The sequence below is a fragment of the Amblyomma mixtum genome, chromosome 3 (assembly GCF_055824585.1).
Source record: "Amblyomma mixtum isolate Tamu chromosome 3, ASM5582458v1, whole genome shotgun sequence".
Classification (NCBI taxonomy): domain Eukaryota; kingdom Metazoa; phylum Arthropoda; class Arachnida; order Ixodida; family Ixodidae; genus Amblyomma; species Amblyomma mixtum.
Window position 1 is genome coordinate 378,649,131 of NC_143014.1, and position 143,430 is coordinate 378,792,560.

Below are 143,430 nucleotides of genomic sequence, written 5' to 3' on the forward strand. Positions count from 1 at the left end.
AGAAAACAAGGACATTGGTGCAAAGAAAGTATTGATGGCCGTCCATAGCGAAGGACATCCGCCGTTACATCGAGTCATGCCACACCTGCCAAGTCGTAAACTCACGAACGACGCGAGCCGAAGGGTGCCTGAACCCCAGAGAAATTCCGAGCGAGCCCAATGTGGTCATTTCTCTCGATCATATGGGCCCCCTGGATGGAAAGTTAAACGAGAAAACCGTGAACATCGAACAGCTGAGAAGGTACAAGGAACGCGCCTTGAACATCAAGGAATTAGTATCCACAACGTGCGCCTGAGGACAGGTGCAATTTCTGGAAGGGCCGTGTTAGAGCTCTGCCCAGAACGCCGGCGCGCCTCCGCTCGGCTCGCCCAGAACGCTTGGAAGCGTCCCACTCGGCTCGCCTAGAACGCCGGCATGCGTCCCGCTCGGCTGGCCCAGAACGCAACAGCACGAAGCGACGAATGCTTCGAGCGAGGCCCAGCAGAGGACCGAGAGACGCCAACGAAACGAGACGCGTCGGAAAAGCCCTCCCAACCCTGCAGATCCGCCGAACTTCCTACAAATCAACGACCGTTATTTTACTGTAGTATCCGTAACTTCTTCTATTCTTGTATCCTTAAATAAACCAGTTTGCTTTATTCGAGAAGAATCCGGCCACTTCTTGCTAACACATGGCATGCGCGTATGTCACAAGAAAAGGCATAGTGCAGTTCAAGACAACGGTTCATGGGCTCCGAGCTGGTGGTAGTCGCAATCGGGTATTAGACACGTTTTCTGGCTGTTAAATATGCCCTCACCATTGCTTTCACCTGTCGACTTGGGAACCGCGCATGGTCTCCCTGTCAGCTTTCGCGAATATAGCAGGCGCAGGGATCACTTATTTTCGATAACTGGGCAGCGCTCCCGGCTTGTGTTCAGCTGGTACACTTGTCTGTCCTGGGCAGCGCTCTCGGCACCCCTGACTGCTTGCAGTACTGGATGAACTATCTTGATCGCGCCCGGTCTATGCCCTCAGCTTCTCACCCTTTGGCGACAGAGGTAGGCTCTTCTATCCAATGTGGCTTAAAAGGCTCCATTACGTGGTCACGGTGGATATGCTACTGGCACCGAACATTTGCCAAGCGCAGAACGATTGGATTAAAGATGTAGAAGATGCTTCTGAAAACACGTAGCGCAGGAGGCTGCGGCGAGGGACGCGTGGTTTAAGTCATCGTGTATACCTGTTCTGGCGCTGGCAGTGGTTGTAGCCTTGCTGTTGGTCGTGAGATTTTTCATTTCAAAAACGCTATGAGAAAAGCCGGCGGCGTTCTATCGTGATCGCGAGAAGGTCATAAAGATAGGGTGACGTCATCCCGCAGATGCGCAGAGCAGACAGGATGTAGAGGTGGCGCTGTAGTCGAGCTTTTCCTGTCGGGTTAGTTTTGCTCGCTGCTGTAACGACAGGCAGTGAAGTTTTTCTTTGTAGAACGTCGGAATGGCCGGTTGGTCTACGACCGTATGCAGTTAGGAGTAAGAAGGGCTCTTTGCGTCTTCCGCTCGTCCGGAGACACGTTACCAGTTGGGGAAGCAACTCCAACTTCTTGACAAACAAAAACTGATTTACTAAAGATGGGACCAAGAACAAGTACTAAGAGAAAAAGGCGGTTTAAAAACAGGCTGTTTAAAGGAAGGGCTGTATAAAAGCGGCCGAGACTGAGACTCAGCGCGTTCCTTTTTTTTTTGTTTGCAGTGGGTTTTAATCTTTTCGATAATTGTGCGGAGCTTTAGTAAATCTGCTCTTGCCCAGTTTCGACCAATACCGGTGCAATGACACTGTACATATAAGTGAGTGGAGCCCAGTGCTCGCCAGAGCCCGACTCAGCGGGCCGTGCACTTTTCCTGGAACATGCAACCTATCGAGGAGCCAGTAAAGCAGAACTCCACCGCTTAGCTCGACATTCGAGTGGTTTCAGAAGTCACCGACGTTATTGACCTCCTCCCCGCTTGAGAGCTCATCTCTTTTCACTGGGAACCAATCGTCGGCCCTTTGCGACCCTGACAAGGCTGTTCGTGGCCTTGCTCCCGGTTTCCCGCGGCCTTGGAGAGCGTCCGAAGCGCGCGACGCGCTGTCATCCTTCCTAACCCCTCCAGATTTTCCAACGTACACAGCAGTTGCCGGCGAATGAAGAGGAAGGAGCTACTGGCACCGTAGGCTCCTAGCTGAACACCTCTCCACCAAGAATGTTGGGTGCACACTCGCCGTACACACAACATACAAAAGCGCGCAAAAGCACAAAAGACCCGGCCGTCAACAACATAAAAAAACGCAACAGCACAAGGGACCCGACCGTCAACTGGGCGCTGTACCAACAACATACAAAAACGAGCGCTTCTGCGTCCTTCTAACAACTGCAAATGAAAACATGCTCAGGACGCTGTCATGCATGCAGATGCAAACGCCATTCTCATTTAACACATTTACAAACAAATGGAACGCTCTGTTAAAATCATTAGAAAATCAGAGATACATGCAACAGCACTGCAATAATTACGGAATAGAGAAAAGATATGACTGCACAGTTTTCATGAAGTTGCCCATACATCGCAACATGACCCGACGAGGGCAAGACAGACATTATAACGCGGCGCTCTTAGTCAGACACAGTCTATAGGTCAGCACAAAGGAAAGCTGTTCACACAAGAGAAAACAGCACACCTGCATGAGCCTGTCCAATTTTCAGTCTCAGCTGTGCCTGTTCACGTTCCCCAACTCTCACTCACTGCTCCATTGTGTGCTCGAGCCACAGGGCACTTTACTCTTATTACCACCCGTCAGTAGCACAGTGGGTTAAGGCTTTGGACATATACATTCGTTGCTAGCCACCAGGATCGAACACTTGATCTGATCTCATAATTGTGAACATTACGTGCTGCAGCTTGCACCATCGTCGCATTCGAGCTGCTTTCCGGTTGTAGCGCGCAACTTCTACCGCGGTGGAGACGCCGACCGTGTGCGCTTATGGGGTGCAAGCCTCCGCGAAATGCTCTAAGTGCTCGTGCCTAGAGGGCCTCTTTGAATGTGGTATGGCCAGCTCAACCAGTTCATCATAACCGACCTCTTGGTTTGGGACCCACCTGCTGCGTGGACCCGCAAAGAGATCGCAGCATGGATTGTGGTTCGCCCCTACCATTGGCAGTGTAATTGCGCTTCTCTGAGGGCATGGGGCGAATTCGCAGTCGCCACTGCTCTGATTCCACTCATCTACCGCCAAGCTTTGCGCGGTGTTACATGAGTCTGAGTTTCCCGGATCGGAACAGTCTGGCTTACCCAGCTATTTTTCCGGCTTTTCGGGCGTTACTGCCTGTGCCGCGGATGCGTTTTGAGCCTAGCCGCTCTCGCCAATCCTTGTCTGACATACTAGCGTTTCAGTTACCCACCAAAAGGTTGCAATGGGACACCCGGCCGGCCGTGCTGTTCATGTCGTTTCGCCGCTGAGTGCTATTAGCACCACTAATAACATGTTCGGCTGCCTCGCCAAAGGTGACCTGCAGAGTTTGATCACGCTTCGAATTTTTGCCTGAAACGCCCGTGGAGCTCGCCTCCATCTCAGGAATCAAGGACAGCTTTTCTGCGTCAACAATCGTAGTTGACTGCCCAACGTGCGGCTCCTCGACGCTAGTGATCGCTGCACGGTCTGCAGGAACCCGCGATTCCTCTTTTCTGTCCTCAAAACACACCGACTGAACGCCGCTGCCGCTATTCTCTTTATTCATTACGTCGATCAGCGTTCCATCAGGGTACGACTGCGACTGTGCCGATTCTGGCAGAATACGCACTGCTCTTCGTGAGCATTCCTCCTCTTCAATCCTTTTCGTCTCCTGCCGTAGCTTCTCTCCGGATATCGTTAATTGACGCTTGAGGTCTCGAATATACGCGTCGCTTCTCTCCTTTTCCCGGGCTCGCTCGACCTCTGACATTTGGGCTCGCTCTTGGCCATACCGATACCTAAAGCCGTATCCACTTTGCCAACTAACTGCAGCCATTGTGCCTTGGTTTACTCTAACCTTGCGGCTCAAGCACTCCCGAAGCAAGTGAAGTGAGAATAGGGAAACTCACTCTGTTGTCGGGCACTTGCTTCGTGGCAGCAGCAGGTCGCGTCCTGAGGCTCAGAAGTGTGTCCGGAATCTAGAACTCTCAGAAGGTCCATCCCGTCCTCCCGGCCGATGAAGTCGCCGACCGTAGGTGCGGCCAAAGTCTCAGCCATTCACTCAGTCGGTCTCGCTCCTCACGGTTCACGGCGTTGTCGTGGAGTCTTGACTACGAGGCCTCTGACTAAGATCTCGACTCAATTGGACCTGGGTCCCTGGGGCTTCTCACTGGGATGTTGCCCCGTCAATCTTACAGCAAGTACTGCCTACAACCGCTTTGCAGAAAGCCGTTCAGACGATCCTGGTCGCGGCACCAGTTAATATGAAACACTGATCGTGGTCACGGTACCAGCTAATTTGAAACACCGATCTTGGTCACGGCACCAGTTAAGTTTTTCTTCGTACAACGTCGCAATGGCCGTTTCGTGTATGATCGTATGCAGTACGAAGGGCTCTTCGCGTCTTCGTCCGCTCGTCCGGCGACAGGTTGCCGGTTGGGGCAGCAGCTGCAACTTCTTGACAAACAAAACTGATTTATTAAAGACGGGACCAAAAACAAGTACTGAGAGAAAAAGGCTGTTTAAAAGAGGGCTGTTTAAAGGAGGGGCTGTATAAAAGCGGCCGCGACTGAGACTCGGCACGCTCCTCTTTTTTTGTTTGCTTTGGGTTTTAATCTTTCCGATAATTGGACGGAGCTTTATTAAATCTGCTCTCGCCCAATTTCGACCAATACCGGTGCAATGGCACTGTACATATAAGTGGGTGGAGCCCAGTGCTCGCCAGAGCCGGGCTCAGTGGGCCGCACATTTTTGCTGGAACATGCAACCTATCGAGGCGCCAGTAAAGCAGAACTCGCGTCGTTTCCTTTCCGTCCGTCGTGTTCCTTGTGCGCTATTGTTACATCCTGAACTTTATCCAACTTGATGGACGCGAAAACTTCTTGGTAGTGATGTTCAGTTTGTGACTTCCAGCGATATTGATACATGTCGTCCAGCTTTGCACCCGGCTGCACAAGTGGCAACAGAAACAACGCCACCTGCCGTCATGTTTTCATATAGCCTCGCAATCACAGTTTGTTTAAAAGGATCGAGCATATATATCGCCTGTTGCGTGGGTTTGGGAGTACACGCGAACCGGTCCCGGTGCGACAGTATCGTATTCTGGCCTATAATGCACTGCTATACAGGGTGTAAAAGCTAAATTTAGCCAGGGTTTAAAAATATACCCCTGCAGTCTACGTCGACGCGACCTAATGCATGTTTCAAGCTACTGTATGCAGCAAGTCAAACTACTTTTTATATTATGCTTAATTGTATAATTAATTAATTGCATAATAAATTGTATAATTATTGTTCCATTTTTAAAACTAGGAAAACCACCTACTGTTACTAGCAGCTATAGGCCCAATGCCCTCACCAGCTGTCTAGGGAAATCCTTTCGAAGTGCATTGAATATCAGACTAACCTTCGTGTTAGATGCCTATAAGCTTTTCGATGTTCACCGATACATGCCCCACTACCGACCTCATAGTTCGTCTTGAAAATACTGGCAGGGAAGCTTTCATACCTAAACAACATTGTATTGCTGTATTTTTTTATTTAGACAAGGCAAATGACACAACCTGGAGGTTTGGGACTCTTCATGGCCTGGCGGAGCTGGGCTTCGGCGGCAGGATTTTGAAATGGTGAGAGAATTGTTGTCTAACAGTTCCTTTTGTCTGCCTAGGCTCAACCCTTTGAAAGACTATTATTCAGGAAGATAGAGTACCTCAAGTACGCATTTTAAGCACAACACTTGTTATTGTAAAAATGAATTCTATTAGGAAAATAATCCCAAGGTCCTTTATGTGTTCTTTCTATGTAGACGATCTCCAGATAGCTTGCACATCCTCCCAAATATCAACATGCTCAAGACAGATACAGGTAGCGATAAATAAACTGGCAACGTGGGCGGACAGGAATCGTTTCTGTTTTTCTCCACAGAAAACAATGGCAATTCTGTTATCACTCAAAACAGGCTTACAGACAAATCCCACACTATATCTGAACGAAACCGAATTACCTGTAAGAAATGAGCGTAATTTCTAGGCATAACTTTTGATAAAAAGCTCACTTTCCTGCCTCACATAAACGCGTTGAAAGAAAAAGCTTCCTGCTCTATAAACACGCTCAAATTCCTTTCACACAATCACTGGAGGTCCGACAGGACAAGCCTTCTACAAGTTTATCGTTCTCGGGTAAGATCCGGTTTAGACTATGGCTGCATGGTATAAGGTTTAGCAAGGCCGTCTTACGTCAAACGATTACACCCAGTACAGAATTTAGGTTTTCCTCGTTCAACTGGTGCATACAGGACGTCACCCATAAGCAGTCTGTATGTACAAACCAGTGAACCAACACTTGCAGACAGAAGAAGCATGCTCACATGCTTATACATTCTAAAAATCTGTTCCCTACCGAACCATATTTGTTAACCTATAGTTACAAGTCACCTATCTTGAACGCTGTTTGACAAAAAACCTCAGACTACGAGACCACAGCTCTTACGACATGAAGAGATCTCCGAGAATCTCAGCGCAATCGACACGCTACCTGCCATGGCACAAATACGAGACCCACTACCTCCTCGGTACACTTTCCCTACTCACCCTTGCACACTTCCATAAGAAACAATCTCCACAGCATCATGTCATACAGGAATTCCTTTCACTCGAAGAAAAATATAGTAGTTTTACGGAATTTTAGACTCACGGTTCTATAACGGATGTCTACGTAGGAAGCGCAGTGAGACCGTATTCACTGCCGAATACTACGCAGTATGTATGGCCACAGAAAAAATACTAAACGAGAACCTCACCCACAATATTATTTACACAGACATCTTAAGTGTACTTACAGCTTTCCACTCTAGAAATGCAATCACCTCTCTTGTCGGTGACATCGTACACAACGTAGTAACAGCCACAGCTCGAAGTCAAAACATAAAACTGTGCTGAGTCCCGAGTCATGCCGGAATAAAAGGCAACAAGAGAGCAGATTTGCGCGCTGCTCAAGCTCGTGTCAAGGAAATAAAGAGAGTTAATATGCCCTTTTAGGATTGCATGAACTTGATACATTTAAAATCAGGAAAAAATGGCAGTCAGTTTGGAACAACGAAGTAAATAGCAAACTACATAGGGTAAAGCATATTTTAGATGAATGGGAGTCATGTGTACACCAGCAAAGTTTTAAGGAAGTAATTCTGTGCCGTTTACATATAGGCCACACACACATTGCACGTAACTTTCTATTGACAAAAGAAGACAAACCTGTTTGTAAAAAAATATGGAGACGAACTAAGAGTTAATCACATTTTATACTCATGCATGAAAGTCGAAAAATTAAGGAAAAAGTATTTCACTCAGATTGTACTGAACAAATTCCTTTACACTGCTTGTTAATCTTAGATGAAGATCCAATTGTTGACAGGTCTTGTGTATTTAGGTTTTTAAGCGAAGCAGGTTTTGTCACGAAAGTAAGTTTTCACCCACTGTATTGCTACATTTCTTGATACACCTGAGCCACCTTGTTATTTCTGAGAAGGCGGAGATTTTTATTTCATTGGTTGGGAGGCGCGACATCCTTGCCCAGCCAAGGATGGCTGCTGAGGCTGCCCGACTACTTTAAAGCTGCTACTACTAGCCAGTTATAAAGTTTCTTTCCCCTGTCATCGCTAAGCAATACAAACCAATGTTTTAGTCCCTCTACCCACCGATAATTTTAATATCTATAAATAATTTTTCAAAAAACAATTTACGTAGACCTTGGGCTTGGCCCATGATGCCCTTAGTTCCCTATGTGGCTTGAAATCCAACACAAAACTCTCCAACACAACAGTTTCTACCCGCCGGAAGCCGGGAAGAAATTTAGGACCGGTGAAAGTGCCGGATACGCAAGGGTTGGAGCCCCGAGGACCGGAATCCCAAGAGCCGGAACCTTCAGAGTGAGAGCACCGAGAGCTTGAACCCCGAAATCCGGAGCTCCGGGCGCCGGAAGAGCGAGAGTCCGAAGCCTCAGCGCCTGAAGCTTGAACATGGGGGGGGGGGGGGGGGGGGCAGGGTTGACGGGGCCATGCGCAACGGGAACAGAAGGGGCGGAGGTAAAGGGGTCGGCGGTGCGAAGCAAACCTGGATTCCCGCGCTATCTGCCATCACAGACCGCGGTATCGAGGCTCACAGCACGCCTGCTGCGGCAGTACTGTGAGTGAGCCTCCACACCATGCTCTGTGACGGCAGATGGAGCAGCAGTGCAGTTTTGCTTAGCTGCGCCATGGATCGCAGATCCCGCAAGCTTTAGCGGCCGACAGTGCCTTTCCAAAGCGGAGCCGTCCAGAGCGGAAGCTAGGTCGCTCGTGCCGACATGTAGGAGAATTGTCTAGGCTGTTCGAGGTACTATATCCAGGAGCGTAAACACATCCACGATGATGCCATCGCATTAGGTGACGAATGCTGGAGTAGCCAGGCATAGAAGATCAATATGTTGGAGGGAGTGCTTTGCTTGCGAATTATCCAGCGACTGCCGAGACCTCAGACCTTGCAAATTTCAACAATGCGCTTTTCGCTGTGGTTTTCCGGAGTCCATAGTTGTTTCATAAGCAGAAATTGAAGGTCTTATGGATGCGGTGAAACAAAAGCAGCTGGATCGACTCGAGTTGAAAGAGCGAACAACAGCAGCAGCAACAGAATTGTGCGGTAGCAGCGAGTCATGAAGGTTTTTTCTTAAAAGAAATGTGTGAGATGCGCGTTTGTTCTGCGTTAAATGAGGAAGGCAGATGAGACTAGAGATGTTAGTGCGCTGTTTTTCGACTAAATATATATTGATTACTAATGCAGCTTTTATGTCCATTTCAGTGGTGCCCGTTGCTGCACTGTTTTCCTTTTTCAATCTGGAATTTTATAATGGCTGTCGGAGCAGCTGCCGCGCAACCAGTATACTAACTCAGTGCTGGCGCCTGACCATGCTTGAAAACGCCGAAATGGTGTGCTCTCAAAACAGTTTTGTTTTGTATAATGGGAAGTATTGAATAAGATACCGGTGATACTGCGACAGAATTTCACGCTGCAGAGCGCCAGCATACTTATGCATGGCCAAGGGTGGATGTGCAAGATAATATTGGGAATATTTCACATTAACACACCCTTGCCCAGGTCTTTAATATGACAGCTTTGTCACCCGGATGCTGTCGAGATAGCATATAAAGCATTTTTTGGAGTGTGGGAGGATAAGTAATGAGCACAGAATACCCGCAGTGAGTGCGAATGCCTCGAAGACCGAAATTGGTTCTCAAAATTCTCTCAGCTAATCAACTGCAGCGTTATACTAGGTAGAATGCTGGTAAAACACCTTCACGGAGTAGCGTAAGGGTGAAACCGACCGCGACCTTTCCTACAATTTAAGCTCCTTCACCATAATTTTACAGCAAGGCGCTTCTAAAAGTAACGCCAAGCCTACACTGTGAACATTTGCGCTATGCCAAATCACATTGATCTACAGAGACAAGAAGCTAAACGTGCCGACCAAAGCCTCGCCAGCTGCCCCTCTGACCTCCTCCTGCACGCTCCTCGTGTGGACCGTTCTTCTTTTTGCGGCTATGTATGCGAAATCGGGTGCCGTCTGCTCGGTGCACCTGTCACAGCATATGGCGAGGATCAGAGGCAACCATCCGTCCTATAAAAAATGAATACATGAAGCCAACAGGTATGTGGCGATCCAAACAGCACTGCTAGCCCCGCATAGAAAACTAGCTGCGGCACCGCTGCCGGCGCGGTCACCGGCCGGAGTACCACGAGTCCCAGGGTGCATCTCAGCGGCGGTTTCGTAGCACAACTGCTTGTGTTTGGTTTAGTTTATGGGGGTTTAACGTCCCAAAGTGACTCGGTCTATGCGGCACGCCGTAGTGAAGGGCTTCGGAAATTTCGACCACCTGGGGTTCTTTAACGTGCACTGACATCGCACAGTACACATGCCTCTAGGACTTCGTCCCCATCGAAATTTGACCGCCACGGCCGAGATCGAACCCACGTCTTTGGGGTCAGCGGCCGAGCGCCATTACCTCTGTTCCACCGCTACGCACCCCAACTGCATGTGAAATCAGTCTGTTACGATTACACAAAGTCTAAAGACTACCGCACAAAGATCCCTGGAGAAAATTTATCTCGCAGTACAAAGTAATAATGGAGTTTTCTTCTTCTTCCCAAAACGGTGGCTCTTGCTCTGCGAATAGCACGCGTGATCGCTAGCTCAGGGTAAATGCATAGCGTGAGCGCGTGCACTGCATTCTCAAGCGCGTAGCGGTCGGAGCGATGCAGATTTCAATAAAACTGTACCTTAATAGGTATTTTACTTGAAATATTGTAAGTTTCAGGTTGTAGTCAATTTTCAGGCTTGTTCATCGACGTTAGTGCGTCTGTTTTTCCAACTTTCTCAGTACGACGCTACATTTAGATACCATTTTTTTTTAAATAAGGTGCTCCTTTCACCTGAGAATCTTCAGTGGACTCTTTGGACCGGCTCCCAGGGAGCAGGAATCCGGAGTCACACTTACCTGGTGTTGGAAACTCAGCGATCAACAAAGCTGAGTTCCCGGGTTGAGGCCGGTGCATTGCACTGCGGCCGGCTGAAGCCCGCCTCTTTCCCAAACTGGGGAAGCTAGAACACTAAATTTTTGGTAGTGGGGGTTCGGCAGGCACCCCGAACCCCCGAACTATACGAATCAAAAGGAAGATCTATGATACCTTCTTCGCAATGAGGAGATCAGTGAAATACGCGTTAGGATCGAGGCAGTAGGAAACTATGGTTATAGGCTGTAGAAAAAGGGGGTGCAGTTATTAGTAGAGTGCGCGGTGAAAAATTATGGATGATTAATGTCTTCCGCAAGACTAAAAATTAAATACACCGTTGGATAGGTGATGCGGAAGCCCATTAAAGATTTAGCGGTTAGAGGGAAAGGAGAGGAATTCAATATATCTTTGCAGAACAGATATTCGGCTTTAACTGAGAGAACGATAATCTCAGAGCTATCATTACGAAAACCGTTCTACAGGATACTAGCAAGCTACCTGTGCGGACGAAATATCTGATTAAGAAACGCCAAAGCATGAAGGCGTCTAACCCCACAGACAGAATTGAACTGGCAGAGCTATGTAAGTTAGCGCAAGGTAGAAAACATGGGGAGAATCGAGCATGCTCTAAAGAGAGAGTGAGAGAGAAAACTTTTATTATAAAGGAATTCAGGCCCGCCCCTGAGTCCCCGCGCGACCGCACTGCACTCAAGAGTTATGTTTTTAAGGTCTACAAAACTTACAGCCCGGGTAGCGGCGACGGCCTGCACGGCCGGGTGCTCCTAGCACAGCAGGGTCTCCCAGTGCTCCCAGGTCTTCAGGTTCTGTAGGCCCCGCGGCGGAGGGTCCGCCGGGCAGAGGGAGATGATATGGAGGGAAGAGGGGAAGGATTTTGGGCACAGCGAGCAGGCAGGAATGGGGAAGGATTGATTAGAGCGGGCTAGGGTAAGGCGAGAGTGTTTCTGCAGTCTCCGCCAGTGTGTTGCGTGTTTGTTATCTAGGGAGGGATGGGGCGGCAGGTAAAGCTGACGCGAGGCTCTATAGGCCTGTGTCAGCTGGCTGAATGAGTGCATGCGCTCCTTCGATCCGAGGCGATCCGATCCGATCCGAGGCGACCTGAGCCCAGTCAATAGGGATAAGGCAGTCATGATCGCCTGATGTTCAATTCGATTAAAAGCTTTACAGTTATCCAAAGCTTCGAATGCTTTGGTGTGACCCGGAATAAGTGGGTCGAAAATGTGTTTTTGTTGCAATTGCGTCCTGCGCGGATAGATGGGGTGGAATCCCAACATGCTCTGCGGGTATACATTGTTGTCGACCATGTGCCTTGTGAGTCTCGCTAACAAAACATTCTCGAAAAGCTTCCCGAGGCATGACCTCCCGTGAGCACTGGCTGAAGGATTGCGTAATTTGGGCGATCGAATGGTCGTCCAGATTTCGAGGGATAGAAAGCAGGGTGGCCTTGTTCGTTAGATTTTCTTCCACTCACGAAATGTTTGCTGCACATCCTGGTATCCACTGCAGCTCTCCATTTGCTGTCGTCAGTGTTGTAAAAGCAACGGATTCAGCGTCAACGCACTCGGCGAAACGGCGGAACATCAAGTAGCTTACTTCTGCCGTCGGCCGAGCGCGATCCTGCGTTGACGCCGTTCTACTTCATACGGTCGGCTAGGAGTCCTGTGAAACCTCGTTCCTGGTGCGTTGCTATACTTGCTGTTGCCGCCCACAACGCGTCAATTCGTGTTGCATTTCGACATTGTGTAGAAAAGGCAACAGCTACGCACAAAACAGTGCACAAAGTGGCTTTTCGACCGGAAGCGGGCCAACCGTTTCCCTCTGAGTGCGCCTCACCGACGCGAGGGTCGCCCTCGTGGGCGCGGGAACGTTCGCGACGCGCCTGTGCTGTGCTTCGGGCGCACCTGTGTGTAGCCGGCCGAGCTTCAGCCAGCTATCATCGCCCCGATTATAGCCGAGTGTTGTTGGTTGGTCCCACGCAAAAGCGACCGTTGGTGTGAACGCCTTGCGCGCCCCTTTTTGTTTCACACTCGGCTCGCAGCGCGCCCGTTCGGATCACCTGAATTTCTTTTCGACTCCTGCATGTGCTTCATTTTTTTTGTGCTTTGCGGATACAGGGCTACACTCCCAAACAGCCATATTACATTGGTTGTCCAGAAGAACTGAAAAAAAATGGACAGGGAGCTGTGCTGTATTAAGCGACCTTTGGCCATTCGCCGACGGCAACGCTCGCTTTCCCCAAGACAGTTTGGAAAGCGACTAAATGGTAGCAGCGGTTTTTTTTTTCACTGTCACGTCTTAATGCGATACAATGTATGTTGCGGGGCTACTTGGTTTTTGTCAGACACTGTGAAATCACAGCGCCTGCAGACGCGGACACATAGAGTATGTACACAGTTGTGTGTCTGTCCTCTCTGCATCCTCATTTGCAAGCGCTGTGATTCGACTATGTCTTAATGGCATCTTGCCTGCAAAATACCTTAAACATTTTGTTTTGCTTCTTCAAGGGGTTTTCCACTTTGTGCAAGATGAGGCGACGGAGGCAGACATTGTAGGACGTACTCATTGCTTAGTGCCGTTCATTGTGCACATGTAATCTCTGTATGGAGAGTGCGCCGCCGTGGTGGCTCAGTGGTTACGGTGTTGGGCTGCTGACCCGAAACACGCGGGTTCGATTCCGGCCGCGGCGTCTGAATTTCGATGAAGGCGAAATTCTAGAGGCCCGTGTACTGGGTATTGTCAGCGCACGTTAAACAGCCTTAGGTGGTCGAAATTTCCGGAGCCCTTCACTACGGCGTCTCCCATAGCCTGAGTCGCTTTGGGACGTTAAACCCTAATAAACCAACAAACCAAACTGTATGGAGAGCACAGCATGTGTTTTAACATCCATCAGCTCCTTCACACGTTCGATAGCACAAACGATCAGGGGCCGCTGCGAGCACACTTATCCTATGCGTTTGAGTCCAACATTGGCCACTTGAAGAAGCTGGTGACTTCAGCTAAGGGTGTTCTACTACAGGTTGTATTACTACAGGGTGTGTTACTACAGCTCCTTGAACAAACTCATCACACTTCTCAGCTCGCAAACGCAAAACTTTCTGAGCAAACAACGTGCGCCAAACAAACAGCTTGTTGGTGTTCTTGGCAGACCAACAGAACTGCCATAGCCTTTCTTTGAGGCTGTTTACAGCCAGATTGGCTTCATAATGTGCGGTCCTGTTGTGGAGCACGGCAGAGTATGCAGAGTACCTGGGTATGCGTTTCACAGCGAACAATAGAAAGAGACCTAACATGAGAAACAACACTGCTGCAGTCTTGCAATTATAAGTGGACATAAAAATCAGCCATAAAATTTCTTTTCAGGATATCCATAAAAAATTTATTGCTTTTGCAGTAGCACGCAAATTCTCTACTACCTCATGTTTTGAGAGTACACACATCTTAAAAGCTGAGAAGGTCCATCATACCTTTTATAAATAAATCAAGTCTTGAACCGTGTACCTATTAAAGGACAGACAGAAAAGTTTTTCATATAACTTGCCTTCTAGGCTTTCCACAGGGACCCGTGAGCATGTTTTGTTTTGTTTAAGGAGCAGGTTTCTTGCTATGAAATTCACTAAATTTGTAGACAGTGTGTTTTCATGACTCAATGCCAGCATTCGGAGACAGCATAGAAGTGGGCTCCGAACTAATTTAAACCGCCTCGTCTTTCTTAACCTGCACTGCAATCACACAGCAAACAGGGATTTATGGTATTTCGCCTTCTCGAGATATGGCCACTAGATCAGAGTAATCTACTGTGCATTCCTTTTGCAATCAGTTATTACAGCTTGATCTGTGGTAGTACCACGGATGCAAGCAAAAGGGATTTGTTTCATCATAGTGTAAAGTACTGAACCAACACGGACGAGCTGTTTACTCATTTCAGTATCGTCAGATTCCAAACTTTAACATTTAGCCACTAGGCAAGTCTGTTTATATTTATGCTGTCTGTTTATATTCAAGCCGCTATACACCACATACAGAAACGCACCCTGACCCCTTCTCTCCAACAGGAGGTCGAACGAGCGGTCTCTGCACTGCAGCCTTCCATCGTTTTCCTCCGCTGGGTCCCTGGACATTCAGGGATTGACGGCAATGAGCTGGCCCATCAGCTCGCCCGCGACACACTTTTCCGGGCACCGTTGAACCCCTGGCCCAAGCCCTCGGAGGACGGTGGGAGACTCACCCTTCGCCGCACCATAAAAGAGGTCTACCTTGAGCTCCGCCTCGACAAACGCCTTTACCCTCCCCCTCATCCATCACTCACGGTGCCGGAGTCTCGCCTTCTTCGGCACATTCAGATGAATGCAGTTATCACCCCGTCCCGCCTCTTCCTCTATCGCTATCGATCGGACCCTTCCTGTCCCAACTGCCCCTGTATCTATGCGGACCTGGCCCATTGCCTCTTCTATTGCCCGGCTGCTCAGCAGTCGGGTTCCTTCCCCCCACCCTCTCTATCCATCACCACCTGGCTCGACTGGCTTGGCGCTGAAGGGGAAGAAGAACAGCGGCTTCTGGTCGCCCAGGCGGTCGACATGCTCAGCCTATAAATTATGGTCGATTAAAAGTCTTTTACTACTACTACTACTATTTATGCTGTCTGTTTATATTTATGCTGTCTGTAAGGAAATGAATACTTTAATGGTGCATCCAGTTTTCTTGTACAGGATATAGTCGTCAATGGTACACCATAATGCTGCACCACAAAATAACCTACTCTCAGTAACTGCATCTGAAACTGAACCCTTAGTGACATTCATGACGTATTTTTAAGGCTGCAATCTTATTTATTTGCATTTCTTGTTTTTGATTGTGATTGAAGTTGCTTGTATACTTGTGAGATAGTAATTTTGCATTTGTGAACTGACTTGCGCTGAGTAATGAGCAGGATGTGCATCCTAAACACCAAATGCTATTTTTCCGTTCCATTTACTTTACAAGCATTCCTTACAACATGTCCAGTATAAGATTCTACTTTTTAGTAAAGCCTGCCATCTTCGTTTATGGTAAAACGAAACAGGTGCAAAAAAATGCTAAATTTAAGGAGGCACTTAGGGCAGCCTAGTGCGGTAATGCGAAAGCATTTGTATTATGGCGCCATCGGCTGGGTCAGCGTCGTGCATTGCGAGGGGGGGTGGTTCAGTCGATCCACATGACGGCGCTACGACACGTGAAGCAAGAAATAAATTTATCAGAGACGTACTTCTGCACTCGGTAAATTGGGGTGTCTCCAATTTGCATGCTAATTTGCAGCTCTTAATACTAACAAAGATTTTCTGCTGACTCTCAATAGTTCCATTCTGCCAACACAATGGAATGTCGGGAAGGTGGTTCCATGGTGACGCTTGGCAGTGGTGACGGCGGTGTGAACGGCAGCTAACCAAATCTTCAACATATCGCGGATTATCGTGCAAGGTGGAATACCGTTTAATCTACGAGGAAGTGTTAGCGATTGCAAGTTGGCCGGCTTCTTGCTTCTTGCGCACCTGCTACATCGTCCGGCTGCGCCAGACCAACGACCACTGCAGACGACTACTTCATCGACACACGAGAGGGCTCTGCTGTTCGCCAAGGACAAGCCTACACCAGAGGGAGCGGCCACGTCACGTGTCTACCACGGTGGCTATAAAGCCGCAGCGCGTCCCGGAGGCAACGCTTGGCAGTGGTGACGGCGGTGTGAACGGCAGCTAACGAAATCTTCAATATATCGCAGGTTAGAACATTTCTTTATTGCGCATTGCTGTTGTTATCCCCGTCACTGCTGCCAAAGCTTGAGTGATTTTTTTTCGCTGAGTGGTTTTTGTTCACCCAGTACAAAATGACGAAAGAAATTGTCAAGCTTTTTAACGAATTGGGAGATGAACTGAAAACAGAGTTGAAATCCCAAAGAGAAACAATGGAGAGGAACTTCCGCTTAGACGAGCGCACCTTGCGCACTGAACTTGAGGAAATCAAGGCAAGCCTGGAATTCTGTGGTAAGGGACTTGACGAAGCAAATAAACTTCTGGCAACAGCTTTAACCGACAACAGCACATTGAAGAAGGATAATGAAATGCTGAGGCAGAAATTGTAGGTCGCAGAAAAGGAATTAAATGATTCCCGAGCAAGCTTAGTGAAATCTGAGCAATACACACGAAACAGGAATCTAGAAATTAAAGGTGTGCTGCAGGAACTAAACGAAAGCATTCCCGAAATTTTGGAAAAAATTGGTGTTGCGATTGGGGAGCCAATTACCCGCACTGACATTGATGCATGCCACAGGGTACCAACGAAGGACAAAAACAGCACAAACATTGTCGTGCAGTTCCAAAGGCGCGACAAGCGTGACAAAGTCCTGGAAAAAGCAAAAAAGGAAAGGGTCAAAAATGCTACCCTGGGCTTGCGCAACAAGACTTCAGAGGAGGAATATTCTGACTCCCAAACAGAGCAACCCATATATATAAATAACCACCTATGCCCTTACCTCAAGAAACTTCTGGGAACAGCCATCGCGCGCAAGCGCGAGCACAGGTGGCGATTTGTGTGGGTCAGAAACGGCTTAATTTTTGCCCGTCACAGCGATACGTCACCTGTCGTTTCAATCAAACATGAGAGCGACCTCGACAAGATATGCGCTATCGCGGACGTCTCTGAACCCTTGTCATAAGCTTTTCTATAAGCCTGCATTGGCAATCATGGCGATTCTTCCGGAAGATGTCCAGAAAACAATCCAAAATAATCACGCAGACAAATGGTTCAAAGTCTTTCATCTAAACGCTAGATCTGTCCGGCCAAAATGGGATGACATACTGCTTTTGTTGGAGTCATGCGGCGCCAAGTTTGACGTACTGATGTTCACGGAAACCTGGAACAGTGATGATTCAGAACGTTTAGTTCTACGCGACTACAATAATTTCTACTTGAACAGAAAAGACAGCCGAGGGGGCGGGGTTGCCATACACACATTACTTCCCGGTTTCATTGTCGTATCTGAATATACTACAATGAAGGCGGATTACGAAGCGTTATCTCTCCGAAAGGGCAAGAATATGCTCACTGTTCTGTACAGACCCCCTCATGGAAGTGTGGCAGTATTTTTTAATTTATTGGAGGATTTACTGTCTTTTGCAAATACACATAGATACGTACTTACTATCGGCGGAGACCTAAATATTGACATCTTGAACACTTCAAGCACTACTAGAGAACTCCTAACGATTTTAGAGTGCAATAATTATCGCAACTGTATAACAACTCCCACTCGTGTTACGCCCGTGTCATGTTCCTTGATTGACATGTTTATTACAAATGTATCAGACGAAACCATCGTAACTAACGTCCTAAGTTCTGACATCAGTGACCACCTTCCTATCATTTTATTTTCGAAACAACATTTGTCATTTCGGAGATGCACGAAGCCTGAAATCACGTACCGCGAAATATCTGATCACACGATGGAAACTTTTAGACAGAACATCTTATATCAGGATTGGCAGGCCATATTTTCCCATAGCGATGCTGATAAATCATATGATGCTTTCTTGAACATTTTTAAAAAACACTATGATACATCTTTCCCAATAAAGACACTTAGATCGCATAAAAGATCGCGCAAGCCGTGGATTACGAGAGACCTCCTAAAACTTATTCGCGTGAAAAATAAGATGTATCAAACTTTCATACGCTCTCGTGATGAACAGAAATTGCGGGAATTTAAAGCATTTAGGAACAAATTAAATAAGTCGATAAAAAATTCTAGAGAAAACTACTTCAGACAAGTGTTTGAGACCTGCTGCCATCATAGAAGCGACATAATGTGGAAGACCCTAAATAAGGCTCTCAATAGACAGAAGGCACAAAGCGGCAATACCTGCATTGTGATCAATGGTACAGAAGTCACTGGCACAAGCCTTTCAAACAAATTCAATGACTTCTTCATTGAGATAGGCAGCTCTAAACCTTCTCCAGAAGCGGCATTGTGCATTTTGCCTTTACCACATTCTATTTTTTTCCAGCCCACATGCGTCTCTGAAGTTACTTCACTTTTTCGTCTCCTTAAAAACAGCCACAGTCGCGATTCAATAGATATAGAAATCAGACCGGTTAAATACGTCTTGGACGTAATTGCTCCTATATTAACCCACATCTACAACTGCGCACTTTCCGCAGGTGTTTTTCCTAGTAATATGAAAATCGCAAAGGTAATCGCAATCCGCAAACATGGTGACAAAAATACTTTTGCCAATTACCGGCCAATTTCCATACTTACAATTTTCTCTAAGGGCCTAGAGAAGGTGATTAAAATACGCATCGATAACTTCTCTCAGAAACATGAACTCATTACTAGGTGCCAGTTCGGCTTTAGAAAGAACCGTACAACAGAAATTGCGCTTCTAGCGCAGAAAGACATGATATTAAAAAATTTTGAGAACAAACTTTTGGTTCTGGGGCTATATCTAGACTTTAGTAAGGCGTTCGATTGCGTGAATCATTCAATTTTGCTAGAAAAACTTGAAAGATATGGCTTCAGAGGAACTGCTCAACAACTGATGCAGTCTTATCTGAAAGACCGATTCCAATTCACGGACATAAATAATCATAGATCGCGCCTCAGATGTATAGAATCAGGAGTTCCGCAAGGAAGTATCCTTGGGCCTATTTTGTTTCTTTACTACATCAATGATATTGTAAAATTAGAAAATAACTGCCGGTTTTTTATCTACGCTGACGACTGTACTGTGTTTTTTTCTGGGAAGGACATGGCGGAACTAGAAACAAAGGCAAGGGTTTTTAGTTACAAACTGCAAGATTGGTGTAAAAGCAATTCGTTGATTCTAAATGAATCTAAAACAAAATGCGTGCTATTTCGTGCCCGCAGCTCATTAATTGTTGTCCCAAGAACTGTTAATTTAGGTCCATACATAGTATCTGTAGAAAAATGTGTCAAATCACTTGGGGTGATTTTTTCAGAACACATGTCCTGGAATGATCACATCAGCTACCTTTCGTCAAAATTAAGCAAGGCTGTGGGAATGATAAACCGATGCCGCCTTTTCCTTCCAACTGCAGTGAAACGTGTTATTTATTATGCTCTTTTCCATTCCCACTTGCTTGTGTTATTGTGTTTTAATATGGGGCAACACCACTACAACGAACATGAAGAAAATTTTTCTTCTTCAGAAACGAGCCCTACGCGCTGTTGCAAATGTGCCATTCTTCGAACACACAGCACCACTTTTTATTGCACATAAGATCATCAAAACACAAGACATATATATGTATAAATTACTTTCCACTTACAAAAGGGCCCTTAAAGGCACCTTAGATTTGTTTAAGACTTAGCACAACTAAAACCTCCTTTGAGTAATTACTGTCTTCGTAATCAGTCACCTTGGCTGGTTCCAGCATCACGAACTAATTACGGCATAATGATGACAACACACGTTACCAACAATACTTAATCACTGTGATACACTACAAATTGATATTGCACAACTACCTCACAAACGTATCACCGAATTATTCATACAAAAGTCGTTTACTACCATCGTTACATAATGTATTAATGTCTTATCCAAGTTTGTTTTCCAGTTATGGTATTTCTGATGTGTGCATTTTTGTTTTTTTCTCCTGTATTTAGCATGTTTATTTTTCTCACCACTATGTGCGAAACCAGATTTTTGTTTCCGCATGCAAGTGCATCGTTCGTCGCTGCTAATGGGTGTTGGGTGACTGGAGCTCAGTCAAGCCGCAACGAAGCGGCTTTTTCTCCAGTCACCTTTTTTCGCTGTACAATGTAGGCGAAAATAAAGACTGATTGATTGATTATTCAAATCAGGAAATAGATCCTCCCCTACAAATTATAACCCCATCTCGCTCAGTAGTACTTGTTGCAGACTATTAGAACACGTCATCTTCACTAACCGTGTGAATTTTTCGAGTCTAATTCATTTTTTACACCCACACAGCATAGCTTTCGGAAGTCATTTTCTAGAGAAACCCAACTTGCCAGCTTGACTATCAAGCTTCACCATATATTAAATCCCGCATCAGAAGCTGACTGCATTTTTCTAGATTACTCTAAAGCATTCGACAAGGTACGTCACCGCTTATTATTTTTAAAGCTAACAGAACTGAATATCGACTCCTGCGTCCTGAATGGGTTCAATCATTTCTTCTTAACCGATCGCAGTTCGCTTCCGCTAATAATTTTAACTTACCTTTCAGCGAAGTTTATTCGGGCGTGCCACAAGGCTGAGTGCTCGGACCCCTTTTATTTCTTACTTATATCAACGATCTGCCTTCCACTGCATCATATAACATTCTTTTGTTTGCGGACGACTGTGTTGTTTTCCGCGAAATAAAATCCCCCGACGATGCTAACAACCTCCTTCAGCGTGATCTCTCTAACATTCCTCTTTGGTGTTTTGACTGGCTTATAGAACTTAATACTAATAAGAGCAAAATTATGCGAATATGAAGAAGTTCCAACACTCCGCCTGTGTACTACTTAATTAACGTTGCCTTACAAGCGGTTGCTTCTTATAAATACCTGGGTGTTCATATTTCTGCTGGCCTCAACTGGACGCGCCATATTTAGTATATTACTAACAAATCTAACCGCATGTTGGGCTACGTGCGCCGTAACTGTTCCAAAACTCCATCTCCCTTGAAATTATTGCTCTATAAAACACTAATACGTTCTAATCTGGAATACGCGGCCACGATATGGGATCCCCATTATGAAAAACTGATAACTTTGCTTGAGCTGGTTCAAAATAACGCTGCTCGTTTATCCTGTGCAACTTTAACCATACCGCAAGTGTAACAAGCGTGAGAGCTAATCTTTCTTTACCTCTTTTAGCATCCCGCCAGAAGAAAATTTGTTAAAGCCTTTTTCATAAACTATACCATCATCTCATGCTATGTTATGCCATCATTTCGTCCCCCAGATACGTGTCCGACCGCACTGATCATCGTCACAAAGTTGGCATTGAAACATGCAACACTGTAACTGCATTTCAGTCTTTCTTGACTCGTACATCACGCGAATGGAAGCGGCTTCCCGCAGATATCGTCGACATAAGTGATAACCAGAGTTTTCGTTGTGCACTAGCTAACATTGTGTAACAGGAGTATGATAATACTTTGTTTTGTAACATACATTGCATCTGTTTATGTATTTTATTGTTTTGTAACCACTGCCCTCTTTAATGCGTTTGGCCCTGAGGGTTCAATAAAAAAAAATGAAACGAAATGAAATAATTGCTCATGTACGCTTTTACGAAAACTCTGCATTCACTAGATGCGCCTTTATTCAGATGCGAACATTGAATAAAGAAACAACTGTCGTGGCGCAGTGGAAACGCCCCCATCTGGCAGGCTGGGGTTCGGTTCCTGCCTGGACCCAAATTTTCTTATTTTTCTTCATTGTCAGTTCGTGCCTTTATGGACTATAGACTGGATTGGGGATTGTGGTTTGGTTCGTTGAACTATGGATTGCAATTACGTACTGACTTGTTGGATTGTCTGCCTCCCATTAAGGAGGCAGAAGGTTAATTACCACCTTGCACACTTCTTAGGTTTCACTCGATCAGTTATGGTATTAATAATTATAACTTTATAGTGCAAGTATTTATGTCAGCTGATATAGGGCCAGGTGAGGTTAATAAGAGTTTGCACCGCACACAATGATTTTCGTTATTTGTTTTCTACGTCTTTGCTTGTTTGTTTGTGTGTGTTAATTTTTTGTGGACATTGAGCAAATATCCTTGCGTTCCTGTTTTACCATATGCCCTTCTACGCCTACCTATTTTTTCCTCTTCGCTCTCTCTTCAGTAGTTCCTGCTTTTTCGTTTACACAGGCCTTTGGTAAGGAACCCACAGTGAGAACGACAGCCAGCACCCCCCTCCCCCCTTTTTGCATGGAATAATCATTGCTACTACTAATCCTATAAGCATTACCTTCGTGTTTTCTTGAAAACACATTTTTGATTATGACTAATGTGGCCAGCTAAGCCAATGGTAGCAGGGCTGATTATCACACTTGCGTTAAAGTTAGCAGTGTTTTGTGTAAGTTTTGGGCTTTTCACAATGGTGTGGACAGGCGCATACTGCACAAAACATTCTTCTTTCAGTAGCCCCCCTTTTTCTCAGTTCAGTCATTTGGCCATAGTCTTGTGGTTTCTTTGTTAAGTCTACTGAAAATAAAATTTTGCTTTCTGTGCCACAGGTAGAATGTACAATGAATGATGCTCTGAGGAGAGACATCCACCAAAACTCGTTTTCCTGCTACACTTTTAGGGGATGAGTAACCGTTCATTTAGCTTCTTTCGCCATTTTTCACTGCTCTGGCAAGGTACCGAGGTATGGTTTGTTGGCTACAACATGTCTTAATATTTAACTATCGACATAAAATAAAGCAATGTGAATTGATGCTTTTATGCTGTTTTGGGTGTTGCTCTTCTAATGATCTTCCAGCCGTGGTTTCTCCACTGAAATGAGTACCAGAAAATAAATACGAGAACAAGAAGGAACTAGTGACTTCAGTGTTTCCTTCGCATGTTTTATGGCTTCAGTAAGTTAATATCAAAGAGCTCAGGTGTGCACATTAGTTTTTTTAATTAACCACTGTAGTATCTCTAATAAATATGTCGTTTCAAAGGCAAAACTGTTTTCATTTATCCTGTACAAACCCAGCAGCACAGACAATAGAAACAATTAATTTTAAATCTTGATTTCATATGGCAGGATGTCGTTTAGAGGGAAGGCTATCAAAATTGAATGTAAAGCGCGCACTGTTCATGTGTGCCCTCAGAAGCTTTTGGGGGCCGCCGCGGTGGCTCAGTAGTTATGGCGCTCGGCTACTGGCCAGGAAGACGCGGGTTCGATCCCCGCCGCGGCGATTAAATTTCTATGGAGGCGAAATACTAGAGGCCCGTGTACTGTGCGATGTCAGTGTACGTTAAAGAATCCCAGGCGGCCGAAATTTCCGGAGCCCTCCACTACGGCGTCTGTCGTAGCCTGAGTCGCATTGGGACGTTAAACCCCCACAAACCAACCAACCAGATGCTTATGGAGAAATACCTGAGGAATTGTCTTTCCCTTATGCAGAATGGAAAGTTGGAAATATGGACTAGGAGCACACACGTTTTTATATTTTTACGAATTAAAATCACCTCTAGAGCACGAAGCTTCATGTAGAAGATACCTACCATGTAAGTACAGTTCGTGTGGAAGGGTGCTGACGCTTAAAATGGAACCGAAAGTTTTCATTTATATTGTAGCGTGCAACGCCAAAAAAAACACCCGCGCAGAGACGAAAAACCTGCGGCGGCCCCCTAGTGGTTCGAGCGCGCGCGAGCGAGCCAACTAACTTCTTCCTCTTCTAGCGCATGCGCTACTTCTGTCTCTTCTTCGAATGCATGTATCACTGCCCCCCTCTTCTGCAGCATCGACACGATGCGGCTGGGAGTAAAAAGTCGGCGAAAGGGTAGAACACAGCTGCAGTGGACCGCAGTTCAGTCAGGTAGCCGGTCGTGGTAAGGCTTCATGCGAACAACGTGTACGACTTCAGTTCGGTGCGACCGGCGCGATGAACAAGCTGTCGGGGCGGGAGCAACTGCATAAGTCACATCACTGATGCGGCGCACTACTTCGTAAGGGCCGAAGTATCGGCGCAGCAGCTTTTCAGAGAGCCCGCGGCGAAGAACAGGTATCCAAATCCACACAAGGTCGCCGGGAGCATAACTGACGAAACGGCGTCCACAGTTGTACTTAGTGGCGTCAGCCTCCTGTTGACAGTGGATGCGCAGGCGGGCCAGTTGACGCGCTTCCTCAGCACGCTGAACGAAGGTATCTACGTCGATGTCAGCGTCAGAGTCGCAGTAAGGGTCGACGGGCAACATAGCATCCAACGGAGTGGTCACCTGGAGACCGAAGACAAGCTGAAAGGGGGTCAGTCGGGTTGTTTCCTGCAGGGCGGTGTTGTACGCAAACGTTACGTACGGCAGAATGGCGTCCCAAGTTCGATGCTCGACGTCAACGTACATTGATAGCATGTCGGCTAGTGTGCGGTTGAGTCGCTCTACCAACCCGTTTGTCTGCGGGTGATACGCCGTAGCACGTCGGTGGCTCGTGTGCGTCAGAGTCATCACGGACTGGCTTAAGCGGGCCGTGAAAGCAGTTCCCCGGTAAGTAACAACAACGGCGGGTGCTCCATGACGCAAGACAATGTTGTGGACGAAGAACTGCGCCACTTCAGCAGCAGTGCCTTTGGCAAGAGACGTGGTCTCAGCGTACCGTGTGAGGTAGTCAGTCGCAACGACTATCCAACGCTTTCCAGACGAAGACTTCGGAAATGGGCCAAGGAGGTCCATGCCCACTTGATGGAAAGGGGTCTTCGGTGGATCGACGGGGTGAAGAAATCCGGCCGGTTTCAATGGAGGAGTCTTCCGACGTTGGCATTCACGGCATGTTTTGACGTAGGCCCGCACCGATGGGAGTAACCTGGGCCAATAATACTTTTGTCTAATCCGCGCGAGTGTACGGCTGACTCCAAGGTGGCCGGCGGATGGTGCATCATGACAGGCACTCAAGATCTCAGATCGCAGCTGTGATGGTACGACGAGTAGGAACACTTCTTCGCTGTTGGCAAAGTTGCGCTTGTAGAGAACACCAGACCGTAAAGTGAAGGTGTGTAGCCCTCGAAGAAAAACACGCGGAATGGGAGCTTCACTGCCTTCGAGGTAATCGATGAGCGGCGCCAACTCCGTGTCCGCCCTCTGAAGCTGCGCCATTTGGGTGGTACTAACAGAGCCCAGGAAAGGAAAATCATCGGTGGTTTCTTCGGTATTGATTGGGATAGGCGCGCGCGACAGACAATCCGCATCCTGATGCTTGCGGCCAGACTTGTAAACTACTGTTAAGTCGTATTCTTGCAAGCGTAAGCTCCATCTAGCCAAGCGTCCTGAGGGGTCTTTGAGGCTCGCCAGCCAGCATAAGGAGTGGTGGTCGCTTACCACACGGAAGGGTCGTCCGTAGAGGTACGGTCGGAACTTGCAGATGGCCCATATCACTGCAAGGCATTCTTTCTCCGTCGTAGAATAATTGGTCTCGGAGCGCGTAAGTGTCCGACTAGCATAACTGATGACCCGTTCTGCACCGTCTTGCCACTGGATCAGTACTGCACCAAAGCCAACATTGCTGGCGTCAGTGTGGATGTCCGTGGCAGCATGCTCGTCGAAATGGCCGAGTATCGGAGTGCTTTGCAGAAGGCTGCGAAGCTCGACAAATGCAGCCTCTTCGTCGGTCCCCCAGAGGAAGGGCGTGTCGTCACGGGTCAGTGCGTTCAGCGGTTCCGCGATTTTCGAGAAATCTTGAATAAAGCGCCTATAATAGGAGCACAGGCCTAAAAACCGGCGAACGGCCTTCTTGTCAGTTGGGCGTGGAAAACCTGAGAAGGCAGCAGTCTTGTCAGGGTCCGGGCGAACACCTTGTGCGCTGACAACGTGACCAAGAAAGCGAAGTTCCTCAAAGCCAAAATGGCATTTCTCGGCTTTGATGGTGAGTTGCGCGGATTTGAGCGCTTGTAGCACAATGCGCAACCGCTCCAAGTGTTGGTCAAAGGTGGGCGAAAATATAACGACATCGTCCAGGTACACCAGGCAGGACTGCCATTTCAAGCCGGAGAGGACAGTGTCCATCATGCGTTGGAAAGTGGCCGGTGCTGAGCACAGACCAAATGGGAGCACTTTAAACTCATAGAGGCCGTCAGGCGTCACGAAAGCCGTCTTCTCCCGGTCTCTCTCGTCCACTTCGATTTGTCAGTACCCGCTTTTAAGATCCAATGACGAGAAGTATCTGGCGTTCCGCAATCAGTCGAGCGCGTCATCTATCCTGGGCAGCGGGTAAACGTCCTTTTTGGTCACGCTATTAAGTTTCCTGTAGTCCACGCAGAAACGCAGAGTATTGTCCTTCTTTTTGACAAGAACCACAGGCGATGCCCACGGACTGGTGGACGGCTGAATGACATCGTCTGCAAGCATCTCGGCAACCTGATTCTGAATGGCTTCTCTCTCCACCGGGGAAACACGATATGGGCGCTGGCAGACGGGTCGCGTAGTCTCGTCAGTGATGATACGATGCTTGGCGAGTGGAGTTCGGCCGACCTTCGAGCACGTAGCGAAACAGTCCGCAAATTCTGCCAAGAGGGCCGACAGAAGATCCCTCTGAACCGACGGCAAGGCAGGATTTATTCTGACTGACTGAAGAACGTGATGTGGGCCAGCATACTCCGGAGAGGGTCCTCCCACGGTGCACAAACCTGGAACCTCAGCAACGTCGTGGAGGAAGGCAATAGCCATGCCTTTGGCCAGGTGCTGATATTCGTTGGCAAAGTTAGTCAGGAGGACGTGGGTGCGGCCGTCACGTAGTTGGACGAGACCTCTTGCAACGGCAAGTCCCCGCTTAAGCAGCAGTGGACTATGGCTGTCCGCTAGGCCCTCGTAGTCATGAAAGAGGTCGTTCCGCACGAGCACCAGAACACTGCACCGCGGCGGCACCGTGACGTCGTTCTCGACAATGCGCAGAGCGTTGCTGCAGGGATCGCGGGAGTCAAAGCGCGCCACGGCCTGTTTGGTCGAGAACGTGACACGTGCCTCCTGAAAGTCTATCACAGCGCCGTTCAACTGCAGGAAGTCGATCCCCAGAATCAAGTCTCTGGAACACTCGGGGAGTACGCGACAAATTCACCAACGTACGTAAAACCACTAATCCCAACTCTAGCCGTGCACTTGCTCACAGGGGAAATTAGGTGGCCACCAGCGGTGCGAATGGGGGTCCCCGTCCACGGTGTCAGAACCTTCTTAAGTTCTCCAGCGAAGGCGCGGCTCATAACAGAGTAATCAGCACCGGTATCGAGCAGCGCGGTAATGTCAGTGCCATCAATTGTCACACGCAAATCGGATGCAGCGTATCTGATACTGTCGCTGCCTCTCTCTGTCCGGGTATCGTAGGCTCGAGGGTTCCGCGATGGAGGATCTTGACACGACCCGACGTCAGCGGCCTTGCCTCCAGAGGTCGCTGGTGTTAGTTTTCCCGACGCGGACTCGGCGAGCGACGGCCAGCAGAGCTACTCTGGCGGCCAGGGCTGGAAGAGCGATAACGGAGAGGCGAAGGGGAACGGCACTCGTGCCTTCCAGAGTAGGCAGGGTTCTGGCGTGCCCAGAGATGCTGTGCAATCTCATGCGGTCGTTCGCCGTTCTGAGGGCAGGGTGCGTCGGGATGGAAACCGCGAAGGCCCACTTGGCGGTACGGACAGGCGCGGTAGAGGTGACCAGGCTCCCCACAGTGGTAGCAGAGAGGCCTGCGGTCCGGTGTACGCCACAAATCCGACTTGCGAGGGCGTGGCCCAGCTGTAGCAGATGCGGTTGCAGAATACGTGGCGATGTTACTCACGGAGGTCGACGGGGTCACACCGTAGCCAGGCACGCTTGCGTGACATGTGCCGATGTTGCTCACGCCAGGCGTTGGGGTAATGGGACCGTAGCCTGTCGTGCGACGTACAACAGATGCGTACGTGGGTCGGTCATCGAACCGGGATGGCGCTTCGGGGACAGGAGGTGCCTGCGCAGCCTGTCGCACCTCGTCCCTGACAACTTCGGACAGCGCTGCCAGCGGCGCAGGTGCAACCTGAGGCAGATGGATCCGTTGCAGTTCCTCCCGGACAACGGAGCGAATTAGTTCACGCAAGGTGTCTGCACTGCCGCCGAGACGCGACGAAAAGCCTTCGGGCACCATGCAGTTGATGTCCCGGTTGTACTGGCGGGCCCGTTGTTGCAGCGTCGTCTCCATCGTGGTCGCCTCGGTTAGAAATTCCGCCACCGTGCGGGGTGGGCTGCGCACGAGGCCCGCGAACAGCTCCTGCTTAACCCCACGCATGAGATGGCGCGGCTTCTTCTCCTCTGTCATCTTGGGGTCGGCGCGCTTGAAAAGACGGGTCATGTCTTCGGTGTACATGCGCACGCTTTCGTTCGTGCGCTGATTTCGGGAGTGCAGCGCAGCTTCGGCCTTCTCCCGGCGGTCAGCGTTGGGGAACGTAGCCAGGAGACTCCGGCAAAACGTCTCCCAGGTGGGAAGTGTAGCCTCGTGGTTTTCAAACCACGTCCGAGCAGACTCTTCCAGGGCAAAGTAGACGTTATTCAGCTTGCGCTCGTCGCACCAGCCGTTGTAGCGTGCGACCCGCTCGAACGTCTCCAGCCAGTCCTCAGCGTCTTCGAACACGTCACCGTGAAAAATGGCGGTGTTCGCGGTGGGTGGCAAAGGATCGGCGCCAGGGGCCTGGTGTCAGCGGCCATGGCAGTTGGACTCGACGGTAGAGGCTGGATCGGCGGCTGGGTCCTGGTGTCAGTGGCCATGTCAGTTGGACTCGGCGGTCGAGGCTGCGTCGTCCTTGTTGGCGGGGGAAGGGGCCCAAATTCAGGCGACTCTCCGCGGAGACGGCGGCTGGGTCGCTGGTGAACCGGTGTGAGGTCCGTAGTGACGCTGTACGGAGTTTGCAGGTCGGGAAGCGTACCCAGCACCTCCACCAAACTGTAGCGTGCAACGCCAAAAAAAACACCCGCGCAGAGACGAAAAACCTGCGGCGGCCCCCTAGTGGTTCGAGCGCGCGCGAGCGAGCCAACTAACTTCTTCCTCTTCTAGCGCATGCGCTACTTTTGTCTCTTCTTCGAATGCATGTATCAATATTATATAACTAGCGTTCTTCCTTGAGCCCAGATTTGTGGAGGTAAGATTTAGATATGTTAGTATTGTTTCGATCAAAATTAGTGAACTTCTTAAATAAAAAAAAATTCGGATCATATATGACAAAATTCAAAGGGTGATTGATCATTAGTATTACTGATGATGGTGATTACAAAGTCAAGGGCAGTAAAGTTTGAACATACTCCTCTTTTCTGTTAGAGGGAGGCCAAGTGCTGGCGCATGGCTTGAAACAATGAGTACTTTGGTGGTCTTTTTCTGCTGTTTCTTATGTTTCCTACTTCTGTTTTTCTTCGAATAAGAAGGCACATGTCTGAAAATATCAGCCGAAGCTTGAGGAGCATTTAGATATCCTTGAATGAGATGGTACAGTGAGTATTGCATGGTCTTTGTTTCACATGCACACTTAACTGATGGATACCGAACCATGACTTGAGAGCCAAGTACCTCTAATGTATGAGAAAAAGGTCAGGTTATTGCACATCTGTGCAGCAGCGCAGTGTAGGATTTTAGTTTTCATTAGGATGAAAATTAATATATTACTACTTTATGGATACAAAACACAGAACAAACCACAGGAACAGGAAGAACTACACGACACAACATGCTGACTCGGATGACACCACGTGCATGAAGGTCCATATGGAGTTGCGAGTCGTATCACTCGAGAAAAAGTCTGCTCTCGGCGGTTGGCAAACACGAGTCCATACAGGTGCGTTCTTCCTGCCGCAGTGCTCGTTGCAGAACTCAACGAGCAAGGAACGGAGGTAGAGTTCCGTTTTCACATGTTGGGAAAAACTCTACTGTTCGTTATAATCTCTTGTTCATGAGGCTATTCAGTCTCTGGAAGAGCCATATAATCTGCCGCCACGCCGAATCACCACGGTGATCGAAGTCTTTGTTCTGAGAGCAGTGTGCCTTGGTGCGGGGAGTATATGCTGCCGTGGAAGAGCCGCCTAGTGGGCTACCCTATCTACATGCATGTGTGTGTCTCCAAGAACTTTGACGCTTGGGAAGGTGGGGAGGTTCGGGATTATGGCGGGCTCGTATATTTCAGCCCGGTGTTCGTTGACATGATCATATTCAAATTTTCCTTTTCGGGCACTTTTTCATGCAATAAAAACAGTGTCTCGGTGGCCTAGGGGTAGCTTGTCTGATTTGGTATTCAAGGGGCACGGGTTCGAATCCCATTTGACTGCAGTTTTATTGTCACTACAGGTAAATTGCTTTACATTCTTATATGTCATATTAAGATTTGAGGCATATGCGAGGTTATATTCACAATTTATGCGATGTTTAATCCCTCCACTCCACGTGTGACGACACCACCTTCTCGACCAATCCGCATTTTCTTGCAAGCCGGCAGGTTCTACGCTTAACGAGAGCCTCAGTGCTATTGCGTTATAATCCATTTAAGAGTCAGCACCCATCCCGATCTATAGTTCCTTTCCTGGGAGGGCAATTTTTTATTTGTCCATCGTGCCCAGAGTACAAAAGATGTAGTGGAATAGCATTTTATCCGTAAGAAATTGCCTATGTCCGTTACCTTTCGATCTTCAGCGCTGATAGAGAAAGTTGCCTTCTGAGTGAAAATCTGAAAAATGACTCATTGATCGGCTTTGGCGTGTTTGTGCTTTTTCTTACCTGGCTCACATGCGTACTTTGCTTCGCTTTGATCTTTGCTTTGTTTTTCATTTTTATATCACGCGGTTGGTATAAATAAATATGCCTCCTATAATCAATTATTTATTGCTTAAATTTCAGAGGCACCACAGGCTAAACGTGCGAGGACTAGACAAGGTATTTTCATCAAGTTTAGCCGTGAAACGTAACCAGCAATAACGAGGCGGTGATGACGTAGCGTCAGCCTCTTCGCTTACGCTGACGCAGTTGCGCCAGCCTGAGCAGCTTGCATGGCGGTTGTTTTGCAGTGTCGTGGCTTATGCTGCCGCAGCAAAAAGCCCACGCTTAATTGGGCAACAAAACTGCGTCCAGTCATCGCTTCTTCCATTCTCCTTCTAATGAGCTTTCATCACTGGTTCTTCGTTTTCTTTCATACAAGGGAACTCTTCGTCCGGGTTCTGCGTGACGTCTGATGGAATGTTCGTGTCCCTCTTGATGCTGTACGAAAAGGGTGCGTGTTAATTTCTCAGAAAACAGATTGAGCGGCTAGATTTTTCACCTTTGAAATTACATATCGAAGCAGCAGAGGTTTTTCAGTGAATGACAACAAAATGACCATGATAGCGCTTTGCTAGACATTCTGTTAAAGTTTTGTTATTACAACCCATGTTGACTTCAGTGGATGGCCTGAAACACAGCAGCGAAGAGGTTAGTACTTTATTGATTTCCAGAACTTCATTACATGCTGCCATTTTCTAGCTCCTGTGAGGAATGGTGAAAATTGCATTTTACACTTTCATAATTGTTCATCTTGATAGCTATTCAACATTAAAATCTACGTATTGAGCGATGGTCCAGCGTGGGGAAAGAAAAAAAGCTAACCTTTTTTTTATAACTAGCGCCGTACCGCCTGTGCTGAGCTAACATTTTTTACCGGCAATTTCTTTAACGAACAACAAGCAAGCCAGTACTATCTTCGTGTACAATGTGCTCGAAAGGGAACTAGGCAGGGATAAGAAAGCGCACTGAAATCATTAGAATGAAATCTTGTGTGCGCGTTCACATACCTTCTTCTCTTCACGTCATCCACTGTGTCAGGAAGTGTCGGCTTGTAGGTTTCTGGGAGCATTAGAGCCAAGAGTGCAGACAGCACGCAGACACCACAGTCCACGGCTTTTGGAGCCCAAGGACCGATTATGATTCCCTGAAATTCACAACATTGACAACTGCCTTCCTACTTCACAGATATAGAAGATGCGATCAATTCTTTTGTCACTAACCATTTTTAAGAGGAGGTAGCGATTTAAATGCGGAAATTTGATACTTTCAAACACGAACTCCGTTTTAAGCACAGTACATAAAATTGGACGTTTTCTAGTTCAGCGCCGAAAGGTAAGCCCGTTTGATGTGCTTTAACTGGCACTCATTCCACTCTTTGAGATGGTTTGTGCCGCAAAAAATAAGCATTTACATTTAGGCTACAAAAACATGGTTCACAAAATATAAGTTCGGCGATTAATATTCGAGTTAGTAGCAGCACTTGCGTTTTTATTCATTTATTTTATTTTCACAATACTGCAGACCCTCATTTGGATCCAGGCAGGGAGGGCAGAAAAACACATTCGCACAACACTGTAGCATATATACAATCTAAAATAGCTCACAAAGTGCATTGTCAAAATCAACAGCCGATGTCACTTGTAGAGGCAGGGTGTTTCATTTGGCAATAGTTCTCGGGAAAAAAGAAAATTTAAAAGCGTTAGTATGCGTGAAGTATGGTGCTAAAGTGTTATTATGATGTGGACGAGTTCTACGCGTTTCAGAAAACTGCACATAGGGGGTTGGAGAGATGCCTAGTTTTCCATGGATTAGTTGGTGAAGGAAGGATAGGCGGGCTATATTGCGTCTGATGTGCAGAGGTTTAATATCATTTGCTGCCATTAACGAAGATGGGGAATCAGTTGTGTTGTACTTATTAAATATAAAGCGTACTGCGCGCCTCTGTATTTTTTCTAATTCTCTTATGTCTTCTTTTGCATGTAGGTACCAAATTATGGCGGCATATTCGAGTTTTGATCTTATAAGAGTATTGTAAGCTAATAGTTTGCAGTTGCTAGGTGCGTCCTTAAGTTTATGGCGAAGAAAACCAAGTTTACGTAAAGCTGAGGATTTAATGTGGTCTATATGGTCATTCCATTTTAGTTGCGAATTTAGAACAATACCAAGATACTTATACATTGGCACTTCTTTAACTGAAACGCCATTAATGTGATAGTTGAAGGAAAACGGATTTTTCTTCCTTGTTATCCGCAATAGCACAGTCTTTTGAGTATTGATTTCCATGCCCCATTTTTCACTCCAGGAAACGACACTAAGCAGAGCATTATCTAAATGTTCCTGGTCAGAAACGGAAGATACGGGAGTATATATCATGCAGTCATCGGCAAACAGAGCAATCTTAAAAGCTGAATTAACACTTCAAACTAAATTATTTACATATATAAAAAAAGTAGGGGACCGAGCACACTTTCTTGAGGAACCCCAGAGGTTACAGGGAGTGCGGAAGAACAACTACCGCCAATCTCCACAAATTGCGCTCGGTTTTGTAGATAAGCTGCAATCCAAGAAATGAGCGGAGGTGGTACACCAATGAGTTTCAGTTTTAAAAGAAGCTTGTTATGCGGCACCTTGTCAAAGGCTTTGGCGAAGTCTAGAAATAAAACATCAATTTGGCCTGACTTGTCTAAAGCTGCACTAAAATTATGAATGGCTATTATCAGTTGTGTAGTGGTAGAGAATCCCTTTCTAAAGCCGTGCTGAGCAGGGTTTAAGGCATTATTACTGTTTAATATTGCAAGTATATGATTGGCAATGATATGTTCGATAAGCTTACAACAGGATGACGTTAGAGAGATCGGGCGGTAGTTGTTTACAGAGAGTCGATCATCATTCTTATAGACAGGAATAACCTTCCCTGTGAGCCAGTCAGCCGGCAAGGAGCAAGAAGATAAGGAGACACGAAATATTTTGGACAAAAAACGAGACAATGATTCAGCATAGCGCCTCAAAAATGCATTAGGAATGCCGTCTGGGCCGGGAGAACACTTCGTATCTAATCGGAGTAGCATTTCAATGATACCTTCATCAGATACAATGTCTAACGGTTGAAAGGAATCACAAACAAAACCGCCAATTTTTTCACCGTGATCAGTTAAGAAAACAGACTGGAAATAATTATTAAAAGCTGTGGCAATGCCCTTTTGGCACGTAACAACGCATCCATTCGTGAGTATTTTTTTCGATCGGCTTATGAGACTCTCTCATATGATTCCAAAACTTAGCAGGATTACTTTTTATGAATTGCGGGAGACATTTTGTGAAGTACCGTTTCCTGGCCAATGTAATATTTGAAGAAAGTTCAGCCGCAAGTTCTGCTAAAAGATTTGTGTTTGGTCGTTTCGAACGCTTTAGACGCTTGACTTTACGTTTGAGATGAATAATGGGGCGATTAATCCACGGATTCTTTTTCTTGACGCGTTTCGTCATGTCTGGAATGAAATTCAGCTGACAAAATTCACAGTGCTCCTTGAAGGTAGCCCACAAAACTGAGACATCTTCACCCAAAAATCTGTTGAAAGCAATGTCTAAATAATCAAGTACTGATTCATCAGTTGCACGTGAAAAGTCTTTTACAACTTTAAGCAAATATTTGCATGATTTATCACAAGAAGAAAATATGAGAGAAACAAGTAGCAGTCTGTGATCTGATATTCCCTCCAATACAGATGAAATGTGCGCAGAAAACAAGAAGCTGACAAATACTAAGTCTAAAACAGAACTGCTCATCCCTCGCACCCTTGTTGGCTCAGTTACAACTTGTCCAAGGTCATGAGCAATCATTAGGTCCGAAATTAAGTCTGCATTTTCAGAAGGTTCAAAAGATCCAGTAGACCAATGCATGTTTGGAATATTAAAGTCTCCACAAATGATTTTACTGTTCCTAAATGAATGCATATGATCCTGCAATTTGTGCATATAGTCAGGACAAGAATCTAGAGGCCTACACAACGCGCCCAGAATGAAAGTGTGACCAAAGTAATTAACGTTTAGGAATAAACTTTCATGGTTATCTAATTGCTGCAAAAGCTCACTTTTAATATCATGTTTTATTAGGATACCGACGCCACCGCTAACATTCTCGTTAAATTACGCTACTCAGCTCTAAGACCTGAAAGCTCGAATAGAACACAAAGAGACTTTCAAGAATGTCCTTAAAAAGCAATGTTTCCCGATCGGTCGCGCCAAAGTCTCCACGTGCTCTGTGTATTTCGCCGCATTTATGGATATCTTTTGTTTCGTGTAGCGCGATACACTTGTAAAGAAAACTATTTGTGGCTTCGCAAAGCGCTCGCGCCAGAGAATATGCGCGCAGTGCTCTTCATCTCGAGATGATGCGCACTGTGCAGAGCACCTGAATAATTTGCGATTCGCTGATGACATTGCCTTGCTAAGTCAATAAGGAGATGTACTGCAAAACATGATCAATGTAGCGTCAATGTAAGACAGACAGAGCAAAACGGTACACCATAAAATTAGCGTGCAGAAAACCAAAGTAATGGGCAGCAGTCTTGCAAGAGAACAGCACTTCACAATTCGTAGCGAGGTGCTGGAAGCCGTAAGCTAATACGTCTACTTAGGGCGGGTAGTGGCCGCTGATGCGGATCATGAGACGGAAATAACTAGAAGAATGCGAATAGGGTTGACCGCATAAGGCATGTTCTCTGAGATCATTAATGGTAGTTTACCAATATCCCTCAAGAGAAAAAGTATACAAATGCTGCATCTTACCGGTACTCTCCTACGGGGCAGGAACGTGGAGGCTAAGTAATGGGCAACGCAGCGAGCTATGAAAACAAAAATTATAGGTATAACCTTAAAAGACCGGAAGCGGGCAGAGTGGGTGAGAGAACAAACGAGGGTTAAAGAAATCCTAGTCGAAATGAAGAGGAAATGAAGAGGGGCAATGCATGTAATGCAGAGGCAAGGTAACCGCTGGTCCTTAAGGGTAACGGAGTGGATTCCAAGAGAAGGCAAGCGTAGCAGGGGGTTGCAGAAAGTTAGCTGGGCGGATGAGGTTCAGAAATTTGCGGGGATACGGTGGCTGCAGCCGATAAAGTCCAGGTTAATTGGAGAGACATGGGAGAAGTCTTTGCGCTACAGTGGGCGTAGTCAGACTATTGACGATGATGATGATGCTCTTCACCTTTATTTGCTAATATACTTGCTCTCGGAGTTTTCGCCGTTAACGCCACAACTATCAGCTGCAGACTGGAGAAAGGACCGGTTTTTTAACGCGATCAATAAATGAAATGAGGGATATTCTACTGCAATAAAAGCGAATGAGGGATATTTCTACTGCTCATAAATAAAAGCCCGTAATTAGAGAACATTTCATTCAGCTCTAAAGACGTTACTGTCAACGCATTTGTAAATATTGGCATTTTTGTGTGTGTCAATTATTTATACCATTTCAGCTTTTGGTACGCTGGAATCAGGGTGAAAAAAATGCATTTTATCGTTGACAGCGTTGAACGTAGCAGCGGCAAGTCTGCTGTTTGCGCTTGTTCGTGTTGGCCTCGGGTTGCCGTTGCTCGAGTCGCTTCCCTCGCTTCCGCAGCCTCCTAGTGGCGCCGTGTCTACATTTCGACGTCGTTCCACTGTAAGCAGCGCGATCCGCCGGTCATGGCATAGGTCTAAAGAGTACACTGCAGACTCGACTGCCGCAGAGCTATGGGGTGTGTACGACACATAGCCAGTGTAATGCAGAAATGGTGCCGGCTGTGCGGCCGCAACGCTGCGCGGCGCCGCACGGAAAGGCGAACGCCTGCAGACGACTCGCCGGCCTGCGCTCGTTTTGAAGCGAAAAGCTTCACTAGGCGGGTCAGAGCGAAGCTTCGCGTGAGCCGTACTGGTGAGTTATGCGCATGCGCGAAACGGAATGACGTCACGCGCCGCGCAGGTGGTCGCTCGTCGCCGCCGCCTAATCAGTCGCGGGGCGTTTCGGCGGGCGCTACTGCGCATGAGCGTCGCCTCCTCGCTGTCGCTACAACTGCGCGTGTGGGTCGCCTCCTCACCCCCCGGTTGACTTTTCGCTGCAGCGGCATGTTCCCCGCGTCGCAGCCGGCAACCCTCGTCTTCGTATTCCTGCGGGCAGTTTTAACCTCGCCGATTTCCGTCTCCTCTTCCGCCTCCGTATAGACAGTTTGTGGACGGCCGTCAAACCAAGCATAACTGAAGTTTTTCGCTTGTATATCCAGGCTTAACCAGAACTAAGCACTGCCTATTTTTTTGCGTTTTTGATGGTGATCGTGCTTGTTGTCCTTTTTTATACTCTACGAGACAGGTATATTTTACCACATCAATACACGCCCTATAACAAAAGATTACCCTCAGCGCACACATTCCATTGATACTACCCCTGCCTATGCAGTCGGATGCTCCACTGGGTATACAGAATGCTCAGCACACATTTTCATGCACGAAAAGCACTGCACAGGAAATGTGTTGTTGCAGCCTTTAAGGGCGTGCCTGCAGTAAACAGTGGCGCTAGTCTTAAGATTTTTCACAGCGTCCCGCCATTGCTGTTCCCTTCTCACAACAAACTGGCGTTCGCTTCGTAAGGAAGCTCTGGGTCCCGTATTCGTGGTTACGCAATCTTTGAGAGCGTTGTAATAAATTCGCAAGGGTGCGAAAAGATTAGACAAGATAGATTTATATCCTTGCGAATTCGAGGACACTCCGCGACGTACCGCTGTCAGGGCTCAACAATGCAAACATGTGCCGCTGAAAGTGCACTTGCGTAACAGAACACCTTCAAGATAAAGGCAAATTAAATAAGATAGTGTAGAGTCCAAGGGCAACTGGGGTTGCCGAGCTCCTGCGCCGCGCAATCGAGCGCATCTCCTGCACTGCTTGGGCCCGCAAGGACAATGTAATTTTGATGCGCTCTCACCGCCAGCGACGCTCCAGTTACTGCCGACCAAACCTGCTGCAGCCACTGAACCAAACCACCATACCATGGACTCCAAGCAAGAGGCCTTAGTACCGCTTCCCCAACATGAATACACCATAGCCCGTGCTCTGTCAACATTTCGCCGACACACACAACATTCCGCTAGAATGACACCCCTCCACCGAGCGTCGCCAGCTACATGGTGACTCTATCCGTGACGTCGTTCTCGCGCTTCGAGAACTGGCAGTCTCTTGCAATTTAGGCAGTCAAGTCACCGAAAACATGTGCGAGCAGTTAGTCACTGGCGTCGCACCTCCGCAGTGAAGAGAACGGCTGCTCTTGGAAGGCGACACGCTGACGTTCGACCGTGCAGTTGAAATTGCGCTACTTCGTAAGAGAGCTCAGCTCGGGTCAGAAGCCTTTGCTAACCCCGTTTAACGCGTCGTTCGGCAACAGCCACGCCAGCGTTGTGCAGTCGGGCGGAACACGCCAGATAGCCGCCGTTTCAGCAAAAACGGTGCATGTCCCTTTAGCCAGAGGAGGCCCAGCCTTGGACGATCTCGTCATGCTGGCCGCTACTTCAGAAACGACCACCACCATTGTTCCGTAGAGCAGGAATCCGAAGGCCTGTGGCAGTTGCGGCAAAGCAAGGTGCGAGCCGTCCGTATGCACCGCTCTCGGCAAAACCTGCTTCCCATGGGGCCGCCGCGGCCAATTCATGGAAGTCTGCCGTAGCTCCCGCAAGCGCACAGGGACGACGCCTGGTTCAGGTTCGGGAAGCAGTTCCTAAACAAGATGCACCAGGTGTAAACAGCATTATGACTGTTAACGGTGACAAGTGCATGGGTGTCTACATTGATGTGACAGTGGCGCTAATTACCTCCATTTTACAACCACGCGCTGTAAAGTTCTTGATCGACATTCGATCAGCTATGTCAGTCATGGAGAAGCAAGAATTCCGAAGCGTATTCGAAGACGCCTGACCAGCTGTAAACCTACGTTCTTCGACATTGCACACAGAAGATTCCAGTTGGGCCAAGCGAAAGCTAGCGCCTCGTTCAAGGAAAAAACGGCTGTGATAGACATTCATGTCGCACTTCGTCTGAAAGCTGCACAAGCTTTAGGACTGCATTTTATGGGCACACAGCTACCTGTCCTGCACACGGCTGCCGAAGACGATTCAGAAGACTTGAGCCGAAAAGCAGCTACAAAGGGTACAAATATACAAGAGCACAAACCCCTTCTATGCAGCGGATATGAGGTGCCCGCAAGTCCTCCAAAGTTCGTTAAGCTACATCGTTTCGGTATGGCAGCTCACCAGGCCTTGGGTTGACCAAGGGCGTCCAACAAGAGGCCAATGTGAAGTATTCAGTTCCTTCAGTTGTGCAGAAGCTCAGACGTTTGCCAGTTTCTCTGCGCAAGCCACTTAGCAGCAACCTTCAACACTTTCTTGCTGGCGATGTCATTGAAAGGGTTCAATCATCTGCATGGAAGTCGCCTATCGTTGTACGCAAGAAAGACGACAGCATCTGCCCCTGTGCTTACTTCAGAGAGCCCAACAAAGCTACTATAGAGCTTTCCTCTGCCTCATGCTGGACTTGCTGAGTAGAGCTAGCCACTTCTGGGAGTTCGATTCGGCCTCTGCCTGTTACCAGGTCCTGTTTTACCCGGACAGCGGAGACCTCACTGCGCTCATTATGCACGATGGCCTTTTTCATTTCAAAAGGGTGTGCTTCGGACTGGCATCTACTCCAGCTGTATTTAAGTACTTCATGACAAAGGTCTGAAGGGTTGCAAGGAGGTCCTCTGCTATCTAAACTACATCATAACATTGGGCCGGACTCAGAGCACTTCAGAAACCTGGAGCAGGTTCTCCTGTGCCGCTCTCAAGCTGGACTGAAACTGTGTGCAACGTAGATCTTCAATTAGTCTCAGCTAATGCTCCTGGGTGATCGTGTCACGGCGCATGGAATATTTGCTCTCCAAGCTAAGAGAGAGAAAGGAATTTTAATGAGGGAAAGGTGGAGAGGTAAAGTTAGCGCTCTTGTTCCCGCTGGCACCCCCACAGACGCAAGCATGGTGAATTCGCTCCTGGGTCTGGTCGAGCATTATGCTACGTTTATCTCTCACCTGGCTAAAGAGGTAGAACCTATGCGTGGGCTGCTTCGGAAGAAGTTCATTTTGAATGGGATGCCGCTGCCGAAAAGAGCTTGACAAGAGTAAAAAAGCTTCCAGCATCGAACAAGCGTCGACCAAGCATCTAGAATCGAACAAGCTTCGAACAAGCATCTAGCATCGACCCGATGCTCCCCGTTATTGTGGCCACGGCTGTATCTGCGTACGGCCTGGGTGCAGTAGAGATAGAAGCTGACGGACCACACATTCAGACCCTTGAATTCGCATCCAGAGCACTGATAGAAACTGTGCGGAAATACCCAGTGAGAGAGCTTGAGGCTTTTGCCTGCCTGTCGGCGTGTGAGAAAAGGGACATTTGTGTCTGGTGTCGATCGCTCAATTTAGTAACGGATCACCTGGCTCTATAATCTTTGCTTTCCACACAAAGAACTGGAGAGCTGCCGCTTTGGACTGCTTGTCCAGGCTACCTATCCCAGCCACCGAAGATGGCCTTCAAGTTTAAAAGAAAAAGGTGTCTCTGGTAGCATCTTCATTTCACATTAATGACCTCTGATTTGCTACAGCCGAGGAATTCAAGCTCCAAATGGTCGCTCATCTTTTTCAAACATCATGGCTATAGCCAAGAAAAAGTTCACAGCTGAACTGAGTCCTCACTAGGAACGAAGTCCGTGAGGAACTGTCAGTAGAAGATTGCCTGCTTATGCGCACGGAACGAGTGGTGGTTCCACCATACCTCAAAGCTACGTTAGTGCCGCCGGCCTATGAATCGCACCCGGGAATCGTGAAGACCAAGAGAGGTCTTCGAGAAAAGTAATGGTGGTCAGGCCCGCTCAAGAAAGTTGAGACTGCTATCCGCAGCTGCGCAATTTGTCCAGCTGCAGACAAAAGTGTCAAGAACTATCGCTGTCCACAGCAGCCAGTGCTTCTTGCAGATAAGCCGTAGAGAAAGAAAGCAGTTGAGATTGTAGGCCCATTTGAGCATACATCAGCATAACGTTGGTTTGTTATACCAGTAACTGATGCAGTTCCAAATGGCCAGATGTTGCTTTGTGCAGGGATGGGTTCTTCTGTACTGTGGCGGTCTTCCTCCTGTCAATATTTGCACGTGAGGGACAGCCTGTTTGAAATGGTCTGATATTACGGACCGCAGTTTGCGTCCTGAGAATTTGTGTCTTTTCTTCAAGACAGAGGAATCAAGCATTGTTTTTTTGCTGTGTACCACCCCCCAAAAAATGGTCCGGTTCAAAGGTTTAACCACGTCCTCGAGTCATGCATTCAGTAGGCCATATTGGATCAGCACACAGTGAAGGGCACTATAACAGAGTACTTGATAAACTAAAGAGCCACTTCTAACAGTACAACTAGACATTCTCTGGCAGTGCTTTTACATGGCTGCCATCTAAGGACAGCTTTGGGCGTCATCGGTCAACCCACCGCCAACTTCACAAATCCAGCTCAGATGTGCTCAATTTGAAAACGGGCCAAAGAGTGCCAATGCAAAAATAGGATGCATACTGACTAACAAAAGCCTATTATATTTAAAAATTTGCTTAACTATTCTAATAAAGCAGAATTTTAAAAAATACTCTGCGGAGCACCAAACGACGGGAAATAATATGACGTCGGTTTCATTCAGCTCCGCTGCGCTTTTTTAAATACGTAGTTCCAGTTATGTGAAACAACCTTTATATATACTGCCTTTAACTTCGCAATATAACCTTATTCCCTAAAATCTAAAGTAAAAAGTTGATAAATTCTAGCTAAGTTAGTAATTATTCAGCTCTATCACGTACATGATGTGCACTTTGCTGCAGAATCCACCTGCGCAGACCAACTGACGTATCTGTCACAGCTTTAAAAAAGACATCTATAAAACGTTAAAAACTGCACGCTGTATATATGTATCAGAAAAAAAAAGCCCAAAATTGACAAACATAACAGGATTTAATTAACGACGTTTTATTTGGAGGACCTGCCATTATCGAGTGTATTACAGTATTCGAAACGCAGCTTTTAAAGCGCGCGCGAGGTACAGGCTTAACGCACCAGTGCAAAAACAATATGGGGGGGAGGGGAGAGAATGGATGATAAGTTGAAACGGCCATGCCCTAAACGTGGAGGTAGGTGTTCAGAAGGAGCAGACCGAAAATATATAGTATATATCGAGGGAAGTACAAATAAAGTAGAGAGAGGGGTAAGAGGAGGATTTTGAAGTCCTTTCAACAGGCGGCCATGACGTCGGAAAATTTCTTTCCCCAGCTCTTCAGGGCTTACATATTAATGAACAAAACTGAATCACACTTTTTCTCATCATATCCAACAAAACCAGTTTTTTAGAAACGCTTTCTGGATGACATATTTATAGTTTGGACAGAAACCGAGGGCGAACGCATCCAGTTTACCACCTCATTCAACAAAATACATTCTAATATCTCTTTCAATCACCTAATCAACCAATAAAATTAACTTCCTGGTTTTTTGGTTCGAGTTGAAGGAAGTACAGTAATAAACCCCACAGACAGACAACAGTATCTTCATTTCCACAGCTGCCACCCACGCCAATCTAAAACATCAATCCCATACTTACAAGCCATCAGATTCAAACGAATTTTATCATGATCGGAAGATTTTCACCAAAATGCTGATTGCATGTAGAAAATTGTAACGAAACATTACCCGTCCTCTATAGTCAACAATGCCCTCAAAAAGGAAGAAGCAACTAATCATAATCACGTCTTCGAGGAATCTCAGCCAATATCACAGCACTGTAATCTCATACTCACCTTCACAAACAACTTCCCGAACATTAACAAAATCTTAAATAAACTCTTTAGTATCATTGAACAGAGTGACCGGCTTTCCAAAATTTTCTCAACTGCCCTCCAGGTAACATATATAAAACCAAACAAAATTACAAAACGATGTTGTCCATTCGACCGTCAATAAACGGACAGCTGTGGGTTGCGCACCATGTGGAAAAAAACCGATGCCAAGTCTGCGAACGCATGGAAACCACGGCACTCACTAAAAAAAGCACCCATTGAAATTTCAAATATTCTACCAGGGAAGGCTTAAATTGCGATCCCAGCAACGTTGTTTAGATGCTCGAGTGTGGAGACACAGTGTATAGGCCAAAGAGATAATTCCTTCCAATTCAGGTTTAAAACCACAGCTCACATACTCAATCCCTCCCCAGCCTCTCTCTTTCGAAGCACCTGCTCGAGAAATGCCACGAGTTTGACAGACTCTTTAGCGCGAGGAAAACACTCGTTACCGCGAGGAACGAGACTCATATATTATTTTTAAACTTAACACTGTGCAAAGGATCATTGACGAAAGCCACGGTACCCTCAACTTTCTTCCGAGGTCATAGGCCTACGAAAATACACAAAGCACCACTGACTGCGTCGTCTGACGACATACCCCTTTTTGCATGCCACATTTGTGTCGTTGCTTGCATCCCGGTTTGGCTCATCTTCTGGCCCCGCGAATGCAATAGATTTTTTTAATGTCTACTTTGGCTACTCTGTAAGCTTACATTTTTTATGCTGGTAACATTTCGTCGGGCACCTGCCTTTCGTCCCCCCCCCCCCCATTTTCTCTAATAGTCCAGCGGCAGCAGCTAAACCAGTGGTAAGTGCACTATTGCTGAATGCGGAGAAAAAGCACTTCTTTAAGATTTTTTCAGGCTTTTTTTTCCTGCTCCATCTGTTCCGACATAAGTGAAACAGCGCGAATGAAGAAGCCCGAAGACGAAACGAAGAAGGGACAGGAAAGAGTGCTGATCTGGCAACTGATTTTGTTTGAGAAAAACTCGCACAATATATAGGAAAGCTGTGGCAAAGGTAATCAGATGCAGTCAACGTCACATGGTCTAAAGAGCAATAGAAGCAATAAAAAACATAACAGGGTGATGAATCTAAAAGTCGACTTAATCTCAGGAGGGATGGTAACAAAATGAAAAAAATACACTTGATGAATGAAAACAGTTAATGCCATATGGTGTAAAGAGCAGCAAAACCGATAAAACGTCATTAGCTGGTAACAAGGGTAAAAGCGATAAAAACTGACGGAATGAAGTTGTGGAAAGAATATAAACCGACTGAATGTGACAACGTGTGGCTAAAAAAAACAGTGCACAGACTTTAACAATGAAAACGATGAAACACTGACACTCAATGATTCAGACACGCGTAGTCAAAAATAAAAATTTAGCATTGTTGCTCCAGAAAGGCAAGTTGGCTCCCATACAATGATTTTGGCGCATCACTGACACATTCCAAGCCCTTTCTTTTTATAAAGAAGGCTTCCTTCAACTTCCGGGCTACGTTCTCTATACTTCTATCAAGAAAAACAGTTTCGCGTAAACGAGGCATGCATTTACATTCTTTGCAATGAAGTTGGTTGGTTGGTTTATGGGGTTTAACGTCCCAAAGCGACTAAGGCTATGAGAGACGCCGTAGTGGAGGGCTCCGGAAATTTCGACCACCTGGGGTTCTTTAACGTGCACTGACATCGCAGAGTACACGGGCCTCGAATTTCTCCTCCAAAGAAATTCAACCGCCGCGGCCGGGATCGAACCCGCGTCTTTCGGGACAGCAGCCGAGCACCATAGCCACTGAGCCACCGCGGCGGCCTTTGCAATGAAGTGCTAGATTAGATCCAGTGCCTTTTTCAAGTGAGCGCTCGTGTTCCCTTAAACGTTCGTTCAAGCCCCTTCCGGTTTGTCTAATATAAACTTTGTCGCATGCAAGCGGAGTCTGGTAAATCACCGCTTGCCTACACCTGACGAACATGTGGGCATGCTTCTTACGCCACAGGTTAGATCTTTGGTTTTTCGTTATTAATCGTATGACAAAACGTAGCTAACTTCCAAGGGGCAGAAAACACTACGGGAATCTTATATAAATTGGCAACCTTTTTCATATTACGTGCTACCCAGTGGGAATACGGGACAACGGCTGCTCTCACCCTCCTGTTGCTTTCCTGAGTAACGTTTCTTTTCTTGCCATTTATCTTTCTGAAGCAAAGCTTCAATCACGGCCGATACCACTGTCTGCGGAAAACCTGCCTGTAGTAACCGTGCGGTCTGCAGTTGCAGTTGTCCTTTCTTCGTTTCGCCTTCGGGCTTCTTCTTTCGCGCTGATTCACTTTTGTCAGAATGGACCAACAAGCTCAGCAAAAAGTTCGGCTTCATTCCCCCTGTTGTTGGGTCAAGATTATTTTCCCACCTGCCCTCACGGCCAGGACAAGCGACGTTCCCGAATTTTGACGCGAAGGTTGCTGCACCGCCACGCACTCAGTCGACCATCTCAGCTCAACTCTATATGCCTGTCAATAAGCAAGCATGCGGTGGTTAATGAAACAGACCGCATCTGGATATTGTATTTTCTTTTTCCTTACATGTTCTGCGCAATCTCCATTTTTCCTTGCTGCTCCCTCTCCAATTTTCTTATGCATGCGTATTTCTTTGTTTTTTACTTGTATATTTTTTGCTTCTCTCTACTTATTTCTCTTTCTCGCTCACCTGTTCTGTGTCCAACCCCTATAAAAGGGGAAACACCAGCGACGAAAAATCACCCCTGAAAAAGATCGATCTTCCGATCGAAACCTCGAGCCAAACAAATATCCTTCCTTTAACGAATCGTATACTTTGCTATATACTCCTCTAAGCAGTCGGGCACTTCATGCTCTCTCAACCTCTCTCTCTCCACACACACACACACACACACACACACACACACACACACACACGCACACACACACACACACGCACGCACGCACGCGCACACACACACACACACACACACACACACACGCACGCACACACACACACACGTGTGTGTGTGTGCGATTTATTGTACAATACGTTGTGGCCAAAAGACACTCAAAGTCTGTCTCAAAGTTTTGTTACCATAAGCAGTTTATTTACCAATAATTAACGTGCAAGTGGTAGTACTTGGAGCTGTGCTTATAAGGAAATGCTGTCGTTGTTAAATTTAACGCAAGTTAAGTGAGATGGTGGCACAGAAAAACCGAACTGGAATTTTACATCTGACACTTAAGCTAAAATGTTATCGTTGGCTTGTCGCACTGGACTAAGCGTTAGGGCGGAGCCTCACGTGGTCTGTGTGTTTATCGGAGCGATGGAAGCGGCGGTAAATTCCTCGCTACCTGCAGCAAGATACTTTTTCGGGAGCGTCTTACATGCGTTCGATGACCTAGTTAACCGATTTACTGCTCTAAGCGGAAGAATACAGTGAACAAACAGACATCAGCTACCAGGCGGTGAGCAGGTGACGCCCCCCGGTATGCAAGACGTGGAAGATAACGCCACACCACCTCAAATAGCACAACCGCGCCGCTTATATATATATATATATATATATATATATATATATATATATATATATATATATATACATACATATATATATATATATATATATATATATATATATATATATATATATATATATATATATATATATATATAAGCGGCGCGGTTGTGCTATTTGAGGTGGTGTTGCGTTATCTTCCACGTCTTGCATATATATATATATATATATATATATATATATATATATATATATATTGTAGCGTGCAACGCGAAATAGAACGCGCCGCCGCGGTGGCTCAGTGGCTATGGTGCTCGGCTGCTGACCCAAAAGACGCGGGTGCGATCCCGGCCGCGGCGGTTGAATTTCTTTGGAGGAGAAATTCTAGAGGCCCGTGTACTGTGCGATGTCAGTGCACGTTAAAAGAACCCCAGGTGGTCGAAATTTCCGGAGCCCTCCACTACGGCGTCTCTCATAGCCTTAGTCGCTTTGGGACGTTAAACCCCATAAACCAACCAACCAAAGAGAACGCCGGAGCTGAGACGACAAAGCTGCGGCGGCCCCTCAGTGGCCAAGGGCGCGAGCGAGAGCGAGCTAACTTCTTCCTCTTCTCGTGCATGCACTACTTCTTTCTCTTCGAATGCATGTATCACTGCCCCCCCCCCCCTCTTTTGCAGCATCGACACGATGCGGCTAGGAGAGAAAAGTCACCGAAAGGGGAGAACACAGCTGCAGTGAACCGCAGTTCAGTCAGGTAGCCGGTCGTGGTAAGGCTTCATGCGAACAACGTGTACGACTTCTGTTCGGTGCGACCGGCGCGATGAACAGGCTGTCGGGGCGGGAGCAACTGCATAAGTCACATCACTGATGCGGCTCACTACTTCGTAAGGGCCGAACTATCGGCGCAGCAGCTTTTCAGAGAGCCCGCGGCGACGAACAGGTATCCAAATCCACACAAGGTCGCCGGGAGCATAACTGACGAAACCGCGTCCACAGTTGTGCCTAGTGGCGTCAGTCTCCTGTTGACGGTGGATGCGCAGGCGGGCCAGTTGACGCGCTTCCTCAGCACGCTGAACGAAGGTATCTGCGTCGATGTCAGCGTCAGAGTCGCAGTAAGGGTCAACGGGCAACATAGCATCCAACGGAGTGGTCACCTGGCGACCGAAGACAAGCTGAAAGGGGGTCAGTCGGGTGGTTTCCTGCAGGGCGGTGTTGTACGCAAACGTTACGTACGGCAGAATGGCGTCCCAAGTTCGATGCTCGACGTCAACGTACATTGATAGCATGTCGGCTAGTGTGCGGTTGAGTCGCTCTACCAATCCGTTTGTCTGCGGGTGATACGCCGTAGCACGTCGGTGGCTCGTGTTCGTCAGAGTCATCACGGACTTGGTTAAGCGGGCCGTGAAAGCAGTTCCCCGGTCAGTAACAACAACGGCGGGTGCTCCATGACGCAAGACAATGTTGTGGACGAAGAACTGCGCCACTTCAGCAGCAGTGCCTTTGGCAAGAGACGTGGTCTCAGCGTACCGTGTGAGGTAGTCAGTCGCAACGACTATCCAACGCTTTCCAGACGAAGACTTCGGAAATGGACCAAGGAGGTCCATGCCCAATTGATGGAAAGGGGTCTTCGGTGGATCGACGGGGTGAAGAAATCCGGCCGGTTTCAATGGAGGAGTCTGCCGACGTTGGCATTCACGGCATGTTTTGACGTAGGCCCGCACCGATGGGAGTAACCTGGGCCAATAATACTTTTGTCTAATGCGCGCGAGTGTACGGCTGACACCAAGGTGGCCGGCGGATGGTGCATCATGACAGGCACTCAAGATCTCAGACCGCAGCTGTGATGGTACAAGTAGGAACACTTCCTCGCTGTTGGCAAAATTGCGCTTGTAGAGAACACCAGACCGTAAAGTGAAGGTGTGTAGCCCTCGAAGAAAAACACGCGGAATGGGAGCTTCACTGCCTTCGAGGTAATCGATGAGCGGCGCCAACTCCGTGTCCGCCCTCTGAAGCTGCGCCATTTGGGTGGTACTAACAGAGCCCAGGAAAGGAAAATCATCGGTGGTTTCTTCGGTATTGATGGGGATAGGCGCGCGCGACAGACAATCCGCATCCTGATGCTTACGGCCAGACTTATAAACTACTGTTAAGTCGTATTCTTGCAAGCCTAAGCTCCATCTAGCCAAGCGTCCTGAGGGGTCTTTGAGGCTCGCCAGCCAGCATAAGGAGTGGTGGTCGCTTACCACACGGAAGGGTCGTCCGTAGAGGTACGGTCGGAACTTGCAGATGGCCCATATCATTGCAAGACATTCTTTCTCCGTCGTAGAATAATTGGTCTCGGAGCGCGTAAGTGTTCGACTAGCATAACTGATGACCCGTTCCGCACCGTCTTGCCACTGGATCAGTACTGCACCAAGGCCAACATTGCTGGCGTCAGTGTGGATGTCCGTGGCAGCATGCTCGTCGAAATGGCCGAGTATCGGAGTTCTTTGCAGACGCCTGCGAAGCTCGACAAATGCAGCCTCTTCGTCGGTCCCCCACAGGAAGGGCGTGTCGTCACGGGTCAGTGCGTTCAGCGGTTCCGCGATTTTCGAGAAATCTTGAATAAAGCGCCTATAATAGGAGCACAGGCCTAAAAACCAGCGAACGGCCTTCTTGTCAGTTGGTCGTGGAAAACCTGAGACGGCAGCGGTCTTGTCAGGGTCCGGGCGAACACCTTGTGCGCTGACAAGGTGACCAAGAAAGCGAAGTTCCTCAAAGCCAAAATGGCATTTCTCGGCTTTGATGGTGAGTTGCGCGGATTTGAGCGCTTGTAGCACAATGCGCAACCGCTCCAAGTGTTGGTCAAATGTGGTCGAAAATATAACGACATCGTCCAGGTACACCAGGCAGGACTGCCATTTCAAGCCGGAGAGAACAGTGTCCATCATGCGTTGGAACGTGGCCGGTGCTGAGCACAGACCAAATGGGAGCACTTTAAACTCATAGAGGCCGTCAGGCGTCACGAAAGCCGTCTTCTCCCGGTCTCTCTCGTCCACTTCGATTTGCCAGTACCCGCTTTTAAGATCCAATGACGAGAAGTATCTAGCGTTCCGCAATCGGTCGAGCGCGTCATCTATCCTGGGCAGCGGGTAAACGTCCTTTTTGGTCACGTTGTTAAGTTTCCTGTAGTCCACGCAGAAACGCAGAGTATTGTCCTTTTTTTGACAAGAACCACAGGCGATGCCCACGGACTGGTGGACGGCTGAATGACATCGTCTGCAAGCATCTCGGCAAACTGATTCTTAATGGCTTCTCTCTCCACCGGGGAAACACGATATGGGCGCTGGCAGACGGGTCGCGTAGTGTCATCAGTGATGATACGGTGCTTGCCGAGTGGAGTTCGGCCGACCTTCGAGGGCGTAGCGAAACAGTCCGCAAAGTCTGCCAAGAGGTCCGACAGAAGATCCCTCTGAACCGACGGCAGGGCAGGATTTATTCTGACTGACTGAAGAACGTGATGGGGGCCAGCATACTCCGGAGTGGGTCCTCCCACGGTGCACAAACTTGGAACCTCAGCAACGTCGTGAAGGAAGGCAATAGCCATGCCTTTGGCCAGGTGCTGATATTCGTTGGCAAAGTTAGTCAGGAGGATGTGGGTGCGGCCGTCACGTAGTTGGACGAGACCTCTTGCAACGGCAAGTCCCCGCTTAAGCAGCAGTGGACTACGGCTGTCCGCCTGGCCCTCGTAGTCGTGAAGGAGGTCGTTCCGCACGAGCACCAGAACACTGCACCGCGGCGGCACCGTAACGTCGTTCTCGACAATGCGCAGAGCGTTGCTGCAGGGATCGCGGCAGTCAAAGCGCGCCACGGCCTGTTTGGTCGAGAACGTGACACGTGCCTCCTGAAAGTCAATCACAGCGCCGTTCGACTGCAGGAAGTCGATCCCCAGAATCAAGTCTCTTTAACACTCGGGGAGTACGACAAATTCACCAACGTACGTAAAACCACTAATCCCAACTCTAGCCGTGCACTTGCCCACGGGGGAAATTAGGTGGCCACCAGCGGTGCGAATGGGGGTCCCTGTCCACGGTGTCAGAACCTTCTTGAGTTCTCCAGCAAAGGCACGGCTCATAACAGAGTAATCAGCACCGGTATCGAGCAGTGCGGTAATCTCAGTCCCATAAATTGTCACACGTAAATCGGATGCAGCGTATCTGATACTGTCGCTGCCTCTCTCTGTCCGGGTATCGTCGGCTCGAGGGTTTCGCGATGGAGGATCTTGACACGTCCCGACGTCAGCGGCCTTGCCTCCAGAGGTCGCTGGTGTTAGTTTTCCGGACGCGGACTCGGCGAGCGACGGCCAGCAGAGCTACTCTGGCGGCCAGGGCTGGAAGAGCGATAACGGAGAGGCGAAGGGGAACGGGACTCGCGCCTTCCAGAGTAGGCAGGGTTCTGACGTGCCCAGAGATGCTGCGCAACCTCATGCGGTCGTTCACCGTTTTGAGGGCAGGGTGCGTCGGGATGGAAACCGCGAAGGCCCACTTGGCGGTACGGACAGGCGCGGTAGAGGTGACCAGGCTCCCCACAGTGGTAGCAGAGAGGCCTGCGGTCCGGTGTACGCCACAAATCCGACTTGCGAGGGCGTGGCCCAGCTGTAGCAGATGCGGTTGCAGAATATGTGGCGATGTTATTCACGGGGGTCGGCGGGGTCACACCGTAGCCAGGCACGCTTGCGTGACATGTGCTGATGTTGCTCACGCCAGGCGTTGGGGTAATGGGACCGTAGCCTGTCGTGCGACGTACAACAGATGCGTACGTGGGTCGGTCATCGAACCGGGACGGCGCTTCGGGGACAGGAGGTGCCTGCGCAGCCTGTCGCACCTCGTGCCTGACAACTTCGGTCAGCTCTGCCAGCGGCGCAGATGCAACCTGGGGCAGATGGATCCGTTGAAGTTCCTCCCGGACAACAGAGCGAATTATTTCGCGCAAGGTGTCTGCAGTGCCGCCGAGACACGACGAAAAGCCTTCGGGCACCATGCAGTTGATGTCCCGGTTGTACTGGCGGGCCCGTTGTTGCAGCGTCGTCTCCATCGTGGTCGCCTCGGTTAGAAATTCCGCCACCGTGCGGGGTGGGCTGCGCACGAGGCCAGCGAACAGCTCCTGCTTAACCCCACGCATGGAAAGGCGCCGCTTCTTCTCCTCTGTCAAGTTGGGGTCGGCGCGCTTGAAAAGACGGGCCATGTCTTCGGTGTACATGTGCACGCTTTCGTTCGTGCGCTGATTTCGGGAGTGCAGCGCAGCTTCAGCTTTCTCCCGGCGGTCAGCGTTGGGGAACGTAGCCAGGAGACTCCGGCAGAACGTCTCCCAGGTGGGAATGGTAGCCTCGTGGTTTTCAAATCATGTCCGAGCAGACTCTTCGATGGCAAAGTAGACGTTATTGAGCTTGCGCTCGTCGCACCAGCCGTTGTAGCGTGCGACCCGCTCGAAGGTCTCTAGCCAGTCCTCAGCGTCTTCGAACACGTCACCGTGAAAAGATGGCGGTGTTCGCGGTGGGTGGCAAAGGATCGGCGCCAGGGGTCTGGTGTCAGCGGCCATGGCAATTGGACTCGACGGTAGAGGCTGGATCGGCGGCGGGGTCCTGGTGTCAGCTGCGTCGCCCTTGTTGGCGGGGGGAAGGGGCCCAAATTCAGGCGACTCTCCGCGGAGACGGCGGCTGGGTCGCTGGTGAACCGGTGTGAGGTCCGTAGTGACGCTGTATGGAGTGCGCAGGTCGGGAAGCGTACCCCGCACCTCCACCAAACTGTAGCGTGCAACGCGAAGTAGAACGCCGGAGCTGAGACGACAAAACTGCGGCGGCCCCTCAGTGGCCAAGCGCGCGAGCGAGAGCGAGCTAACTTCTTCCTCTTCTCGTGCATGCACTACTTCTTTCTCTTCGAATGCATGTATCAATATATATATATATATATATATATATATATATATATATATATATATATATATATATATATATATATATATATATATATATATATATATATATATATATATATATATATTGTAGTGTGCCAACTGGACAGGTTCCGCTACCGCCATGCGCCGACACTGCGCTGCGCCTGACGACGACGAAGTTATGCGCCGACACTACGCTGCGCCTGACGACGACGAAGTTGCCCCGCTCTCTTGGTGCTGGCTACGCCCGTCTATGCTGCCAGATCCTGCACGGCGGTTCGGTCTCTTGAGGACGCTTAATAAACGCACCCCTACAATTCGTGGAGGTGCTGGGTTCGTCCCCTACCAACCTGGAACTCCGGAGCCGTACGCTGCCGCCTGTGTCAACCATGCCAGATGAGACTGCCCCCACACCGGCGGCCAGTTCAACCACCGTCATTTGTTCTGGCGCCATCCGGCAGCGTGACCCTGTCCTCTTCAGTGGGACTGCCGACCAAGATGTTGACGACTGGTTGTCATCGTATGAGCGAGTAAGCAGCTATAGCAAGTGGGATGACACTATCAAGCTGAGTAACGTCATCTTTTATCTCACGGACGTGGCGAACCTCTGGTTTCGAAACCATGAGGCGGACCTACCCACTTGGCCCGTATTTAAGAAGAGCTTTGCGGAAGTGTTCGCCCGCCCTGCGGTGCGCAAGCTCCGTGCCGGACAGCGCTTACGGGACCGCGCTCAACACACCGACGAGACCTTCACAAGTTACATTGAGGACATCGTTGACCTCTGCAAACGTGTCAACGCCGCCATGCCAGAAGCGGACAAGATCCAACACATCCTCAAAGGCATCGCTAACGATGCATTTCAGATGCTCCTCGCGAAAAATCCCACCACCGTCAGTGAGGTTATTAAGCTTTGCCAGAGCTACGATGAGCTCCGCAAGCAGCGCGCTTCTACACGGCGTGCCGGTGTCTGCGACGAAGCCCTCTCCACACTGGCCCTGGGCGGTAATACTCCTGAGGACTCCCCTCTTCTCAACCAAATCAAAGCCTTCGCTCGTGAAGAGGTCGCTCGCCAGCTGTCCCTCATATCCCATTTTCAAGACCCCGCCCGCCAAGTTCCTGACTCGACCCCGTCTTTGGCTCCTACCATTCGCCGTGTCGTGCAAGACCAAGTCGCTGATCTGCTACCGTCCAGCCCTGTGCCCGCGCCTGTGACAGCACCCCTGACGTACGCCCAAGCGGTGGCCAGGCCACGACATACGCCGGCACCCGATTCCTACCAGGCCGCCCCTTCTTTCCGTCCTCCGCCGCCGTCTGAGCCCCCGTCTCAAGCTCTGTTCTCAAGGGTTCGCCCACATCCTACCAATCCCTGGCGTACTGCGGACAACCGACCCATCTGTTACGCCTGTGGTCTGCCCGGTCATGTCGCGCGGCTTTGCAGCCAGCGCCTTCCGCCTTCTCGACCGGATCTGCGCTCCTACCCGTACGATGCCGAACTATCCTCGCCGAGAAGGCCACCTGGTCCCCCCTTTGTTTCCCCTGATCGCCAAATTTACACCACTCGCCGATCGCCTTCCCCTCGACGCCGTTCCCCTTCTCCGATGCTGCGACGTTCTAGCTCCGCGCTTGAGGGAAACTAACAGCCGCAGTTCCGGGGGCAAGAACTGCGCTTGTTTCGAACACCTCAAGTCCTCCGTGTCGTCCCGCTAATGTCATCGTAGTGTTCGTGGAAGGTGCCAAGGTTCTCGCCCTCGTCGACACGGGCCCACCGAAGCCCACCTCACTGAAGCAGCTCCGTAGCTTCGTTGGCCTTTGCTCTTACTTCCGTCGCTTCATCTTGAATTTCTCCACGATCATCGCTCCTCTGACCCAGCTACTCGCAGGCAGCTCCAACCTCTCCGCTTGGACGCCTGCTTGCGATGACGCCTTCGATACCTTGCGCCGCCTTTTGGTTTCGCCTCCCATCCTGCGCCACTTTGACCCGACTGCGCCTACTGAGATCCACACTGACGCCAGCGGTATTGGACTGGGTGCCGTTTTCACTCAACGCAAACCTGGCTTCCGTGAATATGTGGTCGCCTACGCCAGTCGGACCTTGAGCAAAGCGGAGGCCAACTATTCTGTTACCGAACGAGAATGTTTGGCCATCATTTGGGCCATTGGAAAATTTCGTCCCTATGTCTATGGTCGCCCGTTCTGTATAGTAACCGACCACCATGCCCTGTGCTGGCTGGCCTCTCTCAAAGACCCGTCAGGCCGCCTAGCTCGCTGGGCTCTGCGATTGCAGGAGTATGACATTCATGTCATTTACCGCTCTGGCCTCAAGCATAATGACGCGGACGCTCTTTCCCGCTCGCAGATACCTAGTGCTTCATCGCCTGCTCCTGTGTCTGCTTACGACTTGTCCTCGCTTGCCACTGCCGACATGTCCACCGAGCAGCGGAAAGACCCTTGGATCGCCACTCTTATTAACTTCCTTTCGAGTCCTACGACTGATAATTCGTCCCGTTACCTCTTACGTCAAGCCCGTCACTTTTCTATTCGGGACGGTCTCCTCTATCGTCGCAATTACCTGCTCGACGGACGCAAATGGCTCCTAGTGATCCCCCGCCATCTACGCACCGACATTTGCGCCGCTTTCCATGCGGACCCCCAGTGTGCCCACGGCGGCCTGTTGAAAACCTATACGCGTCTGCGTCTCCGATTCTACTGGCGTGGCATGTACCGCTTTGTTCGCCACTTTGTGCGATCTTGCCCATCCTGTCAACGGCGTAAATGTCCGCCTCACACCTCGCCTACTCCACTGCAGTCGTTACCCTGCCCTGCCCGCCCGTTTGACCGCGTTGGCATAGACCTCTACGGCCCCCTCCCTCCCACTCCCGCTGGTCACCGCTGGATTATCGTGGCCGTGGATCATCTCACACGTTATGCTGAAACGTCTCCATTACCATCTGCCTCCGCCCGCGACGTGGCTTTCTTTCTTCTAAAGAACCTGATTCTTCGCCATGGTGCTCCTCAAGAACTGCTGAGCGACCGTGGACGCGTATTCCTGTCTGACGCTCTTGAGGCCCTCCTCAAGGAATGCCGCATTATCCATCGAACCGCTTCGTCTTACCACCCTCAGACCAACGGCCTGACCGAGCGTTTCAACCGAACCCTCAGTGACATGCTGTCCATGTACGTCGACGCCAACCACTCCAACTGGGACCAAGTTCTTCCCTTCGTCACCTACGCATATAACACTGCGACACAAACCACCACTGGATTCTCTCCCTTCTTTCTTCTGTACGGCCGCGAGCCCCCCTGCACGATGGATACTCTTCTTCGCTACCGACCCGACATTTCCGAGTCCACGCCACTGTCCGACGCTGCCAGGTACGCCGAAGAATGCCGCCAGCTTGCTCGCTCGTTTTCCACGCAGACCCAGTGGCAGCAAAAACATGACCGCGACACTTCCGCGGCCTCTACCTCCTACCCTGCCGACTCCCTTGTGTGGCTCTGGGTACCTCCCACAACTCCCGGCCTTTCGCGGAAACTGCTGCATCGGTATCATGGTCCCTACCGGGTTCTCAAGCAAACATCTCCGGTCAATTATATTGTTGAGCCTGTTGCACCCGCTGCGTACTTGCGTCGCCGTGGCCGCGAAACCGTCCACGTCGACCGCCTGAAGCCGTACTACGACCCCTCTGTTCTTCCTTCCCCTTAAGGCGCCAGGATGGCTCCTTTTCATCCGGGGGAAACTGTAGTGTGCCAACTGTGACAGGTTCGCGTATTCGCCAACTGCAGCCTGTACAGCCACAAGGCTTGAAACCACGGTGAATTGATCACGGTGACTGAATATTGTCACTGCGCCTTACCTAAAAGGGATAATAAATCCTCTTAAACGGCGTTATATGCCACTAAGCATCACGATTTGCGACCTAAAAGGGAAATAATTGAAAAAAAATGAAATTAAAAAAAACAATAAAACTACAGTACAGAGAGCGGAGTCGAACGGCCGACCTTCCATACGCAAAACGAGCCTCTAATCCACTGCGCCATAGCAGCTTTTTTTTTTTATTTATTGCCTGACTTCGGCAAGAACCACAGTACACAAATACACTTACAGAGCGCAATGAGCAATAATTAACAACACTATCCGCCCGGGGGTGCGTGGCTTCATCATATTAAAACTCCTTAAGCGTCACCAAAGGCTCGACTCTTTCGAGCCACTCGGGAGCTTCAGGAGCAAGTTTCTGAACTTCAATATACTTATGCATGCACTCCCGAAAATAGATCCGTGCTGGCCGTGCATCAGGATCGCAATGATATCCTGCCATTCTGGAGCGCCAAATACAATGGAGGCCCATTAGCATAATGAGGTCGAATGGTGTCCCATCCTCACTCTCTACAGGCAAGTACCGAATACCATGAGCGTCGAGCGGAAATTCCTTTTTTAACGTCCGTTGCAAGATGTCCCAAAAGTATACCCCCTCCCAACAGTGCCAAAAAACGTGGTCTATTGTTTCTGGTTGTTTACAAATTAAACAATGTGATCCCCAAGGTAGAAATAACTGCTTCCTTTCCAAGAATTCCTTTACTGGTAGTGTTCCGGTATGTAATTTAAAGAAAAAAGTTTTTGCACTTGGCGGCACCTGCATCGCCTTCACACGCGTAAGTACGTCGCGTCCCTGGCCTCCATTGTATAAGGCCCTGTACATAGGTTGTGGAAGAACTACATCGCACAAATCTTTATACAACTTCTTCCTGCTAACAGAAGATAAATATTCATACGAAAATCGGACAGACAGGAATCGAACACTCGCGACAACCTCTCTAAAGTAACCAAAAATACGTCCCGAGAAACTTTCGGTTGTGACAACAAAGTCCGGCAGTGCATTTCCGAGCCTTAATTGGCACACAGTGCGCAAAAACGGATCGCTTACATCGCGCACAAAACAAAATCTGCTTACAATCTGCCGCAGAAATAAGTGTCCCAGACTCAGGCCGCCATCCTTCACCCGCCTAAACAAATTGGTCCGGCTGCAGCGTTCCCAGTCCGCAGCCCACACAAAAACGGCAAAGATCCGGTGCAGTCTCTGTACGTTCATCCTTGCACAATGCAACACTTGCATCACGTACCACAGCCTAGACATAAAAAACAGATTGCACACTGTGGCGCTTGCGAAAATTGAAAGGTGTCGCCCTTTCCACCTTTCCACCTTTTCACGCGTGGCTTGCGTCTGTGCTTTACAGTACGAATCGCTATCACGATAACCGTCCAGTGGGACGCCTAAGTACTTTACTGGGGTCGTCACCCAGGACACGTTTGCAAAATTGCCGGGCTTCGTTGGCCATTCTCCGTGCCAAAGCCCCAGGGACTTTGACCAATTCACTTTACTACCGGTGATCTTGGTGAATTCTTTGACGCATGCCACGGCCTCGGTTATACCTTCCCGGTTCACTGTGAACACCGCGACATCATCCGCATAAGCCATCAGCTGAACTTCTGCTGCCTGTAGCTGGAATCCTCGAATTTTTTCACTTTCCATGATATTCAAACACAACGCTTCAATGTAAATGCAGAATAGAAGAGGGCTGCGGGGACAACCCGGGCGCACCGAACGCTGCAGGCTAATGCGGGCCCCCAAACTCTTATTTACAATTAATCTTGTCGTGCAGCTCCGGTACGCCAAGGTCACTCCCTCACAAATAATGGACCCTAAATTCACATGGTCGAGTATGCAGAACAGGATATCGTGCGAAACACAATCGAATGCCTTCTCAAGATCTAGCTGAAGGATGGCTACACAGCTATTTGTGTAATCACAACATTCCAGCACACACCTCGCTTTATGAATATTGGAAACAATAGAGCGTCCCTTGATCCCACACGTCTGGTGGGGACCGACTATATCCTGAATTACTGACTGTAGTCTACGGGCTAAAATCTTCATGAACACTTTATAATCCACGTTTGTGAGGGCGATAGGACGATATGCTGTGACCTGCTTTAACTTTTCTGCGTCATCGGATTTAGGGATTAGCACTGTATGGGATTTACCATAAGACGGGGGCAATTCATTTTCTTTGTAGGCTTCGTTAAAAACTGCTGTCAGTACTGGCACTATTTCGTGTTTATATGCTTTGTAAAAAGCGGCGCTTAACCCATCAGGTCCAGGAGATTTTCCAAGGTTCAAATTTTCTATCGCTTGCTCGACCTCCGACGCAGTTATCGACAGCTCCAGCCTTTCTTTCTGTTCGTCATCTAATCGCGGCAAAGCGCCAAGAAACTTTTCCTTGAATGCGCTCACATCCACTTCTTGCTTTGCAAACAGCGCCTGATAATATTCAAGAAATGCCTGCTGGATATGCCCGCTTTCTCCAGATAACGCCCCGCCCCATTCAATCTGTTCAATGTGGTTTCGTTGAGCATGCGTTTTTTCCATTCCTAGCGCTCGTTTTGAAGGTGTCTCCCCATCAGCTATATCTTGCGCCCTAGCCCGCACCAGTGCGCCACGATAGCGTTCTTCTTCAAAGAGTTCAATCTTATTTTTATTTTCCTAATGTCATCCATCCATTTGCCCGGCTCTTCGCTTTCTCTTTCGAGAAGTCTAGCTAGTAAAGATCTTAAATTGTCCTCCTCACGCTTCTCCTCTTGTCGTATGCAGCTTGACCTTTCGATTGCTGCTATTTTTATTTGTTGTTTGCAAAGTTCCCACTGCTGCCATACTTTCAGTTCCCCGCTCGGCTTTAATTTACTGATTTCTTCATTTACTTTCCTGCTAAAGATGTCGTCTGTAATGAGCTTATTATTTAATTTCCACATCTCCCAAGAAAACTGATTTCCTCGTTTCTTTTTCCCTATCCCACACTTCACTAAACAATGATCCGAAAATGATACCGGTACTACATTGTAGCTACTGCATTTTGAAATAACGTTCTGTGACACATAAATGCGATCTAGCCGTGCATGGCTTGACCGTTGAAAATGGGTGAGTCTCACACAACGCTCGCCTTCTAAACATTCGGCCACATCATCGAGGTTGCACGTGTCTATAATTTCTGAGAGTACTTCAGTGCTTCTGTCCCTAAATGCCCTTGCACTGGGTTTGTCACAGCCCCTCAGGACGCAATTGAAGTCACCCATTACGATCAGGCATTTCTCACAACTGATGTGCTTTTGTACGCGTTGAAAAAACGCTGTCCTCTCATCCACCGCATTTGGGGCGTACACACAAATGATGCGCCAATATGTTTTGTCGTACATGAGGTCAACCAAAACAAATCGACCCGAAGGACACGCCGTATATGCCTGAACCTCAAGTCCCGGTACATTCTTTACAAAGATGACACAACCCGCAGACGTTCCTACAGCGTGGGCGACAACTGCAAAAAACCTAGACGTGAAACGTCTCACCATGCTCCCGGTCTCCTCTTCCCCGTCAATTTTCGTTTCCTGCACTGCCAGGACGTCAATGTCGTGCTCAGTTAAAAGGCGGTACACCTGGCTCTGCTTCTTCTTACTTGCCATTCCCCTGACATTAAGTGTACCGACTTTCATGGGGAACGCATGAGCCATTTTAATGCAGAAGAAAGAGGCCGGAAACATGGTGCTTACCCCTCACGTCTAGCGCTTGGCTAGACGACATCATTGACACCGGAGCCATCCGGTGCTGGTGCCAGGCCTGGCAGCGGGGGCGGCTTGTCAAGGGCTCTCCTCTCCGTCGACACATTTGATCGTGTCCGGATGGACGACCGCCGTCCTTGGGTCGTTTTTGCCGGCGGCTCTTCGACGCTGGGGGCTTCCGCCTTGTCGTCTTCGGTTCCGGTCTGGGCGTGTGGCCGCTTCGCTGGGGCAGGGACGCCGGTCGTGCGGGCGCCGCTCTGGTCAAGGTTCTCCTCGGTCAGAGTCGCTGGTTCGGTTTCTTGGAGCGCTGGCACGCTTACTTCACCGCTCGACGCCTCCGTCTCCTTTCTAGTAGGTTCTGCCCCTTCAGGCTTGCGTCCGGCATCGCTGCGTCCGGCATTGGCTTGCTGCGTCCGGCATCGGCTTGCGTCCGGCATCGAAGAGCCCGTCGATCCTGCTTGCGTTTCGGGTTCCTCTATGCCTTTCGCAGATTCTTCAGCCTCGACTACATCCATCAGGAGTTCCGCAGAGTCGTCTTTCGACGCCCCGCCCGTAGCCACCGCATAAGTGCGGACACACTCATTATCCACGTGGCCGAACCGCCGGCATTTCGTACAGCGGGGAACCTTGCATTCACGCCGCACGTGGCCTGTACCATGGCAGCGCAAGCACTGCATTGGACGCCCAGGCGCTACGACAAGAGCCAACTCTCCGGCGACACGTACCTGGTGTGGCAGGTCATCCACTTTCAAGCCGGGCTTCAACTTCAGTAGGACCGTTCTTGTCGTTGAGCTCTTGTCATTGACGCCTTGTATCCGCCACCGCTCACGCGTAACGTCGGTCACTTTGCCAAACGCCGCGAATGCCGTCCGGATGTCGTCGTCGGCCACACCGTGAAGCATCCAGTGTAGCCGCAGCTTTACCTGCTGGTCTTCCGGGTCGATAATGAGGCAGCGGCGTTTCTTAACTTGCAGCTCGTTGAAGGCGAGCAACTTCTTTGCTGCCTCCGTGTTCCGCAGGGTAACCGCCCACACGTGGTTGATTTGGTACGCCCCCAACGCGACCACGTCGGGGAGCGTACCAGTCTCGGCCAGGGCGTCACGGAAATCCTCGACCCGGAACGGCCTCGCTCGCACGTCGCCGTGAAGAAAAACGGTGTTGAAAACAACACGTCCTGTTGGCAGTGTCGGCAAAATAATCTGGTAATCCTTATCACCGCAGTCATCGATCCTGTTTCCGCGGCCGTCAAAGGCCGCTATCGCTGCTCCGCTGGAGCCCATGACCCTGCGATCCGTTCAGCTCGGCTGCCGGAAGCAGAAAGACTGCGCCATAGCAGCGATGTCAAGCTGTCGTTCTGAATGAATATTTATAACCAGCCTTAATGTGGCTGCTACCTGCCGGTGGGCGGCGCTGTCATCGCTGGCTGTACCGGCTGCATTTGGCGAACACGCGACAGGTTCCGCTACCGCCATGCGCCGACACTGCGCTGCGCCTGACGACGACGAAGTTATGCGCCGACACTACGCTGCGCCTTACGACGACGAAGTTGCCCCGCTCTCTTGATGCTGGCTGCGCCCGTCTACGCTGCCAGATCCTGCACGGCGGTTCGGTCTCTTGAGGACGCCTAATAAACGCACCCCTACAATATATATATTGTAATGTGTCGTCGGCGCTAGCTGCTGGGGCATCAAACTCCAACTCTCTTTCTTACAATATATATGTGTGTGTGTGTGTACTTTAAAAAAGTCTTTCAGTTCCAGAAATACGTATCGAAGAAGAGGGCCGCACAAACGAAAACGGCAATTTTTTTCCGACGTTTCCGACACAAATGCTGATCAGGCCCTAGCCGAAGTGTTCGAAATAAATCGCGTTTTCGTTCGTGCAGCTCCCTTCTTCTACACACACACACACGCGCGCACGCGCGCACACACGCACACAGTAACTTCAGGATGTCTCTATGAAAGATTTAACGGATGTATTTCACATTGCTTCCGGGAGCCAGTCTGAAACAACTAAATGTGATTTCGTTTGAAACGATATTTTTTTTTATAACCAGGGGTTTGACTCTTCAGTTTGAGTGAAAATAAAAAAAAATTAATTACGCCGATTTCAGCTTTCGTATCTCAGTTTTAACCAAAAAAGGTCAATATTCTTAGCATGCAAGACATAACTAGTTGGCTGTTCAGTGCCAGTTACTCTCAGTCAGATGTGAAAAATAGCCAAGTAGGGAAGCCAGGGGCGTCATGAGACGGTGGTATCGTTGGATAAGCGGCGCGGTTGTGCTATTCGAGGTGGTGTTCCGTTATCTTCCACGTCTTGCATACCGGGGGGCGTCACCTGCTCACCGCCTGGTAGCTGAGGTCTGTTTGTTCACTGTATTCTTCCGCTTAGAGCAGTAAGTCGGTTAACTAAGTCATCGAACGCATGTAAGACGCTCCCGAAAAAGTATCTTGCTGCAGGTAGCGAGGAATTTACCGCCGCTTCCATCGCTGCGATAAACACAGAGACCACGTGAGGTCCCGCCCTAACGCTTAGTCCAGTGCGACACACCAACGATAACATTTTAGCTTAACTGTCAGATGTAAAATTCCAGTTCGGTTTTTGTGTGCCAGCCATCTCATTTAACTTGCGTTAAATTTAACAACGACAGCATTTCCTTATAAGCACAGCTCCAAGTACTACCACTTGCACGCTAATTATTGGTAAATAAACTGCTTATGGTAACAAAACTTTGAGACAGACTTTGAGTGACTTTTGGCCACAAAGTATTGTACAATAAATCTGTGGGAAAAGTCAGTCATTCATATGTCGGAGGAAACCAATAACAGCATTATGAAATAAACACCGAGAAAATTCCGCCTCATTTTCAAAACAATAAGAGCCGAGAAATCCAAACCCTATTCATAGCTTCAAAATTCCGGAGCCTTGACGAAACCTCAGCAGGTTCGATCAAACTTCTGCAGCTTTGATCGAACTTCCGCAGCTTTAATCAAACTTCCGCAGCTTGAATCGAACTTCCGCAGCTTGAATCAAACTTAGCGCCTGGGACGAAACTTACAGCTTGGTACTGGCTGGTCCCCTTTTTTCGGAGATGTACTGATTTTCTGTGTGATTAAGAAACCACCTATCGTTTCCCTCCCCGTGCAAGCGCGAGAACTGCCCAAGAGATAACAATTTATCTCGAGCAAAATTCCACGTCAGCAGCCAGTACCACGTTTTCTTGGAAGCAAGGCAATCGAATTAGTTGGTTTAAGAACTGTAGTTGCTTCAGTTCCTGAGAGGTAACGAAACAGTACAACCCGAATTCACGCTTGCCGCCAGTGGCCCATCATCGGGTTTTTCGCTGACAGGAGCGGCCGCGTAGATAACACTGAGCATACTCACCAACTCCTTGGTGAACGGAGCCAGAATCGCCCCAGCCCTGCTTGTTGTGAACGTCCAACCCGTGGCCAGCGTCCGGACCTGGGTGGGATAGAGCTCCGATATCTGGATTAAGTTCACGTAGCCGGCGCAGCTCCTGAACAGCTTAGTCAGCAGCATGAAGCAAAGCTGCAACCACCAGATGCCTGTGGAGAGGGAGGAGGACACAGAGTTACTGGTGCTTCAATCTTTCTCCGGTGCGTGAAAGAAGGAAGCTGGAATATTTATGCTAGTGTGATATCCATAGGAACATTTAGATTTATTAGTAGGAACTCTACCAATCTTTATAAACAACAGTGTCTTGTGAGCTTAACGTATAGTCACAATAACGAAACAGCGTTCAGCAGTGCACTTGCTGAACTTCAGTGTTTTCAGCCGCTTCATTATGGTGTGAAGGACGACTGCGCTGCCAATTTAAGAATGATCTTTGTTCTCGTGCGAAGGTGCAGTCTTTGCAGCCTTGCCTCTAGTATTGGCATTCATAATATGACGGAAGCTGCAAAATTCGTGTGGCGTCAGCACTGCTGGTATTTAGCAGCGCTATGTATTGAAGACTGAGGTTTTGAACGAACGCCTGGTAGTGTTTGTCGCGTTCGCTACCTGAAAGCGCCCGCAATCATGTGACCATAGCGTGCATATAGCCGGTATCCTGCGCTTTGTCGCTATCAGGTCCAACGCGTGGTCGCAACAGAACGGGGTTAAAAGTCGGGAAACACCCCTTAAAAATGGCTATATGGCTCCGCATTAGGAGCTGCAGCAATGATGCTAGAGCGCCGCCGGTGACGTGGCCCATTAGTATCGTTGCAGGAGGGTCATGCATGTAGCCTAGGCCACAGCCTACGGTACTATAACTTAGCAGCCTATGCCGAAGCCTGAGCGCTATTCGTATCCGGGAGGCTAGAGGCGCAAACGTGCGGTGAATCTAACACAGTGGGAATGTTCCCGGGACGCTTACGACAATCGCGCTACACGGAAAGATGCTGAGACCCGTGCAAACACATTTTTCACACCATAAACACTCTTTGTGTTCCTGCCAAAAGCAAAATACAATTTCCACCCACTCATGTCTGTCAGCAGCAATCAGAGCAAACCAAGAAACTGTAACAGCATGACAAGGAGAAGCTAGAGATGATTATTCGCATTTTGATGGTTGTAATTGCCAGTTTTTAATCTTTTCCGCCAAGGCGCTCGTGCGAGGGGTTGGGATAACAAGCCTGTTCTGTTACCACACCGCTGTAAGCGGCAAGTTAGTGGGATGAATAATTGTTAGGACTGAAAACCCGGAAACAAAGTAGTAGAGTTGTTCCCGACCACTCAAGCTTATAACCTAGAGTCTGTTATCAGCATTGTTGTGATAAAATAATGGTTTTAGAGCGCCAATATTCTGTTTATCTCGGTGATTCACTGCGCAAGAAAAGAAACGATTTGAAGAATATAAAATACTCAACAATGCATAGAAACCTGGACGTGTTGCAGAGCCATTCCATTAACCCTTTCCGGTCATCTCTCGCGCATCGCGCATCGCGCATCGCCCGTCCGGTCAGTTGTCGGGCATGGGCCGACACAACGTTTTTTCTAATACTTCTGCAGGTAAATCCGCGTGCCTTTGGTTGGGTTTGTTGTATCATGCAAACTGGTTATTTGGCTTTTCTGCTCGAGGGATGACCGCACCATACCGCTTTAAAATCACGTGGATTTCAGGCTCCGAATTGGCGCGAAAAACTCGCCCCATCAGTTCCAATCCGGCAGGCGCGTTTTACGGAAAATTGTCTAATGAATTGAAGGCAGGCTTGAAGGCCGCAGCAGTACGGATCACGCTGTCTTCAGTGACAGAACGACAAACGGTGGCAGGAGGGAGACCATTCTTTTTCAAGACTTGCGAGAGGAAGCCTGGCCTCCACCCAGGAGAGCGCTTCGAGAGGTTCCACACTTCAAAGAAGTTCCGATGATGCCCTACCGCAACTGAATGAAAATGTTTTCAATAAATTTTTATGTCCAAATCATGTCGTGGCACACTCCTCCTTTGCGATGGGCTAGAAGGCCCAAAGGAATGGTGACCGGTGCAGTAATCAGTGGGTAAAATACACCTGACTGGAAAGGGTTAATATAAGTTCAAAGCAACCCAGAGGCAGAAAGTAGGTACTGACTTATCGCATGTGAATTCTACAATATTATGAGCGTCGACACTTTGAATTTTCATTCGCGAAAATTATGTTACTAGTGGAAATAAAACCAATGCTACGATTCGTATTAGGAACGTTGTCTCTTACTGTGAAAATTAACTTCTATAGCCAGGCTCCTACGAGCATGCATCATTTGGGAACCTCTTTACCTGGAGGCACAAAGATAACAGCCAGCGAAAACAGGGCCGCAGAGCCGTAGAGAAAGACATAGGCTGTGCGTCGCTTCATGTAGTTGATAAATATGATGGAGATGAACTTTTGGGGATATTCCATGCAGGCCATCAGTACGAAGCTCAGGTAGGGATTCGAACCGAGCAGGATGCTTGTGTAGGTCAGGTTGTAGTACAGCAGCGTGGACAGAACTCTGTAAAATAGGAAACCCACTGCTCTACCAGCCCTGCTCTCCCTTCATTTCAGTTCGCCTTCTTTTTCGGTGACCGAAAAAGCAACTTGTCATGTCTGACGCCAAGAGATCCGATACCTACCATTGTTACCGTTCATGCTCACTGGAGGCAAGAAGCACGGCTCATTTAACGGGGCCATTTATCTAAATACACGACAGAGTGCGGGCGGCTTTCACACCTCAGGTCCATACTGATACAGCGGCATCTGGCACCAGCAAGGGAAGGACTAAATGGGTTGCATCTGCTGTTTACTTGGGAACATCTGCCGGTGTAACTAAAGCCTACTTTTCCGACTCGGTCTTTATTGTCTATCTGGCAGTCAAGAGCAATTTTATTTTTAAACCTTATTGTGCACTTCTTCACTCACATATGACTTAATTGTCTCTCATGCGGTCACCCTTAATGTCATGCGACTTGAAGCGATCCTCTTATATTAATGTTAATTGCTCTTCTTGCTGGTATGGATGACGAAAACCGATACAAACATTGGTCCTATTTTATCAGTACAGAATGCGCAATAAAAGCAACTGAAACATTCTATTCACTGAAAGCAGCCCCGTGCTATACCAGCTGTAAAACACTGAAGAGCAAATACATAAAAAAACTACTCCTGGAAACTCTACCTTAACACAGAGAAAAGAAAACGTTGCTTCCGACAAAATATGAAGGCATCGAAGGCCATAAATTCAATTATAGGATAATCAGACGATATGAGCGTTCTCGTCGTCCGATTGTCCTAGTCTCGTACTCACGCTGGCTGACACCACATATCGTAACCAACTCGCCCATATGTTGCGCTCTGATGGAAAGTACGACGCCGAACACGATACAAATGCGCTATGACAGAATATAAATGCTATGTCCCGATCGAATGCCCCCATATAAGGAGCTCAATGAATAACAATATCTCGAACACAAGCTAGCAAACCAATAAAGAGATTATTGGTTCCTGAGCGTCAGGAGTTGAGCCTATTGTATTGTTTGAAATTAGGTGCTTGTTTCCACTGTCGTCTGGCATATCACACAGTTCACGGTAGTGACATCTCTTTAGAAGCTACTATATTTGTTAGCCTCTAGTGTATGCAGTTGATAGGGGCACAGTTTACTTACGTTGCAGCTTTTCCAAATATTGCAAAGTTAGAAAAGTATGAAAGTCACTGCTTTTGCTTTAATTGAGTTACTGTGAGAAGTATTATTTCTGTATAACCGGGGCAGTGGAGGCGCAATGTGAAAAGGTCGTGTAGTGTTGTGTTGGGTTCAGTGACGCATAAGCATTCAAGGCTAACGTGCGCTGCTATTGTGCTGTGGTAGGTTTAGTGAAACGTAAGCACCTAAGGATATCATGCCCCGAGGTAAGGTTGTAGAAAAATTGTTTACTCGACAATTTTATACTTCTGTATAACCGGGGCAGTGGAGGCGCAATGTGAAAAGGTCGTGTAGTGTTGTGTTGGGTTCAGTGACGCATAAGCATTCAAGGCTAACGTGCGCTGCTATTGTGCTGTGGTAGGTTTAGTGAAACGTAAGCACCTAAGGATATCATGCCCCGAGGTAAGGTTGTAGAAAAATTGTTTACTCGACAATTTTATACTTCTGTATAACCGGGGCAGTGGAGGCGCAATGTGAAAAGGTCGTGTAGTGTTGTGTTGGGTTCAGTGACGCATAAGCATTCAAGGATAACATGCGCTGCTATTGTGCTGTGGCAGATTTAGTGAAACGTAAGCACCTAAGGATATCATGCCCCGAGGTAAGGTTGTAGAAAAATTGTTTACTCGCCAATTTTATATTTCTGTATAACCGGGGCAGTGGAGGCGCAATGTGAAAAGGTCGTGTAGTGTTGTGTTGGGTTCAGTGACGCATAAGCATTCAAGGATAACATGCGCTGCTATTGTGCTGTGGCAGATTTAGTGAAACGTAAGCACCTAAGGATATCATGGCCCGAGGTAAGGTTGTAGAAAAATTGTTTACTCGCCAATTCTATATTTCTGTATAACCGGGGCAGTGGAGGCGCAATGTGAAAAGGTCATGTAGTGTTGTGTTGGGTTCAGTGACGCATAAGCATTCAAGGCTAACATGCGCTGCTATTGTGCTGTGGTAGGTTTAGTGAAACGTAAGCACCTAAGGATATCATGGCCCGAGGTAAGGTTGTAGAAAAATTGTTTACTCGCCAACTTTATATTTCTGTATAACCGGGGCAGTGGAGGCGCAATGTGAAAAGGTCGTGTAGTGTTGTGTTGGGTTCAGTGACGCATAAGCATTCAAGGCTAACGTGCGCTGATATTGTGCTGTGGTAGGTTTAGTGAAACGTAAGCACCTAAGGATATCATGCCCCGAGGTAAGGTTGTAGAAAAATTGTTTACTCGACAATTTTATATTTCTGTATAACCGGGGCAGTGGAGGCGCAATGTGAAAAGGTCGTGTAGTGTTGTGTTGGGTTCAGTGACGCATAAGCATTCAAGGCTAACATGCGCTGCTATTGTTCTGTGGTAGGTTTAGTGAAACGTAAGCACCTAAGGATATCATGGCCCGAGGTAAGGTTGTAGAAAAATTGTTTACTCGCCAATTTTATATTTCTGTATAACCGGGGCAGTGGAGGCGCAATGTGAAAAGGTCGTGTAGTGTTGTGTTGGGTTCAGTGACGCATAAGCATTCAAGGCTAACATGCGCTGCTATTGTGCTGTGGTAGGTTTAGTGAAACGTAAGCACCTAAGGATATCATGGCCCGAGGTAAGGTTGTAGAAAAATTGTTTACTCGCCAACTTTATATTTCTGTATAACCGGGGCAGTGGAGGCGCAATGTGAAAAGGTCGTGTAGTGTTGTGTTGGGTTCAGTGACGCATAAGCATTCAAGGCTAACATGCGCTGCTATTGTGCTGTGGTAGGTTTAGTGAAACGTAAGCACCTAAGGATATCATGGCCCGAGGTAAGGTTGTAGAAAAATTGTTTACTCGCCAACTTTATATTTCTGTATAACCGGGGCAGTGGAGGCGCAATGTGAAAAGGTCGTGTAGTGTTGTGTTGGGTTCAGTGACGCATAAGCATTCAAGGCTAACATGCGCTGCTATTGTGCTGTGGTAGGTTTAGTGAAACGTAAGCACCTAAGGATATCATGGCCCGAGGTAAGGTTGTAGAAAAGTTGTTTACTCGCCAACTTTATATTTCTGTATAACCGGGGCAGTGGAGGCGCAATGTGAAAAGGTCGTGTAGTGTTGTGTTGGGTTCAGTGACGCATAAGCATTCAAGGCTAACATGCGCTGCTATTGTGCTGTGGTAGGTTTAGTGAAACGTAAGCACCTAAGGATATCATGGCCCGAGGTAAGGTTGTAGAAAAATTGTTTACTCGCCAATTTTATATTTCTGTATAACCGGGGCAGTGGAGGTGCAATGTGAAAAGGTCGTGTAGTGTTGTGTTGGGTTCAGTGACGCATAAGCATTCAAGGCTAACATGCGCTGCTATTGTGCTGTGGTAGGTTTAGTGAAACGTAAGCACCTAAGGATATCATGGCCCGAGGTAAGGTTGTAGAAAAATTGTTTACTCGCCAACTTTATATTTCTGTATAACCGGGGCAGTGGAGGCGCAATGTGAAAAGGTCGTGTAGTGTTGTGTTGGGTTCAGTGACGCATAAGCATTCAAGGCTAACATGCGCTGCTATTGTGCTGTGGTAGGTTTAGTGAAACGTAAGCACCTAAGGATATCATGGCCCGAGGTAAGGTTGTAGAAAAATTGTTTACTCGCCAACTTTATATTTCTGTATAACCGGGGCAGTGGAGGCGCAATGTGAAAAGGTCGTGTAGTGTTGTGTTGGGTTCAGTGACGCATAAGCATTCAAGGCTAACATGCGCTGCTATTGTGCTGTGGTAGGTTTAGTGAAACGTAAGCACCTAAGGATATCATGGCCCGAGGTAAGGTTGTAGAAAAATTGTTTACTCGCCAATTTTATATTTCTGTATAACCGGGGCAGTGGAGGCGCAATGTGAAAAGGTCGTGTAGTGTTGTGTTGGGTTCAGTGACGCATAAGCATTCAAGGCTAACATGCGCTGCTATTGTGCTGTGGTAGGTTTAGTGAAACGTAAGCACCTAAGGATATCATGGCCCGAGGTAAGGTTGTAGAAAAATTGTTTACTCGCCAATTTTATATTTCTGTATAACCGGGGCAGTGGAGGCGCAATGTGAAAAGGTCGTGTAGTGTTGTGTTGGGTTCAGTGACGCATAAGCATTCAAGGCTAACATGCGCTGCTATTGTGCTGTGGTAGGTTTAGTGAAACGTAAGCACCTAAGGATATCATGGCCCGAGGTAAGGTTGTAGAAAAATTGTTTACTCGCCAATTTTATATTTCTGTATAACCGGGCCAGTGGAGGCGCAATGTGAAAAGGTCGTGTAGTGTTGTGTTGGGTTCAGTGACGCATAAGCATTCAAGGCTAACATGCGCTGCTATTGTGCTGTGGTAGGTTTAGTGAAACGTAAGCACCTAAGGATATCATGGCCCGAGGTAAGGTTGTAGAAAAATTGTTTACTCGCCAATTTTATATTTCTGTATAACCGGGGCAGTGGAGGCGCAATGTGAAAAGGTCGTGTAGTGTTGTGTTGGGTTCAGTGACGCATAAGCATTCAAGGCTAACATGCGCTGCTATTGTTCTGTGGTAGGTTTAGTGAAACGTAAGCACCTAAGGATATCATGGCCCGAGGTAAGGTTGTAGAAAAATTGTTTACTCGCCAATTTTATATTTCTGTATAACCGGGGCAGTGGAGGCGCAATGTGAAAAGGTCGTGTAGTGTTGTGTTGGGTTCAGTGACGCATAAGCATTCAAGGCTAACATGCGCTGCTATTGTGCTGTGGTAGGTTTAGTGAAACGTAAGCACCTAAGGATATCATGGCCCGAGGTAAGGTTGTAGAAAAATTGTTTACTCGCCAATTTTATATTTCTGTATAACCGGGCCAGTGGAGGCGCAATGTGAAAAGGTCGTGTAGTGTTGTGTTGGGTTCAGTGACGCATAAGCATTCAAGGCTAACATGCGCTGCTATTGTGCTCTGGTAGGTTTAGTGAAACGTAAGCACCTAAGGATATCATGGCCCGAGGGAAGGTTGTAGAAAAATTGTTTACTCGCGAATTTTATAGAAATGTGAAGACCAGCGGTGGTGTAGAGGGCCTAAAAGGTTGGTTGTAATACCTAGTGATAATAAAGGCAAAACTTTAAAATTGGCTAATACTATACGCTTTAAAAAAGGTAAGGCAACCTTAATGGCAATCCTTGCTAGGCAAGGATCTGGAGGCTCCCAAGAAATCAAATCAAGACCTCAGCCTTCTTAGAATTAAGCGACGCAGTTTGTAAAAATTTAGAGTTTCTCAAGAAAACCTGCTCGCAATGTGTGAAATTTTGTAGGCATATGTGTAAATGTGGAATAGCCTGGTCAGGCATTTGCTCGGCATTGTGCGATGCCTCAAAAGGCAGTTTTGCTTTAAATCACCTGAAAGTAAGGAACAAAGGGCGGGAAAAAAAGGGGACAAGAGGGGCGAAAGAAGGGAACGAGGAAGGCGTCTTCTTGCGCCCACACCTGGTCGATCCCAGCGCATCGGTCTTGTAAATTTGTGCGTACCAAGCTTAGAAGAAGCGTAAGCGCTTGGTAGACATGAGATGATTTATTTGCACTCTAAAATAACGCGACAGTAACAAGAGATGCAGTGGCATTCTTACGATATGAAAGTCATGATGAACGTTGTCTTCCGTATACACCGGTACCGGAAGAGCGCAGCGAACGTCGGCTTCTTCAGTGACCGCTCCTGTAAGCGCGAGCAGGACACACAACGTTCAGTTAGGCCAGCGCTCACTTAACGCTGAAAATTATTTCTGGCAATCCCTGAATGCTTTCATGTCTCAAGGAACTTTGCGTCTGACAGTCTCCATGGGCTGCAAACTTTGCAGGCGCCTTAGACATTTCGTACACCACCTTTGTTCTTGCACGATTGCCAGCTTTGATAGCATACCTTTTAGTATTTTGCGAATCGGAAAACTTTCTCAAAACTCTGATATACAACACTACAGAATTAATTTTAACCCATAAGACTGCATGCAACAACGATAGATTAGATTACTGATTAAGCACGCCCACTTCAAACACTGCACTGCATGGTAGAGCCGTTGCGTTTGTGCAGGATGACACAATAATTGCATCAAGCAAGCAGTACTTTTGGACATTTGGCACTGCGCAATCATAAACAGTGGTTTTTGCTCGGAACTTCCTGCTCCAAGGTTTGTGCGACGCGTGTCGGTGTGCCAGGTGATCAAGGAATTCAGCAGCCAACAGTTTCGGGACATGAAGTTAAACAAAAATATGAAAAAAAAATTAAAAATAGAATCAAAGTGGCAGAGGAAGCGCTTAATGAGCACCGTGACAGTAGATGTGTGTCGAAATAAAAAATAGGCTGCAGCCACGTTGCGCAGCTTGCGTTTTTTTTTTAACTTTTTTTGAACGACGCTCTCTTACTCACCCTCTCCATTTTGTCCTCGTACGACTTAATGATGTCATTCACATCGACTTCAGCGACGTTTTTCTTCTTGATGGCCCGTTGGAGCACTCTCTCCGCCTGTTTAAAATGTTTGGTGGCAAGCAGCCACAATGGAGATTCGGCCATAAAACTACAAGAGACACAAACGAATCATGAGAGCATTGTTTAGGATCCGAGAATGGCTAATAAACTAGGTCCGCTGAACGCTTTGCCTCAATATGTTTTTCACGCTTTCCTGTGCTTTCTTCCCCCTTTTCGGGAAATATAGACTTCGCAGCATTTTCTTTTCATGGGGGGGGGGGGCGTCTTCGAGGCGCTCAAAACATGCGGGCTATGAGTTAGAGACTGTAAAGAAAAAAAAGGCACCTAGATTCAGAATATCGACGTCTTCTTAGTCAGTCTGTACAGGATATTTCACCAAAGACTTTACATACTTTTTAAAAATAGGCTTTATGATTTAGAACAGCGCATTTTTCCACATAGCATTGTCAGCGATGTAATACATCCGAATTCGGCTAAGACGTGCTAACAGCAGGCTGGTTAACTAATAATCAAGAGTTAACTTTTTACTATTACTATTAAGCTCCTTAATTATTCAGAGGAGTGCAGAACACCGTAATTAGTATCCATATCAGTTTATAGAATTTAGAAAACGCGGTTATTGTCGGCACTATGGCCCAACAAATTTTGCCTACATCGCGCCAAAATAGACGCGCATTCGAGAAGCTTGCAGGCAAAGTAATCTCTCCAGTGCGGGTAACTCGTCTGAACAGACAGAATTTGTTGCGCCACAGCACCGAGGGTAACCGCGTTTTCGAAATTGTAGAAAAATTGGAATGTACTCGTATATTAATTGCGGCACGTATACGCCTTTCAAAAAAAGGAGCCTATCTGTAACAGTTAAAAGGTTAACTATTCAATATTAGTCCACCAACCTGAGAGTTAGCACGTCTTATCTGTATTCTAATGTACAACACTGACGACAATGCTGTGCCCAAAAAAAGCGCTGTTCTAACTGAAAAAGCCTACTGTTAAAAATTTCGAAAATCTTAGGTGAAACACCTTGTATAGTGCAACATGAATAGAATGTCCTTTTTTGACGCTATTTCACAACATTGGGAACTTAGAATTGTTTAACTAGGGCTAGTTGTACACGCAAGACCTACTACGAAAATTGTTTAAACAGTTGTTCCTGATTTAATGAAACCACAGATTTTATTTCTACCCGCGGAAATCTCTGTAGTGCACGCGCCATTCACCAAATGGACTCGTAACGATTGCGCCGTATAGATTATATGTCAGAATAAACGCCCATTTTATCCAGACCAGTTATTTTTTTAATGTGAGTTTAACACTCCAAATCGACTCAGGCTATGAAGGACATCGTAGAGAATGGCTCCGGAAGCTTCAACCACTTGGGGCTCTTTAATGCGCGTTAACATGGCACAGTACACGGGCCCCTAGAGTTTCGCCTGCATGGCAGTTCGAACGCCGCGACCGCGATCGAACCCGTGTTTCAGGTCATCTCAATGACTTTCGTATATTTTCGTTATTGTTGGTATATTTCCTCGCACAGATCAAATGTGGTGCGAATACTCACTGTCGCTAACTTGCGATATATCACTAACGAATAAGTTTTTACTAAAAACAAGAGTTTAAAGCGTCTGGTCATGGCAACGGGAATTGCCAAGGGCAATTCGTCGTTGAAAGTTTAGCTAGCAGGTGTACATTTGCTCCCACTTTTACTGCGTCATCAGTGAGTTCGTCTTGCAGCGATAAAGTCGCTGTCGGCACGTGCGTGGGAAGCCTGCACCCTCCAGGGCATGCAGCAGATCGCAGCGGATTAAGGCACCGTCCGGGCGCCCTGGGGGCCTGATGCACCCTGGTTGGTTGTTTTATGGGGTTTAACGTTCCAAAGCGACTCAGGCTGTGAGGGACGCCGTAGTGGAGGGCTCTGGAAATTTCGACCACCTGGGGTTCTTTAACGTGCACTGACATCGCACAGTACACGGGCCTCTAGAATTTCTCCTCCAAAGAAATTCTAGCCGCCGCGGCCGGGATCGAACCCGCGTCTTTTGGGTCAGCAGCCGAGCGCCGTAACCGCTGAGCCACCGCGACGGCCGATGCACCCTGGGGGCCCGAGCCTCCGATGCACCCTCTGGTGGGTGAACGCACTTTTGGGCATCCACCCAACCACCCACATCCAGCTCACACAAGCATTCACCCAGCAGAAGCCATCGGAGCAGCTGAACGAAAAAGCGATGGCGAGATCTATTTAAAAGGCGCAATGAGAAGGCGGCCAATGTAAAAGTCAAAAGTAAAGCCAATACTGCTCACGCAGATTTCTCGCATCATATCGTGTGACTGCCGGTGTACATTTTTTTTTTCTTTACGCAGCGACGTCACAGTGGCACCGCTAATTTCTGTGAGAAACCGCTGCCTAATAGGAGCGGGCTGAGATCAAATTTTTTGTCGAAGCTTCATCCATAATTGAACAAAAGATGGGCAGTTGGTATAGCGCGAATCAGCGGCACTTGGCGCTGAACGGGAGAACAAGTTGAAGTTAGCCCAGTTGTGGCGTCTTCTGTTTTATCCGTGCATGAAAAAAACCCAAATTAGAGGGAACTTCGAAATGGTTTTAATATTTCCAGCAGAACGAACTTTTTAGGTGTGCGCAACAGAGTAAAGAAAGAAAAGTTATGATAAGCTATTTTAAGGCGAGCTATCACAAAATGAACAAGGGAGGGGAAAACCTCAGTTTGCTAGAGCCAACGTTTCGACAAGGGGACTTGGTTTTTTGAAAATGCGGACGCAGACTGTATCGGTTTAAGAATCACTAGGTCGGCATATTTTCGTTAGTGCTATGTGCAGTATCGAACACCCCATGCCATGAATGAAAATGAAAGAAAATGGTAGAAGTGTTCCAGTCTCACAGCCAGATGAGGACGTTGATTAGGTAGCAGAGTGATATGACTATCTGCACTTGCTGCCAGTCTCTCATCAGCCACGCAATGCCGGTCAGGGTTACGAGTCCCGTAGTCCAACCACCGCTGGCGACCAGCACCCCTAGAGGTCGGTGCCGGGTAGACAGGACCTCGATCACTTAAAAAAAAACAGAAAAAGAGGAACTTCTGCATGAACTACTCGGTAGACAAAACAAAGTTGTCTGATTAAAATGAAAAGACCCCTTTCTGAAAGGCAACCCCTAGACCAACTATTCTCGCTTTCGGCTGGCCTTCGCGTTCGGCGGCGCTACCCTGAAAAAGCTCAAGAGTTCGTGCTTGTATTGAGGCGCTAGCAGACACCAGGAAAATCGTTCGCTCTCTGCAGGCACCGATCAAGATGAACGCGATTTGCCTTGTCGTTCTACTGTTCAGCCTATTTGCCTCGCACCAAGGGCGGTTGCGAATTCACACCTACACTTGTGCTCTCAACCCGCAAACATTTAATTCGTCGACATCTTTTCGCTCTCCAGCCATCGCCCCCGCTATGTTAGCCTCTGCAGAGAGATCTTAGCCAAAGTTGAAAGCAACGGTAATCATCGAATAGTTTGAGTACTTACTGCAAAATTATGGCACTGAAGTCGATGAGCGATTAGCAAACAGCGCTGCTCAGTAAACTGATGCTACACCGCATGAGGCAATATGCAGCGACATTAAAACTGCGGGCGTTGTACTGATAGGGATTCAGCTGAAGATTGAATGATTGATCGGTTGATTAATTGGTTGATATTTTAAGGGGTACTATGTCCGAGGCGACGGGACAAAAGGCAGATCACTTTTGCCTGACCAAGCCCCGCCACCCACGCATTACTCAGTAGGATGACGTAAGAATACAATTTGCAATACGACATGTACAATTTATACAAAAGTAAACAATGATACATCAAGCAGGGAATAAGACAAAAGCATTGTATACTATTACGTTGTTAAAAGAAAAAAAAGGAAGAAGAAGAGGCAATAACAACAGCACGCAAGCAAAATGGTAATACATATTTGTACAGCACCAAATGCAGAAAGTGCAAATAAGGGACATGAAGAGAGGAAGGTTTTTGCATTCATATTAAAGTCCTGACGGCCATTAGGCTTATGTGCAAGTTTAGTAATGCGGGGGAGTTTCTTTAGTAAATATATTATTTAGTAAGCAAGGTTCTCAGCACCATAATTAGTTCTCAACAAAGCTGTTCGAAAACTGCTATGCCTGAAATGGTACACTTTTTGACTCTGTAGGTATAAAGCAAAAAATGAAACCTGACCATGCACAATTCCAATATGAGCATAGGTTACCAGTTTTATTTCAAATATTTAGTATGTTTTCCGCAAAATGTGTTTTAAGAAAAATGGGTATGTATGATTCAATGGATCTAGCAGCTATATGTAACGCAGTGATCTTCTGTTCAAAGCAGGGCAGTAAAGGCGCAAAAATGTATAGCTGCATTGCAAGGCGGCCCGGCACTCTGCTATCATGACTACACATGGCGTGTTCATTCGTGCCCAATCCGGCATTCGACCAAAAATGTCTCCGGAGATGTTCGATACGCGAATCATATTTGGGCAGCATGCGGCGGCGCACTGCTATTGAAATCTAAAGAAGGAAATATTGTTCCTGAGATGAGGTACTCTTGGTGACGCGTTATGGGATTACCTACACACGCTGAGAGGCCCGCTAGCCTGCCGACTCATTATGACGGTCACTATTCGCACCAAGCCCAAGGTAAACATAGTACACGCTTCTAGATGAGCCCCACCGCAGGCGCGCTGTATGGACTCGCCATGCATAGTCGCGATCTCTGAAATTCGGGTGCCCAGGTGATGCGCCAGTATATTCGGCTGGTGGTCGCGCATCTTCGGTCACTTTTGTCGCCGATTTCACGTAGATCACATGGGCGATGTCGTCAGAAGCAGCGAGTAGAGCCACAGCCACTTTTGTTATGAAGGGTACTCATAAAACACATTTACTATTGCCTGCAAAATTATGGCGCTGAATCTGAAGCGCTGCTGCGGAGCGATCATTGACAAGCACTCTTCACTCCCCCCGCACGTACCCATCGTGAAAGTGGCATTCTGGATGCCTCCGATGCCGATGGAGGCGATGAGGCGCCCCAGGTTGTACAGCCAGAAGGTGGGCGCAAGAGCCGTCAGCAGGCCGGCAATAATGGGCAGCGGCATTGAAAACACGAGACTGCCTGCGGCCATACCTGCAACAAGCGAAACGTAGCATTGCTTGCAATAGGGTGTCGGTAATACAACCGACACATGAACAAAGCAATATTTCAGGTTATAGCTACGCTTACATTAGGTAGAAGAGTGTAAGGCGGCCGGATGCGGTTAGGAAATCCTCGAAAATAAGGTCCCGCAGCTGATGGAGGGCAGGGTTAATTTTATTAGAGGTCATGGAGAGAGGGTTGGTCCTTCGGGGGGTGTATTTAGGCTTGGTTTGGGTCATGGGATTTGTCCTGAAGCAATTCAAGCCACGAAGAACGCCATAGTAAAGGGCTCCGGTAATTTCGACCGCCTGGGGATCATTAACGTGCACTGAGATCGTGCAGTACACGAGCCTCTAGCATTTCGCCTCCATCGAAATGCGATCGTGCAGTCGGCATCGAACTCGCGTCTTCTGGTTTCAGCAGCCTAGAACCACAACCAGTGAGTCACCGCGTCTGCTGTTAGGCTGATGGTGATAATGGTGATGATATGAAAACGACAGAAGCGAGTCAGGACAGGCGCTGGGCTGAAAAAGCTGACCCCAAGCGATTTCGTGTTCACAGGAAGACCTGAATGGAGTGACTTCGCGTCAGCAAGGAGGGCATTGCGAGCTAGGGTGGGAAAGCGACGTACAAAATCGACGCTCACCACTGCTGCCTAAGAGACGAATCTTTCTTTTGTTTATTTTTGTTTACAGAGGAAGAGGCAGCCAAGCCTGAAGGAAGAGAAGCCTGACGAAGCCTGGGCACCATAACACAGTTTGGCGGAGCATTCGAATGATATTGTCACGACCAGAGGGGCCGTGGAGATAGGCGTCGGGAAGAACCCAAGACTGGGAGCCTTCTTTTAATTACAGCAGCAGGTTCCAGGACACCGAACAGAACAAGCGCGCCTCGAGAGCCCACCGCTGCTTCGTCGTCGTCTTCGACTCAGCGCGGAGGCCGCGCGGCGCGTTAGGCGCGTGGCATTATTCCCCCCCCCCCCCCCCCCCCCCCCCCGCGAAAGCAAACATCGTCTCGATGTGGAATGGGATATGTACAGGGAGAGGAGGATGAGCAAAAAAAAGAATAAAAATAGGGGTGAGGTGAACTATACAATGCGCGCTAGATGACATGCGGGGAGAGTCAAGTACACACGTGGGGTAAGGGAAGAAAGGTACGAAACGAAGCGTGCATACAGCGCTCAGTCACGCGCAAAGTACGGCTTTAAGCGCACTACATGCACGATTTCCGGCCGGTGACGGTGAGGGCCGGCGATCACAGTTCCATGGGGGACAACTTCATAGTTGACGCTGTTCAGGCGGCGCAGGACTCTGTACGGGCCAAAATACCTATTTAAAAGCTTTTCGCACAATCCCTTGCGGCGCACGGGTGTCCACACCCACACGTGGTCGCCCGGCTCGTAGTGCACGTCCCTGTGCCGAAGGTTATAGTGTCGGGCATCGGCGGATTGCTGGTCCTTGATGTGCAAGCGGGCCAGCTGACGGGCCTGCTCTGCTTGTTCCACGAAGTGGCCTGCTTCAGGGGGGAGCTCTGCGTCGCCGTACGGCAGCATGGCGTCTAGCATCATACGGACCTCTCTGCCATACACGAGACGGAACGGGATGAACTGGGTGGTTTCCTGCGTCGCAGTATTATATGCGAAGGTTACGTAAGGCAAGACCTCATCCCAGGTTTTGTGTTCAACGTCGACGTACATCGAGATCATGTCCGCCAATGTTTTGTTGAGCCGTTCCGTTAGACCATTGGTTTGGGGATGATACGCTGTTGTTGGTCGATGAGCTGTATGGCTAAGCGCTAAGATGTCACGTAGGAGTCGGGCGCGTCGAGTCGTCCTCAGGAGTAGGGAGCATCGGCCGCACCTCCACCAGTGTCACGACCAGAGGGGCCGTGGAAATAGGCGTCGGGAAGAACCCAAGACTGGGAGCCTTCTTTTAATTACAGCAGCAGGTTCCAGGACACCGAACAGAACAAGCGCGCCTCGAGAGCCCACCGCCGCTTCGTCGTCGTCTTCGACTCAGCGCGGAGGCCGCGCGGCGCGTTAGGCGCGTGGCAATATTATAACACAAAAAAATAGAAACATTTCAACAACACGCCTTAAAACGTACAGCCGTCCACACACACCTATCTAGAGCGCTCGAACGGAGCACTAAGGTGTACATTTGTGTCATTTGCCAGTGGTCAAGGGCTCTAAACTTGATCTAATCTTGCATACACACTCCAATCCATCGTGTTTAACTGTCTGTCTCTTTAAAAGCGGCATTTTGCCGGCCAGACAGCGGCGGTTGTCATCAGTGCTCAAGCAAGAGCGGCCTCCCAGTGCTCTAGACGTGTGTGGACGACTATAGACATGTTACTTTGGTAGTTACACACACAACAGCTACAGGAATACACAAAGTATACACCAAGAATCAATTAGCCAAGATAATTCTAATTTGTTGTACAAACGTCATCAATGGGCGCAAAATAATAATGTAAGGGGCGATCACTGCCCCACCCTCACTGGCACATTCAACCAACGTGCTATGGTTATTATGAGAGTAGAAATTGAGCAGAAAACTTCGTTTTAGAGTGAAGAAAACTGGATATTGTTCCAATTAGGTAATGTTTATTGTTGCTTTTATATATAATTTTGTCCACGCAGAAATCAACATTCAGATTTATCCTGTTACGAGCACAGGGAGCCTGGTAAATTAGCGTTTCCCATAATTTGCACGAACTTTTGAATTGCCCTGTTTTGGGGTGCGTGACCACATTTTGACGACATAGTCATTGTTCGGCTGCTTAAACTGAAATAGATACAGCATGAGGAAGAAATTCAACTGTAAATTATTCAGCGGGCCCTGGAGAATACCGCGTGGTAATCCATCTATATTAATGCCTTCCGCATCCTAACAAAGAAAAAAACACGCACCCAAAAGTTAGGCGTCTATGCTTTTTGAATGGGTGGCGTGCAGCGTCCAAGAATATTGCAAAGATATGTTTCAAGTGCAGTGCATATAAATGAAGTAAATTGTAAAGAGCGCAAAAAAAGACGAAGAAAAAACAAGCATGGGAACACGTGTGCTGACTTCCAACTGGTTATTTATTAAGTACACCTAAAGTTATACTTTTCCCGCCAGAACACCCAATAAAAACAAAAAAAAACAACAGAAAGCAACACTGCATCATTGCTGATTCCTATCTTGCTTTCCAGAAAGTGCCCTCTCAAGGAAGGCAGTTTCGCAGCTAGCAAGCGGCACTGACGGTCTGTTAACGCATGCAGAACCCTCCTTATCAATGTGATAAGCTTCGACTAACTCTCTTACTGTTTGATCCTTCTGCTTGAGAATTACTGTCGTCTGATGGAGCAAAGCGGTGCACGTGTGTTCGGGTTGGGAAATGTGTAGAGCTAAAATTGAACCGGCTACCTCGGCCAATGAATTACTGTGCTCTCTCAGGTGGTCGTTCAGACATTGTCTTGTGTGACCGACAAATAATCCACCTCATTAATGGGGAATCCGGTATACACTGCCTTTGACGCAGTCGACCCTCTTTTCGGCGTATATTGTGGAACACACACCTCCGGCCCTACTCCATAGTAATGGGAAACGCCTTCGTTGCACGCCTCAGCACGTTGATTAATTTTTCTGCGAGGAGAAAACACATCGTCGATTTTAAATTGTGCGCCCCATTTTTTTCAGGCGGTGCGGTATGGAGTGGATATAAGGAATAACGGCACTGTTCCGGTGCTTAGAAACTTCGTTTTCCTGAAGAACACAATTGGTCTCCGATTTAATTTTAGAAACCATCCTTTCAGATATTGTCAGTAGTAAAATTTTGAAAAACACTAAAGTATATTCTGCCATAATACTGTCAAAAATTATTTCAGCAATCCCTACAAGACGGTGAACTCCCAGATGACTGGAAATTGGGTAAGGTCAAATCAGGCGACGAACACCTTGAACTCAACTATCGACCAATATCATTAACGAGCATTCCTTGCAAGATAATGGAGCACGTCATCCTGTCTCACCTAGCGAACTTTCTTGAGTCATCTACTTTATTCAGCTGTGCACAACATGGTTTTAGAAAATACTTCTCTTGCGAAACGCAATTAATAAGTCTTACGAGCAACATTAGCTTCATACTTGATCATGGCAACGAGGCTTACTGTATTTATTTATACTTTCGCAAAGCATTTGACACAGTGTAGCACAACTTACTTCTTTACAAACCAAATAAACTTAATATTGAACATAACGTGCTAAGATGGATTGACAGCTTTTTCTATCCGATTGCAGTATGTACATGCTAATGGCTTTAACTCGTCATCCATTCCTGTGACCTCCGGCGTCCCACAAGATTCTGCCATAGGTCCTTTGCTGTTCCTTGTATATATTAATGACCTGCCTAACAATGTAACATCTTCAGTAGGACTCTTTGCGGACGACTGTGTCGTTTACGGCGAAATAAAAAATATGAATGAAGTTGAATTACTTCAAGCAGACCTAACCACTATCTCTATCTAGTGTTCACAATGGCAAATGACGCTTAATACGACTAAATGCAAAGTAATGCGATTTTCCAGTCCCGAAAATTCAAAACCCGTTGCCTACACTATTTCTACTTCCTTGCTAACACCCGTGGAATCTTATAAATATCTCGGCGTCATTCTAACATCAGATCTAACTTGGAAAGCACACGCCAGCTCTATCATAGCTTCCGCTAATCGCATGCTTGGATACCTAAAGCGCAATTTTTACTTTCAACCAGCCCCTGTCAAGCTTCTTCTGTATAAGTCACTTGTGCGCTCAAAATTAGAATACCCTAACTCTCTATGGGACCCTTTCACCAACACACTTATAAACGCCCTAAAAGCTGTGCAGAATAGAGCAGCGCGTTTTATTGTGCGCCGCTATGATCGTGCTTCCAGTGTCACCAAAATCAAAAATAGTTTGTCGTTAACCCCTCTTGCTCTGCACAGAAAAATGTCACGTCTGTGTCTGTTTTTTAAAATTTACAACATGAGCTCTACTTTTAAAGATGCATTGATCACAACACCAACATATCTTTCATCCCACATCGATCACTCACGGAAAGTTGGCATTCCACGTTGCCGGACAACATCCTGCATAAATTCTTTTATTGCGAAAATATCGTCGGAGTGGAACCACCTACCACCAAATATTGTAGCTGCACAGGACGTTGATGAGTTTAGGACAGTGTTGTCATTACATTATGGTTTACCATAGCCTCAATTGGTTCACTTTGTATTGAATATTGTGTATTTAGCTCTTCCTTTTTTCGTATGCACTCTATTTTATTTATAGCTTTCTGCCATCGTACCCAGTTGCTACGAATGTTTCTACAAATGGTGACATTCTACTACTTATCTTTGTGTTTACTTGCAACGTTTTTCGACTGTTTTTGTGAATTTATTCGTTTTGGTGTTGGTGCTCCTAATTACTCTTTTGTTTCGCTTTTTCGAATCATGTATTTTCTTGCAGCTAGTTTTCTTTTTGCGATCATGCGAATCATTGTTTGCAGGCATGTCTATATATGCGTTACCCTCCTTTTTGTGACTGTTTCATTTTATATCTATGTACCACTACCCTCAGTAATTCCCTGTGGGTCATGAGGGTATCGGAATAAATAAATAAATGAATAATCTCCCGATCCGCATCTCTGGAAATCTCCGTCATCAAGCCTGGTGTTTTCGCCTTTCACAGTTTCCTCGATCAGATGGAAGCATGGCTTGCTGGGAGCGGCGCGAATGCAAGATAGGATGATGCCATCGTTTACCAACTTGGAATTCCCTGGCTGGAAACTGAGTAAGTGCTTGCCTGAGCGTGGCGAATATATCCAGCAAACGTGGCTAGATTCATGCCTCAGTCTTATATTCTATATTCCTATATTCTCCCTCCTCAGTCCTATATTTTCAAGCATAAGGATCAAACACAGAGTTGGTCCAAGCATATCACATTGATGACTTAGGGTTTTCCATGCTTTAGCAAACCTTCAGTGTCACTGGTTAGCCACGAAACTACCTTGGGGTCGTGGTCGCCACCTATGAACTTAATAGTGGCGCCCTCTTAAGCTGAAGCGCAGGTAGGGGGTTTGGAATAAATCACTTTGTGTTTGGTCCTGGAGCGGAGTGGTCGCTGTATCAGATGTGGCTATCAAGCAAGCGGCCTGATAACATGTCAACGCCCCTTCTTCCTTTCCCTTTCCCTCGCTGCAGCCGCAGCTATAAATCTATGCGCAATAAAGGACCGGTGGTCTTTTCTGGCCTAGCTACTGATGTGTCGCGTCTCTGCATGAAGCGATCGATACATGGTGTCAGAAGTGGCCCGGTGTGCCCAGCTGGATTATTCAAGCAGCCGAAGCAATGGACATCGTGAAACCGCCAGGACCACTGCAGTTGACTGGAAATGTCAGAAGAAACTGGCTAATATTCAAGCAGAAGCTGCAACTGTTCCTGACAGCGACGTCGACCGCCACCCCAAAGTCAGCAGCAGTCAAAGCAGCGATCCTTCTAAGCGCTGCCGGCGACGAGGCACTGGACATCTACAACAACTTCAGCTACGCGAAAGATGAGTGCAAAGATGATTACGACACGCTGCTCAAGAAATTTTACAGTTACTTCGACGGAAAACAAAACGAAGTCTACGAGAGGCATGTATTTCGTATGCGGGTACAAGGTGAGTCCGAGCCATTTGAGCCCTTTGCACGAGACCTCAGAACGCAAGCTAAGCTCTGCAATTTTGGTGGCCTTGAAGAATCCATGGTACGAGACCAGATTGTTTTCGGCACTAATAGTACCCCGCTCAGAGAAAAAATGCTACGAGATAAGAGTCTCACATTGCAGAAAGCAGAAGAGATGTGTAAGGCAGCGGAGACTGCCGCGCAGCAAAATGCTACCTGGTCCAAAGGCGACGTCCACGTTGACTACGCCGTAAGAAACCAGTCTGGTAAAGAAAGGCGGATTCGATGCAAGCAGTGCAACCAGGCGCACGCGCCGCGACAGTGTCCAGCTTACGGGAAGCGCTGCTACACTTGCAAAAGAATGAATCATTTCTCGTTGTGCTCCAGAAGTCGCCAAGTCAACCAAGTACAGGAAGAGGTGGAAAGCGATGAAAACTTCCAAGTTTTGGACGTCAGCATATGTAGTGTCAACAGGCAAGCAGGGCTAGATTGGACAATGCACGGCCAGATTGCCGGATGCGTCATCAGTTTCAAAGTTGACACGGGCTCCCAGGCAAACCTTCTTCCCCTCAGCATCTTTCGACGTATCTGCAGTACAACGCCCCTGCGCAAGAGTACAGAGGTTCTTACTGCCTACAATGGCAGCGTTATCAAGCACGTGGGTGTCGCCACAGCATCACTGCTCCTGAACAAAGCGAAGCACGAGACGAATTTTTTTATCGTGAAAAAAGGCCGACAAGCAATCCTTGGCTTTAACACATGCCTGCAATTTGGCCTCATTCCATCAGTTGTCGATGCCGTTAACATGCAGGATGGGCATGAAACACCAGAGCAAACGGCCCCGCACCTTTTCAGTGGAACCGGCTGCGTCAAACGACACTACAAGATGGTCCTGCGGCCCGGTGCGGTTCCAGTCGTACAACCAGCTAGGAGGGTACCCTTCTCCCTAAGGGAACCACTACGTGAAGAGCTCAACCGCATGGAGAAGGCGTCCATCATCAAAAGGGTAGACGAGCCCACCGAATGGGTGAGTCCCTTGGTCATAGTTCGCAAAAAGAATGGAAGCCTCCGGGTGTGCATGGACCCAAGAGAAATTAAAGGGACCCTGAAATGGTTTCTTCAATCATATTTTATTGCAACAACTCTGTAGAGGTGGTCTCTGCGAGTATTCTAGTCTGATTCAGAAAGCTGCGCGTGGAACCAATAATTTACAAACAATTTTTCAAACTTGCCGCTCACAGCCGATTAGGGCGACACCTCACCGCGCGTTTTTACCCGCCCCTACCACTTGACGTAAACTGGGCAGCCTTGGCCATGGACTGGGCGACCCTTCTCATTGGCTCTGCCCATTGACGTCACGCGCAATTTTTGCAACATTTCATTTGAAACTGAGCACTGATGCTCCTTGAAATATTATTTTATTGATTGCTTATTATTTTTTAAAAACATACGTATACAGAGGTAAGAATCCAGCGCATTTCTTGAAATTAATGTGGTACTTCCGGTAAAGAAGGAAATCCGTCTGCTCCCAAAAGCATGTGTTTTCGTCAAATCTCGGCGCCCGCCTTTACGAGTTTCCTAGCTGCGCCGACGAGTCGCTGCTATAGTGTACTAGAATTATATATATCGCTGCTGTCGTCGCCCTGTGGGTCTCGGTATGGCGTGTACTGAAAGGCTCGAAGCCCATCTCAGCGGTGCCTGCACGCAGCCGCGCTTCGAGCTCCGGATCCATGCTGTTCGAGCAGCAATCAGGAGACAGATGTGCGAAAACTTGGACGGCGCGGCACCGATCGTCATCAGAAAGACTGCCAGCTATACTCGAGCAGCGACAAAGCATGCCTACTTATGTTGGGAGCTTTCGGCAACGGCACCGCTCGCGGGCTCTCCGAGCGACGAAGCTCTGCTGCTGCCTGGCTGTCGTGGTCGTCGCTAGGCCTATAGCTCGTTTTGCGTCGAAGAGGCAGCGGCCGGCGCTTCGGAAGTCGCCTGAGCTATAATAAAAGGCTTACTCTACACATCGCTTTACAGTCAACAGCATCATCTCACAATAAAGTAATAGTATGGTCACTTTCCGCGACGCCTTCAGCCGCGAAGCGAGCGGGCGCCAGGCGAGCCGGACCCCAACGTCAGGCCAGCGGCAGCTGCAAGGCGGTTGTGGCCAGAAATTTGCTCGTATCACAGTTGTTACCTTTACCAGCAGCTCAGTATTGGTCAGCGATCCTCAAAAATGACACATTTTTCACATTTCTTGGCCTAGGGTTTATAATTTACGTCAAGAACACTCTTTAGCTCATTTTTTATGACGCCGGCAGACCTGATCCAGGCCGGTCGGCCGGCCGGCATGCTCGGCGTACTTGACATTCGCACAAGGAAATACAAAACAGACATTCTACCAGAGATGATGCTTTCTAGATTCGAGCAACGACAACATGTCTGTTAAAAAGTGGATCTTTCGGCAACGACACCGACTGCGGCAACGCCGGGCGACGAACTGCACGCTGGTCCCAGGCTGCCCTAGTCGTCGCTAGGCCTAATGGTTTCGCATCGCTGACGGCGCTTCGGAAGTCGCTTGCGCTATATCAAAAGGCCTACTCTTCACATCGCTTTACTGCGAACTCGTCCCATAATAGAATATATATTCGATTTCCACGACGCCTTCAGCAACGGAGCTAGCAGGCAGCAGGCGAAGCGCCGCAGCAGCGCCAAAGCGGCTATGGGATAAAATTTGCTAGTATCGCATTCATCACTTGTACGATCAGCTCGGTATTGGCCAACGACCGTCAGAAGTGATGCATTTTTGACATGCATCTATCCCAGGGCTTGCTATAAACGTGACAAACAATACTAGCGCGTTTTTCACTTGCCGGCGGCCGGCGTCAAGGCTGGCAGGCCGGCCCGCTGTGGCTCGGCCCCGAGCGCCCTGAGGAGCGCGCTGTACGTCATCACGACGCTGCCGCTCTCCGTGCTCGCTTTGGCTCCCGCTTCCCGTCGTTGCGTCTACCGCGCGCGGCTCGTCGTTGACATCTAGCAAGTTGCACGCAGGCGACGAGCTGCGATCGGACGTTGCGACGCCGTTCGCAACAGCGCACCGCAGTGAATCGCACTCACTTTCGCACATGTGTCTGCGACCACCGGAAGTAAACAAGCAGAGCGCCATTGCCTGACGTATGCATGGGCGGAGCATCGGCCCGTCTTTTCTTTTTTTTTTCGGAGCGAGCCCCGCGTGTATGAGTTGAGGGTGGCATGTGGGGGGAGAGGAGGAACATCATTTTTAATCGGCGATATCTTCGGTGTTGATGGAGTTCGCTTAACAATTTTTGCGGTGCGGCGACAAGTGATGGAATACCGATCTCTCGTGGGCTTTTGCTAACCTTGGCAAAGAGCTTTTCAGGGTCCCTTTAACAAGCACATCATGCGTGAGCACTACCCTATGCCCGGACGTGAAGACATTGAGTGCGAATTGTCAGGGGCGCGACTGTTTTCCCGCCTTGACGCAAACTCCGGCTTCCACCAAATACCGTTAGATGAGGCCACGTCGCGAATATGCACGTTTGCGACTCCGTTCGGCCGCTACAGATTCCTTCGGCTCCCTTTCGGTATTTCGTCTGCTAGTGAGGTCTTCCAGAAGACGCTCGCAGAGATCTTCGACGGCCTGCCAGGGGTTCATGTATATGTTGACGACGTGCTAATCTGTGGCAACAGCAAACAGCAGCATGATGAGCGCTTGCGAGCAGCACTGAGAAGGGCAGAGGAAGCTGGTCTTACGTTCAACCGTAAGAAGTGTGCCTTCGGTGTGAAGGAAATAACATTTCTTGGAGACGTCATCAGTGAACATGGCATACTGCCGAGTTCTGATCTAATTTCAAGCATTCAAGCTATGCCACACCCGAATGACAAAAGTGCAGTACGCAGAATGCTTGGAGTCGTTAACTATTTCCGCAAGTACGTGCCTCGACTGAGCGATAAAACGTCCCTACTTCGCAGCTTGGTGAAGGAGAACGTCGTTTTTGACTGGAGTTCGGCTCATGAGCGTGAGTGGAAAGAGGTCTGCGAAGCATTAACAACGCCTCCTGTGCTGGCCTTCTTCGACGCGAAGAAACCAAAATTTCGGCTGACGCATCTGGGCTAGGGTTAGGCGCAGCATTGTTGCAGAAGCATGGCAGTGAGTGGCGCCCAGTCATGCACGCTTCGCGAGCGCTCACCGATAGCGAAACACGGTACTCGCAAATCGAGAAAGAAACCCTGGGCATTGTTTTCGCATGTGAAAAGTTTCACCAGCTGGTATATGGCCGCAAGATTGTCATTGAAACGGATCACAGACCTTTGCTGGCAATCGCGAAAAAGGCAATCGGAGATATGCCACCAAGGCTGCAGCGTTTCTTTATTCGTCTTCTTCGTTATGACTACGAACTCCAGTTTGTTCCGGGCAAGGACCTGCTGTTAGCGGACATGCTGTCCCGTGCTCCTGCCGTCCGTGCCGTCCTGGAGTCAACCGAAGACGTCGACGTTCATGCTGTACAGGTCCTCTCAAGCATAGTAAGCACACCAACAAAACGGCGCCTGCAAAGTGAGACTTTAGCGGATCCATACTTGAGCAAAGTCTTGGAGCAGGTGGCACAAGGAACTAAGATTGAAGGAGAGTTAAAGCCATTTGCAGCAGAACTATCGGAAATTGATGGAATACTGCTGAAAGGATGCAAAATTGTCGTACCGAAGACAATGAGAGTGGAGATGCTGCAGAAGTTGCACGCGGGACATCTTGGGCTGAATAAAAGTAAAGCCAGAGCTCGGGGCCTGATCTTCTGGCCAGGAATGGGCAGTGCCATTGAAACGCTCATTCGCAAATGCAGCGCATGCCAAAAGTACGCCTACAAGCAAGCTTCTGAGCCTTTTATTTTGTGGCCAACACCCAAGGTGCCATGGCACCGGGTGGGAATCGACCTTTTTCATTTCGCTGGTGACATGTACGTAGTGGTGTTTGATGCGCATTCAAACTTTCCAGACGTTGAGAAACTCGCCGTCACCACTGCGCGCGAAGTCATTACAAAGGTTGCATCTATTTTTGCGCGGTACGGAATTCCTGCCCAAGTGTGTACCGACAACGGACCTCAGTTCGCTTCCCAAGAGTTCGCGGAGTTTGCACGGCGCTATGACTTTGTCCATATTACTTCGAGCCCTGAATTTCCGCGGTCGAATGGTTTGGCCGAGAAAGGAGTACAAATAGTCAAACGCATTATGAAGAAAACTGCAGAGTCTCGTGACGACTTCTGGATGGGTCTTTTATCATATCGCGCGTCCCCATTAGAGGACGGACAATCACCGGGAGAATTGTTGCAGGGTCGTCGGCTGCGCACTACTCTGCCTGAATGCAGCGTCGAACAGGAGCGCCCGGTAGTCAAGCACCGCCAGTCGTCCAAGGGCAAACTACTGCCTCCACTGCAGCAAGGAGACACGGTGCGGGTTCGTGACGACCGCCAATGGTCGCGCAAAGCGATGGTTCTCCAGAAGGTGGCTCCACGATCCCACATCGTGAGAATGGACAACGACCGTCTTCTAATGCCCGTTTCACATGGTGCGATTCTTGCCACAGCGCACTGCGATTTCAGCCGCACTGCGACAGAAAGGCACGCCGCTCCCGTCGCAAAGCGGCTGCGGCAGGCTTCCAACCAGTTGGTCGCACGCCGCACAGTCGCAGCGATCGTTGCGAACGACGCGGCCGTCAGCCAATAGAATTCAAAAGTGTGACATCACAGGAAACGACGTAGCGGAAGACGTCGAAACTGCACCAGAGGTATTTTCACTTTGTTTGGAAGCGCTCGGGCGAAGAAGAAAAAACTTTTTTTTCCTCCACGCGCTCGGGTCTGTTGATTTCTCAACATGTCACGTGCATTATTTAACGAGCTGCTCATCGTAGTTGCGTACAAAAGCAAAAACTTAAGAATACCTTATTTGCATAAAGTACTTGATATTTTAATAACAGCACATTAATTCAATAAAAAATGAAACTTTAAGCGTGTTCTACGTTTATTATTGGAAAATTATGCGTGGGCCGCTCGTGCCGCACCAACAGAAATCGCAGGCGCCGCAAGCATGTGAAAGGGCTGTCGCGACTGGCGCCGCTGCGACACTGCGACTGGACCGAAGTTTTTCGTTCGCGTCGCATCATGTGAAACGGCCATAAGGCGTAATAGGCAACATCTGCTGCGAACCCAAGAGCACTACAACGTCATCGATGACAGCGACGACGACGTGGACATCCGCTCCGAGGCTACAAGAACTTCAAGTCATGGTACCGCCGATGAACAGGGTGAGCCACGTGATGGACTTGCCACAAGCACTCGGCTCACAGCATCAGGTGCAGCTGGTGGATCAAGCATGGACTTGCCACGTGATGGACTTGCCACAAGCACGCAGCTCACAGCATCAGGTGCAGCTACTGGATCAACCATGCCAGCCATTCCACGCAGGACAACCCGGCCACGCATGGAACCTAAACGGCTGACTTATGATCACAAGTTTCGGCAAATTTCTTAGAGCTTTGTCAAAACTGATCTTTTCACAGAGGAAAGAAGATGTATCAGATGTGGCTATCAAGCAAGCGGCCTGATAACATGTCAACGCCCCTTCTTCCTTTCCCTTTCCCTCGCTGCAGCCGCAGCTATAAATCTATGCGCAATAAAGGACCGGTGGTCTTTTCTGGCCTAGCTACTGATGTGTCGCGTCTCTGCATGAAGCGATCGATACAGTCGCTTGGCTCTCTCTTTCTCACGGCCTCCCGGCAAGACAGCACGGGAACGCCCACGCAACATGGTGTCAGAAGTGACAGCAGCGTGAAAAACCAGTCTTAAAAGCAGCTCTCAATGACCGCCAACGTCGAACAGGTGCTCCCGGAAAGCGCCAGCAGGCCCAGTGGCTAGGCCTCACTCTGCAGCCGCCAGACGCGTTCGACTTCTTCTGCAACCCTGCAAGTTGGTCTTCATGGAAGTCTCGCTTCGAGGACTATGCCGCTGTCTCTGGACTACGGAACGCTCCGCAAGACGTGCAAGTACGTACGCTTCTGTACTGTATGGTCTAGGAAGCTCGCTCGCTGCTAGACACCTTTTCACTCGACGCTGCCGAGTTAGCCTCCTACGACGCAGTTGTCAAACGCTTCACGGAGCACTTCGTGCATCCCTGTCATGAGCTCTATGAGTCGTCTCGCTTTCACAAGCGCGTTCAACAACCTGGCGAGAGTGTCGACGCATTTTACGCCCAACTGTTCAAGTTATTCACACGTTGCAACTACCCGTCACCGGCGGTGGAAGAACGCTTGGTCCGGGACAGGTTTGTCGTTGGATTGCTTGGCACGCGTCTCTCCGATAAGCTTTGCTGCTCCCCGAAGCTAACTCTAAAAGAAGCTTGGACGCAAGCGCGTCAGTCCGAGGACGCGGACAAGGAACGTTCACTCGCACAGGCCACCTCGCAAAGCATAGTCAATATTGATGCTGCGACTCGGAAGTTTTCGCGACGGCCGGTCGACGACAGAACACGCTCAATGGACGTGAAGTCGGAACGCTATCGTGACACTCCGGTCTGTTTCTTCTGCGGCCGCGCATATCATGCACGCTCAAAGTGCCCGGCAAAGAGCTCTATCTGCATCAGCTGCGGTAAGAAAGGTAATTTTGCTGAACTTTGCCGCTCCAGGAAGCCGAGGCAGGCCAAACTCAATGCTATCCAAATGTATGCTCTCGAGACGCCAGCTAAAGCCAAGCATGTGGATATCACAGTCGACAACTACACAACTCAGTTCAAAGTAGACTCGGGTGCCGAGGTTTCTGCAGTTCCAAGTTACTTCCCCGGAGTCCCGGCTGAGCTCGCCAAGGTAGACGCTACTATTACACACTCTTAATCTTGTTCCACTTATGTTCCACATAAAATGAGTCAGCTCACCAGTTTTACTGGAACAAGGAGGATTTTATCTGGATCACGCTTAATTATGTGGAGCAAAAAGAATTTTTCATTTATATTTGTTTTTCTTTATGTGGAACAGGCGGTCCCGCAGCGAACCATGCAGGTTTATGTGGAACTTGCTGGTTGTTGAACTTATTTTGATCCGCTTATTTCTGACACGTTCCACATAAGATCTCAGACCGCACGTTTGTACGAATTTTGTTACGTTGCTGCATTGCAACCTTTGTCTCCACCCCGCAGTGTAATGCCTCACGAGGATACTGTTATGGTTCAATGCGCTGCTATATTTGCATGAGACAACAGCAACCAAAGGATACAGCCACAGCGGCCAAGAGGCATATAAGTTTATTTCGTTGTTATTCGCACAACAAAAAATTATGCCCCATTTTCTAGTTGCACGAACTCGACATCCCAAAGTGGGCGCTTGAATGGAAGAAAAATTACCGATGTTTAAAAAAATGCATGAATTAAATTTTGGAAAATATTTTCCAAGTGAGAATAGCTCCGAAGAGTCGCCTTCAGTTCCGTGAGTATAAGTATGAATTAGACAGTTAAGATGGGAGACAAAAGCATAATTTGTACCTCGAACAAAACCTAAATGTGTGAAAGAGCTCTTTCGGTGCCTTGCGGATTCGGTTTTGACGAATACACAATATTATTGGCTCATTAAGGCGAAAGCCTTTAATGCCTCCTCGTTGTCGACAAAAGGTTGTCCGCAGAAGCTTATCAGCAGAGGTGTCATGCTTTTGACGGGTGTCCACCGAGATACGCGAGACAGTTACTGCATAATTTCCTTTCCTCAAATACAATGTTCATTTTCTTCATTACGGCCCCTCTTGCTCTTTCTTCTTTCCCTCCCACATCCTCCCTTCCTGTACGGTGCGGTTCCGGTGTCCACCGAGATGACAGAGAATTACTGCGCCATTTCCTTCCCTCTTAAAGCGTTGCGTTCAAAGGGGAAGGCATCGAGCCGAACGGGTGGTGGGGTTCCGTGGACTCCCTGGCAGCGCTGCAACAAGCGGTCGCGTTCAACCCTTGAAGGCGAAGCTTAGGCGTCATTGGCTAGCAGCTAATTCGTAGTTAGTAATTCATCAGTAATTAGCCATTAATCAGTAATTTGTCGCTACTTACAGTAATTAGTACATAATTATGTGTGACGTCATCCAGTGGTGACTTCACCAGTGCCTCAGAGGCAGTCAAAGTGGTTCGGTAAACGCTTTCGCCTCTACACACTTTAGACAGTCAAAGTGCCCACTGAATTTTTTTTTACGCCAACTACACTAAAGAAACATAATTTGGAATTTGCCAAAATGCTGAAACTAAAGCCAGATTCCAATCTGTCCCATTCATGTTCTGGCCCTTCAAGGTTGTACTTTTTTTCTCGGTATTGTAACGCAAATATATAGGCATGTATGATACAATTGTATAGTCAGTTGGTACACCGAATCAACTGTTCTGATACCATCGTTAGTGGAGCGGAGTAGAAAATGATTTTCAAATGCTCATGATCACGAGGCCTCATTGTGCTAAGTGGTCGATCTCCAGACATAAAACTGGCCATGTTGCAATCATAAACTTCACAGATGTGCTCCACAAATTTCATACACGCTCTACCGAGGGGGAGGGGGGGAGACTCCCATAAACATATACACCACTAGAATCGTTTTCACTTAGAGTTGTGGATCGATTCGGCCTCGCCATACAATCAACAACAGCCACGGTTAGCTTCGTTGGAAGAGCGACTGCCCCGCAGATAATGGTGGTCCCGGGTTCACTTCCTGTTCAGGACTGAATTTTTGAAGCGAAAGCCAGGTTTTCAAGAAGGCAACACCACTGAGTTTATCCTTGAATTTCCCTTATTGGTTGGGAGAGGTCATGTGACCTACTGACGTCATCACAATCTGCCCACCGTGGCAGGTGGCAACTGCCCCATTGGACTGTGAGCAACCTCCTTACCGTGGTAGGTGGAGATTAAATCGATTATTGGTTTGGTTTGGTTTATGGGGTTTAACGTCCCAAAGCGACTCAGGATATGAGGGACGCCGTAGTGGAGGGCTCCGGAAATTTCGACCACCTGGAGTTCTTTAACGTGCACTGACATCGCACAGCACACGGGCCTCTAGAATTTCTCCTCCAAAGAAATTCAAGCGCCGCAGCCGGGATCGAACCCGCGTCTTTCGGGTCAGCAGCCGAACACCGTAACCACTGAGCCACCGCGGCGGCCTAAACTGATTATTGGCCGAGAGGCCACGTGACCTTTTAACTAACCAGCGACGCAGAGTCGCAGGCTTCTCCAACTTCGGCCCTGGACGCGGAGATGTTTTCAACTGAGAAGGAGCGCCGGAAGATGACTTTGTGATCAGACTCAGCGAGTGTGACGACTCGGCTACACGTGCATTTCATCGACGCTTTACCGACAATCCGTTCGGCAGTGTGCGTTGCATTTGTGAACGTAGCCATGCAAAGGAAGCTTTCGCTTCTCACCATGGTTAACCAAAGTTTAAACCACAGCTAGTTTCTCTTCAAGCATCAATTTTTTTTGCCTATTTTTTATTATTACTTTTGCCCCGTGCTTTCGCTGAATGTATTGAGGACGACTACTGCGCGAAATCATTCAACAAGAAGCGCATCATCTGCGTTGCTTGCTTTTGCGGCAGCTCAGTGAGATAACATTAGTGCTTTAATACATCTGCATTGTATAATTACGATGTGGAAAATCTTCTGGACCATATTAAAAAAAACATTCACAGTACTGTGGTCGCAGAGCTGCATCAGATCTCTGGAAAAAGGTCTCTAAATGCGTAACGTACTTGCATGTCCGGTCACGCCACGAATCTTACTTGTTTTCTAATCTGCTCTGTTAAATTTCAAGACTATTTCACTTCTGAACATGACCAGGATAGCAGTTATTGACTGTACAAGATGCTTCCAAAAATTTTTAGTTGCTTTGTTCACGTGAATGTTTCATTACGATGAGGACCTCTTCCCGTCTTTCAGCGTCATATTGTGCTCTAGCTAATCAACGTCTTTTCTACGTCCACGGCCACAGCACATAAAAGGCCCCCTATACGCAATAAGCAGGGCACCTTGCAAATTCTCGTAACATTATATATAGGAGGTTAAAACATCAATTTCGTGTTTCGACTCTAAAGTGAAAGAGTTCCATATCATTGCAGCAGAAAGCTTGAATATTGTACAAATCCGTTGCTTTACACATCCGTCAATGTGACCGTAGCTTTCTTTTGATTTCAAACGTTTACCACGATACCCACACCCAAAGCGCAGCAGGGATCGGAAGATTACAATGCATGAGCATTACGCTCGAAGCAGCAGAAATCTTCAAGAGCCACTGACGCTCTTCCCAAGACCGCGGGACTGAACCATGGTAGCGGCGTGCGCATTTAGGTGCCCGCAAAATGCTAAAACAGCTCTATGCTACGCAGTTTTAGTGCATGTTACTGAGCCCAGACGGCAGAAATTACTTCCGCGCCATCAAACAGTCGTCAACACCGCCCGCACACACAGCCCGTACGGAGCTCGGTAGGATGACGCAACTAACGCTTATGTGCATGCAACGACACCCGCCATGACCCGCGCCGACGGCCCCGGAAAAACATAGCGCCTTAGTAAAGAAAAGTTCCTCCCTTGTGAGAGCACAGTTTTTCTGCTCGGAACCATTAACACGACCACAGCGCCACCGCTTCGTCAACGGAGGCGCCCGCAGCGTTGATACAATATCTATCTCGCGTGCCACTGGCGGCGAGCTCCATTAATTTTTGGGTTCGTTTTGTATTCCCCACTACGCCGCGATATTTGAGTACCTTCCGTCAAGAGTGGACGCCGTCTCCTTTGGATCGCTGGAAATTGCTAAAGGTAGGTGGTTTTTTCTTATTTACTCTACGGTTAATTAGTGGCGCATGTGTGTTTGATGCTCCTGCAAGGTTAGTCATTATGCCGCGCCTGTGGGTTGGAGCACGAACCGAGGGTTGGAAGATTTAAGTGCGCACATGTTCGCTACGCACGCGGGCAATGGCGTTGTCAGTTTTGCGGATAGCCCTCGCTGTTCTGCCAGGATCCTCCTCTCGGTTGCTAAAGATATTCCAAGAAATTCTTTGTCAGCTATTGTCAGCTATTACTGCCGTACATTTAGGAATGCTGTTCAGTTGTACGACGGTTATGTTTAAAGAAGCAGGAACTTCTAATTCCAAGGCCGGCGCCGTTCGCGGCCGTTGCGTTCCTCGCGCTTTTTTACGTGTGTGGTCCGGTTTACGCGCTCTCGTCATGGACCTTGTGAATTCGGGATCCGCGACAAGTTTTTGAACGAACTGGACTATGCGCTATAGTTTCCTGTGGTTGTGAATTGCAAGTGCCTGTGCTGGGGGGATTTCAGTACTGGATTTCGAATTACGTTAACCTCGATCTGTGCATGTACCAAGCCTAGAAGGTGCCGGTCGACAAGCACTGAGGCATCGTTCTTGTTCTGAAGTATGTCTACTAGCTAATAGCATTGTTTATATTTGCTTCGTTAAAAAGTTAGTAGCTACGAAAAGGCGAGCGAAATGATCCTGTGCCGCAAGTTTGGTTGTATGGTATCTGGTTTAGTGTTCGTTCCTGTTGTAGCGAATGCGGTAGGAATCGTAGACCTGTTATATAGACGCAACGTAAATGTGATTTTTTTGCGTGCAATTGCATATTGAACCAGTTGTCAGGGCGATGAGGAAAATGTGATAAAGTTTATATCAATTTCGTGTATTGGTTGTCCCGAGACGCCTAGCATTGTCATCGTGCAGCGCGTTAGTGCAATGAGCCTCAGTTTCCTCCTTCTTTGTGAATGTAAATAGGACTAATTCTCCAGAGGTCATACTTTAGTGAGGAAGCCCAACACGGTAGTGACCTCCAAATTTGGCTATGGCCATTTCCAAAATTTGGTTCAGGCCACTCTAAAAATTTGACCTGGCCAATTTGCATCAAAATCAGTAACCAACCATAACTAACTTAGCCCGACGCAATGATTTCTAAATTTGGCTACGGTCATTTAAAAAATTTGTTCCGGGCAATTGCTGCAAGAGCCTGTGCTTTCGCTCTATAATCTGTTTAACAGAGAGTACCCCTCACAATTTTTGTTTAAATGTTGTCTCTTGAGCAGTTTTGTGCACAAATAACCCCTCATTGATTTCGTCTCGGTTTCGATTTCCTAGGTTATTAGTGGCTAGGTGCAAGGTTTAGTGAAAAATATTTTTTTTTCCTTTTTACTCTGCTTGCCTGTTTAAGGGTAAAAAAAATTCGTCCGGCAATCATAATGGACTTTTTACATTTCATACTTTTTACTCTTCCTAGGTGTCGTTGCCTCTGTTTACTCTCCATATATAGTAGGATACAACTTAAAAAATAGCAGTTGCTAACGCTGTGCAGTTTATGTATTCTTTATTGTAGCCTCTCCCACTGTAAATTCTTGATGCTGTGGGTTCTTCGATAAATAAATGCACGCTGGAATATGTAAACAGAAAAAGAGGACAGTTACGTCCAATATTCCTTTGTAGTGAAATTCGATTTTTACCTTCTTAAGACTACCATGTTGATGTTTGTTTGACAGCAAAAGATGAATTTATTGCCATTAAGATTGAATTTCAAATTTTCCTGCCGGTTTATTCAAAATCATCGCGTGTGCACCAAAGGCTTCATGATCACTGTTTTAAAGAGAAGTATGAAACGCCTAGCCTCCGGGAACAGTACTTGTCATAATTCTGATAAATACCCTTTACTTACGACTTCTGTCGTTAGTAGTGGCATCTCTCTCATTCTTGTGGTTTTTCTACCTTATAAAACTCTGTTCTCAGGCTAAAATATTTCAGGACACTTAAAGGGCAACTGACTACCCTCTGGTCGAAAATATTTTCTACCTCTCTGATAGCGAGGCGTCGTACCTGGAAGGCGCGGCCGCATATATTATTTTAAAAGACTCTTCGCCAAGCTACTTCGCCATGCTCCTCTCCTTTCATTCCCTCCTTGAGATTTTTCTCTCCGGCGCCTCGTCGAGTACGCTTCGCAAGGGAAAATCGCCATTCCTCCTGCGGTGTCTGGCGGAGTGCGTCACATGTCTACGTCATGGCCGCGCCTTGAAAAGAATTCTTTCATTGGTTTTTGCTACCCGGTCTATTTGTAGGGGGGGGGGGGCACACAACACGCTGAAGCACACATTACTGGCACTAGTAATTAAAACCTTGTGGGGGCTTGTATGGAGGAAAAAAAACTGAGGGAGCGCGCACGCAGAGGGCTCCCTCGTGGCGTGATCACGGCGGGGGGGGGGGGGGGGGGGGTGAACCGACTCTCTGTTCTCTGTTTTACTATTTTTTACTGTTTATGAGTAGGGTTCAAAACTGTCGCCGGAGGACACTCCCTCCTCAGTTTTTTTTTCCTTCATGCGGGCTTCTAGGCAACTGCCAAAACGGAAGGCGCTGCGGAAAGCGTGCGCGACGACGCGACGCCCCGGCTACACCCACCCTTCGCCCGTCAGTCAGAACGATGCACCAATGGAATGCCTTTAGCGAAAATTTTCTGTATGACGTCAAACCAAAGGCTCGGGAGCCAGAGTAGAGGACGAGGACGTTTGCTTGTGGAAGGAAAGAACGAGCGGGCTTTGATTTCAATTTTTACAGCTTTTCGGGGCACTCATGGCTGCAGTATTTTGCAGAGGTTATTTTCGATGCCTCATCTATGCAGTGGGCTTGTTTTTTAAAAATGTCCAGACCCTACTCAGTTGCCCTTTAAGACTGCCCACGTGTTATGAAGGTGAAAGCTTCCTATGGTATTGCAGTAATGTCGTGTTGAAGGATAATACTCTGTGTGCAGGAACTACGAATACACGTCATGTCCTGCTCCACAATAGCTGAAGACATCACTGGCGTGCTGAGAGGCCGCTGCTCGGAATGTGAGTGTAGTGGCTTTAGGAGACTTGTGGAGCTTCTGAGCCATGAGAGGCTTCCGACTGGCTGGTGCATTTTGTGTGGCCACTCACCTGTCTCACATGGCACTCTCACCAGTGAGTATTACATTCAGTATGGACTAATTGCTGCATCTTTTCATTCATTTTTTAGAGCATTGCTCATTGCTTATGGACAAGCTATGAGTACTAGCAGTAAGGTACAACAGATTAGCCCTCCCTTAAATTCATCCTTTGCGCTTATAGGGACATTGAACAATAGGGCACCGTGCGTAAAACCTATTCTTTTTTGCATAGCATGCTAGAGTTAAGTGTGTAAGAAATGAAAGCAGGCTAATGGTGCCAAGTGCTTGCATGACTGTATGAGAAAAATATTGTAATTTATATTCGTGAATAGTCTCCTAAAATATAAGTTACATTTGTATACAAAGCTGGTTGATAAATATAGAATTTTTTTAAGGTAAGGCATGCAACGAGGCATTTACTTATTTTCAACGATTTTTTAAAAATTAAACTATGCAATAACAGATTGACCCTAACACTAAAAACAACTCGCTTAAAGCACCAATTCATACTACCTGTTATAGAAAAGCTACATTTGACATTCCTCATGTCCTTTATTGTGTTCTACAATATAAACAACTTCAAATACCTTTCATTACTCCAGCATTCGGCCATTCAAGGAGCACAGAAATTGAAACCAGAGACAGACAAGTCTCATCCAGAGAAGCAGGCATCCCAGGTAATATTTGACTAAACATTTCATTTGCCTGTTCTGTGTAACAGCTGGTCTTAAAGAAAGCAGTTGTAAAATACTCTTAACATGCAACCTGCTTGTTTTGAATTCACTGACTGTTGTGAGATAAAAGGCACATCATCCTGTCATTACTATGAGTTTGCGGCTTGTATGCATTGCTGCAGCAGCGATATCGTATACAGAAAAAACATGCATTTTCCTCTTTTTATAATTTCATGAGCATGGTCATTATATGGAAAGTGCAGTGATGGGAGAAGTGGTTACCAATTTTAATTTTGTACTCAAAAGCATGCTGCTTAAGCAATCTAGATAAATGTGGTGTAGAGAGCTCATGTAGTCTTTATGAAATATTGGAATCTTACAGTGCATATGTTTCTGCAAACTTGCGTTGTTAGAGTGTCTGCTAGTGTTAAGTGTTGCCACTAGAATTGTGCTGATAACCTTAGAATGTTGTGCACTTATCTTCCTTGGAATTTACATAAGTTATCGCATTAACCACAATATACTTGGGAAGTTTGCCAGCCATTTTTTTAGAGCGATAGGCCTACTACTCCAGGTACAAACCAAGAAAATGCCTCATTCCATAAACGTGACCTTCAAGCTCAACCTAGGTGCAACGTGATTAACCTGTCTAGTGATGTCTGACTTTTAAGTGTTGTATGGTGAAATGGTGCATGACCTGATTTAATGTCCGTTTATGAAAACGTAACTGACTGCTTATGATTACATCTAAATAATTACAGCCATTTAGTTGATTGTGATTAGAAATTGTACATTATGGCACATCAAGTCATGTACTGTTGCATAGCTTGTGTCAAGTATAATTGCACTGGACTAATTTTAGGCCTTAACTACCATAATTAAAAAATTGTAAATAAAAATTCAGTGTTATGCTACAGCATCAAGTCACATCGTTGGGCAGGTTATGTAGAGCAAAATTGCATTGGACTAATTGCAGGTCTTAATTCATTACCTTGTTTATTAGTTAATTGCGATTAAAAATTGAACTTTACAATGTATAGAATGAGGTCATGTTTCATTGGATAAATTTTTGGATTTATTAGTCAGGTTGCATAGCTAGGATTTAAATAAAGTAATTCAAAAACAATATTAGTTGAAAATAAAAAGTTCTTTTCCCAAGAACAGCTAGGTTTAAATATTTCTTTTCACGCATTGCTTGCAGAAAATTGGGAACATTCACTTCAAGCAGAGGCAACCTTGCAAGAAATGACATCCACGCCAATGGGTGATGTACTGGGTTCTGACCACAGCCAGACGTAACTCCCAGCTCCTCCTGCAGTACACCTAAATGAATCCCAAAGTGCATCTACCACAGCACATCTTAAGACATCCCAGCATGAGATGTCTACTGCTCATCATTTGTCCACCCCATCAGGAAGTGGAGGTGCAAACGAGGTAGTACACCTCTGCAGCTTGTGCAATTTTGTTACTGCCCATATTAGCCAGTTGAGTGCGCATGTGAGAGACATTCATCCTGGTGTTAAGCGTTACACATGTGCTCGTTGTAAAGTGACTATTCGTGCTTTTAAACATTACAAGGACCATTGCAAGGAATTTCATGAAAATGTATTCACCGTTTGTGACCTTGATGCCCACACATCTGGGTCATATAACATGGACAGTGAAATATGCAGTCCACTGTGCAGTGATCAAGAGGCAATGTGTATCACTGAGCAACTTCCACTAACTGAACAAGCAAAGTTATCTGATTTGTGTAGGTTATTATAACGTCAGCATAGGTGTGCAAAGGCTGCTATTGATGCTGTTGTTCAAGGAGTGCAAGAGATGTTTCATGCCAGGTGCGTGCATTTAAACATTGGAGATCTCAGCAGTGACAAATCTAGGAAAGCTTTCTACCAGCACATTGGCATTTATGTCAAACCTTGTGAAAAGCGTCTTAAAAATGCCTGCAAGGCCTATTATGTTCCAATGAAGCAGCTCTTGGAAAACCTTTTCAGGCACCCTGAAGTTCGCAGCTATCTACAGTAGCCTTTTTTATCTTCTGATGACACATACTTCAGAGACTTCTGTGATGGCTTGAGATTCAAGGAACATGCTGTTCTGAGCAAGCACAAAAATTCACTTGCTGTGCTCCTCTATAGTGATGACATGGAGCTTGCAAATCCATTGGGGATGAAAAGGGGCAAGTGCGGAAAACTGACTGTGTACTACATTACGTTTGCCAATTTCCCACCATTTGAAAGATCGCGAGTTAACTCAATTTTTTTCCTAGCTGTCGAACATTCAAATGACTTAAAAGCAAGGGAAAGTAAAGTAGAATTGCTTGGAGAGCTTGTAGGTACAATAAATGAGCTTTCGTCAACTGGAATTTTGCTTCAGGTAAAGGACGAAGAGATCGAAGTGTATGGGTGCCTTCTGGCATTTGTGGGTGACAATCTTGCATGCCACAATATTGCTGGCTTCAAAGAGTCATTTGCTCCGAACGTTCGATACGCTTGTCGTCGGTGCACTTGTCGCACTTCGGATTTTCCAAAAGTCTTCGTGCACAGAGAGTGTTCATTAAGAACAGACAGCGATATTGCAGCACAAGTGCGGCAGCTATTGCAAGCAGAAAATGTAGCAGAGCGGAAAGAAATATGAGCATCTTCTGGTATTAATGGACCATCGGTGCTTAGTCTAATTGCTGGATTTTCATTAACAGAAGATTTGCTGTTCGATCCAATGCACATTTTGCTGGAAGGCATAATACCAAAAGAAATTTCTTTGTTTTTGCGTTACCAAGTCCATAACCTGCGAAATTTTAGTTGGAAGCAACTGAATGAGTCTCTGACCAGTTTCAGTTTTTCATCCTCAGTTAGTACCAGTGACTACCCACGATTGTTTGATGCAAGTTTGACCTTAGTGTCATCTGCAAGTGCAGCATTTGTTTTGATTTTGCACCTACCACTAATATTAGACTCTATGTTATCAGTGAAGCTTCTAGGACGAACATCTCAGTGTCTGGTCATGCTCTGCCAAATTGCTCAGATGATTCTCTCTCCAGTACTGACCGTTGAGGCACTAGGAGACCTTGAGTCATTGATTATTCAGCACCAGCGACTGTACTTAAGATGCTATGGTGAAAGTGCCTTCATACCAAAGATACGTATGCTGCTTCACATGGTTGAACAGATTAAACAGCATGGTCCAGGTCACCACCATTGGACCATGAGGTACGAAGGAAAAAATGCACTTCCAAAATCAAAAAAGCTTTTCAATTTTAAGAATGTTCCGTATACAGTTAGTGAATTTTTTCAGGTGAACCTCTCCCATTTTATGTGGCATGGGAATGGTCATGCCAAGCTTGGTTTTTTGGGGGATGTAAATGAAAACAAAAACGGTGTGCCCTACATGTTCACTGCTGCTTTTGTCCCTGCTGGTTTGCCAGCATCAGAAGTTGGCACACTTGGTTTGTCATTGCAATCTGTTCTATGTGACAATGTCACATTAGCCCCAAATGACGTTATGATGTGTCTTACTGCGTCTGGTATTTCACAGTTCTTTAAGATTGCTACTATTGTTCGCAGTTCAGGCCATGTTTTCTTTCTGTGCTACTTAATGATCAATGTGCATCATGATCCTGAGCTGAACTGCTATGTTTTGAGAGAAACACCCCATGAGACAATTGTCACCAAGGATGCCTTTCTTTTACCATGCCCTATGCACGTCTACCAGCATGAGGCAGGCCTCCGCTGCTTGTCAAGGTATTATGCACAGCTTCCCTGAGTGTGCGTAGCAGTGCTTGTATAGAATGACTGCTGTGTTAGGAGGCTACTGATTTTTACTGCTAAAACCTTCAATTATTTTGAATTTCGCTGTATGAACAGCAAGGTTACCGAGGGTGTGGTTCAGTGAACATTTGAAGGTGTTCTAGTGGAGTCATATCCAAAGGAACTTAAACTGCAATGGTAGCAGTGGCTGTGTTCTCATTCTTGTTATGTAGACTCCATTTTACGAATAAAATTTCACCTCTTAAGTGTGCACGAGTACAAATTTTTCAGAAAATTGGTAGGTATGAATGTATTATATCTTTCCTTTTTCATTATACTGTAGACAATTTTAGCTGAAAGTGTAGAAGTAAGCAGGAGGACCACAGCAAAATGGAGCTCATAGTCAAAGGCCCCAAGCCCAACAGTCGCCTCAGCCCAGTTTATCATCCACAGCTGGATGGAGGCTGCGACTTGGATGAGCTGGTCAATCTAGGTGTGAGATGGGTTGGACAGGAGGGAAAAGGAGTGGATTGTCTGGATGTTATCAAACAATGTCGGTTAGGTTGGGAGTGGTTTAGCAGAACGGGCGCGTGGGTGGTCTGGGGTCGTGAATGAAGAGGGCACGGTGAGAAAGGATTTTGTCTGGAGCTGCCTGCAGGTCACTGCTTCGTGTCTCGGGGGGAAAATGTAACGGGTAGACAGTGAAGTAATACACAAGTGTCACGAAACTGGAGAAACTGGAGTCGGCCTGTCAGCGTAATCACCCGAGACTCGATTAGATAGTTCTCAAGGCAATGCTTAAACGGGCTCATCACTGGGTATCTTCGAGCGACTGGGGATCCAAGTGAGTGCTAATTCGCATGTGAAGGTGGATAGGAGTGGTGAAAGTAGGCCAGGCTACAGGGTGTGAGAAACCTGTTCAGTAAGCAGCAGCAGGCTGCCATATAGCATGTTAGAATATGGACTGTATTGTCAGATGGGGGGAGAGAAGGGTTGAGAGAATGGCCCTGGCTTTCATTCATTCTTCGAGTGTGGTTAGATTTCATGAGTCTAACTCTACCCGCATGGAGGAAAGTAATGATGAGACTTATAATCACTCGAATTTCTTCTTGTGAGTTGGGCTAGTGCCAATGAAGAGCGCGGCAGGTTGTGTCAAAGAAAGGGACAACATGCGGATGAATTCGCTGGATGGGCTCTAGCTGAAGCTTCAACATTTCCGTACTGATTTTTGTGCACTTCTGTATTTCGCGTGGCATAAAGTTTGCTATCATGATAATGTGATTTATATAATTATTTTTTCAGATTACAACAAAAACAGTGCCCAAATCTGGGAATCAGTGGAACAGTCAATGTCTGCCAAAGTTTTCGTTGTACCTCAGCCCTTTACTTTCCGGACAGGAGCTGTCGAAAACAGCACGTCATCAAATGAAAATGCAATTGAGAAATGAATTGATCACGCTCTTGGAGTAAGTGAATGTCAGTTCCTGCTTTGGATCATAATACTTCGTGCTTTGTTGCTGTACTGGCAATTTGTCCTATTTAAATAATATATCATTTTCAGTGAGAACCACTGCATTGAAAGCTCAAACTGCGCGTTAAGGCGATGGCAGTACGCTGCCTTGGGAGAGGCTCTCGCTGCAGCGTATCCCGGCATGCAGTGGGAAGCAGTTCCATCGAGCAAGAAAAGATCAAATTTTCAGCACGGCTGGGTAAGCTATTCAGGAATGCTTGTTATTTGAAGTGCTCTTGATATTGCAAGGGTAACTGCATGCAATTGCAATATATATTACTATATGATTGACAAAGTAGAATTTTGAAATCTGCTGTAAATATAATGTAAGCTTTGGATGTTCACTTGCCAAACTCGTGTTTAAAGGATTGTACGAAATGTAAGCACTAAATTTATGCACCCAGCTTTTTCATATTACATTGTTCCTACAGGGCAAATTAATGAGCTCTGTGAGCTCAACAAGGAAGACAAGAAAACTACGTGCAAAGAAAGCAGCTGCTGCATCTACTTCTACCAATGGTGATGTTTCTCAGCCAGCTGTTTCTGTAAATGATGCCCTGCTTGAATTGAAGGTAATAGCCTTTATTTGCTTGTAATAAATTGTTTCTACCTCAGTAGCATACCTGATGCTGAAAATGCAGGGTTTTAGATGTTATGCTGCTATTGCATGACCTTGCAGTCACATAGAAGTCATTGTAGCGATATGCAATGCCCTTGAAACTATCATGGGATTTCATTGCACACAGTTTTCGGCTGCCGTGTGATTTTGCTAACAATGCTAAATTGGAATGAATTTTGTAAATGTTTTTGTTCACACTTAGGCACTACAAGATGCTGCGATTGATCCTGGACACTTGAACCTGACAAGAATGAAGGCCCTTCTGCATGCAACATTTGCAGCTCGTAAAGCTGAGCCTCCACAACAGCTGCCTGCCTACTTATTGAATGCAGACGTGGTAAGAGTATGCTATTTAACTTTTGGTTCTTGTCAAGAATTTTGAACAAGATTAATAGCACAATGCAACCTGCAAAACACTTCAGCACATTCCCTATGAGTAAGGATAAACTGTTGTGTTGCTGGTAGGGATCACTTTTCTCAGCGCATGTCACTAGTGGCAGATTCCTTCATCTCTAAAGAGCTAATGCAAGTTGCATTGGAAAACAAGGACGTGGTTTCAATGTAACTTACCCTGGAGCACATAAATGAATCAGCATATATGCAGTGCGTTACAGAAGTGTCATCTGTGCAGGTAATGATCGGAAGTATCTGGATCGTTTTAGTGGCCTTAGCTTACGTAAATATAAAGAAGGCAGAGCATCGATTTTGCATTTTTTAGTTTGCCCTAGCATCTCTGCATTTGGTGTCTTGCTCTGTTACGTCCCTATAGACTCATGAAATTGTAAATATTCTCGATATCTTTGCAAATTATGGGCAGTTTTCTTACGCAGGTCGAATAACAATTTCTTTAAAATAAGTGCTTAAGTTGGTGTTTTTTTTTTGCAGCTTGCACTTGAAGCAGAAATTCGTTTTAACGCAACGATGAAAGATATGGAAAAAATATTAAGAGATGTCCAGCAGTCACTTCACAGGGGAGATTTTGTGGAGCTGGATGGGTAACTTCGACCAAAAAATTCAGAATTCTGTCTGATCACTCAGGTAGGACAGCATCCTTTTGTAATTACTGCTGATAGATTTAAGCAACAATGAAAATGCATAAAATATTTGGGGTCCCTGGGCAGGACAATAGATATTTCTTTAATACTTAGCTGAAAATGTGCAGTAACCTGTTGTGCATGTTTATTTTATTGTTTAATATAAATGGTAAATTTTTCTTAACAAAAATGCATGGAGGCTAGCATTCAGTTCTTCCACTGCTATAAATAAAAGCCCTTGAAATGAGTGTTCACTGGTGTACATTCAAAAGAATGCAATCATTATAGGCAGTGATTAATGTTTTTCATGCTTAGTTAAAATTTAGTTTAAAATACTATAGACACTTAATGTGTTTTCTTGCTTGTGGTGATCTGTGAGGCATTATTATGCATGAATTACCACCTGGTGTTCTCCTACGACCGCTAAATAATTTACAATCGCATTTCTTTCTCCTGCTGTTTCGGTTTCAACAGCCGAATGAGGGCTGTGACGTCAGTGTGTACTTGCAGGCCATGTGAGACATGAAAAAACTGCAATATGATCACTGCTTCCACCTTCGTTGTCATTCTGGCTCTTCAAGAAGGCTGGCTTCAGCAGTGCAGTAAATTAAAACAAAGAAGCAGCGACTATATGGACGTTTTTCCATGCCTCACGTGACACCAAAGCACTTTTTGACGTTACAGCCATTGTTCAGCTTTTGAAACCGAAACAGCTGGACAGAAAAAATTCAATTGTAAATTATTTAGAGGCCGTAGGCTAATATTACATGGTGATTCATATGTACTAGTGTCTTTCACATCCTCGTTGAGTAATTTAAATCAAAATTTTTTGTTTTACATTTGAAATAATGCATCATGCAAATCATCATATCAAGGCAATGAAAGAATTGTTGTGTATAGCCTGGACTGTTTTTGCATTAAAGGGGCGGTGCAACACTGACAGGCCTGTACCGGGCCCCTGTATCATTACTGATGACGGACTGATAATGATCGTCACCACGAAGAACACCGTTGCCATGGCTCCGGGGTCATCCATGGAGAGTGCGCTTATTTTGTGCCTGGCTGTCTACTTCATTTTGGACCTTTCTTATCCCCATGCTTTTGGCCAAACTTTGGGACTAGTTCAGGCACTACTGCTGCAAAATGAAAAATTTGATAAAGGGCTGATGTCCTTCAAACTGAAGAGCCTGCTTAAAGGCCTCCGACTTATTTAGTCACAGCCATTTCTGTGTAGTTTATGGTTTTGATATTAAAGGATTGAACGTTTCAGATAAGCTCTAAGGTAAAGCTTAACGCAACAAATATAGCATCTTAAGGGACAGCTATCATATTTGAAAATAGCCTCAATTTCCTTCCAGTAATTAAATATTGTATTTTTGTGGCAGTGAAATAAAGCTTTGATGTATTGGATGCTTGTGTTCATCAACCATGAACAACACTGCTGAAGTGCAAGCATGATATCTGTGTATTGTTGCGCATTTGTCTTTGTCTTTAGGTTGCATGGTGATGGAAGAATGGTTTTAATATCTCTCATCCCACCACTTCAAGCTTTAAACTTTTGGGTGCATCAGACTCTCTTTGTATAAATTGGCTGATGGATTAGGTGTCCAACCAATGGAAATCATGATTGTGTACGGTGAATTTGATGCAAGACGTGTGGTTTAAGGGCGCAGGAATATGCATATAGTATGTCTGCTCAGAAGTGCTGCATAATGATTTCATTCATGTCGGGTGTTTTGTGAACTTCATATTTCACCTTATAGTCCCTTGTGTGCAGTCCACTGCATGTACAATACTATTGTGGAGTAATTTTCCTCATATGTAGACAAAATTATTTTACTATGGTTTGTACAAGCAGTGCATTGCATGCAAGGAACTGTAGAGTGAAATATGTGGTTCACAAGATACCTGGAACGAGGTTCCTGTTATCTATACGATGCAGCGTTCCTGCTAAATTCATGGAACGTTGTTTCAGATATATAGGCGCAGCACTGTTCCGGCTAAAACCTCGAAAATTTGTTCCACATATTTTGGAGTATCTGGAGCATAGTTCCGGCTATATAGGTGGAACATTTTTGCAAAAAAGTTCCAGCTACTAAGTGGATCCTTAGGTGGAACCAGACTAAGAGTCTATAATCGCCCACGGCCGCTGAGTAATTTATAATTAAATTTATCTCGCATGATATTTCGGTTTCTCTTTTTACATCAAACGGTGCCTGTAGCGTCAGGCTTGAAGAAACAGCATGTAATAACTGTTTTTTAGTTTTAATCCTCCACAACTCTAAAACCCTGCCTGCTCAACGGCAGCGAAGATAACGAATGCAGAAGCAGGTATTATATTGCCTTTTTTTGTGCCCCACGTTACCTATACTCAGCTTTGACCTCACAGCACTGTTGAAACCGACACTGAAACAGGAGAGAGAAAAAATTATAAATTATTTAGTGGTCGAAAGCAGATACCACCTGGTGATCTCTGTTTATTCATGTCTTACGCATCGTAACAAAAATGAAACGTGCAAACAAAGTATAGTCACGATTCCTGTAACTACTGCTCAGTACTGGCTCCTCGTCACTCTTGTAAAGGAAGCCATCTTCGTTTTGAATTAGAAGAACGGAAAGTTGGGCAAGTTGGTTTATGTTATCCATTGTAAACAGCGCAAAACGGACGAAGACAGAACAATCACGACCATATGAGTGCTTACATTCAATTGGTGTTTTATCAAGTACATGTAATGTTATACTTTTTGTGGCAAAAAAAAAAGTTGAAAGCAATACTGACTCAACATTGATTCGTATCTTGCTTTTCAGAAAAATGCGCTCTCCAGTGTTGCGTGGGCGTTCCCGTGCTGTCGTGCCGGGAGGCCGTGAGAAAGAGAGAGCCAGGCGACCACTCCGCTACAGGACCAAACACAAAGTGATTTATTCCAAACCCCCTAGCTGCGCTTCAGCTTAAGAGGGGGCCACTATTAAGTTCATAGGTGGCGACCCCAACATCTCCCCCCTTCAGTCACAAGTTCAAGCGGTCCGGTGGTACTACACGGCGGCCGCTACGGGTAAACACAACACCATCACCAGGACGTGAAGGTCCCGCTGTAACAGGCGGCAGATCAGGTGCTGCTGCCTCTTGAGTTAGGGGGTGAGGCTGGAGAAGTGCTGGATCTGCTGCCCTCAGCACAAAGGGAACAAGGTGTCGACGATTCCGCTGCAGAATCGTTCCTCGCTGCGTTTCGACGACGAAGGACCTTGGATGGACGCTGTGCCTTGCTCAAAACTGTAGCACGCACCTGGTCAGGTCGAACCCAGACCTGCTCGCCAGGCGGAAGTGATGGCAGATCCCTGACGCGATGATGTCGGTTGAAGTCCTTTGTAGTCCTTTTCTTGTAAGAATCATCTCTGAGGGCTACCTCGTCCCTTTCGGGCCAGTGTGGACGAAGCTTTTCCTCCGGCTTTGGGACTCGAGTTCTCAGTTGCCTTCTCATTAGGAGCTGAGCCGGGCTGAAGCCACTCACACCTGGTGTATCCCTATAGCTGAGAAGGGCCAAGTGAGGAGCTTTCGCCTTGCGGAAGGTACCTTTCACAGTCCGGATCATTAGCTCTGCCTCTCCGTTAGACTGTGGGTAATGGGGGCTACTGGTGATGTGGTGGAAACCGTAATATGCGGCGAATACGGTAAATTCACGTGAAGAAAATGGCGGACAGTTGTCTGACTTAACCTGTTGCGGTATCCCATGACGGGCGAACAGGCTTTTGAGCGCCTCAATGACCACCGGAGCTGTTGTACTTTTCAGTGTCACCACCTCTTGGAACCGGGAGTAGTAGTCCACTACCATCAAGAAGGTTTGAGAATTGTGGTGAAAGGGGTCCATGCCCAGAACTTCCCAGGGACGACCAGGGAGATTTGTAGGAAGGAGTGGTTCCGCTGAATTCACTCGAGTAAGGGCGCACCTTTCACAGCTGGTCACGAGGGAGATTATCTCCGCTGTTATGCCAGGCCACCACACAGATTCACGAGCGAGGGCCTTGGTGCGGCCGATGCCCTGATGTCCTTCATGCAGAAGCGTCAAGACTGCTGGCCCCATTGCTGCGGGGATCAAGAGGCGAGTGCCTTTGAGGAGAAGACCATCACAAACAGAAAGTTCATCCTTCACTGATTCATACTTTGAGACGTGAAGAGGTATCTTCGACTTCTTTGGCCAGCCGTGCTGGCAGAAAGAGATGAGCGTGGTGCATTCTCCATCACAACTTTGGGCATACCTGATATCCTGAATGTTCAGAGGAAGCACATCTGGAGCAGAAGCCCCGACTTCTGTAGCAAAAAGTTCCACTGTGTCTACTGGATGCACTTTGGGAGGGATGCGAGACAATGCATCCGTTGTAGCCAACAGTTTTCCGGGCACGTGCATGATCTGAAACTGGTAAGGCATTGTCTTAAGCCTGAGTCTTTGTACCCTCGGAGGAAGCACGTCAAGTTCCATTTTACCAAACAATGACACGAGAGGAAGGTGATCAGTTTCTACGGTAAAGGTGATGCCCCTGATGAAGTCGTCGAACTTCTGGATGGCCCACGCTATAGCCAAGGCCTCTTTTTCTGTTTGGCTTACCTTTGTTCTGTAGTCGTCATTGCCCTTGAGGCAAAGGCTACTGGCCTCCGCTCACCAGTCGGTTGTGCTTGTAGCAGGACTGCTCCGAGTCCAAAAGAGCTGGCGTCAGCAGAGACTGTTGTGGCATACGATGGGTGATACTTGGCCAGGCAGCGCTCGGACATCAGAAGTTCCTTGACTTTTTTGAATGCAGCTTCCTGTTCATGCTGCCAAGTCCAACTAGCATTCTTATTGAGAAGGGTGCGTATCGGAGCAGTGATTTCCGAAATATGAGGCAAGAACCTGGCAAGATGATTTACCATCACGAGTAAACGTCTGATACCTGCAACGTCTGTGGGAGGTGGCATTGCATATACTGCATCGATCTTGCCTGGGTCTGGCTTGATGCCTTGTGCTGAGACGACGACACCTAGGAAGGAGACCTCGGAGACCCCAAAACAAGACTTGTCTTTGTTCAAGGTGACGCTTGCAGTTGCAAGACGAGTCAACACTTGCTCAAGTCTTGCATCGTGTTCCTGCTTGGTACGTCCAAAAACAAGAATATCGTCAATCATGTTGACAACACCCTCCTGACCTTCAAGGATTCTGGCCATTTGCTTTTGAATATACTCCGGGGCGGAAGTGATGCCGAAGGGCAGTCGGCAAAAACAATATCGACCGAAAGGTGTTATGAAAGTTGTCAATTTTTGCGAGTCTGCTGACAACTTGACTTGGTGGAAGCCTGCAGTTGCATCAAGCTTCGAAAAAACGGCTGCGTCACCGATGAGCCCAGGAACTTGTTCAACAGTAGGCAAAATGTGTCTTTCCCTGAGAACCACTTTGTTTAGTTGAGTCAGATCCACACACAAACGATACTTTCCATCCTTTTTTGGTACTACCACCAGTCCGGCGCACCACGGAGTTGGTTTATCAATACGGCGAATGACGCAGCCGCTTTCGAGTTTTTCGAGTTCTTGGCGAACAACTTCACGCAGCGGGATTGGTATCCGTCGAGGTGCACTGAGTGAGAACGGCACAACATCTTGTTTCAAGCGAATGGTGTACTCATCTCTGAGCGTGCCGAGGCCACGGAACAGTTCCGCATGAAGCGTTGGCTGAGCAGTGTTGACAGTACCCAAATATTTCACAACTTCAAGAGCTTGGATGGCTGGTAGACCCAGTAGAGGTACTGAGATTGCCTCAATGACGTAAAGACCCTGGAAGCTGGTCTTCCCTTGCCAAGATAGCTGTGCCAAATACGAACCCCGTACACGCAGAGGTTGGCCACCGGGCCCTGTAGCTACATAACCATCGAGGCAAGAAAGCACGCTCGGGCTGGCGCCTTTCTTATCCTGTGCTAGTAGGGCTGCTCTACACCTGAACGGGGAGCTGGTTTTCTTTTTTCACCTGCCTGTGCCTGTTATTCACTCGGCCCGGAGGCAGCTACTGAAGCGCGTTGCTCGACCCAAAGGTAGGCATCGACTAGTGTCGCTCACTCTAAGGGAGAATTTGACTTCTGAACGCAAACCGAAGGACGCCGTCGTTTCTTTTGTGGGCATTTAAACTTGTTGCGGCGGACCTGTGTACTATGTGGATCGGAGATGGTTCGTCTCTGGAGCAGTTGGATGTTCGGCATAAGGCTTTGGCTTTGTCCTCTCTTATCTACAATGAAATGCATGAGCGATAAATTGACCCTTTGTTTATTACGTTGGATCATCCCCCATCACCTAGCTTAAGAAGAAACACCGGTTTGTTGATATTGTTGGCTTATTTCTTGAAGCCAGATAGCGCCACTATCATTCGACTTTTCGCCTCTGCTTACGTTGAACGATGTGACAAACAGTGCAACGTCCCGAAATGTGCTTCTATTCAGAGTGCGAAAATGCGTGTGCGCTGTTCTAGAACTATCTACTAGCGGAGGAACGTCGCAAATCATGAAAGTCACAGTCTGCAAGCACGAATCCGCTCATCATGTGAATGGTCAGCCGTCAGCGACGCATCACTGCACCGACGCCTTTGACATCGAGGAGTTTTCCGGCTTCAGTTACGGCTGACGACAGCTCGGTCACAGAAGTATAATCCCGCAGCTCTGTCTGCAGTGCGGTGGCTGCGCGCTGAGGTCGTGAATTAGCTCGCGAGTTAGTTTTAAGGCACTAGTAGGCATGAGTGCGCTTCGCGTCACGGTGAACCTCTGAAACCTTCGTCTCTGAAGTCATCCAACGCATACGCGGCAAGAAATACAACAAAAAGTTTGAAACATCACCCTTTTGTTTATCTACTATTCAATCGCGCAAAGAAGTACCTTGTGATTCCTGCAGTCTGCATGAAATGAATGAGTGCGCTATGTGAGTGCACGTTAAAGAACCCCAGGTGGTCGAAATTTCTGGAGCCCTTCACTACGGCGTCCCTCATAGCCTGAGTGCCTTTGGGACGTTAAACACCAATAAACCAAACCGAAGGAATGAGCAATTTGTTTATCACAAGAGCAGAGGTCCGCTCACATCAGAAACTTAAGTTTAGCAACGCTGCAGAAAGCAGACCGTCACGACATGTTGCTGTTTCGACAAGGCAGCAGCGTTCATCACTTATGCAGCGAGTAAGTGCACGCCGAAGGTTTTGCTTGTATTTCCTTTTTGCTTTCGAGCTATAGTATATATGATGCCCTGGTTAGCGAAGAAGCTAGCTCCCTGTTGTTTATGATCGGTCAACTACGGCTTAGTTATGTGAATTATCTTTCTCGAATTCATGTGTAGCCTTTACAAGTACAATAAAGAGTTACAGCAATGTTATTCATTTATTTATGTCCGCTGGGTGTATGGAGCAGCTTCGAGTGTCCTCTTTGCTATGGAATCTGGTGCGCAACTAAACTTCTGGCTCGTCTGTTCTTCGGTGGTGCTGCGTTTATCGCCAGAATTCTACCGGATATTTTGCTGCGGCAACGGCAACGCGGTGAATACCGCTGTCGCTTCCCGTCGCAACCAAACTGACGAGTGGTTCTCGGCGTTTCAGCCAGTCGTGTGTCGCCGAATACGACGCTTTCGAAAATTATACAAGTTGTGATATGGACCCCACTCGTTACCCGTCTTGTGTTGCCCACCACGCGGGTCGATACTCCTGCCCAATCGAGATAACCACAGAAAGGGAGCCAGCGATTCCAGCATTGACAGGCAGCAGCTAGAAAGTTTGTCAGTAGGCAACCAAGAGCAGGCGAGAGGTCGATGGCCGATGACTCGTGTTAATGGAATGGTTGTGGAGATAGAAGTAGGAGGCTGCGTGGAATCAAAATGCGCTTTCATTGCCTCAGTCTGGGCCATCACCAGATCACATCGCGGAGGAAGGAAGAACGGTTTGTACAGTGAGAAGAGAAACAAGTGCAGGCATCTGCATGTTCGGTCCAGATGTAGACTAGGTGGCTGGGACACAGGACTGGAGCCACAGTACGCCAGACACCTATTCACAGGACATGCCTCTGCGGGGAAAGTTATGTACATAGCAATTTTAGTAAGGTACCGCATGAAAACTTGCAAATGCAAAGTACTTGCCGTCCCGAAGCCCTTGGACTACGAGAAGCGACGAGGTTAAGGGGTACGGTTTAATGTAGAGCCGATAGACTATAGCGCATAGAGGCGACGAATAGATGGGGAGTTACAGGGACAAGCGCTTGTTCCTCATCTGTTAGTGATCTTTATGCGCTATTTTCTACTACGCAGACTAGCCAACTATCCCAACTTCCTGCTACTATTTATTTAGAACTCCTGGGGTTCCTTAACGTGGCTGACAATGTAGAGTACACGGGCGTCACGTTTCGATCGCCTCCATCGAAATCCAGCCGCCTCGGCCGAGGAGCGACCCCGCGAACATGGGGTCAGCAGCCTTACGCCAAAGCGACTGCGCCACGGGTGCTGGCGCAAATAACAAGCATGTGCCACCAGAGCAACCTGGTATCCGTCACTCGGGTAACAGAAGAGTTGTAGTTTGCCCGCGAGATTGAAGTGTACTTGGTGTATAGTTGCGTGAGCGGCAAACCGTAATGTAATCATAAATATTTCGAACTTCAGGTTAATGAAACTCCCTGAATATTAATAATGTAATGTGGAAACTCGCACAGTTATTGTGGTGGGGCACAGTCCTTGTCCCAGCAGTGCTGCTCAGCAGGCCGGCGTTCGCAAGCGCGCATCCGAGCTTCGTCTTCTGTCATCTTCCTCTCCTTCGGCAGCGCTAGCCGCTGAGGCAGCAAACCCCAACTCTCTTTCTTACAATACCCCCGGGGTGAAAAGGCGCCTTCCTGGCGGCCTAAGGGCACGAGACGAGAGCTGGGTCGTAGTAGGGCTTCAGGCGGTCTAAGTGCACGATTTCACGGCCGCGGCGGCGATGGTCCGACGAAGGCGTGATGGGCTCCACAAGATAATTAACTGGCGATGTCTACTGAACAACGCGATAGGGGCCCTGGTATTTGCTCAGCAGTTTTGTAGACTGTCCTGGGCTGGAGGAGGGCACCCAAAGCCAAACCAAGGAGTCCGGAAGATAAGGCGGCAGACCGGGAGAAGCGGCGCGGGAGCTGTTCTAACGATGCTGGTCGTGTGAAGTAAAGGAACGGGCGAGTTGACGGCATTCTTCGGCATGCGCAGCGGCCTGAGAGACGGTTGTAAATTCGGACGAATCGGAGCGGTAAGGGAGTATGGTGTCCATGATGGAGGAAGGCTCGCGTCCGTACAGAAGAAAATACGGGGAAAAACCAGTAGTGGCTTGCGTTGCAGAGTTGTAGGCGTATGTAACGAAAGGGAGAACGCGGTCCCAGTCTGAGTGATCGGCAGAAATGTACTTCGCCATCATGTCTCCGACGGTCCGGTTAAAGCGCTCGGTCATGCCGTTCGTCTGCGGATGGTATGAAGACGTCGTGCGGTGAACGATATGACACTCCCGAAGGAGGGCTTCCACGACGCCGGACAAGGAGACGCGACCCTGGTCGCTGAGCAATTCCTGAGGCGCACCGTGACGAAGAATGAGGTTCTGAAGTATGAAACCGGCTACGTCAGAGGCCGTCGCAGCTGGCAACGAGGCAGTTTCGGCATAGCGCGTGAGATGATCAATGGCGACGATGATCCAGCGGTGCCCTGCGGCAGTGATGGGAAGAGGGCCATAAAGGTCAATTCCAACACGGTCGAATGGCCGGGCGGGACACGGTAAAGGTTGCAGAGGAGCAGGTGAGTGCGGTGGTGGGTTCTTGCGACGCTGACATTCCAGGCAAGAGCGTACGTACTGGCGGACGAAACAGTACATGCCCCGCCAATAATATCGAAGGCGTAGGCGGGTAAAAGTTTTGAGGAGACCGGCATGAGCACATTGCGGGTCATCATGATAACTGGCACAAATGTCGGAGCGGAGATGCCTTGGAATCACGAGCAGCCATTTGCGACCATCGGGGAGGTAGTTCCGACGGTACAGCAGCTGGTCGCGTACGGCAAAGTGATGGGCTTGACGTCGGAGAGCTCTAGAAGAGGAGGCGCGCCGAGCGGTTGGCTATGAAATCCAGAAGAGAAGTAATCCAAGGATCCTTGCGCTGCTCAGAAGCCATATCAATAGTTTCGAGAGAAGGTGTGAGGCCGGAAATAGATGGTGGGTCAGGCTCAGAGGTCACAGGGGAGCGCGAGATAGCGTCGGCGTCGGAGTGTTTACGACCGGAACGATAAATGACCCGAATGTCGTAATCTTGTAAACGCAGAGCCCAACGAGCGAGGCGGCCAGATGGATCTTCGAGTGACGACAGCCAACAAAGGGCATGGTGATCGGTAATGACATCGAACGGGCGCCTGTATAAGTAAGGACGAAATTTTGTGATCGCCCAAATAATCGCCAAACATTCTTTTTCTGTGACGGAATAATTAGTCTCCGCTTTTGTGAGCGCACGGCTGGCGTAAGCAACGACGTACTCATTGAAACCAGGTTTCCGCTGAGCTAGAACGGCACCGAGACCAATGCCGCTGGCGTCTGTGTGTAGTTCTGTAGGCGCGTAAGGGTCGAAATGGCGCAAGATCGGAGGAGAGGTGAGGAGCTGGCGCAGAGTTGTAAAAGCTTCGTCGCATGCAGGGGACCAATCCGACAAGTCGTGGCTACCAACGAGAAGTTGCGTCAGCGGGGCGATAACGGCAGCAAAATTCTTGATGAAACGGCGAAAGTAAGAGCAAAGGCCAAGAAAGCTTCTGAGTTCTTTCAGGGATGTGGGCTTCGGGAAATCAGCAACTGCGCGGAGCTTGGCAGGGTACGGGAGTACACCATCCTTGGACACGACGTGGCCTATGATGGTCAGCTGTAGAGCGCCGAAGCGACACTTTTTCAAGTTTAGGGTCAGGCCAGCGTCACTGAGACAGCGAAGAACACTCTCGAGGCGAAGAAGATGAGACGCAAAATTCTGAGAGAAGATGACAACGTCGTCCAAGTAGCAGAGGCATGTCTGCCATTTAAGGCCACGGAGGATGTTGTCCATCATACGCTCAAAAGTGGCAGGCGCGTTGCAGAGACCGAAGGGCATCACATTAAATTCATACAGCCCATCAGGCGTGATGAACGCTGTTTTCGGGCGATCGACGCCGGCCATCGGCACCTGCCAGTACCCAGAGCGCAGATCCAACGAAGAAAAGTACTCCGCTCCCTGCAGGCAATCCAGCGCGTCGTCTCTACGAGGCAGGGGGTAGACGTCCTTCCGAGTAATTTTGTTTAGCCGGCGGTAGTCTACGCAGAATCTAATGGATCCGTCCTTCTTCTTGACGAACACGACCGGAGAAGCCCACGGGCTGTGAGAGGGCTGGATCACGCCGCGATTTAGCATGTCGTTCACCTGTTCATCAATGATGCGGCGCTCGGCGGAGGAGACGCGGTAGGGGCGTTGGCGCAAGGGTCCATGGGTGCGAGTGTCGATATGGTGCCTAAACGCTGCGGCACGACCCAACGGTGCTTGAGGAGAGTCGAAGGATGCGCGGAAGCGCTGCAGCAAAGCGATGAGCTGGGCGCGTTGGTGAGGTGGTACAGCGGCATCGACAGAATGGGAAAACGTATCCGGGGCGGACGGGTCGGCGATGTCGGCGGGAGGAGTGAGGGCGTTGATGTCATGGGCGTCAGGGTCATCAAGGACAGGAGAAGCGTCGTCGAGATCGATGACACCAACCGTACCAAGCGATTCTCCCCGAAGTAAAGTGGTGGGGAAAGGCAACGGGTTCGCGACGTACAGAGCGCCACAACCACCAGCAAGTGTGAGCACGGCATGAGGCAGCAAGACAGACTTGCGGTGTGCACAAAGAGGAGAGGGTGAATAAATAACAGTAGCGTCAGAGAGGGCAGCACAAGTCAGCGGCACGAGAACAGAAGAGAAAGCTGGCACGTCGACGTCGTCAGCGGCGAGAATAGGCGTGGCGGTAACAGGGGAGGTGTCCACAGGGGCATCACACAGCGACGACAAATCAATTTCCGCAAGTGCACAGTCAATGATGGCGTGATGCGCGGACAGAAAGTCGCACCCGAGGAAGATGTCATGAGAGGAGCGGGTGAGAACGAAGAACTCAATGGTGTATGAGAGGCCTTGGATGACGAGGCGGGCAGTGCACGCTGCGATAGGGCGAATGGGGTCAGCGCTGGCGGTGCGAAGCGAAACGTCAGAAAGCGGCGTCATCACTTTTAATTTGCGGCACAAGTTGCGACTAATGATGGACACGGCAGCACCAGTGTCAATAAGCGCGTCAACCGTAACACCTTCAACGATCACTTCAATAACGTTCATAGGGTTTGAGACGGTCGTTGACGGCGCAGTTCTTGCCTCCGGAACTGCGGCGCCTAGTTTTCCGCTTGAAGAGGTGGGGACCGGCGGCGCATAGGAGAGAGCGAACGGCGTCGAGGAGACGGTGACCGATGGCTTCGGTTGTAGGAGTCGAAGCGAGGTGGAGAGGGATTCGGAGGCCGCAGAGGAGAAGAGATAGGGGCGGGGGGAAATAAAGCGTCGTACGTTGGCGAGCGCCCGTAGTCGTAAGGACCGGATCCGCGCGTGCGGCACCAGCGGGCCACATGACCAGCGAGACCGCAGGCATAGCGTATGGGGCGGTTATCAGGGGTGCGCCACGGATTCACAGGGCGGGGACCGGTGCGAGGCAAAGGATGGTGAGTGCGTGGCAGTGCAGGGGCGAGCTGCTGCTGAGGGTACACGTTGACAGGCGGCGCATAAGTCGGAAGAACCGGCTGAGGTCGTGGCCGGATGACTGCTTCAGCGTATGTCAATGGTGCAGTGACCAGAGTAGGTGAATTAGTGGGCGGCAGGACCTCAGCTACCTGCTCCTGGATTACACGCTGAATCGAAGGCGATAGTGATGGCGTTGGGTCGGGTTGGGAGGTAACCAGCGATAATTGACGGGCGACCTCCTCTCGCACAAACTGCTTGATGTGCTGAAGAAAGGTCGGCTGATCGTTAGCAGGACAGCCTACCGCCAAGCTCGAAAGGTTGTCGTCCGGGCAAATGACACGCCGGGTGGCTTGACGCTGTTTTCGGAGCTCGTCGTACCTCTGAGACAAAGAGACGACGTCTGAGACGGTTTGAGGATCGATAGACACAAGCATTTGAAATGCGTCCTCCTCAATCCCTTTCAGAATGTGTATGATTTTGTCAGCCTCGCTCATAGATGGATTGAGCCGCTTACACAAGTCAACAACGTCCTCGATGTATCTGCTGAAATTCTCGCCATTCTGTTGGGCACGACTGCGCAAACGTTGTTCGGCACGACGTTTTTGGACAGCGGGGCGGCCGAAGACGTCAGTCAGGCTGGTTTTGAGAGCCGCCCAGGTAGTAAAATCCGCCTCGTGGTTGCGGAACCACAAGTTGGCGACGTCAGTCAAGTAGAAGATGACGTTCGTGAGCTTAGCGACGTCATCCCATTTGTTATAGGCGCTCACGCGTTCGTAGGAGGCCAGCCAATCTTCTACGTCGGTGTCGTCAGTGCCGCTGAAGATTGTCGGGCGGCGAGGGGGTGGGGGGGGGGGTGGGGGGGCAATGAAAGTAACGAACAGCTGGCGACAACGCGGCTAGCCGGGAACAGCGAAGGCCTGATTTGGGTGACGCGACCTACCCCGTGTCGGCGAGGCGCCGGATAGCTAACAGCCTTGGGAAAGCAAACTCGCCTATAGGAACGCGGGTCCGAGCTCGCCGCGGCATTTACAGCGGTAACTGTCCGTTTAAGTCCGACAATCCCCAATTCCGAGGCGACGCGAAGGTCGAGGGTCATCGGGGAAGCCGATGGCACGTGCTGGCACGAGTGTGTGTGTTTGCATTTGCTTTTTCTTTTATTTTGCTAGGGAGAGAATATTTTACCTTTGCACGTGCTGGCACGACTGAGTGTATTTGTTTTTGCTTTTATTTTGCGATGGAGAGGGTGATTTACCTTATGGAAGCTGGAGGGCTGGCCATGCTCTCGATAAACCAATCATGTTAAGAGTGCAACATGATTGGAAGCTACCAAATGTGGGCCGGGCGTTTAGGTCTTTAAAAGCGGGCCCCGGAGCCGGAAAAATGGTTCTGGGCTAAGGTCAGGTGCTATGCATCTTCGGCCATGCCGAGTAGGGGCCTCCTCTATAGTGTTCGCCACTTCCACCTTTCTGTTTTTTCTCTTTTTGCTGCTTAATGTGTCTCTAGTGCCGAAACATGATGTAATGTAAATTTCTGTACATAAACTTCAAGTATTCCCTTTATCCCTGCATCTTAACTCATCGTGAGACCGTCTCCGACGGGGTAACCCAGGGTGCGAAGAAAAGCTTCAGTCTTCCAGTTGAACAAACCGTCTCTGGCGGGGCACCCGTGGTGCAAGGAAGGAGGAGAACCTGAACATTACTGAGTTCCTCTCGCGTACATGTCTGCAGAAGCTCTGTCACTACGCCTAAGAGCGTTTCGTTTGCCCCGTGCCTGTTTTCGCCCGTTTCGATAGACCACAGAAGCCTAGCTTCTCAAACCACGAACTTTTAGACCGATAATAGTATGGCTGGCGCATATCAGTTCACATCCTCGCATTACCAGAAAAAAAAAATACTAGAGTAACCTCTCGTACAATAAAGTAAGGTTACAGCAGTGAACATTTGTGATTCTTTTCGCATATTGTAGCGAAAAAGCGTTATGCAACCGCGGCAACCACCTGCATGCACAATCCGCGTTGATCTACGTACGTGAATGGACACTTTGCCGTGATCCTTGTTAAAAGTTTTCGACAAGGCTGCATGTTAGATGGTCTACCAGCAAGGAAACCTGGTTGATATTCCTGGCCTGTCTGGTAAGAACGATGACCGATACGCGTGGCACGTGATATGGCGCGGTAGCAAGCTATATCCACAGGTGATGACTCCGACACTAACAACTCTCATTGGCTGGGTTGCCCTGAGGAAGGCCTGCGCATTAGAGTTGAAATCAAGAGCGAAAGCCGCCGTGCGATGGCACAAAATTCGCTAATTGGACGAGAGTTGTCACGTGACCTTGTGATGCCGTCACAACCTGCCCGCCGCAGGTGGCAACCTGACCACCGGTTTGTGAGCAACCTGCCCCCCGCGGCACGTGGCTCTTAGATTAGTTATTTGTCGAGATAGGTGACGTGAACTTGTCACCGAATGAAATAAACAAATCAGAAAAATTAGGGAGAAATTTGAGCTCTGCACTAAAAGCACGACTCGACAGCGTTAATCGTTATTTGGTGGTTTCTTTCACAACCGCTAGCCCTGTCATGTTGCACACACTCACTGGGATACATCAGTCGGCATACTAGGCCACGTGGCACACGAGAAGACACACAAGGTGGACGAAACGTGCCTGAATAGCCTAGGCGTATGGCGCGCCTCACTCACAACCAAAATGTCGTAGGTTTGATTCCGGACTAATTACCCCAGTTTTTTTAAGCGTAATTATTTACTTTAAATCCTTATCTACCGTGTTCTGCAACTTTATCGGCAAAGGTTTGAAAAATTCTCCCGCCACAACCGCTGGCTCGTTTGTGGTGAAACCGCGCACAAAGCTTCCTTATTGTTGTCCGTTTTAAGGCATGGTAAGTATAAAAGTGGTACTTACCAGGTTTGGTCACGCGTGATGCGAAACCAGAAGCACCCGTGTTGAGATCGAGCTGCCGTCATAGAATTTCTGCCGAAAGGTACTGGCGGCGCCATCTGGCATCGCTGAAGGAAAGCGCCGAGGCGAGCGCTGCAACGAGCGCGGCGGCTTGCTTTGAATTCGTCGTTCGGGCCATGTCGTCTCAGGTATCGCTGCTATAGAGCTTTACAATGCCGGCAATGCAAACCATAGACCGTTTCGTGGATTATCTATGACGATTTACGCAATAAAAGTAAACAGCATGCGTTAGTCTTCCCGAGCACTGTAGCAGAACGAGAACATTGCCTTTTCTCGGCATGCATGCTCTGTAGTCGGAAGGGGAATATGCCGGCGTTTGAACAGGAAAACAATGATAAGTCAGTGGCGGTATAAGGTGTGAAACGAGAAAAAAGACGCTTTGTCGAGCTATTAGCAGGCGGAAGTTCGTGCTATAAAGTGCTCAGTTGTTTCAGTCCTCGAAGTGAGCGCCGGCAGCGTCGATACACCGCTGCAGCCTCTGGGCGTATTCCTCAAAGACGGCAGCACGCATCTCGTCAGTGATTGTGGTGAACTCTTCTGAGATGCGCTCTTTCAGTTCTTCGACACTGCCGATGCTTCCAGCGCGGTACACCATTGACTTGATGTAGCCCCACACGAAGCAATCGCAAGGCGACAAGTCTGGCGAGCGTGGTGGCCACGGCATATTGGGGGATCCTCGCCCCATCCACCGACCTGGAAATTGCTCGTCTAGCCACTTACGCACTTTGGCAGCGTAGTTGGCAGGGGCACCATCTTGCTGGAACCTGCAAATCTCTTGTGCTGCATATAGCATTCAACCAGCTCCGGCAGGAATTCATCTTTCAAAATGCTTTGATGGGACTCAGCTGTTACTGTTTCTGGAAAAAAAAACGGGCCGATCACTCCCTCACACCACATTCCACACCACAGAACGATGCGTGGGGAGTTCACCGCCCTTGTGTGGATGAAACGAGGGTTCTCCTTTGCCCAAAAACGAGTGTTTTGCCTGTTCACGCGCCCGTCAACATGAAAAACCGCTTCGTCACTGAAAAGCAAGAAGTCGAGGTGTCCACAGTCCGCATTGATCCGCTGCTGCTCAGACTGGCAGAATGCTACTCTCATGATCTTATCTGCCGGGCTTAGATTTTGGTGCACCTGCACCCTATAAGGCCGCCATCCCCTCTTTCTTAGAGCCCGGCTCACGGTCGACGAATGGACTCCAAACATCAGCCCAGCACGAGTGGAGGTCATATGGGGATCACTTTCAAACGCCCCCTCAAGTGCATCGCTAATCCCGTTGTGCCTCTTGTGTTTTTCACTTCTCACTTGCCTCAAGACTGACCCGGTTTCTTCGAATCTGCGCCGCCATTTAGAAACTGCGTAACTAGACGGTGGTCGACAGCGAAACTTCAGTTTGAACTGCTTGCGGACGTAGCTCGTGGAGTCCGACTTTATCAGCCACACTACTGCCTGCGCCTTCTCCTTGAATGTCGGCATAATGCAGCTCTCTACACTCCACAGCAGAACGAAGCAAGCACGACTGAGAAAGCAGGGAAGAATACTAAAATCCAGCACCACAAACCAGAATGCAAACCGAACTCTTCCGTTTCTCTAAATAGAGCCGCGAAAGCAGACGGCAGAAATAAGACGAGACAATGGACAACATATCTTTTATTGGTAAATCACCGTTAAGTCATTTAATTTGTTTACGATAGTTTTCAAAATGCGTTGGCCGAAAAATATTTCACGCGCTTAAGCAGACAACATGGCCCGAACGACGCATTCAAAGCCGCCGCGCACGTTGCAGCGCTCGCCTCGGCGCTTTCCTTCAGCGATGCCAGATGGCGCCGCCAGTACCTTTCGGCAGAAATTCTATGACGGCAGCTCGATCTCAACACGGGTGCTTCTGGTTTCGCATCTCGCGTGACCAAACCTGGTAAGTACCACTTTTATACTTACCATGCCTTAAAACGGACAACAATAAGGAAGCTTTGTGCGCGGTTTCACCACAAACGAGCCAACGGTTGTGGCGTAAGAATTTTTCAAACCTTTGCCGATAAAGTCGCAGAGCACGGTATAAAATTGACATTTCAGCCAAGCTGCGACCTCGCAGTCACAATTTTACTCTCGTTTCGATGTGTTTAATTACTGAGCTCAACGTGCGGTGCCACAACCCTAGCGACCAATACGGAAATAGTGGAACAACGCGCACGGCTTTTCCTCCGAACGTCCGCTTTAAGGCTGTCGTGTTAAAATGTGGTGCATGTCGATGTTGGCACCGTCACAGCATAGCGGATACCAGCTACTGCAGCTAGCAGAAGACAATACGGACCGACAATTGCAAAGAAATCGACGCAAACAAACACAAGACTGCGACTTGCGACCTTGATGGGCACTCGCGTGCTGCGCTCCGTTTGGAGCGTGTCGCCTTTTGGCGAGGGCGGCTTGCGGAGTTTAGCGCCGTTAAGAGAACAACGCAGTGTACAGTCGCGAGTAAAAAAGATTAGCACATATTACGGAACACCGGAGCGCCAGAATGACAACGCGTGGCGCTGCGGGCGACGAAGAGGCTGATAAAGGAGTGCCGGGCCGTTCCCATTCTGCAGTATTACGGGGGTTCAGGGGAATGTCACGGCCCACCAAAATTTATTTTTCTGTCTTACCCTCTCTCTCTTTTCTAATGTAGTCTTGCTCCCGCAGGCAACTGGTGAATAATAGGGCAGCTGTTTGTTTTTTTTCTTGTTTGGCAGTTATTTTGGCGAGCAGCCTCAGCCGTGCTGTGGAAGGATGACTGTAAAAGAAGAAGAAACAAGTGACTGAAATAGCATAGTTTACTGGATGTTGCCTAAGCGATAGACCAAGCGAAGAAAAACGGTGATATCGTTCACCATATTCGCGATGGGCGATAGCAGGTGTTATAAAATAGACCCACGCACTACAGATCTCGCCAGAAGGAAAAAAGACATGGCGCGCGTCAGCTTCGCTACAAGAGCGGAAATCCTGACATTAGTACAGGAGGGCAGGTCCCGGAGAAGCAATGCTGCCGAGGTAGGGTGCTCAGTAGGGATCGTAACCCGCAATGTGCGTGCCTTCCAAGAAGAAGAGAGGATTGGCGACGCGGAGCGTAGCGGACGTCCATGGGCCCTGAGGAGCAAGATCGGCTGATCATTCCCGCCGCCTTCCGCAGCCCTCATATTACCGCTGCCGAGATACAGCAGGAACTGGGCCTCCAGGGGAGTCTCTTTGTGGACGATTAGGAAACGCTTTCGGTCAGCCGGACGGTATAGTCGCGTCGCTTGTCGGATGCCACTTCTCACTGCACATCAGAAACGACTCCGTCTCGACTTTGCTGCAAGCCACCTCACTTGGACTGCAGAACGAACAGCAACTGGAATGATTCAAGAGCGCCTACGCACGGCCCTCAAGAGCAGCGTGCTCATCTTCCCAACGCCGCCGTCAACACAGGCGCTCGGGGCTGCGGTACAACGCAAAGCAGTCACCAGACGCTATTGTTGTCGCCGTCACAGCAACCGCGACCGCAACAGAGGACGCGTTCAGGGCGGACGATTACCACCGCTCTCCCTCGCACACGCGAACAAAAGCGGCGGCCACACTCCTGCCTGGCGGCAACCCCCTTCCCTCTCCCGCTACAACGAGGCCCGACGGTCCGGCGAACGCCTGTCCTCAACGTAATAATCACGAACGCCGCTTCATCATTATCATCATCAGCCTGACTACACCCACTGCAGGGCAAAGGCCTCTCCCATGTCTCTCCAATTAACCCTGTCCTTTGTCAGTTGCCGCCACTGTATCCCCGCAAACTTCTTAAGCTCATCCGCCCACCTAACTTTCTGCCGTCCCCTGCTACGTTTGCTTTCTCTTGGAATCCACTGCGATACCCTTAAGGACCAGCGGTTATCTTGCCTTCGCATTACATGCCCTGCCCAAGCCCATTTCCTCCTCTTGATTTCAAATTTCAATTTCAACGCCGCTTACAAGCCGCTAAACAGGTTCCCCTTGCCCGAACTGTCGCCCGAAGTGCTGCGCGCTTTTCGGGGCCTCCCTAACGAGGTAAGAACACTGGGTCACCCACGATCCTTTATCACCCAGCCGGCAGAATGGCAAACTACCTGACCACTACCAAAGATGCCATTGCTGCACAGCTCTCAAAGCTGCCCGGAGTTAAGGCTGTGCGCGCGAACCTCCGCCGTAATGTTGACATGTATCCTTCGGCTGATCTCGACCCCCTCCTTGGCACTGACACCCTTTGCGGCATCAAAGTCCGCGCCAACGAAGCTGGCGGACGCAGCTGCAGTGGCCGCGTTTTCCGTGTCGGCCGCTCGATCACAGACGACGAAACCGCTGCAGGCATCCGAAGCAAAGTCCCTGTGCTAGGCTGCTTTCGAAGCGGCGACGACGTCATTGTTCGGTTCGCGGGCTGTGAACCGCCCGCAGAAATATCGCTTTTTAAGCTTCGTCGCCCAGTTCGCCCACTGCAGTCCATTCGATGCGCCACCTTTGGTCATGCGACTGCAGCCTGCACAGGGAAACCTCGCTGCTGCGCTGTGGCGGTGATCACCACACATCGCAATGCGATGCGCCCAAATCGCATTGCGTCAACTGTCGTGGAAGGCGCGCTGCCACCGAGCCTCGCTGGCAGGAAGAGCGTCGCATTGCCATTGCCCTCGGACCTTCTACCAAGCCACTTACGAGACAAGAAGCTCTCAAGGCCATCCGGCAAACAAAAGACAAGTCTTCTACCAACGCTGGCCTGCAGGACAACGTCACACCTCCGTGCGAGGCTGCATGTAACTCAGGAGCACCTCCGCCTGCAACACGCGCCGGCGCTGCACCTAACTATGCTCCCGCTCCATCTTCAGACGCTCGCTGCTTCCGCGACACCGTCGTTGGGCACACAGCCCCTCCCCTCCCATCTCGTGCTCAGCATGACCAACGTGACACGGTCATCGCGGCAATGACCTCCGCTGTGCGAGCTCTAAAGCGCTAACCGCATGAGCCGATAATTCGCGGCGACGCGCCGCGCGATTGCATCGCGCGATGAGCTGAGGGCCGCCGAACCACTGTCGCTCATCCCGTCGCCCAGTTTCTGGGTTTGCAGAAAATTTCGCCCATCGCCCGGAAGGGCCGTGCGAGACTAGCCAATGACGGTAGGTCTTGCGCGTGCGCAACTTCCGATCCGTTTTGCGCGCGAAAGTCGTCGTTTTTTTCCAGCGGAGCAGCAGCCGACAAACCCCTCACCATGGCAGGTTTGCAATAATTTAATGAAAGCCTCATTAATGAGGTTGAAGAGGAAAGGGTGCTGTGGGATATGTCCCAAGTCGCAAAAGCGCCGAGATGTCGCCTGGCGCCGCATCGCAGGGTCCCTCGGGTTTTTATTGGGTTTTATCTTGTATGGAGCCTTAGGAACGTTGTTCTACGCGTTAATTAACGCAAAATGACTGAACGCTGAAGTGGCCCCAGTCGAGCAAAAGTGAAAACGCGCCGCTCCGACGCCGAGTCCCGTCGCTTCGTGCGGTTGGCGCCAGCGGTGGGCGACGGCGTCGTCATCGCGCGACGCATCGCGAAGGAATATCGTCTCATTCGGTTACCGCTTAATGGAAGAGATCCCAGACTCCTCTCCACCGCGTCAATTGTGCGCAGCGGGACTCGCCGCACAAGAGTCACTGCTTTGCGATGGCTAGAAAGCAACCTATGTGTCGGCCGCGGATCCTTCAATGGAACCCTCCGCCGCCGACAAGCTGAACTAGCCTCCTCTCTCCCACTCAGGTCCTCTGATGTGCTCGCACTTCAAGAGACCTACGCCGCAGAGGGAGAAGTGAGCCCACCTGGCTACGTTGGATACACCAGTGCCACGGAGTGCGCGAGTGATTATACGTGCGCGGATTCTCCATGCACCAAGCCCTCCCGCCCGCGTGGCTCTCCTCGTGCGGCAATCTAAGTGCGTGCATCTCTTCCGCACTCCCTAATACCCGCGAACGACTTACTCGTCGATAGTGTAGAGTGTGTTGCTCTCACAGTGCGTATGCGTGGTTGTGAGACCTCAGTCGCTTCTGTGTATGTGCGGCCGAACAATCCTCACTGGGACGTTCGCTTTGTTGCTCACCTGTGGGCACGCCTGACTCCCGATCATGTCAGGTGCGGCGACTTCAACACGCATCATGCTGCTTGGGGCTGCCGCACTACCAAACGACAAGGTAGCCGCCTAAGCGATGCCATCTGTGCCACTGGTTCTCAATGACCCAACGCACAGCTAGCTCTGGGTAAACACCCTTCAGCTATCGACCTCACTCTTGTCTCTTCACACTGCAACTACGATTGGTGCACTACTCCTGACACTGAGGGTTCTGACCACCTCGTTATCGAGATCACCCCTCCCACCATCGCTCTTCCTGCCAGAAAGACTTATTCCGTCGTTAACTGGTCACAATTCCGACAGCTCTGCGCGGAGGAATCCAACAACGACGACTTCTTCGCGCACATTTCCTACTGTGCGAAGTCGTCCACTACTCAGTGCAGTGTGGTGCTCCAGTGCCGGACATCAAACTGCTCAACCTGCGCGCTGCCCGTCGCAGAGCCCAAGGCACAGACAAGCCGGAACACTGGACTGTGTATAACCGTCTTGTGTCGCCGCCATGCACTCCAAGCGCCTACGCCAGGGCCGGATTAAGGAAAATGGGGGCCCTGGGCTAATGCGCATGTAGGCTTTCCCTTTACAGCCCTCCTCCCCCCTGCCCCCTGCTACACTACTGGAATATATCCAATATTTGATTTTAATTCCACCAAATTTAAAAGAGCGAAGTGCGATCAATGGGATTCATGCAACAGTAACGCATTATTAGTTTTAGAGCGCATAGAACACAAACGCGACTCTTGGAACGCGCGACACGTGTCTGTCCGTAGCCGAGCGCCGATCGTCATGGATGAGCCACGTGGGCCTACCGACAACATGCTGGGCTGCATAGCAGCACGCGCCGCCTCCTCTCCTCTTTCAGTGACGCCGTACACAAACAAAGCCACCACACAAGCCGACAGACGGGTTTTCGTTCGCAGCACTGTTTTAATGCTAACGCATGAAAGACAAGCAGACTGAGCTAGCTTCCCACAGTTGAGCTGGGTACTCCGGCAGCGAGTATACGAAACAGAAAACCTCGTTAATTATTGCCCCGAGAGGGTAATAGTAAAGGTTAAAATTATCTTGATTTCACGAAGAACTTTTTCTACAGCCTTCGTGTGGCACATTTGAATAGCAGAATTTAAGTCCTGGCTGAATGGTTAGCGCGGTCGGCTGCTGAGTCGAGTACCCGGGCTCAAACCCAGCCACACGGCGGCCGCATTTTGATGTAGACGAAATGCAAAAAGGCGCCCGTGTGCTGTGTGCTGTCAGAACACGTCAAAGATCCCCATGTGGTCGAGGTTATTACTGAGCCCTTCACTACGGCACATGTTTCTCTCTTTTCATTCACACCTTCCTCTCTCCCCTCAAGACGCGGTTGAGGTGTCCACCTAGTAGTGAAGCAGCTGCTGCGCCTTTTATTTCTCCAAAAATTGAAAATTTTAAACTCGCTCTACGAAACCAATCCGAAGAAAAAAGAACGAACAAAATAAATAGGCTCGGCCGCGGCGGTCGCATTTCGCGAAATGCTAGAGGCCCGTGTACTATGCGATATCAGCGCACTTTAAAGAACCGGAGGTGGTCGAAATTATCCACAGCCTTCCACTATGGCGTCCCGCATAGCCGGACTTGATTTGAGACGTTAAACAAGATAAACAAGTGTTTCGCTTTCCTAGTTGCCGCCGGAGCGCGAAGTGAAACTGTGAGTCTTCCAGGAAGCTATAGTCGGATACAGCTTAAGCATTCGTTTCGTTTCTATCGAACGTGCTCGCACGCGCATTCGTTTCGTTTCTATCGAACGTGCTCGCACGCAGATTCGTTTCGTTTCTATCGAACGTGCTCGCACGCGCATTCGTTTCGTTTCTATCGAACGTGCTCGCACGCAGATTCGTTTCGTTTCTATCGAACGTGCTCGCACGCAGGGGCATACCTTCACGTCTTCGGTGTGTCTTGTGCGCGTCCTCGCGTTCCTTCTCGCGTTCGTGCTTTTCTTTCGAGCCGTTCCTTCGTGTGGACCTGTGTAATCGTGTGTAGGCCCCTGTGTGGACTTTAGCAAGGTGTGTTGCTGGGCGAGTTGGTTGGGGAACATCTTGAGAACAAACAGCGCTTACAGACAAAGGACCAGAACAAGAAGGACACACAACTGCGCTGACTAACAACTTTTATTTGGGAAGGGAGCCGATCCGCACCTTTTATACAGAACTGGAGGGAGTGAAGCGCATGCGCAAAGATCAGGAAAGGGGGAGCACGGAAAGTGCCAACACATAGACCAAGTATTCTTATCGTCACTGATAACCAATAACGCAGCAAAAAACAAGCGAGAAAAGCAGGGGAGACAAAGGCAGGGAGCGTTAAGAAACAATTCTAAAAAATCTAAAAGATCCTGAACAAGCCAACAACCAACACGGCTAAACGAATGACGATGAAAGGTGACAAAGATAAAGGCACTAAAAACTGAACACACTGAAGCATAAAAGGTGCAGGAAAAGCCTGCGGAAGATGTAAAAAATCGGCACGGCTGAAAGATGACGGAATTAAAAGCATTAAAACAGATAAAAGCAAAAACCTGAGAAGCCGATGAGAATAAAAACACGCAGGAAAGGTGGTCACTAAAAAAAAAAAATGAAATTGAACAGACAACACATCTCTAAAGACAAGCAATGAATCGAAAAAACGTGTGGGCGATAAAACCTAAGGTGAGATAACAGAAAACTTTTTACATAAATGTTTAGGATAAAAACCATCGTAATAAAAAACACGGGATAAAACCAAAATAATGCGCTGAATCAAATCGAAGCAGAGAGGAATGAACACTCTTTGTCTAACAGGGCAACTGACGGCGTGCTAACGCACGCATCTTTTAGCTTGATAATAGTGGCTGCTTCAATGATTTCTCGGGTCAGTTGATTTACGTTTTTCGCCAGAATATCTGTTTCCTTGAAAGTGGGGGAGATGCGACGGCAAGGACTGCAATCACGGCAGTGGATGGCCAAATTACCGGACCTTTTATCCTCAGCAGTAGCTTTATGCTCTAGTAACCGCTTGTTAATACATCGGCCTGTTTGGCCGATGTACTTCCTGCCGCAGGGTAAAGGTATCGAATAGACAACGCCCGATGAGCGTAACATAGTCCAGGCCACCTTCAATAATGCTTTACTAAAGTCCTGCGAGCACAGTATCGAGAGCAGTTTCTTTAACCAAGCGCAGAGGCTTCTCAGCTCTGGGTACCCGGCTTTACTCCTCTCCTCAGTTGCTCAGAAAATGTTGAAAACGAGGCAAGGAAAGAACCTAACCGCAAGGGAAGGGCAGAGTCGCAATAAAAAGGTAGCTCTAATACCCTGCATCCACCAAGTGTCCCACAATCTAAAAAGAATTGGAAAAAGGGCAGGGGTAGACGTTATTTTCTCTGCTCCTCACCGTCTTTCTAGACTCTGCAGAAGGGTCAATGGCTCTGGGGAAAAAATTCCAGACTGCACAATTAAGCATCGGGATCCGTTTGTTGCTTGCTCATCGGGCGTTGTCTATTCGATACCTTTACCCTGCGGCAGGAAGTACATCGGCCAAACAGGCCGATGTATTAACAAGCGGTTACTAGAGCATAAAGCTACTGCTGAGGATAAAAGGTCCGGTAATTTGGCCATCCACTGCCGTGATTGCAGTCCTTGCCGTCGCATCTCCCCCACTTTCAAGGAAACAGATATTCTGGCGAAAAACGTAAATCAACTGACCCGAGAAATCATTGAAGCAGCCACTATTATCAAGCTAAAAGATGCGTGCGTTAGCACGCCGTCAGTTGCCCTGTTAGACAAAGAGTGTTCATTCCTCTCTGCTTCGATTTGATTCAGCGCATTATTTTGGTTTTATCCCGTGTTTTTTATTACGATGGTTTTTATCCTAAACATTTATGTAAAAAGTTTTCTGTTATCTCACCTTAGGTTTTATCGCCCACACGTTTTTTCGATTCATTGCTTGTCTTTAGAGATGTGTTGTCTGTTCAATTTCATTTTTTTTTTAGTGACCACCTTTCCTGCGTGTTTTTATTCTCATCGGCTTCTCAGGTTTTTGCTTTTATCTGTTTTAATGCTTTTAATTCCGTCATCTTTCAGCCGTGCCGATTTTTTACATCTTCCGCAGGCTTTTCCTGCACCTTTTATGCTTCAGTGTGTTCAGTTTTTAGTGCCTTTATCTTTGTCACCTTTCATCGTCATTCGTTTAGCCGTGTTGGTTGTTGGCTTGTTCAGGATCTTTTAGATTTTTTAGATTTGTTTCTTAACGCTCCCTGCCTTTGTCTCCCCTGCTTTTCTCGCTTGTTTTTTGCTGCGTTATTGGTTATCAGTGACGATAAGAATACTTGGTCTATGTGTTGGCACTTTCCGTGCTCCCCCTTTCCTGATCTTTGCGCATGCGCTTCACTCCCTCCAGTTCTGTATAAAAGGTGCGGATCGGCTCCCTTCCCAAATAAAAGTTGTTAGTCAGCGCAGTTGTGTGTCCTTCTTGTTCTGGTCCTTTGTCTGTAAGCGCTGTTTGTTCTCAAGATGGGCCCTGTGTGGACATCTGTGTAACCCCCCCTCACAGGCCTCTATGGCCTGCGACATGGCCTTCTCAAATATCGACTACTGCATACCTTGAACGGTCCCTCCATCATCATGGATGAAGACGCCGCCCTCCACGTTCTTGACGAGGATGGCATAAGAGCTCGCCTCTCCCGACACAGGCGAGCCAACAGTCTTGGGTGCTCGCGTATGCTCCGCAAGCTTATTGCCGAAGCCAACGCCACACTACAGCGGCAGGAAGAAGCCATCCGAATCGTCAGCGCGGCACAGAAATCCCCGCCACCCACTGACTCGCCATCGTCTCCTACTGATCATCAGGAGACCTTCCAAGCCAGCGCGTCATCATCACTCGCCACGCCCGACCCTCCCAAGCTCCGGCGTTTCGACAGTGCCACGCCTGTAACCAGCGGAGAAGGGAGCCAACTTCTCCAAACTACAGCTGTGCCAGACTCCAATCGTCTCTCGCCTCAACACGAGCACTCCTCCACAGCTTCTGACCTTGCTGAGGTGGATCCAAGCCCCATTCACTCTGTGGCCGATGAAATTACCACTCCTGCCACGCAGACTCGCATCGCCGTAACTGGGACGCAAACCAGCCCTCCATGCGGGAAAGGGGACTCACCTCCAGCTCCAGTCACAACAAACGCCCCCCCCCCCCCCCCCGAACACGGTTGAGGATGCCTTCACCGAAGAAGATTATGCCCGTACCTCTCGAGCTGCTGGCAACAACAGAAAGCAGGGCGCCCCCCTCAACAATGGGCCTCCTCCTCATCCTCCCGTCACTGCTGCAACAAAGCCAGGGGGTGAGCACTCTTGGGCTGCACAAAAGCCATCCCGAAACGCTCCGCGACGCCGCATTCAAGTCCTGCCGTCTGCTCCTTTCGCCCCCTCGGCTGCGCGCTTCTCAGCACCTGCACAGAGGCCAAACAAGCCCAAGTTTCCAACTGTCCTCTTCTTCCCAGCAGGCAGAATGGACAACTTTTTGTCGACAACTAAGGACGCAATCGCTTCAGAACTGTCACGACTTCCTGGAGTAAACGCCGTACGAGTTAATCTCCGCCGCAACGTCGTCGCTATCGACGCACAGCCAACCGCAGACCTAGAGCCCTTTCTCAACATCAACGCCATATGTGGTGTGAAAGTGCGCGCTAAAGAAGCTGGCGGCAACACATGCACAGGCCGAATTTTTCGCGTCGACCGCAACCTCACGCCCGAAGACATCATGGCAGGAATAGAGAGCAAAGCTCCCGTCCTTTCCTGCACTCGCAATGGAAACGACATTATCCTTCGCTTCGCTGGCACCCAACCTCCAGAAGAAGTCTCCCTATTCAAGCTTCGCCGCGCTGTTCGCGCCTGTCTTCCCAGACCACTTCAATGTTTTCAGTGTGGCAGGCTCGGCCACGCTACCGCTTCGTGCACACAGGACCCGCGATGCTTGCGCTGCGGACTGGACCACCACACCTCCCAATGCAGTTCACCCAAGCCCAAGTGCGTCAACTGCCGCGGAACACATGCATCCACAGAACCTCGCTGCCCCCGATGGCAGGAAGAGCGACGCATTGCGATCGCAATGAGTGCGTCCGGACATCGCCTAACCAGACAGCAGGCTACGCAAGCAGTGCGTGGAAATCAAGGGAAAATTGACCCAGCCCCCGGACACCAGGCCGATGGTGCAGCCTCTGAAACTGTGAGTCGCACTGCCCGCCCATCCAATTCACCTGCAGCTCCAGAAGAGACTGCAACTGCACCAACAGGCGCCCCTCCTTTCTTGCCAGGAGGCCGGTCCTTCCGAGACACCCTCGTGGGTACGAAAACACCCACACCTGCACGTGCACAACCGCGTCCACAACCTGACCACCGCGACGCAGTTATTGCTGCACTCTCTGCTGCTGTGCGCGCCCTTATGGATGAGCTCCCACCCACCTCCCCAGCACGACAACTGTGCGCGGCGGCTCTCGCCGCACAGCAGTCACAGGCTCATCATGGCTAGCACCCCACCTTCGCCCCGGCCGCGGATACTTCAATGGAACTGTCGTTCCCTCCGCCGGCGACAAGCCGAACTTGCCTCCTCTCTCCGCTCCTTCGATGTGCTCGCATTACAGGAGACCTACGCGGCAGAGGGAGAAGTGAGCCTGCCTGGCTATGTGTCTTACACCAGTGCCACAGAGTGCGCGGATTCTCCCTGCACTGACCCCACTCATCCACCTGGCGCACCACGCGCTGCAATCTATGTGCGTGCCTCTCTCCCTCATTCCTGTGAGTGACCTACTAGTTAGCAGTGTCGAGTGCGTCGCCGTAACAGTTCGCATGAGTGGTTGTGACACTTCTGTTGCGAGTGTGTATGTGCGACCAAACAATACTCATTGGGACGTCAGCTTCGTCGCCCACCTCTCCGCACGCCTCACTCCCGATCAAGTCATTTGCGGTGATTTTAACACGCACAATACAGCTTGGGGATGCCGCTCCACCTCAGTAAACGGCCGCCGCCTCTGTGACGTGATCTACACCGCCGGACTACTAGTTCTCAATGACGGTAGCCCTACACACATCGCACCGGGCAAACGCCCCTCTGCCATCGACCTGACCCTGGTTTCACCGCAGTGTAGTTACAACTGGTGCACCTCTCCTGACACCGAGGGCTCTGATCACCTCCCCATCGAGATCACCCCCCTTGTCGCTGCTCCACCGCCCAGAAAAACCTACGCTGTTGTGAACTGGAGCAAATTTCGACTGCTCTGTGCATCGGATTCCAGCCACAACAACAACTTCTGTGCCCACATCTCCCATTGTGCCAACCTGTCCACTGTGAAGTGCTCAGTGCAGTGCGGTGCTCCAGTGCCTGACATTAAACTTCTCAACTTGCGCGCTGCCCGTCGCAGAGCGCAACGCAGAGCTCGACGCACAGGCAAGCCTGAACACTGGACTCTCTACAATCGCTTGGATGCAGTGTGTCGCCGCCACTCCAAGCGCCTACGACGCCAAAGCTGGGCCAGACTCTGCCGCTCTCTTGACCAGCCTGGCTCTCCTGCTCGTGGCTGGCGTATCCTTTCTGCCATGCTCAACCCTAAAACTCCACATCTCCCAGTACTGGCTATTGCTGTTTCCCTTGGCATTTCGAATTTCGCGTTAGCCAACCTCCTGGCAGACAATTTCGCTCCAACTGTGCGACATACGACTCCTCCTGTCGTTTCTGTTCGCTTCACCACCATCTCAGCTCGTATAGCCGATGATGTTCCAGCCCTGTGCATGCAAGACTTCACCATACATGAGCTAGAGACGTCCCTCTCCTCTCGGAAACGTAGGAGCGCCCCAGGCCCAGACAGAATAACTTATCAGATGATAAGGAATTTAGATACTAAAGAACGCGGTCGTCTCCTTGCAGACTTCAACCTCGTTCTCGCCAGCGGAAATTTGCCCAACGCCTGGCGCACTGCTACAGTTGTCCCTGTTCTCAAAAAGGGCAAACCACCTAACAACATTCATTCCTACCGCCCTGTCTCTCTAACCTCTGTGCCTGGCAAACTTGTGGAATCCCTCGCACTCAACCGCCTCGAGTGGATTGCCGAAGCGACCCAAGCTCTCGCACCGGAACAGAGCGGCTTCCGTGCCTCTCGCTCTACTGATGATTGCATCTCTGAAGTAGTTGCATTCCTTGAACAAGCTCGACACAATGAGGAGGGCGCGTATCTTTTACTTTTGGATGTCAAAAGCGCTTTTGACTCCCTCTCTCATGCCTCCACACTTGACGCTGTACGCGCTCTAGGCGTGACGGGAAGGCTCTTCCGCTACATCCAATCCTTCCTGACTGACCGCTCCTTCCAAGTCAAGGCAGGTGACGCCCTCAGCACTCCTCGCTCCCTCACTTCTGGTGTTCCACAAGGCAGCGTTCTCAGTCCATTTCTTTTCAATCTTGTGTTGGCTAAGCTTCCGCGATCCATTCCATCTCTCCCTCACCTCCGTTTCCGCGTCCGCGTCTGCATATACGCTGATGACATTGCCCTTTACTGCCGCGGCCCCACAGTACAGGGGCGAGCCGTTCGTGCCCACCTTCAACTCGCTCTTTATGCCGTTCGAGATTTCCCCTCATCTGTCGGCCTAACCCTATCGCCCACCAAAACTGAAGCTCTCGTCTTCCACCCTCGACCTTATGCGCGGAGCCTAATTCCTCCCCTAACACTCGACGGCATCAACATACCTTGGAAGACTACTGCTCGCTACCTGGGCTTAACAATCGACACAAAACTCTCTTGGCTTCCAGCTGTGACTCGCCTAAGGAAGCAAGCGAAGCAAGTGGCTGCTGCAGCTAACAAACTATTAGCTAAAGGCGACGGTTGCTCACCCACCCTCGCACTCCGCTTTTACAACGGCATTTAAGTTGCCCGGTTTCTATACGCCCTCCCTTACTTGAATTTGAGACCTCGTCTCTGGCACTCCATCGATGCTGACCAGCGCAACGCAATCCGCAGCTTCTTGCGCCTACCGCACTTCTCACACGTGGCTGCCACATATGCAGAATCTGGTACCTACCCTGTCTCCCTCCGCGCCCAGCGCGTTGCTTTGCATGCGATTGCGCGCATGAGAAACACATCCAGCACGGATTTGCTTATCTCCCGCATCCTCGCAGCGCCGCATTCAAAAATGGCGCACACGTCGATTCTTCGATACCCACATCGCGGAACCACCTCCCCGGGCGGCTCTACCATGCCCCCCCCCCCCCCCCCCCCCGCTTTGTGCCTCTAAATGTCCGTATCGACATTCCGGGCATTAGAGCTAAGCGGAACACGCCCCACTGCGCCCTCCGACAAGAAGCCGCTGCTCTAATTGAAGAAGAGCTTCGTGAGAGCACGCATGTTTATACAGATGGATCTGTTCTCGAAAACGGCTCCTCTGTCACCGCAGCTAGTGTCATTCCCAGTCTCCGCCTAACGAAGCAGTGCCGAATTCCGTTTCGCGCATCTTCCACTACAGCTGAACTCGCTGCACTCAACTTGGCTGCGGATTCTATCCTGGAAACCCCAAGCCACCGACGCGTCGCTATTTTATGCGATTCGAAAGCAGCTCTCATGCTCCTAAGGCAACGTGTGCACCACCTACCTATCGTCCGGACATTAGACCGCAAGCTACGCGCTGCTCAAGACCGCGGCGTCTCTATTTCCCTACACTGGCTCCCTTCACATGTTGGCATTAGCGGCAACGAGCGGGCTGACCAGCTAGCGAAGTCTGCACACGACGCAGACGTTCCTTTCTCGTCCGACGTCATCGCATTCGACGTCGCACGCTTGGCAATACACGAGTGTATCCTCAAAAAGCATCCCGACAGTCGCGTCGCCTCAGGCAGCCCCCCCCAGCTGATTCACTTCAGTGACTTCGGCATTCGTGAGCGCGCGACTCTCCTTAGAATGCGCATAGGTTGTGTTTGGACAGCTGAGCGCCTTTTCCGCCTCCGCGACACTGGCACTCCTTTCTGCCAGAATTGCGGATCCATTGAGACCCTTGTGCATATCCTCTGTGACTGCCAGTCTTTCGATGCCCCGCGACAGACTCTCCGCGATGGCTTTCGCGATCTCGGTTTTCCATGTACATGTCTGAATGACATTCTCTTTCCCAAAGGACCACGCGACAAAATTCGTCGTGCATTCAAGCTGGTCCTTGCATTTTTCGACCAGACGTGCTTACGAGCACGACTCTAAAACTATTTTCACAGCGCGCATTTCTGCCCGCTCTCGCTCGCCCGGCCACCGCCTCGGCGCGCCGCTTCCACGGCTCCTGCGCGCGTCTCCGTTCGCATGGGATTCGTCCAATCTCTCCTCCAATGAGAGGCCGCGCCTCCCCGGAGGCCCCGCGCCCTCTTCTGGCATTTCTCTCTCGGTGCGCGACGCGGCCGGTTCGGCCGCTCGCTCGCCTCGTCGACCACGCACCCCGCTTTCACCGCGGCGCCTACAGGCCCTGGCCGTACTCGTCCCAGGCAGCGTCTGATTCGCTCTCCCTACTTGAGACCCGCGTTCCCCTGGTCTCGCGTCTTGTTCTGCCCTTGGCCATGCATCACCTGCCTTTCACCCGGACCCTTTACATCACTATCCTGTATATCCCTTCTCCCCAACGAGGCGCAACGGCGGTGATTCCCTCACTTAGAGGAGACAGTTGAACGCGCCTCGACCCCTCTTCCTACATCATCATCAAGAACCTCGCCTCGCCTCGGATGCAGCTTAAGTCTGCAGTGAAGCTCCGCCCACATTCAGCCTCCGCGCACAGAATTCCTCTACGACGAAAAAGCAGTCCGCTGCTTAAACGTTTCTTGTTACCTAGACAAGCTTATCACAAGAAAAAAAATTATGAACTCTAGAATTTTGATACGTGGATTGTTTCTTTCATATGGCCAAACACTAAAAAGCTGATTTCGGTTACTGTTGCGATTGGACAGCGGAGTAATGTAAGACGCCGCGGACAGCGGTCCAACGTTAGCAACTGCTGTTTTTTTTAAGTTGTATCCTACTATAGCACAGCCTGACTTGTTTTTCGACTAGGTAAAGTTAAAAAAAAACGCGGTGTTGTATAAAACAATTCTGACAACCAAATGCAATATCTGCACGAAACTTGAACTCGAACAATCCACCGGTGAAACTGAGCGAAGCATACTACTGCACGCGTTTATTTCCTCAACTGTCTTTATATGATACTTGCACAAGCAGACGCCGCTTCAAACGCTGCTGCGCATTCTGTTTTCGTTTGTCTACCCTGCTCTGACACTAAAGCGTTCCGTTTCCTTCCATTTGTAAGGCACGCAAAAGGCGCAATGCAAGTATTTTTTCACATCGAGCACCGCATTGCACCTCAGCGGATATATTTGTGTTTTAACAATTACTGGATTTTTTAGCGGATTAAGAAAACAGCTCCAGCGGAACGCTTGGCGCCGAGGCGGGAGTGCCGCCTCGCAGTTCTGTAAAATTGGATGTTATGCCGACGCCAGGATTCTCAAACACACTACACCTTCAGACGCCACTGGATGGGGGGGGGGGGGCGATTGACAGGAAAACACGAAAACCCTTCTGCAATCCGTAAGCAAATGCACATCATCGCTTCGTAAGGAAGGCGGCCCCGCCGGGGTGGCGAGGAATTCCTGTTTTTGCAGCTGGTCAAGATCCCCCCAACTGATTAGGCTAAACGAAGTAATATTGGGGGGGACCCGACTCCTCGTTCTAGTTTTCTCGCTTCATACGTGCCGCTCGAAGTTCCATTGCCGGTGGTTCCATATACTAAGCAGATTAGAATGAATGGGCCCCCTTCTCCCGCTGTCGTAGGTGAGGCCCTGGGCTGCAGCCGCCTTAGACCCCCCTTAATCCACCGCTGGCCTACGCCGCAAAAGTTGGGCCCGCGACCGGCGTGGCTTCCCTGCTCGCGGCGGGCGCATTCTTGCTGCCCTCCTCGAACGCCACACCAGCCAGTTCTGGCTATCGCTGTATCCCGTGGGATTTCCAACTTTGTGTTCCCCAATCTCCTGGCAGACAACTTCGCCGCAGCCCTGAGTCACTCCACATCTGCTGTTGCTTCCATTCGGTTTGGTTTATAGGGGTTTAACGTCCCGAAGCAACTCAGGCTATGAGGGACGCCGTAGTGAAGGGACCCGGAAATTTCGACCACCCGGGGTTCTTGAACGTGCACTGTCATCGCACAGAACACGGGCCTCTAGAATTTCGCCTCCATCAAAATTCGACCGCCACCGCCGGGATCGAACCCCCGTCTTTCGGGCCAGCAGCCGAGCGCCGTAACCACTGAACCACCGCGGCGCGGCTGTCGCTTCCATTCGTTTTGCCATTGTCTCAGCAGATATAGCTGATGACATCTTGGCTTTGGGTATGCAGGACTTCACCATCCATGAGTTAGAAAGGTTCCTTGCCTCTCGTAAGCGTAGGAGCGCCCCCCGCCCGGACGCAATCACTTATCAAATGATAAGGAATTTAGATTCCGAAGAACGTGGTCGTCTCCTCTCAGCTTTCAATCTCGTTTTCGCCAGCGGAGATATACCTGTCGCCTGGCGCACTGCCACAGTCGTTCCTGTACAAAAAAAAGGCAAACCACTTGACAACATTAACTCTTACCGGCCAGTCTCCCTAACTTCTGTGCCTGGAAAGCTTGGAATCCCTCGCACTCTATCGCCTCGAGTGGATTGCTGAGGCGACCCAATCTCTCGCACCAGAGCAGGACGGCTTCCGTGCCTCTCGCTCTACTGCTGATTCAATCTCCGAAGTTATTTCACTCCTGGAACAAGCTGGACACAAAAAGGAGGGAGCTTATCTTCTACTTTTGGATGTCAAGAATTCCTTCGACTCCCTCTCTCATGCCTCTATATACTCGATGCTGTCCGCTCTCTTGGTGTGGCGGGAAAACTTTTCCGCTGCATACAAGTGTGACGTTCCCGCCTGTCGGGGGTCAGTCACAATGCAACACAGTTGTTTGTTGCTATCTACGGGTTCTGCTGAAGCGAGGAGAATTGAGCCAACACACACCGCCTCCGAATCAACCTAATTTATTCTCACTCTGCCTGAAGGTGAAACTGGGAGTTCCGCTCACCGCTGTCTTCCGCTCATCGCTGTCACCGCTGCCTCGCTCTCGGCTGCTCTGGCGGGGGTGGCGCTCAGCCTGGTGGCGCTCCCACGTTTCGGTGACTGTGACGGGTTGTGGCGTCAGGCTTCTTGGGCGGTTCGGCTGGCGGTACTCTGACGGGTTGTGGCGTCCGGCTTCTTGGGCGTCTCGGCTGGCGGTCCTCTGACGGGTTGTGGCGTCCGGCTTCTTGAGCGTCTCGGCTGGCGGTACTCTGACGGGTTGTGGCGTCCGGCTTCTTGGGCGTCTCGGCTGGCGGTCAGTTTGCAACGGATGCCCTCGGGTCCGGCCTCACCGACTACAGACCAGCGCGATCTGCTTCCGTCCGTACACTTCGCCCGTCTCTGCTCGTTCTCCCCTTTGTCTCATCTGTCTCCAACGCCTCTCTGAGGACTCCCTTTCTTTCCTTCGGTGTCCTCCTCGCCTCCTCTGCTGGGAGCCCTCTTGGTGCTAACTTGCCGGCCTCCCCCGCCACCTCGAGCCGTTAGTAAGGCCGTCGCGTTGCAAGACAATGCAGGCCAGAGGGCCCGCGAACTCCGGGAAACTGTTTGTGCCGCGAGCGTTCCGGCCTACCCTCCGCGCCGCAGGGTGCCGGCCTCTTCGCGAACGCGGAGCTCATGTTCAGCCGAAGACGCACTCCTCTCGAAGTTGACATATTTATGAGGGTCACGGCTGTCCTCTCTCTTCTCGCATCGGAACCCGGGGTGGTCTCTTCCAAGAACCGCGGCTTGGACACGCGACCACGGCATTCGAAATCTTGGCCGTCAACGGACAAAGAGATTCCTCCTCTAGCAGCGGAAGAGAGCAGCTGTTCGGGGAGCCAGTCTGTACTTTCCAAGGAACTGGGGCCCTCTTTTCTTTTTGGTTAACTTCCCTTAATAAAGACCCAACTCCTAGCCTTCTCCGAGTCCACAGACCGTCCCTCGCAACAAGGCCGTCTGCAGGCGTGCATGCGCGCACACACAAACGCACAAACGTGCCTGTCTCTGTGCCAAAAGGGGGGGGGGGGGGGGGGGAGTTGGGGACGCGCTGCAAAACGGGCCGCAGGGATGCGTGTGGTCGCGCTGGGCTCCCCGCGCGGCCTCTCCTCCTTAGCCCTCTGGCTATTTCGCACGTCTCTGTGTTGCGCCCGCTGCATTCCACACAACCGCCTGCGCTGACGGGACAGGGCGATAATTTTTAGCCAGACACAGTGTCTCTGGTGTTAGTCGATGGAGGGTTCTTTTGGGCCATGCCTAGGCCTCCCGTACGCAGTCCTTCACAACCCCCTCTTCTTATAAAGAAATTTTCTATGAAAATTTTGTGGTCACCGCACTTTCACAACCAACAGTACGTC

General features: G+C 48.7%; 4 protein-coding genes, 1 long non-coding RNA gene, 1 other non-coding gene and 1 pseudogene across 6 annotated transcripts; 4 read left to right on the forward strand and 3 right to left on the reverse strand.

Annotated features, from left to right (window-relative positions):
• The first annotated feature begins 10,703 nt into the window (after positions 1-10,703).
• On the forward strand, positions 10,704-10,868 carry LOC149356925 (U1 spliceosomal RNA). Its single transcript, XR_016291984.1, has one exon. It is a non-coding gene; the product is annotated as a U1 spliceosomal RNA (small nuclear RNA).
• Positions 10,869-31,543: 20,675 nt separating this feature from the next.
• Positions 31,544-77,878, reverse strand: LOC149356926 (organic cation transporter protein-like). The gene is made up of 8 exons (XM_089576465.1): positions 77,728-77,878; positions 75,617-75,785; positions 72,666-72,813; positions 71,872-71,957; positions 65,924-66,138; positions 63,556-63,737; positions 32,216-32,352; positions 31,544-31,646 (listed from the first exon to the last, which is right to left on the reverse strand). The coding sequence occupies exons 1-8, from the start codon at positions 77,876-77,878 to the stop codon at positions 31,544-31,546; spliced, it is 1,191 nt and encodes a 396-aa protein (XP_089432591.1).
• Positions 60,580-61,483, reverse strand: LOC149356927 (uncharacterized). The gene is made up of 2 exons (XM_089577862.1): positions 60,897-61,483; positions 60,580-60,820 (listed from the first exon to the last, which is right to left on the reverse strand). Exons 1-2 carry the CDS (start codon positions 61,449-61,451, stop codon positions 60,686-60,688), a joined length of 690 nt encoding a protein of 229 aa, XP_089433988.1. The 5' UTR covers positions 61,452-61,483; the 3' UTR covers positions 60,580-60,685.
• An 18,458-nt stretch (positions 77,879-96,336) lies between the features above and the next one.
• Positions 96,337-105,655, forward strand: LOC149356928 (uncharacterized). The gene is made up of 6 exons (XM_089577864.1): positions 96,337-96,396; positions 99,373-99,562; positions 100,131-100,205; positions 101,404-101,636; positions 105,254-105,417; positions 105,513-105,655. The coding sequence occupies exons 2-4, from the start codon at positions 99,391-99,393 to the stop codon at positions 101,499-101,501; spliced, it is 345 nt and encodes a 114-aa protein (XP_089433990.1). The 5' UTR covers positions 96,337-96,396; positions 99,373-99,390; the 3' UTR covers positions 101,502-101,636; positions 105,254-105,417; positions 105,513-105,655.
• A 252-nt stretch (positions 105,656-105,907) lies between these two features.
• Positions 105,908-107,063, forward strand: LOC149356929 (uncharacterized). Its single transcript, XR_016289851.1, has 3 exons — positions 105,908-106,033; positions 106,283-106,417; positions 106,966-107,063. It is a non-coding gene; the product is annotated as an uncharacterized LOC149356929 (long non-coding RNA).
• Positions 107,064-110,120: 3,057 nt separating this feature from the next.
• On the reverse strand, positions 110,121-110,704 carry LOC149356930 (uncharacterized; annotated as a pseudogene).
• Positions 110,705-133,589: 22,885 nt separating this feature from the next.
• LOC149356931 (uncharacterized) lies at positions 133,590-135,486 on the forward strand. The gene is made up of 2 exons (XM_089576466.1): positions 133,590-134,072; positions 134,416-135,486. Exons 1-2 carry the CDS (start codon positions 133,590-133,592, stop codon positions 135,484-135,486), a joined length of 1,554 nt encoding a protein of 517 aa, XP_089432592.1.
• Positions 135,487-143,430: the final 7,944 nt, after the last annotated feature.

What these genes read in the sequence shown, in the direction of transcription:
- LOC149356926 (XM_089576465.1), bottom strand. Translation starts at nt 77,878, where the DNA reads ATGGCCGCAGGCAGTCTCGTGTTTTCAATGCCGCTGCCCATTATTGCC. An exon ending in TGTTATCTTTGTGCCTCCAG is followed by an intron (nt 63,738 to 65,923) that starts GTAAAGAGGTTC and finishes CCCTCTCCACAG; the next exon opens with GCATCTGGTGGTTGCAGCTT. An exon ending in CTCCGTTCACCAAGGAGTTG is followed by an intron (nt 32,353 to 63,555) that starts GTGAGTATGCTC and finishes TGTGAATTTCAG; the next exon opens with GGAATCATAATCGGTCCTTG.
- LOC149356928 (XM_089577864.1), top strand. Translation starts at nt 99,391, where the DNA reads ATGTCCTGCTCCACAATAGCTGAAGACATCACTGGCGTGCTGAGAGGC. An exon ending in CTCACATGGCACTCTCACCA is followed by an intron (nt 99,563 to 100,130) that starts GTGAGTATTACA and finishes TCATTACTCCAG; the next exon opens with CATTCGGCCATTCAAGGAGC. An exon ending in CAGAGAAGCAGGCATCCCAG is followed by an intron (nt 100,206 to 101,403) that starts GTAATATTTGAC and finishes CATTGCTTGCAG; the next exon opens with AAAATTGGGAACATTCACTT.
- LOC149356931 (XM_089576466.1), top strand. Translation starts at nt 133,590, where the DNA reads ATGGATGAAGACGCCGCCCTCCACGTTCTTGACGAGGATGGCATAAGA. An exon ending in CCACGCAGACTCGCATCGCC is followed by an intron (nt 134,073 to 134,415) that starts GTAACTGGGACG and finishes GCACCTGCACAG; the next exon opens with AGGCCAAACAAGCCCAAGTT.
- LOC149356927 (XM_089577862.1), bottom strand. Translation starts at nt 61,451, where the DNA reads ATGGGCTCCAGCGGAGCAGCGATAGCGGCCTTTGACGGCCGCGGAAAC. An exon ending in TGGATGACCTGCCACACCAG is followed by an intron (nt 60,821 to 60,896) that starts GTACGTGTCGCC and finishes GCCATGGTACAG; the next exon opens with GCCACGTGCGGCGTGAATGC.